The sequence below is a fragment of the Magallana gigas genome, chromosome 10 (genome assembly GCF_963853765.1).
Source record: "Magallana gigas chromosome 10, xbMagGiga1.1, whole genome shotgun sequence".
Classification (NCBI taxonomy): Eukaryota; Metazoa; Mollusca; class Bivalvia; order Ostreida; family Ostreidae; genus Magallana; species Magallana gigas.
Window position 1 is genome coordinate 531,164 of NC_088862.1, and position 118,428 is coordinate 649,591.

General features: G+C 34.5%; 3 protein-coding genes and 3 long non-coding RNA genes across 8 annotated transcripts; 4 read left to right on the forward strand and 2 right to left on the reverse strand.

Annotated features, from left to right (window-relative positions):
- The first annotated feature begins 42,082 nt into the window (after positions 1–42,082).
- LOC117683937 (uncharacterized) lies at positions 42,083–46,645 on the forward strand. 2 transcript variants are annotated; one of them, XM_066073637.1, is made up of 9 exons: positions 42,083–42,704; positions 42,828–43,024; positions 43,153–43,239; positions 43,341–43,397; positions 43,481–43,659; positions 43,744–43,947; positions 45,000–45,192; positions 45,281–45,421; positions 45,537–46,645. In XM_066073637.1, the coding sequence occupies exons 2-7, from the start codon at positions 42,936–42,938 to the stop codon at positions 45,038–45,040; spliced, it is 657 nt and encodes a 218-aa protein (XP_065929709.1). In that variant the 5' UTR covers positions 42,083–42,704; positions 42,828–42,935; the 3' UTR covers positions 45,041–45,192; positions 45,281–45,421; positions 45,537–46,645. The 2 variants fall into 2 exon arrangements, with proteins under 2 accessions (XP_065929709.1, XP_065929708.1); XM_066073636.1 differs by lacking the exons at positions 42,083–42,704; positions 42,828–43,024; positions 43,153–43,239; ... (1 more) ...; positions 43,481–43,659; positions 43,744–43,947 and having other exon boundaries at positions 45,036–45,192.
- Positions 46,646–77,100: 30,455 nt separating this feature from the next.
- LOC117683946 (FK506-binding protein) lies at positions 77,101–87,491 on the forward strand. The gene is made up of 5 exons (XM_066073466.1): positions 77,101–77,158; positions 80,798–80,953; positions 81,656–81,788; positions 86,711–86,756; positions 87,449–87,491. Exons 1-5 carry the CDS (start codon positions 77,156–77,158, stop codon positions 87,489–87,491), a joined length of 381 nt encoding a protein of 126 aa, XP_065929538.1. The 5' UTR covers positions 77,101–77,155.
- Positions 87,492–92,885: 5,394 nt separating this feature from the next.
- Positions 92,886–95,421, forward strand: LOC136272417 (uncharacterized). Its single transcript, XR_010710419.1, has 3 exons — positions 92,886–92,933; positions 93,631–93,669; positions 95,263–95,421. It is a non-coding gene; the product is annotated as an uncharacterized lncRNA (long non-coding RNA).
- A 5,963-nt stretch (positions 95,422–101,384) lies between these two features.
- Positions 101,385–102,948, forward strand: LOC117688883 (uncharacterized). Its single transcript, XR_010710091.1, has 4 exons — positions 101,385–101,476; positions 101,889–101,983; positions 102,257–102,397; positions 102,770–102,948. It is a non-coding gene; the product is annotated as an uncharacterized lncRNA (long non-coding RNA).
- Positions 102,949–104,640: 1,692 nt separating this feature from the next.
- On the reverse strand, positions 104,641–117,416 carry LOC109620479 (uncharacterized). 2 transcript variants are annotated; one of them, XM_066073234.1, is made up of 12 exons: positions 116,991–117,416; positions 109,776–109,913; positions 108,805–108,897; positions 108,437–108,499; positions 108,156–108,242; positions 107,713–108,022; positions 107,328–107,610; positions 106,956–107,192; positions 106,688–106,869; positions 106,350–106,534; positions 106,009–106,173; positions 104,641–105,825 (listed from the first exon to the last, which is right to left on the reverse strand). In XM_066073234.1, the coding sequence occupies exons 1-12, from the start codon at positions 117,191–117,193 to the stop codon at positions 105,567–105,569; spliced, it is 2,205 nt and encodes a 734-aa protein (XP_065929306.1). In that variant the 5' UTR covers positions 117,194–117,416; the 3' UTR covers positions 104,641–105,566. The 2 variants fall into 2 exon arrangements, with proteins under 2 accessions (XP_065929306.1, XP_065929305.1); XM_066073233.1 differs by having other exon boundaries at positions 106,314–106,534; positions 116,991–117,414.
- On the reverse strand, positions 114,009–116,427 carry LOC136272146 (uncharacterized). The gene is made up of 4 exons (XR_010710092.1): positions 116,270–116,427; positions 116,090–116,155; positions 115,289–115,524; positions 114,009–114,182 (listed from the first exon to the last, which is right to left on the reverse strand). It is a non-coding gene; the product is annotated as an uncharacterized lncRNA (long non-coding RNA).
- Positions 117,417–118,428: the final 1,012 nt, after the last annotated feature.

Consider the following 118,428-nt stretch of genomic DNA (forward strand, 5'->3'; position numbering starts at 1 on the left):
AAAAATCGTGCGGATTTTGTTTTTGTGAAGCAAGTTAATAAATTCCTTGTCTTGATGAGCTCTAAAAACATCGAATAATGCCAGCGCTGTGCACTTTTGTCTTCCCCCACGTCCAATTTCCTTTCGAACTTTATCAACATACGGGATAAGAACCTTCTTCGCATATTCAATCATAGTTTCGGCTGTCGACCAGTGATTTTGAGAATGAGTGATGTTCCAGTCTTTTGGAAATGAGAACGAAGGATGACATCTATCCGTTAATCCCTTGTAAATCAACTGAAACGGTAGCAACGATCCCGTCAACGAAATTCCGACAACACCGGTTATCTCTCTTTTGTCATCCAAGGCAACAATGCTACAATCTTTCGATCCTTTCACCTCGAGGGTCCATTGACTAGTTGGGACCATTTTTAATCTTGTTTGATCAAAATTTATGATAAGTTCATGTGGAATGTTATTTTCTTTCACACATTTTGAAATTTTATCTAGAAAATCTCCTTTTATTTTTTCAAAATCATCGGGCAGTTTGCGAGCGGTTTTTGTACCTTTTCTTTTGACGAGATTCATTCTTCTCATTAATGAACGGGCGTAATCACGGTTTATATCCATGTGTCCACCATTTTCTTTCAAAAGCGCCCGGTTCTCAGCGCCGACTATTCCTTGGGCAGCGGCAACAACGATTGTTGTGTTGACTACACCTCCGGACGAACGTAAATTTTTAATGAACTGTTTTACTTCATCGTCAATTTTTTCGCCTAACATAAGCGGACGGCCACGCACTTTTGTTGGCAGGGTTTTAATTTCAGCCAAAATTCTTTGTTCTAAATTAGTTTTCACCTTTTTTCGATAATCATTTCTCATACTACGAATTGTAGTTTCTGAAACTTGTTTTCCAATTTCCTGAGAAATCTTCCTTGATGCCTTTGTTACGCCAACTTCCTCGGCCAGTTTTGCATATTTCGCCCGTTGTTCAGGTGTGTAAGAGCCATATTCCCCCCGTTTACGTTTGCAGGGTCTAGACGGCGATGATTTTGGAGAATCAGCCAAACTTTCTATTGCATTATTGGCTGCAGTTATAGCAATCGCTTCCTTTTCGGTTGAAGCTCGACTCGGCGAAGGAAGCCCAGGGGATGAAGGTTCAGTTATTTTAGAACTTTTTACCCACTTCAACAAAGACATGTTTGTACATCAGGAATGATCTATAGAATGACCGGGAATTCGATTCAAGTGTAGTAAATTAAATCGTTAAAACTACTCAGCTCACTACTGAATTTTGCCGTAGGTAAGAGACACTCAAATCGGAATTTATATTTCCACGCGCTCGGTTTATACGATACCTGCATACAGAGTTATCGTTCGTTATATACGTATAAGACCGTGATAAATCATTTTGACAACTTTTAATAGATTACGATATGACGAAATTAAATCCCAACGAAATTTTATTTGGTTTAAAAACAACGAAATTTTAACCCAACGAATATATGTGCTTCTACAGTATATTTTCTTTTGTTTTGTTCTATATTCATATGCATGACAACTATTGTTACATTTAAGGAGAGGAACTTGTTAGTTGTTAGAACTTGTTTCTGATCCTTTTGTTTAGTGAATAAAATATGTTCAAAACAAAAATATACACTGTAATACTGACTTTTGTTTATTTCACACTATAAAATTGATTTTTATGATTTCCAAATTTATTTCCCAAATTAATCAGAACAGGTTTTTCATTTTTTTCCAATTTCGTCCGGACATATTATTTTCGTTATGTGATGCAAGGCCGCCATACCTGTAAGAACGATAGACTACGGCGTAGTGAAGTTTGAACTGTTTATTGAATAATAATAGATGTATCAGAAAATAATCACGGTAATTACCATTTGCATTGTTGTTATACACAGTAATAAATTTTTGCGTCCCCCCCCCCCTAGTGTATTTTTGTTGTTTAAACAAGTTTCAATATGTAAACATAATGAAGGGTATGGAACATCGGTCAAGTCTAAATTTTCTACTCTAATACGTTCGTACATTGTTTGTTTATTATATAAAATATCATCAGGTCAGGCATTATTATTATTATCATGGAATTTTTCTGTCAGATTTATACGTGTACATCATAATAAGTTTCGTAATATTACTTTTTATCGTAGTCAATCTTTTCCTACATTTGATAAATAAAAGAAACGGAAACGAATTGGCTGTTGCGATACAAAGAAACAGTTCATAACATTACACACACTTTGGATAGATCATCCAAACATGGCTGCTTGTTGCTTTACGGAGAATTCATTGTAATGGAAATAAATCGCAGATATAAACTAAATAATATAGAATTTTTATATTATTTTTATATTTGACTATATATTCATAGCATTCATTGATGTTAAAGGTCCTATTTCTTATATCTAGTGCAAGGTCAAAAGTTACCTAACTTATACGTCAGTAGTGGAATATTCTTGATCCGTGTTTACAAATTGTGTATTCTAGATAGTCAGCATTAAAAAGATGGTCAACATGTTACCTAATTTTTGATTACATTTAAGTATTGGGACCAAGCACTAGGATTATTAATTGATTCATCAAATATTTCATGTACGTGATCACTGTTTGAATAAAGATAAAAATGTTGAATTTCGATAAAGTTTATTATTATAAGCCAATGCTGATATTGGTGTTATGAAGTAAGAATTTGGAAATTTGGCAAAGGAGTAAACTTTTAATTAAGATTATGAAACAGTGATCACAGGATGACCACATGCGGTCAAGTCACATGGGTACTAAGAAAGTTAACAAGTTGTGGAAACGTCATGGAAACCGGTTCTGGGGTATAAAATGGCCATGCGAGCCCTGACAACCTCAGTTGCGGTTTCTCATTAATAAAATTGTAACGACATACAACTTGTTTTCTTTTAAGGTACGTATGTGTAGTTCAAATCATCTTAGCTTTAGAAATAGTATTTATAAGTAAACGCAACTAAGATGTTATAACTTGGAATTTAAAATGTTATTAATTAATTATTTATTTTTCAGGATATTTTGTTAAATTGATTGAATTATTGTTGCTTATTAATTTGTTTTATTCTGTTGTTAAGAGTTGCGGTTTCTCATTAATAAAATTGTAACGACATACAACTTGTTTTCTTTTAAGGCCAGACAATAGAGGCTGAAATCAAGTACTAAGGTCCATTGCCCTCACAAACCAAGCTTCCCCTCAACTAAAGTCAAAATACAATACAACATAAATAATAATTATGACTTGGTGTTTAGATTTATACCTTTTTCCCACCATTACATATGAAGAATGTTATTGGATACAACCATTGTCGGTTCGCAGCCATCTAACACAGTTCACTGCGGAATTAGACAAAATGTTACCCCAAAGAGGAATAAACTCTTATTTTATTCATTGATGTAACGGACCGTGTGTTTATAGCTCTGCACAAACTTATTTTAGTTTAATTTTATTTTTTCTTACAGATACTATGTCTGACATTAAGACCTCAAAATGATCGACACAAACATTTTTGTGGTAAATAGATTTTCACTGTCATAGAATCTACCTTGCATCTTAGAAATTATATTACTTGAATAGGTGTGAATATTGATTTCTGGATATTTATCATAAAAATCAAGCTTTCAAAAATATATCTCACTTTTATGCCATCTAACACTGCATATTCCCTTGTCTTGTTAAATACTAGTATGTCGTCCAAGTAAATCACCATTTTTAACCCTAGTCGGCGAAGATAGCTTATTGGGATCTTCATCAATTTTGTGAAAATCCAGGGAGCTACAATTATTCCGAAGGGCAGACACTGTCACAGACAGAGGAATTACACATTCGCTAGCCAAGGGTTTTCGGTCCACTTTGCTACCCATAAACCCTTGGCGGATTTCATTACGAAAACTCGGTGATGTGGTTGCGCTATCTAGCGAGCAACTTGAGTTGCGCCCCTTGCATATTTTCAAATTTAATCGAAATAAACAACGGGTTAGATACACATCATGGCATCAGGGTTGGGGTTAATTACTTTGAAATGTAATTAATTACTTTCAAATACATAAATAATTTTGTCCATTACTTGAAATTACAATTACATTCATTTTTTCAAATGTAATTAATTACTTTCAATTACTTTGACAAATGTAATTAAATACATTTCAATTACTTTTAATATCTTAAGAATAAATACATGTACAATGTATTAACAGCATTGAGACACACATAACTTTTTTATGGTAATGTGATTTGATTTGAACATATTTTATTGCATTATATATTACCATGGGATTGGGCACAAGTTATAAAACTTAATTCGCCCTCTCCCTACATGTTAAACAACATATACAATATTATTGCAAATACGTCTCAGTTTGTACTGATACAATAAAAAAATTACACCAATATGTAGTTAAGAAAGTTAATGTTACCTGTAGTTTTACATGTATGCAAGGATGAACTAGATAAATAGATAAAAGAAAAAGCAAGATGTTATCAACAAAAATAAGGTAATGTCTTTAAAGGTTTGTGTTCATTTTAATCATAATTATTTATAGATTTTGCTTTAAAATGTATATTTTAAAATAATGTATAAACATTAAATTATTATGGGTACTAAATCCAGTGTCATTGGGTTCATGTTTGGTTATGAAGAAGACTTTTTATACTAAATTTTTATTCAATACATTTGTTCAGGGTATGAACGGGCTTCGGGCCTGAACAAATTAGACCTTTTCTATAGTGTCATGTTGAATAAACATGTCAAACATAATGAGACACTTAATAAGTGTAAAAACACAAGCCCATTTAAAAACAGGGCATTCTCCTGTTAACCTTATATACCTGTACATGCATACTGCTTATAATTTAATGAAGAACTGAACTGAATATGACACCCCTTTAAACTTTTAACTTGAAAAAAAGTAATTGAAATGTAATTGAAAAGTAATTGAAAATACATGATATTTTTGGAATGTATTTAAATACATTCAATTACTTGTAATTGAAGGGAGGCCCAATTACAAATTACTTCCCATTAATTTGAAAAATGTAATTAATTACACTCAATTACAAAATCTTCTTTCAATTACCCCATCCCTGCATGGCATTAATACAACTTGAAAAGATGTTGACTACCGAAAATCGGAACATAATTAACGCTGCTATTAAATACGAATTAAGTTATAACCTAGGGAAAGCACGGGATGTTTTATTCATAGTGTTTGTAAGGACCTGTACCGGGAGTGAAAAAGTCGCCGATTCATAGGAAAGCTTTCATGCCATAAAACCAGGTATCGATGTCGTGAGTATTGCGGAACAAAGAAATAAAATAAAACGCAGCTCATTGAACCTTTAAAAGCAATAACCAGAAGCAGGAACGTATATATACTAACGGGATAGGCAGCTTCTACATTTGCCATGTTTATTCGCATGCTATCACGCGAGCCTTGACAATTTTGTAGAACTATGTTAAATCCCAGTAAAATATATAGGTTTTTAAAACGATCTGGTTAGACCATCGTTGGGGAGGCACTGTACACGAGAACTTATGTCTCAACTTGTTAAAAGCATCGAATGTTTTACCAAAGATCACACATGTGTTTTCGTTTAAAGTTTATATTTACAAGCTCTGCGATTGGATCAGCTACTCGCAGCTGCAGCCAATCATAAAACGGAGCTTGTCACCGAGTTATCGTAATGAAATCCGCCAAGGGTTTATGGGGAGCTAAGTGGACCCTTGGCTAGCGAAGATGAAGGAATAAGTAAATCTTTTTCAGGCGCGAAGCTAGGCGTACGCAAGTGCTTCCACTTCGTTTTCACAAAAAAATAATGATAAATAAATAATAAACACATTGTAATAAAAATAAATTAAACTTTAATAATGCTGGGTAATTAAAACTTTTCTTTATGAATTAAACTAAACTAAAAAATAATTCTTGAATTTTATATATACTCTATCGATTAGGTTTACAATATTTTGGGTCATCATATCCGTTAAACTTTAATGTTAAGAATACATGTTTCAAAAACAAACAAAACATACAGATTTGTTCGGAAAGCCTAAAACATTCGAAGAATCTATGATTCGATTCTGTGTGTTTATGATTATTTTTTCTTTCTGTTTAATATTGTGGTATTTAACTTATTTCTAAAGAGTTTTTTTTTTATTAAAATCGATCTGTTTCTTCTGTCGTTTTGTGCTTTACATTTTACATACTGACAATTTCTATTGTTCGTGTCGGTGTTTGTCAGTGTCCTGTACAGTCCTGTTTCTTGTCTTATTGTTTTAGAGATGTCATCGTTAGCAACATTTTTCTAAGGACTAAGGAATCATTGAAAGATTTCGTAAAAGAACACGCATTCGCACCAACTAAGTACGAGAATGGGTATCATTCTTTTCCTTCATGTTTTTTATTCTTTTACTATCCGGTGATATTGAGACAAACCCAGGTCCTTCTGTTGAAAAATCCCTTGATTTATTACATCTTAATATTCGAAGCATTAGGAACAAGATTGACTCTCTAATGTATTTAGTGCATGATTTTTATATTTTATGTTTTACAGAAACTTATTTAGACTCAAATGCTTCAAATGAAAATCTGTTCATAGAGGGTTTTAATAATATGTTTAGAAAAGATTGCAACTGCTATGGTGGTGGAATAAAGATTTTTGTTTCAAACTTAATGACGGGGAACCGTAGAGAAAATTTAGAACAATTTAGATACTGAAATTATTTGGATAGAAATACCACAAGCGAAAGGGATTCTACTAGTATGCCACACTCTAGGAGTGCTTTTTGGCAAAACTTGTCTTGGTCTTTTGAAAAGGCTACTGATATTTCTAATAATATTGTAATACTTGGTGATCTAAATATTGATTTTTTAAAGGTAAATAACTCACACGAGATACATACAATTATGAACAACTATAGACTGACAAATATTATACATGAACCCACAAGAAGTACACACAACACAAATACCCTCATAGATCCCATTATAATTAGTGAAAATATATGTATACACGATTCTGGTACTTAAAGTGTATGTAACGTTCTTAGTGATCATCGTGCAACTTACATCTATATTCATCAGAAAACAAATACAAACATGGCATATAAACGCAAAATTTGGGATTACAAGCATGCAGATATGGAACTTTTAAACAAACTCATACTTGAATGTGATTGGTACAGAATCATTGATGACACAGATAACATAGATATGGCCACAATAAATTTTACAAAGAAACTCCTTTCTTGTATTCTTTAATGCATTCCTGAAAAAACTGTAACTATAAGGCCGAATGATAAACCATGGATGGATTCTCTTCTTAGGAAAACCTTGCGAGTTCGTAATAGGTTAAGAAAAAAGGCACAAAAACAAGAAGAGAATCTGATTGGGTTATTTTTCGGATAATAAGGAACAATGTGAATAACATGAAAAAAACATGCAATTGCAAACTACTATGACAAAATAAACTCTCATCTTAAGGATGCTAGCTTAAACAATCACAAATTATTAACATATCTATCATTACCGCTATGACAATTAATATAGAGAAGTGAAAAAAACTTTGAATTCCATCCTCTTAAGTTTATATTAACAATGATGAAAAATAAATACCCGGCAGAAGATGTAAAGAACTAGAATATATAGGATCTCGTGATTTGTAGTTGGATATGATTTTCATCCAACAATTTTTTTTTCTTGAGCCTTAGTGAGGGGATAAAACACAGAAGTTGAATAAAAATCATATTATACTACAAATCATATGAGATTCTATTTATCCCATGTTTTATACACCACAATCAATGTTTACACTGTTTATAAAACTCCACATTATTTTACTTCATTATGCCTACGCAAATCCCTCTGTAAAGTCACAACTGTGGGATATCAAAAAAATATCCAATGAGTCATATCCACGGGATGAAGGGGGTTAACATGGGATGAAATAAAATTTGTTAAAAAAACAAAGAATTGATACCAATGCAATGATACCTAGGCTTTGCCTCAACTTCAAACAAACATCACTTGCAGACACATGTGTACGGTAATACATAAAACAGATAAAGACATACCTTAGATTTTTTGAAACAGGCAATAATCTCAGGGGATTAATTATCCTGCTCTCATCCATTTATTGAATTTAATCAGGGCTTACAGAAGGAACATTTTCAGGTACTATTCTTAAGTTTCCTTTAATATAAACATAGCAACCAAAAAAAAACAACACCAAAACATCCATTGAAAAAGAAAAAAAAGAATAAAAAAACTGATATCTAATAAAAAAAATTGTTTTTAATTTATTGTAATTAATATATTTTTTTTCATTTTACAGAATATAAGTATTTGGACTAGAATGAAATATATTCTTTATCAAATACCATCCTTTAAACTGAGGGGTAAAAATATTAGGGTGCAGCTCATGGAATGAGAATTTAATTTGCTTCAAAACAAACATCAGTGCAGACAAAGGTGTTTATTAATCTCGATATGACAGATAGAGATAAGCCTCTAAATTTTCTGCAGCAGGTCAGATAATTAATCCCAGGGGATTAATTGTTCTGCTCTCTCATCCTTTTCTTTTAAATTTACAATGAGATTTTTTTTCCAGAAATGACAGACTGGGGTTATTATCTGATTACCTGTTAAAATTAACAGCATTTAGGCAGAAAAAAAGTAAAATAATTAATTAAAAAATAAAATAACGAAAAAGGATATCTTAACTTATATCTTGATTTTAGAATTCAATAAAATTATCATAAATCATTGTGTACGGTATTTTAACCAAAATATAAATATTATATTTTAAATCCATATTTCAAAGAATGTACACAATACTACACATCATTCAAAATTGACCTTAACTTCAAACAAAGTTCATTTGCAGACACAGGCAGTGCAGTAATTAATCTCAATGTGACAGATAAAGATAAAGCTGTGGAAGGTTAATTAATCCCAAAGGACAAATATTGCACATCCTTCCATGGTTACATTCTCTTTGCCCATTCATTCTCAGCAGTTATCTCTCTTTGCATAGTTTGGAATCTACCCTACCACCCCAGCTCCAAACCAGAAGATATAGAGAACCAAACTTAGCATCAAAATATGTATTTCTGCCTACAGAACTACCGTACCAAATTTGAACTTGATTGGGCAACCATAAAAACAGTTATTAGAAAAAAAAAACAGGAAATTTGTGGACGGAAGAGTGACAGACGGACAGACAGAAGGACGGACGGACAGAGTGATTACTATAGGGCACCCGCAAATCCTTGCAGGGCCCTAATGATATGCTCGTATTTTTTAAACATCAATGGTACTTGAAGATTTCCAATTTGTTTTTATTTTTTCTCAATCAATTAACAATCAACGAAACCTTCTTTTTAAAATTCCGGAAATTATCTGGATTTTTGTATTTTACAATCTTGCACATGCTCATTACATTCACGCTAAATCACGGGAGGCTCTTTAGTTTATGTTTTCACACTATCGCATTTGTCTTGTTTTTACTTATTATGTAAAGCGTTTTAGAGTAATTTTATTATATTTAGCGCTATATAAATGTTATGAAAATAATAATAATATATCTTCTGTGCACCTCCAAGATCAACACGTCTTGCCGAATGACTGGTCAAGTCCTTATGCAACTATGACTTTTGTTATAACCACTGTCTGTCCTTTGTTATTGATTTATACGTGTTATGTCTATTTTGTAAGGCAGATCAAGTAAAGCATGGAATTGTGGACCTACCCATGGCCTACTTTTTGTATTATTTCAGACAAATAAAGAAATGTCAATTTCCTTCAGATGATTGTAAATAAAATACTTTAAATAATTTGTTTACTTTGCATGCAGAGTTATAAATGTTTCAATAAATAATAATTTACACCATAATTTCATGTCATTATTCTTTCATTTTATTCAATGGGATGCTACCTTGATTGAAAGTTAATTGCTTTATTATCATATACGATTACAAAGCAACATACACAAATGGCCACTAAAAGGATTTGTGGAGAACCCAGAGACAGCTCCCTGTGAGTGGGTATAGTTTACCCACTTGAAAGTTTTCCCTCGGTTCTCTGATAATAAAATCGTATCTATGGGGCAATAATCAATATAAAAAGCTTCTATAAGTATTAAGTTGTCACTGTCAGTAATTGCTGATAATTTTTATAAATATTCCCGGTGGTCATATTGTCAAATCCGGAGGAATCTTAGACCATCTGGTCTAAATACAGCATCAATTAAATGTGAAAAAGTCTAAGTGCTCAATTATCTTTGTACTGGGTTAAGAGCACCTGTGGTGAAACACACTAAGTACTAGGTGTGATAATTAAATTTCAATTAAATAACGTTGGATAAAAGGGCTGCCAAAAGGTTCCATCACCAGTTGACAGTTATTTTCAACTGAAGAACTCCCTTTGATATCTTGCCTCATTTCACTTTAAAACTTTACTATATTGATGATAATGGAGTTTTATAATTTCATTCTAACTTGGGTAATGTTAGCCAGAACGACTCTGGAAGAAAAAGATCGGTTCCTAGGAAGCGTTGGAGTAGTCATGAGGGATCGTGGACCACTCGTTACAAACCAAATGAACCCCATGGGATCACAGCTTTGTGATAGTCATGCCGGATACTGTCCCTCTGATGTGTTTCAGAAAGAAATGCCCAAATGGAGAAGTTTTGTAAAAAAAAAAAAAACCAGCCACATCCTTTACACAAAATAATTAAGTAGATGGATAATGACATAAATTATGAAGTTTAGAAATCCTTATCATTTGTTTCTAAATCTCTCAATTCATTTTCAGGTAAAACGAGAAAGCAGAGAAACGCTCCATTATCTTTCATTGGAGATATATCTAAGTCTATATTTGGTACTGCAACCGTGGCTGATTTGAAAGCAGTTGTGGTTAGAGTCGACCAAATAATACGACTGGACTCGAATATCACAACAACACTGCAGAGCCATGTTAATATCTTCAAGACATTCATGACCATTAAAAATGAAAGATACAATAATATGAAGGAGGCCATAAACCGTTGAAGAAAAAACCTGAAAGCGATCCAGAAAACTGCCAAAACAATATCAGATGAACTGGAGAAAACATATGCAATGTCTGCATTGACAACAATGGCAAAACACATATCTCGGACTACTTTCAATCATCTTTACCGAATTCGCAAAGCTATTTTAGAACTTAAAGAAGGTGACATTCCCCCTGTTCTCGTTTCAGATGAAGAATTTCAACTAGCACTGGATAAGAATGCAGCGAAGGCTTCAATATCTACTGGTTACAACCGACTTGTACCGACGGCAAGGATCCTTCGTCCTCAGGTATCAAAGATACAGCAAGCAGATTTGGTTAACTCTAAAATTTCCAAAGGGGACCAGTGTTAAGGAAACACTATACGAAGTCAAAACCTTACCAGTTCCACTGAAACCAAATTCTTGTCAGGCCACCAAAACAACATCCATGCCTCCGTTTATAGTGGAGCGAAGATCCCTTTCTGGTTTCTACTATGCTTTACCAAATATACACCAGTTAATGAAATATTGCCAAACAATGGGTAATTTTAACAGATAATGTAAGATAAGTTTTAAGTACAATTCTTTTAATTCACCCACTAAGTCTTGCGTGGCTGCAGTCCAGAAGGAAAATGATGATTTAATTCACCGGTATGGTTCTTTTGAATTATTAAGGGATCATTTAAAGGTAAATGTGCCATTTATATCCATTTCGGCAGACGAGATTCTTATCACCAGAATAGAGGAAATAACAAGGCATTGTCCATATGGAAGTCATTTAATTATTAAGGTCTTCCGTTTCCAACGGAAGACCTTACTATTATTCTGAAAAAATTTCAAATTTCTTATTATTTTTTTTTTCTTCTAGACGCCAACTTTGATCCTTAATATCTCGCTCGTTTGTTCACCGATTGTTTTGAAATTTTCAGGACTGATAACATGCCGCGTGATGTTGTCGTTGCATATTTTAGTTGAGGAAAATCCCCATTCGGTTTTGAGTTATTCCCCTTTTAGTAAAATTTAACGACTTCTTTTGTCCAGGGGGGTTTAGCTATAACGATGGCTGGCAGAGTCTCAAAGATGGGCTGGTTTGGAAGCTAATACATTGAATTTGTGCGAGATATATTTTATTTATTATTTAAATGCAAATAAAAGGGGTGGTATAGATGTTGAAACAAAGGCAAGAAAAAAATTCAAAAAAATTCGCGTATTTTCCGTGTTAGTTTCCTACCTGATAAAAATTTGTTATAACATGTATTTTAAAAGATCTTGGTCTTACCAAGACCTTTCATTCGGTATACAGAAAAAGGGGCTGGCCCCTATAATTAAGGAGTTAGATGCGTCAAAAGTTTCTTGTCAATAACTTGTAAAGGAATAAAAATTTCTAATGCATTATTGAAGCAAAGTTGTAAAGAAATTAATTTTGAATCCTTCCGTGGTATTCAATTTAATGTTTTCGTAATTTATAGCCAGTATTTGCAGAAACAATTGTTGTCAGTTCGGTCCATTTTTGTGGGGGTGCGCACGTTTAGGAGGTTATGAAAGGGCTTTTTGTAATGCACTAACTGATACATGCAGCGCGCAAAAATAATTCTACATAAAATTCCCAAATGTTTTTATTCATATGTACATATTCATTTCATAAAGATGAACGTCTTTGACCTTATTTTTGTTGTTTGTTTCATAACTGTGCCCCTTTCTATATTTAGATGCATTACGAGACTCAGGTAACCGATCGATAGAAGAGTCGCTAGCTGTATTCAGGCCGTCGCCTTGACGACAGTGCATATGCTTGTAGAGCTGGACGTACACATGTTTAACGCCTCACTGTGTTACTGTAACAGATACATTTTGAATTGTTTCAGTACTGGGAGATGTGTTAATTAAATGGTTCGAATGCATGGTAATTAAACTCAACTTTTCTACAGTACGCATACACGGCCGTCATATAAAGCACAATGTGTATTACTGACATGACAAATGTACGCTGGCAATTTAAACGACCGCGGGATTGCTCCCGATAGAACATTTCTTTTAAAGCAAAACAAAATACTGATTTCCGATGGATATAATATTATCATCGCGGAGATGATTTTAAAAAGTGAACTTAATATTCGTATACGATAATATTTGAATCCAAAGCCGCTATTTTTAAGTAACGGTTATTAGGGATACATGTATTAATTATGACTTGCCCCGCGTTTCACGTTTTTTACTTGCAATGCATCTACAAACGAAAATACCAAACAACCTTCGGCAGCAATTTATAAATAATTTATTACATACTAGTACACAATATTAAAGAGATAATTAAATAAATTGTGCTTTATAATTGTACTCGCTATCTTCCGTGGAAATAATGGCATGGAAAAAATGTTGTTCAATGTTCATCAAAAACGATGTAGCCTTAGCAATCGAAAATAATTAACAAACTGTATATTGATAGATTGACACATTAACAAACATTCAGACCCGCAATGTATTTTTTGCAAATTCTATAAAATGTAGACTCAATAAGTTAATTTTTCCGTTTGGGGTATTTTGAATCACATGTGTACGCTATGTGTACATGTACATATAGATTAATAGCCATATAGATAAACACTTTCAGTGTTGAATTTTTAAAAGATATTTTGTACATGCAAAGCAATCCAATGCAAGGGCTATTAAATTCGAACAATGTACATACGATAGGGATCGAACTGATACTGGTTCTGCTTGTTCTACAAACAGCGAATGAAATGCGAAGTATTAGGGTGTTATTTTTTAAACAAATAAGTATTGCTCTCTTAAAACCTTGCATTACTAAACAAAGTATTTCATCGGAAGCATTATTAGTTACCTTAGCTGCATATATGTAGCTCTCCTTCTGGAAAAATTGAGTACCATCCGAAATTTTTCATAGCAATAGCTTTCCAAAAAGCTTGCCTGACTACCCAAATTTATTCAATGGAAGCATGCATGTATCAATTAGACTATCTTATAAGAAATGAAATTTAATTTTCGCTGCGGATCATAAATTATTAAACTGAACGTGCAGAGTTTAGAAGCAATTTCAATCTTTTTCTTCGATCGAGTGCATGTACCTGTATATCACTGGAAATTAAATCATTTCATTATTTTAAATCATTTTAGGAATGTACATGTATCGAATAATCTCAAACAGCCAAATTGAAAATTGAATTCGTTATATATTAGATGCAAAATCAAAGACATTTTGTTATTTCTAACCATATAGGAAAGGATATTCAAACACGTACATGTAGCATCGTTATTTGAAAGTGTGTGTGGGGGGGGGGGGGGGGGGGTTTAGGTGGGCAGCTTCATCAAAAAAAAATCTTGACAAGGAATTTAAAAAATGGGGAATTTTGAAAATCCTAATCCGTAGGTGGGAGGGGGTATTTACATTTTAACTTCAATTTAATTCAATTAGAATTACTTTATTTTTTGGTTCCATTTATTACATGCTCCGACAAAAGTGAAAGATCCATGATATCTCTATTTATTATATGACCAGTTAAGAGATAGAGTGGGTAAGACCATCTACACATCATGTGCTCTGGCCTAACTTGGACTCGCCCACTAATCGGCGAGCCAAAATTATGAATGAGACGTATTATGGCGCGAAGTCTTTCTTTACCATTCACGCAACAGCTGAGATCTCAGATAGATCCATCGGCATAGATCCACTGGGAGGGTGTCAACTAATAACTACATATATTATACTTTGGATAGAATGTTTTAGAAGAAATCTATCGAATTAACATACACACTTCATTGACTAGCAATTGTTAGATGTACATTTACATTTGTACACGCGAGTGAAACCCTTTTCCAGATGAATGAAATCGCCCAATTGATCGAAAATCGGGTCACACGTACCCCACTTCGGCGAATTACTTGTACGTAGCCCCTCCAGTAAATATTCCAATTATATGAATTTATATTTGTTTTAATTAATCCAAACTGATGATTCTTTGTTAATGATGATAATCCAACACCAACTATTACTTACATTGTACTACTTAGACAATGTGTATCATCTTGCGATGACACCTCCCTCTTTTTTTTTTGACCTTTCAAATATGGCAATCTATTTTTAAATCAGGATTACACACGTGCAATGTGAAATGCCCTTTTAATTGAACACTCTTGCTCATTGTGCTTATTACATCCCATATAACGTTTTCATCAATCATGAATATAAATGTTGACACATTAAAGATGCATCCTCAGGCAATTATTAATTCAAGCTTGTGGGTCCCCCCCCCACTTTTTCTCACAGCAACTAATTTTTTTTTAAAATTTGCTTATAAAAAATTGAATTATCAAGGATGTAAAAAATTTATATAAAAATAAGGAAATTAGGATTGAAATTGGGAGTTGTTTTTTTTTCTTGCTTGTCAAGATTTTTTGGATGAGTCTGCCCCCCCCCCCCCACTTTCAAAAAGGATGCTACGTTCCTGCATAAAGATAACAACATTCAAGGGCCTTCCGTCATTTTCAAGCCATGATAAACATGATAAAAAGGACTCTCAAAATAAGAAAATAGACGCAAAGTAAACTGCATTCATGGCATATGTTCACATTGTATGATGTGTCTCAAAATTCCTATTTTGGACTCGTCCACTATAACTACGAAAAAATTAATGAATGAGACATCCTGATTCTGGCGCGGAGTCTTGTAAATGAAATTTCCATTGATCTGAATGGATTTTTCCGTGAGGGTCGGGGTACTAGGTATAAAAACAAATTTAATCGTTCAAAGTTTTGAATTGTTAACAACGATATATCAGATCGAATGTTTTAGAGCGATTTATAAATCCAAAATACAGTCATTTTTAATCTGTTGACGCGTGAGCATATGTATTAAGTAGGCGGACATCCCTACACCCTATTAATTGAAGACAAATGAAATCGCGTCCAGCAGAACTCCCTGGCATTTTAGTGTTTGTTATTATAAATTTATGATTTTGTTTGTTAATAACAATTCAACATCAATTATTAATTAACAATGTACACTCTAGTACGCTTATACACAGTTTTGTTGCGATGACCCCCCCCCCCCCCCCTCCCCGGACATTATACCTATTTTTAAATCAGGATTACACACGTGCTTGCATGTGCAGAAGACAATCTGGAACTTAACTGATAACTATATCATCTCTTTGGAGATTTATTTCTCCGTAAGCAAATACGTGTAGTAACTGATACATGCAATTGTGAAAACCATAGAGGAATGCATAATCTGCGCATAATAACTAACTGCTTGATGCAATATTTCTTTTTTCCAACATGTTTTAAGTCAATGATAATATGAAAATATATGCTTGACTTCATATCGGAAATTACTCATTTTCTTTATTCCCCTTTTCAATAACCAAAACAAACCAACAGACCAAATTGATCCAGATAAATAAATTATCAAAAATAAACCTAAAAAACAAACTACACTTTCATCCTTCACCCACAATATTGCCTTTTCGATATTTGTCATCGTGGTAGATCCGTGTAACAATCTATTAAGTAGGTGCTTGCACGACATAGAACCGGCCCTTGCTGATCAACGTTTTCATTAACACATATAAAGGAAAAAAAATATTTAGATTTTTTCTTGGATTTATTTTGATGTAAATAAAAAAGAGAAGAAATTAGTTCTATAATACGAAAGCCTAGTGAGGTCAAATATGAATGTTAAAAAAAATAATAAAATGTCGTTATAACGAGATAAAAGTCGTTATAACGAGATAAAAAGTCGTTATAACGAGTTAAAAAGTCGTTATAACGAGATAAAAAGTCGTTATTACGACTTTTTAAAGTCGTTATAACGAGATAAAAAGTCGTATTAACGAGATAAAAAGTCGTTATTACGACTTTTTTAAGTCGTTTTAACGAGATAAAAAGTCGTTATAACGAGATAAAAGGTCGTTATAACGAGATAAAAAGTCGTTATTACGACTTTTTTAAGTCGTTATTACGAGATAAAAAGTCGTTATAACGAGATAAAATGTCGTTATAACGAGATAAAAAGTCGTTATTACGACTTTTAAAAGTCGTTATAACGAGTTTAAAAGTCGTTATAACGAGATAAAAAGTCGTTATTACGACTTTTTTAAGTCGTTATAACGAGATAAAAAGTCGTTATAACGAGATAAAATGTCGTTATAACGAGATAAAAAGTCATTATTACGAGATAAAAAGTCGTTATAACGAGATAAAATGTCGTTATAACGAGATAAAAAGTCGTTATTACGACTTTTAAAAGTCGTTATAACGAGTTTAAAAGTCGTTATAACGAGATAAAAAGTCGTTATTACGACTTTTTTAAGTCGTTATAACGAGATAAAAAGTCGTTATAACGAGATAAAATGTCGTTATAACGAGATAAAAAGTCATTATTACGAGATAAAAAGTCGTTATAACGAGATAAAAAGTCGTTATTACGACTTTTAAAAGTCGTTTTAACGAGATAAAAGTCGTTATTACGACTTTTAAAAGTCGTATTAACGAGATAAAAAGTCGTTATTACGAGAAATTGCTATATATATACCGTTATACATCTTTAAGGTAAAGGAAATACCAATGGAATATTAAAGGTGTGATAATGGAAACTGAAGAACTAGTAAAACGGTATTTTTACCTTGGTTTGTCAAATGCGGAAATTCTAGCCTTTCTTGCCTTAACTCATCATATTGTCATTAGCGTTTCAACCTTAAAGCGCATCCTACGGCGTTTAAATATGAGAAGAAGAAAAGATTATAGTGATCTATTGGATGCTGCGATATTCATTGCCCAGCAGCAGCAGACTGCTGGAAAACTACATGGTTACCGTTGGATGCATCTCAAATGCTTGCAAAATAATCTACGTGTTCCAAGAGACAGTGTATATGAAATAATGAAGTTACTAGACCCGGGCGGGATGGCAGCTCGAAGAAGGCAACGTTTAAAAAGACGCCAATACGTTAGTAAGGGACCAGACTTTGTATGGCACATTGATTCATATGACAAATTAAAGCCATATGGCATAGCTATTAACGGATGCATCGACGGATTTTCGCGAAATATAATGTGGCTAGAAGCTAGTACAACAAACAGTGATCCTAAAGTAATCGCTTACTACTTTATTCAAGCAGTTCGACGGAAGAAAGGTGTTCCAAAACGAATTCGAACAGACATGGGAACAGAAAACACCCATGTTGAACAGATGCAAGTTTTTCTTAGACGTAACCATCAGGATGAATTATCAGGACAAAAAAGCTTTCTTTATGGAAAAAGCACACATAATCATAGAATAGAGTGGTTTTGGGGATGTTTGAGAAAAAAAGTAGGACAATTTTGGATGGATCTTTTCCAAAACCTATCCAGTGATAATGAAAGTACGTCATTTTGTGGTACCTTTCTCGACAAAAGCTTAATACAGTTCTGTTTCATCAAGCTAATTCAGGTAAAATTTAAATATCTCTCTTTTCCCTCTCTCTCTCTCTCTCTCTCTCTCTCTCTCTCTCTCTCTCTCTCTCTCTCTCTGAGTGTTTGTTGAATTATTAAGTTATACAACTAAAAGGGATCAAACTCGTAAGTGGGCGGTTAGTTTCTGAGTTTTGTAGGCCTAGGCTAGCACTTCTTAATTTTTTTTTGACAGAAAGACCTGGACGAGTTGGCAGCAATGTGGAATACCCACACTATTTCGTCGAGTGTTAACAGGCTTCGCGAAGGAAATCGTCCACTGATGATGTATACTTTGCCTGAGCTGTTCGGTTGTGAGAACCAACTTTGCCCTGTTAATACACACGAAGTTAACTTGTGTGAAGAAGAAACAACCCCAAAACCAGAACACCCATGTGATGACACTGTTAAAGAACTCTGTTTCGATATAATGGAGGAAACTGGAGATGTCATGCCAGACAATGCATTTAGTGCCAAAGAGTTGTACTTAAGTCTTAGAGATGCGATTCTTGAACAGCTATGAACTATTGTGACTTAATGATTGTCTATTACAATGACAAACGGAATTTACTTTACTGGCTCGATAGAACTATTTAGAATGACATAATTGCAGAATATGAGGAGTTTATATAAAACATTTAAATAAAATGGCTGACAATTCACATATTTCAATTGCCTAATGAATTTCATATTAACGTAAAACTTTTTTGTCTGTAAAGGTTTGGGTATTGTTAACATATAATTTTTCTTTAATATATTAAATTCATATAGTATGGCGTTTTAAAGCTAATTAAGAAATGAACTCAATTTCTACCCAAGTTATACGAGTATTTACGCTTTATAATCCGCGAAGCGGATAATAAAAAAGCGTAAATTGCTCCAACCCAGGTAAACTCGTATAACTTGGGTAGATAATGAGTTCATTCCTTATAATTTAATTTTCTGTAATTAATTATACGAATTGAGTGCGTTTTACTTTTTAAAATGATAATTACCTCTTCAAAATTCAAACGTAACGTCAAGCGGATTAGTACGTTTTTGACGTTGGTACATTGTGACGTGTCTTGTGACAAGCAAACCAGGTTATACAAATTTAACAAAAATTTTCTATCCAATCAAATGCTTCGTTACAACCAGAATTTATATATATATTAATTCTAGTTGTAACGCGCTTTCTGATTGGCTAAACACACAGAAAAAAAATAATTTATTTTGTATAACCTGGTTAGCTATGTAGCCACCCCTCTTGACAACCCCATTTTCACGCGCGTGTTACAGTTTTTATTTAAATTCAAATTTTAAATAATTTCTATCTTTTACAATTGATATTTTTTTAATCTATTCGCGGATTATAAAAAAGCGTGCACTGCCTCAAACCAGGTTATATCGGATAATCTGGGCAAAAATTAAAATTATTCCTTAAATAATTGTTACTTTGACTGTTGCTGTAATAATAACTGGTATATAGCACCCCCCCCCCCCCCCGCCCCATTTTCTATAACGATTATCACGTTGTTCTATACTTTTGATTTTTTTTCCTTTTTCAGCATTGTCAAAATGATATATTCACTCCTTTTTGCACATTGATATTTAGTTGATATTATGCATGCCCTCTCTGTAAGGAGGAACAAAATATTGAATGAGAAATTCGAAAACTGGTCATACACATTTTGTTCTGTAATTTACATACATGTATAATATATGAATTATAAAATAAGCACACAAGAACAATCTTTTACATTTTGCTTTAATGAACAAACCAATACAAAATATCATCAGCTTCCCGACAAAGATATTTGAATGTTAAAGAACATCAAACAACACATAATCAATGTGAAAGGTTCTGATGTACACTTATTATGAAATGACATCATAATCTACGTACTAGTAGTTTTTAAGTGTGTCTTATAATTTGCAAACTTTAGATCTATTAATAATTATTGGCTGTATTTCTTATATCAATACACAATTCCCCTGTTCCCTACTTATATACATGTACACATGTACAAGAAAAATATAGAATTACATTTTTATGAAATTAATGCTGATATCATAAAAAATCTAAACAAAAACTTTGTTACAAAAAGAATTTAAAAAGAAACAAAACTGAAATTAAGGCTTCTTAAAACTGAGCATACAAGTATTTCCTTTCATGCTTCTTTTCATAAAACACATAAAAAATTAAAGATCAAAGTTAAAAGATTTACGATCTGTTTCGCTTTTAGCAACACATATTCGCCAGTGTAAATATGTACTGCGCATGTATTGAGGCATTTCAAATAATGTCCATTACCCATACATTTGCATTTAGAACTGCCAAAAATTCCGTCCTAAAACCTGGAAAATTTTCGTATGTTTTCGGAATTTCAAGCAAACACGAGCAAGTATGAGCAACAGGGCGGCGCGCCAAACCTTGAACGTTCACAAATGACACTTCAATTTTGTCTTTAAGCAGCAAGTCAGACCCGGTGCAGAATCTCATGAATTTTTTCAAGGTAAAAATGTCAAGCTCTCTGACAAATCGACGTACATGATTTGACACAATTATTTCCTCCTGAGACATGGTTTCGGGGAACTTCAACAACGCTAAAACTTTCCTGGTTGTTGGAAAAAGACTTTCGTACATTGATTTCAGCTTATCTTCTGGAATGCCAAGTTTCTTAAGATAAGGACTGATACAGTCTATGACAAACATAGAAGATTGAATCAGTTCTTTATGTGCAATTTCTTCCAAAATCTTGAGAATGGTATCTTGTTTAGGAACTCTTTTTATTTCGTGTTGATCTAAAATTTCAAGAAACTCATCCATATCAACTGATTCAATGTCTTCTAAGGCAGATTTAAGACACTGCGCATCACTTTCCGGAATAAACTTTAAAAATTCATCAAGTATGTTGCTTTTAACTGTGTTATATAGACATTGCTCTAAAAAAGCAATCGAAAGCTGTATAGGGAAGTGTCCAACACTCTTCCATCCAAAAACAATAATTTTCCCTACGGAATGCCACTCAGACTCTCCAAAATCATGTCTCAGGCATGGTACTTTGAATGCGCTTCCTAAAGTACACTCTTCAAAAAATGAGTTCCAGAACTCGCAAAGGATGTCCCTAGTAACACCCCCTCCATCTTCGGCAGTTTCGGACATCCCATTAGGAAGTATCACGTCCAGAGTACAGAGATCTTTAAAAGGGTCAACATCCTTAAACTCCTGGATCATTTCTTTCAGAACATGTCCTCTATGTACTGTTATTTTCCGTTCCGTAAGCGTTTTCGGAGGAGGGGTTTCATCTAAAACATTGTCATCTATTTCCTCATCTATTCCCGCCAGCTGTATTGCTTGCTTCAAAATGTCATGTTCCGGAGATGCTGTTCTCCTGTGACGTAAGGTTACGTGTAGATCAGGAAGTTCGTCTTCGTCGTCTGACTTATTATCATCTTGCGATATTTCATTTGCGTCCATCTCATTGTTTTCATCCTTTTCAGCATTTTTGAGTTCATTTTTTTCCTTTGTTGTAAAATAGAAACGCAATAGGGAAAGTTTTGTTTCATCATATATTTCTTTAACAGTCATCTCATTTCGAACACTCCTACCACTGAAATCTCTCAGGTCAGTCACAAAGTCTGTAATTGGTCCTTTTGGTGATTCTCCATTAGGAAAAAACAATCTTATTCCTTCTTTTATTAAGTCATCTTTTGTTGCATTTTTTTTAATACTAACTTTTCTGGTACCTCCCCCCTTTTTGAGTCTTACTTGGACTCCTCCATGCATCCACCCTAACTCAATTTTTCTGGTTTGTTTTTCTGCGTTTTTGTTTCCTATCTGCCTAGGTCGCATATCTTCAAGTTGCTGCTCTTCTTCTTCTTCAGACAAATCATTAAATTTGCGCTTTTGTCGCGGGTCTTCAATTTTTTTTCTTAACACCGCAAGAAGATTCTCTCTTTTCGAATTCTGTTTTTGTTTCTTTTGTCTTTGTTCTAAAAAGCGCTTGACTCTTATTCTATCTCCATGCAAAGGGATGTATACTGAGAGCTCCTGATCGCTCATTGACGTTATAAGTTCAGGGTCTATCTAAATAACAAAGAGATCGAACATTATACTTAAGAGGACCTCAAATTATTGATTGTTTCTTAAATTCAACATAAGTACACTTTTACCAATATGCACTAACAGGTATTATTATAGTTTTAAAAAAGAAGAAACCAGAAGAGAGCAATTTAAAATAATCCAAATATTAGTACACTTAAAGGAAAAATCCGAAATTTTAATAAGTAAAAACGTAACTTTGCAAATATTAGTACACTTAAAGGAAAAATCCGAAATTTTAGTAAGTACAAACGTAACTTTGCAAGGACTTTTATAATTCTTGACACATTGCAATTGGGTAAATGCAATTTTATATAAAAATGTGAGGTATAATATTTAAATATATTTTCTGATTCTTTTAATAGCTTTTCTATATGTCAAAAATGGCAAAAGCATTTGTACTGATTTTCATTTTGCTGTGATGTTATTTTATTGTTAACCTTTTGCATAACAAGTAAAGAAGTTGAAATCAGGCAAGCTAAGGCGGAGGGGGGAGGGGGGGGTGTGTGCCAAAAAATTAAATTTTAATTAACCATTCGATTTTCATGTACCTGAATATTTTTAGAAATGATTATTGAAGCTATCTACAATTATTTGGTAAAGAAAAAAATCATATATTTTGACTTAAATTTTTATCATTTTTTATATCTTTATATGGAGTTTTTCTTTTCAAGGAGGCCAAACTGATATAAAAGGACATCGACCCAAGCCCTCTTAACACACACACACACACACACACACACACACACAGAGAGAGAGAGAGAGAGAGAGAGAGAGAGAGAGAGAGAGAGAGCACATTAAATAATGAATGCAGATCACTTTTTCTTGAAATTGAATGGTTTACATTACCACTAAATTTGCATAGCCCTGACTTTTTACCTCAGAATTTAAAGGGTTCATACTTCTAAAATATTTATGATCTATATTAATGAAGATTGCATGTATAGTATCAGGCATTTGGCGAAATCTACTTTTTGCGCACACATTAAGCCTCGCACTATTAACTATGTAAACTATGCAGTGACAGCTTCGTGAAAATTAATTTCATATTTTGATGCATTTTACTTGATATTTAAACTTTTATACAGTGACATAATTATTCAATCATCTATTTATATACGGTCACATACTTATTCAATCATACTTAAATGCTTAAAAAAATTTTAATCGGGAAGTACTCTAGCCTCGCCTACTATAAAAGTAAAGTTAATTAAGCTACATGTGTATTCGGAAAACAACAAAACATCGCGATTTATGTTATTTGATGCATGTTGTAGTTTCGGCATAACATTAACTTATTCCATGATACTGACAGTTCATATCACATGCCGATCATTTTTTTTTTAAAGGAATACTTTGTTTCTGTACTGTTTACCGACAACTTTACAATTACTTATGTGTACATATGGCATGGAATCCCGATCCCGATTCAGATTAACGTGTGCTACCCTGGTTCCCTGAGCTACCCATTACGCACAAGAACCATGCTAGCTCATGCGCAAGCTGAATTTTCCCCATAGCATCCGGTTTAACCTCGCTTATATATTTTCTGCGTGGACCTCAGGGTCCACGCAATTAGCAGATCAGATACGAATGGGAATCAAGTGAATTGTTCAAACATGTATTAACAATGTTTGTTTTATAAACATGAATGAAATAGGTGTTAAAAATGTCCGCGGCGAGGCAAGAGAAAATTGCTGAATTTAATAATATGATTTTGAGTTCAGATACGGTCGGTTAAAAAATAAACTGTTGATTTGTATTAAAAGTGTTTGTTTTCTAAATATACGGTATTCATGTAAATAGTTAGTGTTATTATTGTGAAAATGTCAGCGATAAGGTTTTACCACGTAATGACGTTTTCCAACAATTTTAAAAAAATTATAAACAATTGCATGCACAATGCATTGTTATGTGTTCGTACTTATTTGTAAATATAATAGATACTATAAAAACACCAAATCAATTACTTTATCTATCATTTTGAAACATTATGCTAAATATCAAGTATATAATTAAAATAAAATCCAATAATTGTTTTAATAAGGTATTTGATGTTGGCAAATTCATAAGTCTCTATTCAAAGGTCACCTCTGTTAAGAGGTCACTTTGGGTGCCTCCCGCAGGTGACTGCTTAATACAAGTTTGACTGTATATACCTTTTCATCTTTCATTTTTCTCACACATTCGTAATAACGACTTTTTATCTCGTTATAACGACTTTTTATCTCGTAATAACGACTTTTTAACTCGTTATAACGACTTTTAAAAGTCGTAATAACGACTTTTTATCTCGTTAATACGACTTTTTATCTCGTTATAACGACTTAAAAAAGTCGTAATAACGACTTTTTATCTCGTTATAACGACTTTTTATCTCGTTATAACGACATTTTATCTCGTAATAACGACTTTTTATCTCGTTATAACGATTTTAAAAAGTCGTAATAACGACTTTTTATCTCGTTATAACGACTTTTTATCTCGTAATAACGACTTTTTAACTCGTTATAACGACTTTTAAAAGTCGTAATAACGACTTTTTATCTCGTTAATACGACTTTTTATCTCGTTATAACGACTTAAAAAAGTCGTAATAACGACTTTTTATCTCGTTATAACGACTTTTTATCTCGTTATAACGACATTTTATCTCGTAATAACGACTTTTTATCTCGTTATAACGACTTTTTATCTCGTTATAACGACATTTTATTATTTTTTTTAACATTCATATTTGACCTCACTAGGCTTTCGTACTATAATATATATGCGATGTAAATCTTTTTTCCACGCAATATTTCGTATAAAACAACGAAGAGTAGTATCTTGAAACTTCATTCAAAATTTGATTAGACCTTTAAATTGTAAAATGCTAACATTGAAAATTGTGCCCGATTTCTTTTTTTTTAAGATAAAACTTTATTTAAAAAACTGATTCTTTGAGACAAAATAAATAAACATAATCAGTTTGATATTCTCTAAGTGCAGTTCTGTAGCTCTTAGTCTGAAAAAGAATCGGATGGACGACCTAGGACCCAGATCGTCCATCCAAATTTCTTGAATATTGCCATTTCTTTCGTACGCGGACGCATGTTGGCCGAATACTCACCAAGACTAAATGGTTCGTATTTTAAGTTTTAACTGCGTTTAAAGGTAATATTGGAATTCCGATAATTTTGAAAATGATTAATTAAATAAAAATGGTTAAAATTACCGTCAAATTACCGGCATCGGCCTTCCCCATGCGCGAATCAAGAAGAGTAGGGTGAGGATTCCAGACCCCACCCCAACCCCCGCAAAATTTCTTTCCATTACATGTACAATATAAAATTACAAAAATATGCCTCGGACATCCCCAGGCAAACTCAAATAACCGTCAGACACTCAACCCCCACCCCAGGAAAATTTTTCTTATCTGCGCATGCCCCCTCCCCCCCCCCCTCAAAAAACAAAATTATTCTTCAGAACCCCCTGTCAAATTTCCAGGATCTCCGCATACATTCTAAAAGATTCATTGGCCCTTGCTTTCGATAAAAAATGCGAGTAAAATGTTTGGTCTTTTTACGTTCATACCGGGCATACCCACTGTGTGATTATAATCGTCGTCCATATTCTGTGTATATTGAGTCAATTATGATGATTCGATAAGTTTCTCAAAATAAAATGCACATGCAAAAAAACAACATGCGGCGAATCAAACTTCAGACAACTTTTAAAGATCTGTATTTGCTTATATACATGTACTTTGTTTCTTTTACACAGTGTTTATACATCTATTATTGCACCATGGTCAGGTATCAATTTTTATATTACGTCACAAGTATGACGCAGCTATGACGGAAGACCTAATCGTTGCTTGCAACGAGCTCGTCTCTAGTTGGATGTGATTACTGCAAGATGAAGGTTTCTTGTGGCTGCCACATTAGCAATGGTGACCATTTGATAATGACCGATTCACATGTATGCAAAGGAAAAACGTTTAAAGTAGATTATATGCATATAAAAATATAATAACTCTTTATTAAAGAGTTTTTCCAGGCAAGTAAGAATGATTTGTCTAATTCAATGCATGATTTAAAGAAGATCAAGATGCACCAACTTCCCGAAGTAAAGTTTCATGACAGTAGGTATAAAACTCTTTTGACCCTCGATCATAATAAAATGGATGTTAAACATGTTTTGGAGAAAATAGAACAAAACAAGCATATTTTCACAAGTCTAGCGGATCCGATCTTGACTGGGGATCTGGCATTGCCAGATGACTGGTCAAGTCCACTTATGACTTTTGTTATGACCACTGTATGTCCTTTGTTATTGATTAATACGTGGTATGTCTATTTTACAAAGCAGATCAAGTAAAGCATGGAATTGTGCACTTACCCATGCCCTACTTTTTGTATTATTTCAGACAAATAAAGAAATGTCAATTTCCTTCAGATGATTGTAAATAAAATACTTTAAATAGTTTGTTTACTTTGCATGCAGAGTTATAAATGTTTCAATAAATAATATTTTACACCATACTTTCTTGTCATTATTCTTCCATTTTATTCAATGGGAAGCTTTCTTGATTGAAAGTTCATTGCTTTATTATCATTCTTAAATTATAATGTACGTGTTTAACATGTCTATTTTATCTGCGCGTTCTTTATTTTAAAGAAAATCTATATGTAACTTTAATCCACTTTACATTTTTATTTCGGCTCGTCAACGTAGCCGAGTACATGTGTTTACTATATCTAAATTTGAACTATTGCAGAAAAGACGCTCCAGCAGAAGAGGAGACATTTCAAGGAAACGTTGAGTCCGTCTCTTTTGAAAGGTATATGTCATGTTTAATTTAATATCAATATATGGTTTTTAATTATTTTCCAGCAATATCCATTCTTAATGTTGCTAGGTTTACATTTTTGTTTACCAACTCGTATTTATACATACAATTGAAAGGTTATTAAAATTGTTTTGGAATAATTTAAGATTTAAATATAACCACAATAAAAACATTATAATCTAATGCAGTAATGCCTTTGCTCTATAACAAAGTAAATGAAAGTTAAATTTTAAACAATTCACTAAAACAAAATGGCATACAATTTTTCAAGGAATTTCTTCTTTTTTTAAATTTTATAACAGAAATCCTTTCATATAATTTTAAATTCTTTTTTTAGCAACCTCATCGAAGTTAATGGTAAAATTCTTAATGTGTCATACTCACAACTAAAAGAAATCTTCCCAACAAACACATCTTCCCAACAAACACATTAAAAGATGTCAAATTAGAAGGAAAAAGAAAACAACAATGTTTCAGAAGTGAGTAACGTTTTAAAACATACATACATGATATTGCACACACACACACACACACAAACCACGCACTGCCGCATATATTGTACTAATGTACTTAACAACACAGCATGTACCGTGTTTCAAAACATTTATTTAAAAGGACTATTTTAAAGGAACATTAATTTCTCTTTTAATCAATGTTGTTTTATCGATATTATTCACAAATATTTCATATTATCTTACTATTCACAAATATTTCAATTTGTTTAAATAATGTCAGGTGATGGCTACCCACTGGTAACCTTGAAGGGCTGTGCATTAAACTGGACAAAGGCTGTGTGGACTCGTGTACAGCAGCTTGGCCTGGTCACCACCTGTAGACAGAGAGAAGGTGTCCACAGCCTCATCAGACAGCTAGACAGAGAGAAGGTGTCCACAGCCTCATCAGACAGCTAGACAGAGAGAAAGTGTCCATATCCTCATCAGACAGCTACTAGCTTTGTCATTTCTTCAATGGAACCACATCAATTCTATGTTTAGAGTGATGAAAAAACGAGTCATAGCCGTCCTTCAACAACTTACAGATTACATAAGAAACCAGTGGATCTAGAATCCAGTTTTACCAATCCGCCGCCATAAAACATTCTGAAATCACCGAGCCACCGCTTTAAAAAATATTAAGCAAAATAAAAATTCTCAAATTCTGTTTTATTTTCAAATGTACCGAGTCTACAAAAGAGTGCTTTTGAGATTATTTTCAAGCAAACAAAATGGCTGCAGTGATTGAACGACGACATCGCGACTTGAAACAGACAGAGGGCTACGAAATGAGCCACTGGGGTTCAATTCCCATACGCAACACATATTTTTCCCCTCTGATATTGAAATTTTTTTTTAAGTTAACCGTCTTTATCACGAATGGTGAGTGTAACTGTGCCCTCATAATAACATGCATATATCTATGTTGCCAAATCGTTTTGTAAAACTAAATACGACTAAACCTGTAAATTAAGCAATCAATTATAAAATTTTACTGTATATTTATGAACAATCATGAATTTTTTTTTTTTAATGCAGGTAAATATAATGTAATTTTATTTTGAGACTAGCTATCCATTGGAACAGACACTCTTATATTAGGATTCTTTGTATAAGTTGTATCTTTGTCTTTAAAGCTATACACGCTATATTGACAATACAATAATTTGCGTCAATTTTAAATAACAGGGAAAATGTATGTGTTTGATTACTTAAAAAAGTTACCTTTATGCTTGTTAATTATAATGCTCAATTCGATCACGTAACAAAAACATCAAATATTAACAATAAAAAATATTTATTTTCCTGCCAGGAAAGCAATGCCTCCTAATGAATATCAACATATCACGTGATATCGACAGCTAAATTTCTTCATAACTGTAATAGTTTTTTAAAGGAAAGGATATTTTCAGTAAAGAATAAATTTGTCCAATATACAAGTACAAAAAAACGATTCTATGAGTATATATGAATACTTCCTTTAAAAATAATGACGTAGACCTCTGTGTTTCCCCTATGTGCTATTTTTAGAACCTATGTGTTTCCCCTATGTGCTATATTTAGAACCTGTAAGTGTTAGTGCAAAAGTAAGGGTATCGTGAGTGACAAACGTATTTTATTTATTATACATGTATGTATTTCAAATTAACAACTGTTAAGCATATTAAAAATCAAGTCGGATATCTAATTAGGCAAACAATAACGGCCACCGGATTTCCGGCAGACATGCGCAATGAGGTCGGTTTCGCTCTTCCTTCATCAATATTCATGAAAAGGTAATACTTTCCTGGCAGGAAAATTAGCAATTAAAAATCTGTATCTTTGTAACGAGATGGAATTCACCATTGTAATTGACAGAATAAAGGTAACTTTTATAAGCAGACAAACACATGCGTTTTCACTGTCATTCAAAATCGACGCCAATTATAGCGTGTATAGCTTTAAAAATAAATTACTGTAAATAATTTATTCAGTTTTAAGTTAAATCTTTGCAATTGTTCTTTTCTAGAATTTAGGGTTATACTGACCCATAACAATACTTTCAGTGGAATGTCTAAAGGAGTAACAACCCGAATCAGACGGGTCTGTTCTTCTGATGAAATCTTTGAAGAACAGAGTAGGACATTGATAGTCCATTTGTGCAATTGATGAGGCTATAACGAAAGACAGGAAAACCGTTTGCAGTACGAAGAGCAAACATACAAAAGCAGGGGTTCCACTTGTAACTACCTTTCAGCCTGCAATAAAAAATCTTCCCATTCTTTAAACATATTTAAAGTATATCTGTGCAATTGATGGGGTTGTAACGAAAGACAGAAAAACCTTTTGAGAGAAATATAAAAATCAGGGTTTAACTTATTACTACCTTTCACCCCGCAATAAATAATATTCCAATTCTTTTCACACACGAAAAATGTATGTAAGGATCGCCTGTGTTTAAAAGAAAAATAAACGTCGAAGTTACAGCCGAAGACAGTCGTACAAACCTTATCGAAAGGTTGCTTGTTAATAATCACCTGCTTTTCGTTTCACCTGTTCTATTTATAGTGTTCTATAAAATAAGTTTTACTTTTTTGTTTTATTATTATTTTGGGTAAGTTTCTAATACATGTATCTGTATATGTAAAAAAAAATGAAATGTTTGGTTTTTTTAATTCACTACAAATAGGTTTTAAAATCTTTCTTTAACTGGTTTCTTCTAATTAATATTAATAAATATACTATTACCAACATTAATTATTTAACGTTACTCATTACTCCATCGCCAAAAAAGCTACGTGTCGCTTAAGCAAAGAATAGATACCTCGACGATTGGTGCTTAAGCCTAGTAGCTTGTTATGAACGTGTCATCTCAAGTGAAACCAAACTCTATTCAAACCGCAGCAGACATGGTATGCAACATGTCAGCAAACTCCAAGCGATTTCTGACTGCGATGCCTGCTATTAAGAGTAGGCAAAAGGGTTGTCCGCGGACTTCCCGGCGCTGCGACGAGATCCAATGGGTCTGGCGGGCCAAGCGGCACCAGACAGCATCTTCTGGTGTTCTACCAGTAAGATCATTGTCCACGGCTTTGACAAACTAATATACCACCGATCATGGCATGATCGAGTGCGTTATTGGGCGACTCCCTACTATAGTGCTCGAACGGAATTACTTCTTCGTCGATGGCTTCCGAGTCAATGTCTCGAGGTTGGGTTTGTCTTTGGGTTGCGACCCAACAGATGTCCCGTCACTGGGGATTGAGACGCCTGCGGATGGCCATATGTATGGGGTGGGCTCCGAAAGCACTGTAGATGGCCGGGTTGAGGAGGAGATGCACGATGTCGCAAAAGAAACGAAAGGCGGGAAACTTACAATAAAGTATCCGTTCAGTCCCTACTAGTGCTCCGCTTGTTGGGAAATCATGGAGTCTCCACAAAAGCTTGTTGAGCACATGGGTGCCAAACAGAAGGATGACTTCCTCCAATTCGCTTGCTCACTGTGCAACAAATCTAAACTTAAGACTTAAGGGCATCGCCATTCACTATGGCTTGTGCTCTAAAGGCCTAACTGGGCGGGGAATTAGGACTGGACCTGCGAGCGCGGGGAGTCTGTGCCTGAGACCATCGGTGATGCGAGAAACATCTACGTCAGTCTCGAAAATATCACAGACCCAGACGCCGCCAGTAGTGCCCCACAAGCAACCGGGGACCCAGAACTAACCACCCGGGACGACAATGATCTGCCTGTGACTATCGCAGCGCTCCATGAGTGTAGCGAGTGTCACGAAAAATTCAGAACAAAGTCCGGTCTCGGCCAACACATCCGACATAGACATCCTTGTCTGTCAAACGAACGGCGAATCCAAGCAGCGAAAGCTGACATCGAGCGAAAACGAGCAGCTCGACCCAGCTCCAAACCCATCGCCGCATTCTCTTCTGCTACAAATGGCAATAGAAGATTGACTGATGAAGAGGTAGGCCTGCTCTTCGAACTAGAGAGCAAATTCGAGGGTGTACAATTCATAAACAAGGCTATCTCTGAGCACTTGAAGAGTAAGACCCTGAAACAGATAAGCGACAAAAGGCGCGCTCTGGCGACGACTGCCCAACGATCTAGACCGCCCGTGAAAGGGAAATCTGCCACAGAGCAAACTGCGACACCGACTCAAGGTTCGCAACAGGGCCCCAGTCACGAGACTGGAGGGCTGCAATTAATCTAGAGGGCGGACCACTCGTCGGGGAGAGTGCTGAAGTACTCCTGCGTCTCGTGGAGGGGGAAGACCCCGAGAGCTGTTATTCATCACTCCTTGACAAGATTGCGCGGCTCTTTGCTAGCCCTATTCGTAAGGGCAGCTCGAAGAAACGTCAAGGTTGCAGGGCTAGGGCTACTGGCAGACCGGTTGGTAAACGGGCTAGCCAGAAGGCCGATATGTACAGGAAGCACCAGCAACTATATCGGAAAGATAAAAAGGCGCTGACTTCCCTGTTACTAGATGGAAAAGAGGCTGGGAGCAAATGTGAACTAGACCCCTCTCTTGTAGAGGCCACCTACATGGAGCGGTTTGGGGGAGTATCACAAGAAGTGGATTTGAGTTCGTATCCACCAGCTGATCAAGTCGACCCGCTCGCATTGCTGAAGCCCTTCACCACGGGTGAAATCCGTGCGGCATTCAAACGAGTTAAGGAGGACTCAGCAGCTGGGCCAGATGAAATCGAGCTAAGAACTGTAATGGCGAAAGACCCCAAAGGCCAAATTTTGGTGAATCTATTCAACTCGTTTTTGTATAGAAAGAAGGTCCCAGAGATATTCAAGGGGAAAAGAAGCATTCTGCTACCAAAAGGTAACGATGGGCTGGAGGACGCCAACAACTGGCGGCCCCTGACAATCTCGTCGTCCGTGCTACGACTTTACACTAGCCTGTTGGCAAGGCGAGTGCTAGACATGTGTGCCCTAAACCTGCGACATAAGGGTCTTATAGCCGCAAGCGGATGTTCTGAAAACTCCTTCTTACTAAGCGAGATGATTAACCACGCCAAGAAAATTTACGCATTTTTTCCAAGACAAGATACAACCAACATCAAACAAACATTTCAATGCATTATAACACTCTCATAAAACAGAGAGAAATAAGCAATCTATAAAAATCAAGGAAAGCCACGAGTTGCGGATGTAACAAAATCGGAAAGGTTTATATACTCGATACAGTGCCTATTTATGAGCGGTGTTCAGAATTGAGAGAGTTATTTTTAAATCAAGGTAACCGCTCCTATATACCAGAAATACTTTTCTGAAGGAAGAGATAAACGATTATGATAGACAATATTTAAACATCTTCAAATAAAGCTTGTTTTTGTGACCATTTTTAACATTGCAGAAAATAAGTCAACTGTTCGCAGATGATGTTATATATTGTAGGTTTGTATAATAGAATATTCTGGAGTGGTCAGTTATTCTTTCTAGATTATTCTTGAGTGTCCAGGTAATTCGTGTAACTTCATGTACATATAATTTCTAGAATTTGCTACATTTATATTTTAGTATAAATAACCTGTAAACAGTGCTCATCAGAGTCTCTCGTTCGAAGACATTAAACTGAGAACAATTATCTACTTACTGGGACATTGTGATTTGATCCGTTTGGCATATTGTAACGGACACTCTTTAGTTAGGATTATTAGTGTAGGTTGTATTTTTGTATCTTTATATATATTAAGTTTAAAGTTTGCTCTGCGATTGATTTTTGCTGGAATTAAGTGTTATTCTGACCCATTACAATGTCAACACTGTTATGTTTCAAGGGCATTTCCTACACACCAATCAATTTCTTTACACAGTAATTTCCAAGGTTTAGATCATCGCCTTACCATTGATGAAATACCAAATAGACCAACAAACTTCATGGGCAAAACCCCTGTTTCCTTTCAGGTTAATATTTAAACCCTAGCATTTTTATATTTCAGATTTTTTCGTTTGAATATTTTAGTTTCCTTAACAAAATTATTAAAAAGACAACAGATTCATGTAACAAAAATTGATAGACACCATAAAAAAATAACAGAGGCCATGGTGAGATTTGATGATTGCACCACAACCATCATAAATTACGATGCAACTTATCATCTTTTTGTCTCACATGCTAGAGATGCTAATTGTTTTCCGGATCAGGACAAGAAAGCATTGCCATTTTCTTCCTTGCAAATATAATTGTTGGCGTTGATAGTTGTCCTTCATCAACATCAGCCAAATATGCCAGCACTAAAGACATGTTCTGAAACTAAAAAGCATCGTCAAAATCTGGTAGTTCCAGAGTTTACAATCTAAGAAAATAACGACCAGCAAAACCCTTTTCTAACAGCTGGGAAACAAGTTTAGAACTCTCAGGTCGCACAAAGAAAAAAAATGTAAGTCTCAGCAAATATCGACTTGTTTTCTTCTAGACACGATCATCCTGTCTAAAATTTCCCAGTATGAAGCTCATACTAGAACAATTGCTTTGGTTTATTGTAGTTAGAATTCAGTTGTACCAATTTGCGAGAGAACAAGATATCTGTGAGCCAATGCTCACTAGTGATACCCCCGCTCTGATGTGAATATGCAAAATAAGCAAAGTCGACATTTAACAGAAAGCTGGCATCCGATTGGTACAGAAATATATCCAACAATATGGCATGCCTTAACAAATAGTGTGTTAAAATTTCAAGCATCTGCGATAAATAGCTGCTGAGAAATCTTTGAGAAAACTTTGTTTGAAAATTTTGGCTAAAATAAACAAAGTCGTCATTTAACAGGAAGTTGACACCCGATTGGTACAGAAATATATCCCACGCTATGGCATGCCTATACAAATATTGTGTGAAAATTTCAAGCATCTGCGATAAATAGTTGGTGAGAGAAATCTTTGACGAAAATTTGTTTGAAAATTTTAGCTAAGAAAATAAGCAAAGTCGTACGACTCGACTCATTTAACAGGAAGTTGACGTCCGATTGATACAAAAATATATCCCACAATATGGCATGCCTAAACAAATAGTGGGTAAAAATTTCAAGCATCTGCGATAAATAGTTGCTGAGAATTCTTTGACGGAAATTTGTTTGAAAATTTTGGCAAAAAATAAGCAAAGTCGTCATTTAACAGGAAGTTGACGTCTGATTGGTACAGAAATACATCCCACGATATAGAATGCCTATACAAATACTGTGTAAAAATTTCAAGCATCGACGATTAACATTTGCTGAAAAATCTTTGACGGAAATTTGTTTGAAAATTTTTGCTAAAAATAAACAAAGTCGTCATTTAACAGGAAGTTGACGTCTGATTGGTACAAAAATATATCCCACGATATGGCATGCCTTAACAAACACTGTGTTAAAATTTCAAGCATCTGCGATAAAAAGTTGCTGAGATAAATGCGACAGAAATTTTTGTTACGAACGGACAGACAGACAGACAGACACAAGGGTAAAACAGTATACCCCCTCTCCTTCGGAGCGGGGGTATAATTAGATCGAATTCCTGTCTTAAGTTTATGCTGGCCACTGCCAAAAGCTAAAATCTAATAGACTGAAAGTTTGCAACTGTTCAGTCACAAGTTTACCCCATTTTTTTCTTCAGCCAATCACAAAAGAGTAGATTGATGACCATTCTTCTTCTTATCCAATATCACGTACCTTACACTACATCAGTTTTTCTAGATGACTTAACAAAAACGTTTGCTTTTATTATATTGAAGGTTGGCATTGGGACTACTTGAGATAAGTTTGATTTTAAACAAGTCACAGAATAATTTGATTTCAGATTAAGTATACATATGGCACTTTAAAAAAGGCAGCTCATGTAGCATATTAGAAATATTTTTCAGAATCCAGAAATGTTATGTGTTAAGTAATCACTAGAAATCAGGAACATTCCATATACGTCAGAGGCGAGTTACCCATCGTAGAAAGCTTGTTCAGCACATGGTTGCTAAACACAAGATAGACATCATCGAGTTCTCTTGCTCAATTTGCAATAGGTCAAACACGAGACTGAGGGGCGTAAGTTCCAAAGGCTTAACTTGGCGAAGAAGTAAGAATGATGCTGGAAAGTGAGTTACGAAATTCTAACAGACTCCACCAGTAGTGCCCCCATCGTCCCAGACCTAACCACTCGGGACGAAATGGACTTGCCTGTAAGCATCACGGCGCTTCATGGGTGTAGCGTGCGTCACGAACAATTCAAGACGAAGCCGGTCTTAGCCAAAACATTCGTCACAAACATCCATGTCTGGCAAACCAACGGCATCCAGGCAACAAAAGCTTTCAGCGAGAGAAAACGAACAGTTCGATCGAGCTCCAAAGCCATCCAACTTCGCGGGACAGGGCCATAGGGCATGAACTGATAACAAGGACATTTTTCTTATTGAACTACAGAGCAAGTTTAAAGGTGTCAAATTCACCATTAAGGCAATCTTAAGCACTTTACGAGTAAAACCTCAAAACAGTTCTCAGGTAAAAGGCGTATTCTCACTCCTCGACAAGGTGGAGTAGTTCTTTGGAAGCCCCGTTCGTAAGGGCAGTACGAAGAATCGTCAGGGCCAGTACTTGTTGCAGACCAGTCGGAAAACGGGCTAGCAATAACTGGTGAATCGACAGCACCAGCACCTATATTGTAAAGATCAAACGTTGACTGTCCTAATACTGGATGGCAAGGGGACTGGAAGTACCCTCTCTTGTAGAGGCCACCTACTTAAAAAGGTGTGTTTTTATCAGAGCAATTGTAGATTTCTACGGCTTTTGACAAGTTTAATAGCACCGATCATGACATGAACGAGTGTATCGATGAAACGGGCTTCTTTATTTGCACACTCTGTCATGTCATTTGAAGTAGAGTGGTTTGTAGTTAGTGGTATGACAGACTTCCAATCCTCCAAAAACCACTTGTTTGGGTTGTAACGACCTTTCCAGGGGAGCAGAGCCGTCTACTGACATCGATCTGGATGTTAAAACTATTTATTAGGTATTCCTAGAATTATTACCGCTCTGTAAGATGTGTTAATGACAATTTATTTTTCCTGGCCACTGCCTTCTTTAAAAATAAATATCCTTGGATGTAAATGATTATACTATGCTATAGACTAAAAATAGGGAGTGAAAATTAAAAATTATATAGCTTGCCTTGTCATCTAACTCCTGACGCGCTTGAATGGGTAAACAAGTCCCAAGAGGAAAAACAAAGAACAAAAAGAACATATACGATAGCCAAAGGTCTTCTCATCTAATTAGTGTCACGAATGAATTGGACATTCACTCTACAAGGGCAGAGACTAGCCCCTGACACAATCCCTGACGTTGAGAAAGCTCGAAAGAGACAGACAATAAAACCAACAACATATAAAACGTGTACGTTTTTCCGCTCTAACGCTCCACATCATACTCTATGGCGTATTGTTCGTAATGCCAAGTAATAAGGTTGGCTAAGAAAAAAAATTGCACCATAAATATTTTTACATTCTATTTACGTATAAAAAAAATGGTTAAAAGATTGTTGGTAACATGAATGCATAAAATTAAAAGAATATAAATTAAGTTGAAAATATGTTGCTCATTTAAAGAATTAAAATCAGATTATTCCAATACGGTTAATTGATTTTCTCAGTCATCTGACGATACCATATATAGGATTCAAATAGTTTAGGCTAAGTAACTTATTGAAAAGTTAGTCAAAATAGCAATGTTAATAATTCTCGTATTGCAAGTACACTTAACAATTAAAAAGACCAGCAGGTGTGTAATGGCCCTAATTAAGAAGACTGTAAGTTTTGTAATCTCGCAGCCGAGTGTCGATACCTTTACAAAAAATCTTAGAGGAAGAGACCAAATGTTTAAGAATTTCATGATATAATGGTTTTTTTGCAACGTTGGACTTGTTTTACTCTTGTCACTAATATTCATAGCATGGTTTGCCATTCTTAGGAAATACTTGCACATCTGTAAACAAAAGTATGAATACAACTGTTAACTGAGCACCAACATTTATTTTATCCTTTCTATGCACGTGTTCCAACGTTATTTAAATGATTTGAACCAATTATATTACTTCCAGTTTTGTTCTGTTAGAAAAAAAGACAACTATTAGATAACCGCATTGCACAATTCGGAATATCAATCGTTAACTTAATGAATTTATCGACAGCGACGAGTCACGAAGTTCGTCTGAACACATGTACTATGAAAGGCGGAATACTGTGACAGTTTGACAATCAGCTGCTTATATAGGGTGGCTGGAATGGGGCGTGGAAATAAAATCATGGCGGCATGAGTCGTGCTCAGGACAATGGAAGGCAGAAACAATTCCAACGTACGATCTCACAAATGTCATCAGGTTGAGAAAATATTATTTCGTACGTGGTTTTTTCTGCAACTATGTTAACGTTGCCGAACTGAGACTAATAAAACTGCCTTTTTAGGATAGATATCGGAAATGATTTATGTACAACTTATTCGTACAACTTGATTTAATTTATACGTCAGAGTTAGGGTAATGGACTTGCATTCCACGACCCAGTACCGGATTCGGTGTGCATTATTACTCTAACTATCACAATCATTTTGAGACTGTTTCAAGCCTACTCTGATATATAATCTAAACGTAATTGTGATAGTGTTGAATTTCATACATATTATTATTATTATTTTATGCATTTTTTTAAATTCAGCTTTGCTTAAGCATTGAATCATTATTTTGTTGAAGGATATTATAGCATTGAATCATGATTTTTAGAAGTATACACTCTCATACAAGTAACTGCAGCGGTGTGTGAATACTAATTGAGTAACGCGCGTTAACTTCTTGCCTTGTCTGCAAATGTGAATTATACCTTAAATTTCCTATCTTATTCTAAGGGTAAGTTAATATTAATGGAAGCCACAAGCTTGAACTTTGATTTTCGCTTGTGATTTGCAGTTTACAGCGTTTGTGACGTCATAATAAAACTCGTCAATTTGACCTTTGACTACTTGTTGCATTTAGAGGCATTTGAAAATCACAGAATTTAATGGAAAAACACAGTAGAATGTAAATATAGTCTCATAACTGCTAGCGCGTTTTGAAAATTTGTATGCACACACCGCTGCAGTTATGAGACTATATCTTTCAAGAAATCATGATTTAATGCTTATATTTACATTTTTTAACTTCTTGCCTTGTCTGCAAATGTGATTTATCCGTCAAAATTTCTGTTTTATACTATAGGTAAGTTCAAATAATAAAAAAAACCACTGTAACAGCCACTAACGTGAACTTTGATTCTCGCTTGTGACGTTGCATTTAACAGCGTTCAACGTTTGTGACGTCATAATAAAATTAGTCATTCTAACCTTTGAGTACCCTGTGTATGTTACAGTCTTATTACTGCAGTATCTTTTCACACACTTTACATGCAAAAAATATTTGAAATGTAAATATAAGTTAACATTTATCATTACAATAATAAAATCATTAATATTAAAAAGTTGTGTTATACGTCCCCTACCGGTTTCACAGGAGGGGACTATAGCTTTTCTCTGCGTCCGTCAATCTGTCCGTTCGTCTGTCTGTCCCACTTCAGTTTTCCACACTTTTTTTCTTTATGCGTTTGGGGAATAATATGAAATTTGCTGAACAGCTTCAAAATGTCAAACTACGGATCAAGTTTACACTTTTGTAGCGCACTACTGGCTCTAAAAACCCCTGACGTATGAAAATCCCCTGTCTTCTCCTGTCATCCCCTGTGTTTTCACTGTCATCCCCTATGTGCCACTGTACAGAGCCCATGTATACCCTGTACACATCCCCTGTGTGCCACTGTAAGCCCCTGGCACCCCCGTACGCCCCTGTCATCCCCTGTAAGCCACGGTATACCCCTGTGCATGCCCCTGACATCCCCTGTACGGTCTGTACTGCTCGTTAAGTAAATAATTAGCTTTTAATTCGTATCTTTAAAAAATTATTTGCATTCATGTTTTAGACGGTGTTTGTTTTTCTTTGCATTTCTTTGCATTTCATAGAGGGCAATATTACTACAAACGTGAATAATTTCGACTCAGCATTGACACAAATCAAGATAATCTATACTTGTATACCGATAAACCGCTTATTTTATTACATGCATTTAAACAATTAACCGTGTTCTGTAATTTGTAAAAAAAAAAAAAAGTGCGTGAAATCTGCAATGTTCTGTGCCACGTAACCTGCCTTAGCTAAAGCACATAATAACACATGATCAGCACGTGCAGATAACCACACACAGATCGAAATGATGAAATGATCACCTATATTTTGACTGTTTTGCCCAGTGTAATGATGCATAGAATTACATAGTCTTTAAGAAGTTCATGTAAATCGCTGGTATTTTGGTATTTGCTGTCAGCTTTTGTTTTGGATAAATCATGAGAAAGAGAGAGAGAGAGAGTTGATTTTTTTTCTGGAAGGGGGGATTAGACCGGGGTCCATTGACACTGTTTGTATGTATATATGTGTGTGTATATATACATGTACACGTGTGTCTTTCATCTCTTTTTTCCCGATCTTGCTACCGTGCACTGCAAATTTTCAAGAAGGGCTGTGTACAGTAGCTATTATTTAATCACTGACCAAGTGAAAAAAATGTCAACATTCTCTCCTTTGAAAACTTAAGCTTCAATCAGCTAGTTGTTAATCATGTGTCATGAAGTTTTTTTATCAATTGATCTGGTGTAGAATAAAACATTGATGAATTAAAAATCAATTTGACAGCTCTAAGTTAATCTAAATAATTATCGAGAATTTGTTATAAAAATTAATTAAGATTGCATGTTTACTTATTAGGAAATTAATTCCCAGGTAAACACTATTAGTAACTTTTAGTTTTGGATCAATGCAATCTCTCTCTCTCTCTCTCTCTCTCTCTCTCTCTCTCTCTCTCATGATTATTCAGAGGTTTTTTTTTAATTTCTCAATATCTATATATACATGTATAGAAAACACATTTACATGTTCTGACCTTGGCGGCAGATTTCTGTTCACTGGCAATTAATTAACACTTTGCAGTAAAAAGAGATATGAAAATTATAGAATTTAGAATTTAATGAAATTGATTATGAGAATAATTCATCAGTTGAAATTCAATTCAAGAGTCCAATAAGCCGGTAAGAAACATACCAAGCACACATACTAAAATAATTTCTTAGGCAAACTTATATAAGGTATTGAAGCTTTATTTTGCTATTCACTGGAAATTAATAAAGGTATATCAGAGGGCACCTGTTTCAAAAACTTTAACCATCTCTAAAAATCTAAACCTCCCCCGGCATCCGAAACCTATGGCTCAGATTCAGCATTCAAGCCTGCCTGGTGCATCAGTTTCATAAGACGCAACATCCATGGAAGTCTGGTGAAGTTAGGACAAGTAGTAACTAAGATATAATCATCAGAGGGCACCTGCAACAAAAACTTTAACCTGGTCCAACAACCATAACCTCTTCCAGCATCTGAAATTTAGGACTCAGATTCAGCATCAAAGTCTTTCAAGTTCATAAGTAGGTCCAGATGCATCATCCATGCAAGTTTGTTGAAGATAGGACAAGTAAAAGCTTAGATACAGGACCTGCAACAAAAACTTTAACAAGGCCGGACGCCGACGCCGAGGGTATAGCATAAGCTCCCCCTGACTTCGTCTCGGTGAGCTAAAAATCATTGAATATATTAAGAACATGTTTGTTTTCCCCTTTCAGGTGCATATAATCCTAGGATATTACACCCATCATTCGCAACCAGTCATATCCTATATCAGAGAGACCAGGCCCAATGAAAGACAGCGTATGATATGAATGCCTTTGTAATTTTGCATTGCCTTTGTGTTTTCATTGTTCCATGAATGGAATAAAAATGTAATAAAAATTGCAACATATTATTTTTTTTTTATTTCTTTTTTGACATTCAAGAGCAAGCGCATGAATAAGAAATTTAAAATAAATAAATACATTGATATTAAACAAAGGGTAGGTAACCCCGCCCCCCCCCCCCCCCCACATGTACACACACATACACACAAAATAATACAAGAACAAAAATGAGGAAAAAAGGAAATGTATATAAATTGATTTCGCTATTAGTAATATTGAATTTGGATTAATATAATTAAAGTATCCGATACATAATTCGATCGGCTAACTTCGGCTTATGTCGTTTAAGATCGTAAAACTAAACATAACATGTAAATCTTCTCAAATTTACAAAAACACATATTATAAATTATATTCAATAAATGTTAAAAGAAATGAATTGAATATTAAATAAACAAAATTAAAAAATTAAAGGTAACGCGTACGAGAATTCTCGAGATTTTCAACTTCCGTAATGGCGCCTGTAAACAGAAGACGGAACAAACTCGGGCAGTTCAAATGTCAGCTGAGAATCAAGGCAAGGGAAAGCGAAAAAGCGAGCAACAATGTGATCGAGGAACACAATTATACATCTGCACATATGTGTTTAGGTTTTAACGGGTGTAATGTGTGTTACCCGGGCTAAATAAGTTGAATGCGGCGAGGAAAATCAGCACGAATGGTCTGATATTGAAAGGTCGACGTATTGTACAATTTAGTGTTCTCATTGAAGGTCTTTCGAACTGTGCGTAATGTTTGTGTGGTCCTTTATATCTATCTCTACAAACTGTGAAAGCATAAATGAAAGTGGGGCTTGCGGGATATTTATATGTACAGTGTACATACTGCGGTAATGTGAACAGAGTACCTTATGGGAAAAAACAGAAGAAGGTGACAGGCCAGAGAGGAATGCCTAGCTTCTGCGTAAATACAAAGCTCGGTGCAGGTAGTTATTGTTACTCATTCCTATAAAGAATAATCAACTCTCTATTGAATTTTTCCTTTGTAACTGTATATAACTCTACCTTATGCAAGCATGTATTTCTGATAAATTTATGTTTTTTTAAAGCAATGATTGATTCAGTTGGTGGTCCACAGAGAATGAACAATTTTCTTGCAACACTCAATCTACCGGTGAATCAATCTACCAACAGTTAATAATAAAAATCTGAAAGTTATGGAACGCAGGGCTGGTGAGATAATTGAGAAATTTGCAGATGAGAATATGGCAGATGAAAGTCAAAAAGCATTCAGAGATGAAATGAGGTGTGTGTATTTGTAAACATGTTGTTATTACCAAAGAAACATACTTTTAAAAAGTGTTCTGTGTTCCTAAAATTATTTTTTTTCTTTTTTTTTTTATTGTAATCTATAACATGTTTGTCAAATTTCAGAGAGGTTGCAGCACAGGAGATGGATTCAAATGCAGATTCTTTGGATAAAGAACTTGGTGTGGCAATAATTGACGATGAATTTAAAGGGTAAATATTTAAAGTTTAAGCATATAATGCTTGATTATAAAAGTTAATATTCTCTAAAAATCAAATTTAATTTTCAAAACTGATATCTTGTTTGTTTGTAGAGATCCATCACTAATTGAAAAATGTAATTCAGGAGCATTTGATCTACTGACTGAGAGGTAAATAAATCAATGAACTGTTTAAACTGTTTTCTATAATCAAGAAATAGATGAACCTATATGAGTTGTAAACATGCTTTCAGTAATAGCTCATCCCCTCAACCTCCTGCCAAAACCATGCCAGTAGAGAAACATGTTGGTGTTTACAGACCTGCATCCACCAAAACAAAAAAGACAATTATATTCCCCTCAAAGACCCGATCAGGAATGACTGTAGCAGCTGATCATGCTTGGCAAAAGAGAGGTTATGACAGCTTAACAGGTATTTTTTTCAAACTATTCCAACATTTTTATGATGCTAATGTAGATCTAGTCTGTAACAATAACATGTATATATTTGCAATAGGACACACCTTCCTGATAAGTAAAAGGAACAAAGTATTAAAGACAGTCATCAAGCATCGGTCTTGTGCAACCTGTAAATTACGGAAAAGAAATAGGCCAGGTCAGAGAATAAGGTCTCATAGATGTGTTTGGAACCACAACGGAAGTGCTAGAATGATGGAAAGTGAGGCTGGACTGCTTGCATTGAAAGAAATGTCAAGTCAAGGTACGCCAGTTGAGATTATTGAAGGGGATGGGGATAACACTCTGATTGCCCGTCTAAATAGTCAGTGTGGTCTGTCAGTTGTGAAAAGACTGGACAAAAATCATTGTGTCAAAAATATTATAAAAACTTTGTACGATCTTCGAAATTCTAAAGTAGTCAAAATATCCAATCAGATAATACAGCATTTGTCTAAGTGCATTAAATACATATTTTCAAAGAATCAAGGTGATAAAGAAGGAATGCGAGAAAATTTGGTAGCTTTGGATCTACATCAGTTTGGTGATCACAGCAAATGTCACTGGAGATTTTGTCGGTATAAACGCAAACCTAACGAAACTTATGTTATAGGAGTTTGCCATATAAGGTACCATTGCAGGATCCATTATTACGCCAGAGCCTCGATCACAATTTTGCTCCAATCATTGCCAAAAGTGCCTCATATATAGAATTAGGGTCAAGTCAGGCATGTGAGCATGCCAATAGAGAAACATGTCTGAGAGTTCCAAAACATCTCCATTATGGGGAAAGTGAGAGCTTAGACTTCAGAGTTAAAGCGACTGCAGCGTTTATTAATGAGGGTAGAAAGTATTTGTCAGAGGTAAAATGAATGTTCAATTCTTTCTGATCTGTTTGTTGATATTTCCTGTGGTACAAGTTGGAATTTTGGCAGGACTGTTCTGTTCTGCTGTTGATATTTCTTTTGGCATTAGTTGAAATTTTGACATTGTTTAATTTGCTTTGTTTTGCCGTTCTGTGTTCACTTGTGCAGACCGTGCAGATTTAGTATGTTGAAGAATTGATATTATAGACTCTCTTTATTACATCAACATGTTTACAATGATATGCAGTGATAAATGTTTGATTTGACATTGTGATGATGTTACAATTGTTTGCATTATTGTTAAAATGACACTATGACTCAAAGACAGAAAACTCAGAATATGTTGGAAAATAAAATAATTATAATTAATTCTTTAGAGATCCTAAATGTTTAAAATTGAATTCCATGAAATGTTGTGAACTCATGCATTTTCTTATTGTAATACTTTCAGACATTTGTCAGCAATGGCCTATCTCCTGGACACCTCTGTGATTCGTATGCAGAGAAGATGGATGCTGACAGAATGAAGAGAAAGGATCGGGCCAGATTACCAGAGAGAAAAAGAAGAAGACTATTTTTGAAGGAAGAGAGGTCTACCTCGAAGGGAGGAAATGAAGCAATTGAAGGATTGTCTTATCAATCTGGTTTGTCATTTGACAGTTACAGACATTTTTTTCACAATTATTTCAGTATGGACAAGTTTGTATATTATTTATACCATATCTGTTTTAGAAATTGGACTTTCTGTGAAAGAAGAGGATATAGAAAAAATTCCAGATCCTGTGCCAAAGCCCTGCTTTTCCTCCTCTTCAAATTTGAAAAACTGTTCAGCATCCAGTATTGTTATTTTAGATCTGGAAACCACTGGCCTGAGTAAATATTTTTTTCTCAAATATTTAAAAAAAAAAAAGAAAAGAAAAAAAGAAGCAAAGCTATACAACCTAATACAAATAGACTATTATCAGTATTTGCATCTATATATTTTCAGTTCAGCATGGCATTATGCCCCACATCACTCAGATAGCTGCTGTGAACAGTAATACCAAGGAGCAGTTCTCAAGATATGTGGCTCCAGACCTGCCTATTACACCAATGGCTGAAAAAGTCACCAACATTACCTGGAGTGGTGGAGTTCTTTGTTACCGTGGTGAACCCGTTGATTTTGTGAGAATAAAGACTGCACTTGTGGATTTCTTGGAGTGGTTGGAGAAATTTCCTACCGTAGTGATTGTAGCACACAATGGCCGAACATTTGATTTTCGAGTATTATGCAACGCATTTCGAAGCTGTGGTTTGAAAGATAGATTTTGCTCTAAAGTCTCAGCATTTTGTGATTCACTTACTCTCTTCAGACAGAAATTCCCAAAACTTGAAAAGTATAAGCAAGAATTTCTAGCACAGCATTTCTGTGGTCATACTTACAATGCACATAATGCTCTCGATGATGTCATCATGCTAGATGAAATCTTGCAAGTTGCACTTCTGTCTGTTTCAGACTTTAAAAAACATTCTTATAATACAGAATGCCAATTTCTTCAGGAAGAATTCAATTCTTGTAAGTCTAAAAACATCACTTCCCTTCGCCCTCTTATCGGAGAAAAAATCATGAAATCCTGCACAACAGAAAATATCGCTGGATCTGGACTAAATTTGGGACATCTGAGACTTATATTCAAGAAAAGTGGTGAAGATGGACTAGTAGATGTGTTTTCTATGAAAAATAGTTTAGGGAAACCAAGAGTTACATCAGACAAAAAAGTGTTAGGAGAATGTATTCCTGTGTGCATATTTTAGCAAATGAATTTTATTATTCGGTGTTTTTAATCCAAGTTTGAAATTTGTGTGTCTGTTTACAAGTACATGAACTGTGGAGACAAATATTTCTATTATTTATCAGCATAAAAAAAAATAAGTGAAATACATTCATTGTATTGACAATATCTTGACCAAACTTTCGAAAAAACTTGTTTTGTCAAAAAGTTGCCCATGGGTTATCTCTCTGTGAGTTGTCGTCCATGATGACCTATTTATTCTTAACTACTATAGCAGCTTTGTTGATTAAACACAAAAAATATTATAGCTTCCAGATATGTAACAGAAATAAAAATTATTCAAATCGACCAAAAATGTTATTTTTTCGTATGTCCTAAATTATGGCTTTTTTGCATATTTATACTTGCCGAAATTTTAAATGTTGAAAAAAAAAATGTTTTTTTGAAGTATTTACATGTATATGATAAAATTTTAGTTCTAATGTTTTTTATTCATTTTTGTTATAATATTAATTAAAAGTTCAGAGTTATCTCCCCTTATGAGTTATCACCCTTGTTGACCTACTTTTTGTATACCCCACAGGGTGGTCATCAATATCCAATAAAAAATTCATATGCTTTCCAGGCATCAATTTTTATTGAATTATGGATCGGATACCTTAAGAATAAATGCAACAAAAATATTTTTTTACAAAAACATATAACCTCTAAGCCAAAAATTAGGAACAGAATAGAAACAAAATTAAAGCTTTTTTTATGTCTTGAATAATAGTATTAAGTACATCATACATGTAATTATTTTCAACTTTTTAAATCAATATTTGATTAAAATAGGTCATTTGTTACCTCAAGTAATAATTTTTTTTTTCAAAATTTCATATATAAAGTTTTAAAAAATAATTAGCTATAGAGGCATTTTAATTAACTTAATCTTTATTTTTATGACCAAAGAAAGTTAAAAAAAATACGTTCTTATTTTTCTTGTTACAAAATTTTTGTGATTTTCTTAGAGAATATACTATGGCGTCTGCTAAAATGGGTAATGTAGGCACATTCTAATATCAATGGTTTTCTGTAAATCAAGGGAAAATGAACTATTGCAACTTTTCTAAGGTCATAATAGCTAGGTCCTCAATAGATCCCGAGTCAATTGAATGGTGGAAAACCAAGCAGAGGGCAAGTCAACAGGAACAATATTGGCAACACCACAGCTTAGCAAATTTAGTAACTTGGTTTCGGCTCCAAAACGCTATGATTTCTATCAGACCATCATGCATATATATACAAAAATGTACATTCCGTACAAACAATTTAGTTCAAATCTTTCAAAACTACAAAATTATTTAACGAACAACAAGTACTGGAAAAAATGCAAACATAAAGGGCGAAAAACAGCAATTTCTTCGAAAGTCCTTTTTGTCAGAGAGAGAGAGAACAAATTTGCATTCTCTACAAGACTGTGCGAGGTGTGAGGCAACCGATCCATCGTCTTCATCTCTGCACAGATCCGTAAGTAAAAGGACAGAAAATATTATGTTCAAAGCTGATGATTTGATCAATGAAATAAGTACATTGACCCCAAACAAAACTGCCAATGGGCAGCTTCAAATGATGAACATACTAGAACCTATCTTTGAGTCAAAATTTCACACCAGTCTCAAAAATGCTACCTCAAATTTTTACAGTTTGACAGAAGAAAAAAACAGGTGAGCAAAAATTTCAAGAAAAAATTAACGAGACAAGAAAAACAGGGAAAAGGTTTCCAATATGTTATCCAATGAAAATGAAATTAGCTCTTTTCTTTCATCTAGTCATTCATATAATCAAAGAGATAGGGACATACTGTCAGCGTTTTGTGAAACACCCGAAGCTGCAAGGGGTCGAAATACATTTTTCCAAATTGGTCAAATCTGGTACAAGGAAAACCGAACAACATACAGGCAAGCTCGAGAACTATGTATTTGAAAAAGAAGCATTTCAAAAATACACCATGGCATTGCCATTAGACTCTAAAGTTAGTTGGAGGGAATTATCAGTAAAATTTAACTTGAGTAACAAAAAAGGGGCGATACCTCCAAATGGTGGGCAGGTATTAGCTGAATTTGCCAAAACGTTGGGTGTAAATGTACATCAATTCAACCCCGAGCAAAGGCTTAGTGGACGCGACTACATTCAAAGAGTTCGCAGAGCCAGGCACAAACTTTATTAGAAAGTTTCAATTCCTACCCTAAGACCGACAAAGCATTTACAATCTGCTATCCAATAAAAAATTGAAACAAAAGAATTCTACATTGGTGAAAATATTGCCCCAAAAATTATCAAAAGAAATAAAATAACACCAGATGGAGAATTAACGGATGTATCAACACAAGTTCATGGCATGAAAATACCATAAGAAAAATAAGAAACCAAATGAACAAAGACCAGTGTGATTTTTTTCGAGTTGGCAAACAACACACTCGACATCTAAAACTCTGGCATGACCACAGCGACATCTTAAATCACAGTTATGTGGCCTTTATGGTCTACGCTGTAGAGGTTTGCAGTGGTTTGGAATGGTACTGGTAAAAGGAGACGTACGGTAATACATTTACCCGTAAGGGAGGCATGTCTCAAATCTTTAGGCTAATTAAAAGTAGTTCTTTCTCGCTCTTTCATTGTGGTTGCAATACATCTACATGTGTCTAGATTACGAAATCCCATGCACTTCTTGATCTTTGATTCACATACATGTATCAAAGTTTTCTCTTTATGGTAACTTCATTAGAGTATAGGAAAATTTGTTGATACAGTAATAACACTCTATGATCATTCTGTTTTTCTGACAAATGAAGAGTTCCATAAACAATTTCCAGAAAGGACCCCCGTATATGTTCAGAGTGTTGTAGAAAAGCCATATTTGTACATTCTAGGTCAATCAAAATCTAGTGATAGTGATCAGATCAGATGACCTATATCGATACACGAGTGGCAGATATCCAGGAAATCCACAATCCAACGTTACTTAATTGACAAAGTACGCGCGTTCAGCGGAGATGGACCTGCACGCCAATTCGAAGCTGGACAACAAAGTGGAGGGCATTATAGCTGTCTGTGTGGAATTAAGGTCACAGAACACCCGAATATAGAGGGCGCAATGAGATTTCATTCTCCATCTTTACCCGAGAGTGTAAATTTGTTTAAAGCTGGGATTCTATGGAATCAATTTACCTTGGAGAATTTGTCCCCTTTAACGAATTTGAAAAGAGATGATCTTATAGATGATCTAGAGGCACGGGGAGTTGACACCTTTCACCTTTCAAAATTGGAAATGCAAGAAAAACTCACCACCATTATGCATGGTGTACAAAGACCCAAGCTCTTTTCTGCAGTGAGCATTGCACCTCTGATATGCTGACCATGTATGAAGTTCCTGCCTGTGAGCCTCTCCATGACATATCAAACGTAGTTCAAAATCTTATAACAGAACTTCCTTCACATATTGAAAACAAAAAAGCACAACAGGAATTTGAGAAGTTTTCAGAAGTAACTTTTGGAGACAAAAGCCAGTTAAAAAGATCAGACGCTAGACAATATGCAGTAAAACTGACAAGAAATCGTGGGCACACAGCATTTAGAAGGAAAAGTCCCAAAAGACATAGTAAACATGTGCACCTCCCTTGTAGAACTCATTTCGATTTGATACAGTCAACACAGCCAAAGAACCCCAAAGAGAATTCTTAGACGTAACAATCAATGCTTCCAATTAAGTATTATTTCGAAATGCATAAATATTGAACCACTCTTGCACAATTATACATATATATATATATATATATATATATATATATATATATATATATATATATATATATATATATATATATATATATATATATATATATATATATATATATATTGTGCATTTATTGATCTTCAATTGAATTTGTATTTAATCCAACATCACCTCTGACATGTGTAAAAATTACTCAAACACATATATGGCGGAACTGTCATGGCTTTTTATTCATATCAACATTCACAGTTAACATGCCACTTGCATGTTCATACTCTATGCGCCGATCTTACCACTTGTAAGCTTTTGGCAGCATAGCATTCACAAATTATTCATTCAACAAACCATATCAGAGCTGGGGGACCTGGAGACAACAGTATCCCTCAGCAAATGGTTATATGTCAAAATTGCGCAAACACTCATCAATGTATCTGTCCTCATCACCACAACCATGGATTTCTTTTTAAACGCCATGACGATATCTGGAATTCAAAAAAATACACAGCAGCAAAAAGTATCTGAATAGCTATGCAAAACGTACAAAACAAGGTATATAGATGTTCAAACCAACCATAATATCTAGGGGAGGGGTGGGAGGGAATTTCTGTGTTCACTCGGCCGAGGATTAAAATGAAAAGGCCAAGAGCGCATGCTCAGGAATAAATAAAGTATCAGTCATGATGTATAGAAAAAAAAATTCCGGAAAAAATTGATATTTTGTTAGATTTAAATTACCTAATTTATTCTCAATAACTGTATTTATCTGTAAGGGATAAATTTGATTATTTCGAAATGCATAAATATTAAACCACTCTTGCACAATTATATATATATATATATATATATATATATATATATATATATATATATATATATATATATATATATATATATATATATATATATATATATATATATATATATATATATTGTGTATTTATTGATCTTCAATTGAATTTGTATTTAATCCAACATCACCTCTGACATGTGTAAAAATTACTCAAACACATATATGGCGGAACTGTCATGGCTTTTTATTCATATCAACATTCACAGTTAACATGCCACTTACATGTTCATACTCTATGCGCCGATCTTACCACTTGTAAGCTTTTGGCAGCATAGCATTCACAAATTATTCATTCAACAAACCATATCAGAGCTGGGGGACCTGGAGGCAACAGTATCCCTCAGCAAATGGTTATATGTCAAAATTGCGCCAATTGGATTTCATGCAGAATGAAATCCAACCGCCATCACAGCGGTTTAATTTTGACCATTTAAAGCTTCCATAGCAACATTCACATATATCGACCTAACAATGTGTATATACATGTACATATTAAAATCATTTTTCAACACATTCATAATAAAAGCCACAACAGTTCCAGACTAACTCTTGATCATATCTTTGGATAACATAAACTTTTACCCTCAATAAATTGCCTTAGAGCTGACTGCATGGTTGACACAAATTCATGATTGCCCGAATGAATGTATGTGGATATTTTGATCGCAAGTCACAAATAATATCGGCAACACTGTCAAAACTTAACCCTGATACTCCCTTACATAACACTGATACATTAGGTAATGAAAGGTCTGTACCAAACTCTGATGACATTGATGCATACTGCTCAGCTCTTTTAATAAGAGATGATCAAACAATCCATATTGAATCTACAATATCATAAACAACAATAAACAATGCATGTATACATGTAGCAGTAGTTGCAAGCTAAATTGATAAGTAAACAAACTACAGAAATGGTGGTGTTGTTAATTAAAGTTGTAAAACATTCAGATTAAATTGACGGTTAATATGTAACCAACTCAGGTCTCAGGTAATGCTTATATGCATCTGAAGACCATCTCCCCCTTCTTTGAATTTCTTGTTCAGCTATGCCCAACATGTACATGTGTGTAGCAGCTCCTATTCTAAAAGAGTGTGTTTTAAATGTTTTTGTTTCAATACCTAAAAATGTCAGTGTTTTGTGCAATATGCTTGAAAACTGGTATGCAGACAGGGGACTGCCACTTAAATGGCAAAATAAAGGGCCATCATCCTTAGATCTGCATTGCAGAAAAGTCTCCAAGATTTCAAAACATACTAATGACTCTGATGATTTGTTTATATTAATAATAAAACCATTGCCACATTGATCTGTTTTAGAAAATCGGAGGTTTCGTATGATAGTATCTTTGGTTAATTGTAGATCTGAGAGATGTATAACATTTTTTTTATTGTTGTTTGATGCAGATGTTAACTCACTAATGCGGAGAAGACCGAAAAATGCAACTGAAAAAGCAGATCCAAATAATAAATGCTCATACCTAGATTTTGTCACTGTTGGTAAAACCTGCAATATTTTGAGCAAAAGTTGATAAGTAATGGGGCTTCTAATGTCTTTCACAGGCTTAATTTTTCTTAAACCAGCCAACATTTTTTGGACAATAAAAGTTTTGAGTGGATTGTCTAGGCCAAGCATTTGCAAATTGTGGCTCAAAGCTGACAAATAAACTTTAGCTGTCGAATATGCAAGGTCTTTTGAAGCTAAAAATGCTAAAAAAATTGACTATGTGATCTACTGGGGGTGGCCAAAGTGGTGGTAAACAATACTGTAACCTGAAGTCATGAAAAACATTAATGGCTTTGTCATAAGCAATCTTTGTGTTGCTTGAGAGACTCGCGTCAATTAAACGATTGACATGCCCTATAAAAGGCTCCAAAATTGAGTAGGTACTGGATAAGGATGGCAGTCTGCCCATGGTGCCAACTGCCTGAATCTGCGCCACTGCAATCGAGAAATTGAATCTGCAATCTCATTTCTATAACCACTTATGTGAACTGCCTTAATCTGAATGTTGAACTTCAATGACAATAAGACTAATTCTCTCATGAATGTCATTACCCTCTTATTTTTGGAAGTTTTTTGATTCAAAATTTCTACCAAGGCTAGATTGTCAACATGGAGTATTAATTTCTTATTTTGCAACTTGTCAGACCACAAATAAAATCCTAAAACTATAGGGACAAACTCTAAGAAAGTTATATCGTTTCTCATAACCGTGTTCCACTCCTCTGGCCAACATAAATAAGACCAAGAACTTTCAAAAATCACCCCACATCCTACTGACCCTGAACTATCTGAATAAATATGCAAGTTTTTATCAGATTCCCAATGTAAATCTGGAAATTTTGTAGTTCCATTGAATTCATTAAGAAATTTCAACCCCATCTGAAGATCACTACGTATTTCTCTTGTCAGTCGTACAAAATGATATGGTTTAGAAACACCAGACATAAGCCCATAAATGCGACATGTAAATGTCCTACCGGCCGGTAAGGCCCTCGTTACAAAAGCTAATGAACCTGCTAATGATTGAAGCTGTTTCAAAGTAACTTTGGATTTTCCTTGAATTTGAAGTATATCTTTCTTTAATGCTTCAACTTTCTCTTTTGGAATGAAAATTGATGTACTAACTGAATCTAAACCTAAACCTTAAAATACAATATAAGTTGTTGGACCCTCAGTCTTTTCATCTGATAAAGGAACACCTAACCTGTAACAAATTTGCTGAAAACTATCCATTAATATTGAACAATTGCCTGTCCCTTGAGCTCCAGTAAACAAAAAGTCATCTAAATAATGAACAATGGAATTTAAGTTACTATGCTGTTCTACTGACCAATGTAAGAAAGTAGAAAATTTCTCAAACAATGCACATGATATGGCACAACCCATTGGTAAGCACTTATCTACATAGTATTTGTCAAGAAACTTAAAACCGAGAAGACTAAAATCCTCTGGTCTTATTGGTAACAATCTAAAAGCATTAGAAATATCCATTTTTCCTAACTGTGCATTTGCACCAAGGTTTTGTACCATGTTAACAGCTTGATCAAATGACGAATAGTTGACACTGCAGATTTCAGGATCAATGAATTCATTAATACTATTTCCGCGAGGAGCAGATAAATTGGTAATTAACCTAAAGCCACCTTGTTTCTTTGGTAAAACTCCTATTGGGCTGCAATGAAAGTTTTTAAATGGCGGGACATCAAATGGGCCAACAATGCGACCTAATTGTATTTCTTTGTTCAATTTACCTAACAATTGGTCTTTATTTTCTGAAGCAGACACCATATTTTTACAAGATACAGGACCCCTTGGACCCGTATAATTCAATGAAAAACCAAATGTAAACCCATGTAACAGCTGATCTGCTACAGTTTTGTTTGGATAGTTTTGTAACAAAGTGGTTAGTGCAGAAACATTGACTGGGGTGTAACCTAAATCCCAAAGACTTGAATGCTTATTGACGAAATGGCCTCGGAAATCTAGTCGCATGAAAATTGGCATTGCCTTGTTGACCTACACTGTGGGAAACCTTTTTGGACATACTAGTATTATGGGTGGTTTGAATATTGGAACAGGTAATGGAGGGGTGGTTTTGACCACATTTAAGACAATTATGTGAAAATCTACAATCTCTTTTGAGACAGGAACCCTTCAAATTAAAATCATAACAGCGCTTGTGCTGGTGCAAGCTATAAGCAGGCTTCCGTTCAGGCACAGATCCCTGACCCATATATAATAACCACAATTCTGCATCAATGTTTTCCCAATTAATCAAATAGTTCTTTGCCCTTCTCAACCGAAACTGTATGTCATAGTCCCTCCACCCCATTGTTGTGGAGCGTGATGCCCCTAGTCTTATTGAACTTATATACTTGATTATACCCTGGACATGCTGGGGAAACCTTTTCAGATATATAGCAGCATAAATTAAAATTGCATCTGTCCATTCGGAAATGGAAGCTATTTTCTTATCTTTTGATTTGTTTGTAATCTTAATTTGCCCATCTTCAAATACAAGAAGCTGTTGATTTTCAGCTGCAGGGTCTGAATGCAATAACTTTGCTAGATCAATGTATTCATTATTCCAGATTTTTTCTTGTGTTGACAGTAAAACATTAACACCAAGATCAGATGTAATGCTAACTAGCGGAATAATATGCGTACCGTGTTGAGCCACCAGAGGTGATGTTACAGTAGACATACCGGTTCCTTGCGGTTGACTGTGTTGAGGCTCTAACGCAGGCATAGTTGACATCTGCGCAGGTGGTGAGCTATACATTCCACAGGCATTAGGGACACTGCTTGGAACTTGGGGGATGTTTTGCACACTTGACGTCGTAGCTTGATCTGTGGGCAGGGTGGGGTCTGTAGCACGTGCTTGGTCTGTGGCCAGTGCGGGGCCACATGCTTGGTCCGTGGCCGGCATGGATCGTGTTGATCGAGCAGGTCTCGCGTAAGGGGACTTTGTTTTCGATCGGCGAGACGATCCCGCTCTCAACATTCCAGTGCTCATTCTCTTGCAAATAAACAAGAAAACTGTCAAGACTTAACATACAAATCTCGATTTGTTAATCTATAACTGAAAATTAATCTGCGTGCACGTCCACGATTTTTTAGCCAATAAAATGAAAATACATTGAAGAAATGTAATTGATGTGTCCTTTTTTCAATTTCGACGCTTAAATTAAATCGGATGGGTACTTTACCTCAATGATGGTATTTGATTTTTTCCGCTGCTCAATTTCTGTGTTTACTCGGCCGAGGATTAAAATGAAAAGGCCAAGAGCGCATGCTCAGGAATAAATAAAGTATCAGTCATGATGTATAGAAAAAAAATTCCGGAAAAATTTGATATTTTGTTAGATATAAATTACCTAATTTATTCTCAATAACTGTATTTATCTGTAAGGGATAAATTTGATTATTTGCAAACGCATAATTTGGGTTTCCAAAAAAATGACATCACGAAAGTTCTATGGGTGCCACTTTCACGGCCTTACAGTTCATGCGCTTAAAACATATCGACTGTTTTGTCTCCTGTCTCTGATACCAGAGCAGGAAAAAAGATCTTTCGGAGACTTAAGACCAATATCATTAAGAACATCCAGTCTACAATGTGGAAAAGTCATTGATAATGCAGTCCTCAGATACAACATGCAACAGCAGAGTGAAAACGGAAATTGTAGCTTCAACACAGGATGAATGACCATCTTTAAGTCCTCCTTAAAGATAGCTTAAAGGTGTTTAAAGGTAACTTAAAGACGATCTTTTAGCCACCTTTAAGCTACCTTTAAGCTATATGTATTGCTTAAAGGTGGCTTAAAGAAAGCGTAAAGATGGCTTAAAGGCAGCTTAAAGACTATCTTTAAGCCACCTTTAAGCCACCTTTAAGGACAACTTATAGGTCCTTAATGTCCAAACTTCTTTAAGCCACCTTTAAGCCACCTTTAAGCTACCTTTAAGCCATTAAAAAAAATTAATTCAATATTGTGCTTAATTTCCAACAAAATGTATTAACTTTATGAAAGAAAAGGTTTTAAAACGGTTTTTGTCCTAGAAAGAAAAATGGGAAAAAAAACACACAAAAAAAACCGGCCACGGTGAGAATTGAACCCGGGACCCTTGGTTTACTAGCATCACCACACACCCTCTACGCCACGGCAACTTAGATATATATGAGCGTTTTTATATCCTATATATCAGTGGATATTGAATCACTGTATTGTATGTGTTTACTTGAAAAGATTTTGACAAACCATTCAGTTTGTAACAATCAATTATATCTAATTTATAAATTACATGCATGCATGTATTTAGAATGAAATACGGAACTTGGTCTTCAGTGAACAAAAATATATTATACCTAAATGGAAACCGTTAGGTTCACTATAGTAGGCTTTCTTACATGTAGTTAATAAATTTAAACCGAGTAGATATACGTTCATCTTATTTACAGCTATAAAAATGTAAGAAAGAAAATGAAATCATTTCTTTAATTAAATGCATTGATACTATTAGGGTATTTGTTCAATTTCCCGCAATTTCCCGGTTTTCATGATCGCTGCGCCGTTCCAATATGTTTAAATATTTACATGTTATTGTATGTACATGATTTATAGACTATCAATTCTATAACAAACAAAATTACCAATTACCGGTGACGTATTTACTGCATGTGGCAATTGCAAATGACTTGTACATACAATTGTATGATGTGCCAGGCCGGGTATATTTGACATATTTACCCTTATACATATATTTAAATAATCAACCCCTATTTATAATCACCGGTACATTAATTAATTAGCCTCAAGATTTTACTCTTACATACATGTATCGTTAATTTGTAGACGTAACATCTTTGAAACCCAGAGCTAGGAAATAATACTTTGAAAATGAATTACAAATTTAAATTAACTTTTATTTACTAGACTTATCGTATACTCGTACATACTAAGATTCAACGCCTTTAGAAAACCTGACGTGCACCTGGGCACACGACACACCTGTTGTGTTTATCTTGTATATTCTGTGTTAGTTCCAGGGGTTTTCTTAAGTTGGCCAAACAATAGACTTTAATTAGATATACACAAACATGCACCTGGGCACACGACACAACTGTTGTGTATATCTTGTATATTCTGTGTTAGTTCCAGGGGTTTTCTTAAGTTGGACAAACAATAGACTCTAATTAGATATACACAAACGAACAAAACTATGTCTAGACAAACAAAGCAGTAATATCCTGCCCGATATAACAAAGGCAGTTGGGAGTCTTTTCATCTTTAACATGTATCTAGCAGATCTAGAGTTAGAAATAATGAAAATTGAAAATAAAAATACAAACCTTAAACCGATTAACAAATTAAATCATGCATTTTTGGTTCATTATCTTTATTTTGTTTAATAACCGGATGAACTGAGAGAGAGAGAGAGAGAGATTTTTTTCACCAATTAATTTATAATAGGAAACAAACATACTTTAATTAGTTTTATGCACATATTAAGATACAGAGACTGCGCTCATCCCTACAATAATTTTGAAACCCCCCAAAAATTATAAAGAATTTTATAACGGCAATCTGTGTCCATCGGAGCGGTGCTGATGATAGCGATCTGTGTTTAATGGAGCGACGATTAAAACCGCCTGGAACACCCCCCCCTTCCTTGGAAATTATATTATCACTCGGATGACCCCCTCCCATCTCTATAAAAGAGCTTTTGCATTTAATATATGTTTTTATTGTTCAGCTTGATCAATATTGACTTAAAGGCCACTTAAAGACAGTGTAAAGGCAGTGTAAAGAGTGGCTTAAAGAAGTTTGGACATTGAGGACCTATAAGCACTTGCTTAAAGGTGACTTAAAGGCGGCTTAAAGGTTGTATCGCTCCTGTAAGTAACCTTTAAGCCACCTTTAAGGACTTGCTTAAAGATGGTTTTTCGCCCTGTGCAAGCAACAGAAATCTATTATCAGCCACCAGGCAAAGCTCCTGCCACCAGCAGAAGATACAACTTTCCCACTTCATCTTCTTAAGTCAATGCCATACTTATTTCAGACTCATTTTGAACAGATTGCAGATTACCTTCTATTTGGGAAAAATTACTGGTGGTCTACTGAAGGAGATCAAATTGTCTTTCATGATGGACCAAAACGTTTAGAACAACCACTCCCCTCCACTCTACACTTCAGATCTCAAACTTACAAGATTATAAAGAAGGAATTAGCATGACCTGGACTAAATGCCTTACAGAGTTTGAAACCAAGCAAATTCAGCTACCACTTCCTAAAATTAAAGTGTTTGAGGGAAAGAAATACTACGAAATGAAGGTAAAAACCCTACAATTAATAACAACTAAAGACAAATTCTATAATCAAAACTCTAGGATACACTATGGCATGAGAATTACTTCCTTTAACTATGTATTAAAAATCCTAAGACCAGCCTCTGATAAGTAATATATAAAGCACTATTTTTTCCTTTATCTAAGAAAGCTAAGTACATTCCTGAATATATAGCGTTGATATAATAAGTGTATTTAATTACAAAGCTTGTTCATTATTTCAGAAATTCTTGATGACAAACCTTACTTAGCTAAAAGTTCCTTTGAGGTACCGTTTCAAGATAATGAAAAAGGTAAATAAATTTTAATGTAACTTTAATTTAAAATTATGAGTACATTTGCTCAACATATCGTACATACATGTACTCTTTATTGGCTAAAAACTAATAGCCGAATAATTCCTCTGGCAGGTGGAAATGATAGCTCACATAAACAAGACAACCTATCCAACTCCTCAGGACAAGAAATTCAACCTAACTTACATGTACAGGAAAACCAACCCAAATCCTATGGGCAGTCCAATGCTTTCACAGGTATGGAACAAAAAGTACACCCAAAAATATTGCATTTGATTTTCTAACAAGTAATACAATTTGCAAAGCGAGATGATAAAAAAGTTGCACTTTCAGATAAAAGAGATGAGGACTTAAAAGACATTGATTTCTGCAGTGGAGTCAACACATTAGGTAATGAAGATATAGGAGACAAAGCTACAGTAATGACAACTCACTGCGATGCTCATGTTGAAGTATCAGCAGGTATAACCTAATTTTTTTTTTATAAAAAAAAAAATAGTTGTTTCTATAGAAGTCATCATCAATGTACATATTTGTAAACCATCTCTTTGATTTGAATAAACTTGGCACTCATATCTATAAACAATATCCCCAAATTTGATTGAATTGGTCCAGTGGTTCTAGAGAACAATTTGGATATGAGTAAAAAGTTAGCCAACAACAACAGAAAATTTTGATTAGAATAGCTCACCAGAGCCTTAAAGCAAAGTGAACTTTAAAACGCTCACTTGGATATAAACTTGAATGGTACTTGATCAATATTCGGAGAAGGCCTTTGGGCATCACAGGATTTGATCCCATGACCTACCAAGAAATAAAATTTGGAAAAATTGCTTTTTGTATATTTTGACCCGCTTGTGGCACCATTAATATCACAATTTTTTTTGCTATAGAGGTGCTTTACATCAAACATGGTAACAATTTATTTTTTTTAGAAGAAGTTCAAAATGTAAGATTGTTAACACACGATGGTCGACGTACAACACATGGTGGTGGATGATGGACAAAGACATTTGCAATAGGTCACCTGACTGACCCAAGTGACCTAGAAACAAATAAAGGATGATCGTGTTTCATACACAGTCCTTTGAATAGAACAAGAGGCCCATGAAACACACTGCTTATCTCAACACCAGTACATCAAATCATACTGTTTTGGTTTTTAAATTTTCCCCATATATATATATTTCTATGTTAAACCTTTATCACTTCTTGAGGCCCCTTATCAGTCCGGGACACAATTTTAACATTCTACAATCTACAAAATCTGAGGATATTTGCAAAGTAATCTTAGAAATTGTAGCAATGTAATTTTTGGGAAGGAGATTTTAAAACAGGTTATACATTTCAATGTCATCAAACTGTGAGCCTCTTGTGGCCCCAGTATTACTCTGGGGTTAGCAATTTAAATCATTTAGAATGTTTATCAAAGATACAAGCTATGATATAGATATTGGCTTTCCGTGTGCAGTGTTCCCTTTAAAGATACATTGTACCAAGTTTGGTTAAATTTGACCCAAAAAAATGACAGATGGATGGAAAGACGGACGGATATTGAACAAGAGGTAATCAGAAAAGCTTACTTGAATATTCGGTTCAGGTGAGCTAAAAAGCATCAAAATAAAATAATCTGAATTGTGAAAAGTTGTCGATTTTGCAGAAAGCCGACCTTAACATGTGAAGATGGTATTGTTCTTACAGAGAGCTGAACTTAACCTGTGTAGGTAGTGTTGTTTTTGCAAAGCTGGACTTAAACAGTAAAGATGGTGCTGTTCTTGCAGAGGTGGACCTCTTCTGGAAATAAAAGTCGAATTTAACATTTTTAACACCAACACTAAGCTTATAGTGTTAATAACATCATAAAGTTAACAGGTATATTAACAATGTCACAGATATTTGAGGGTTCGATGTGTATCTAATAAACGGGGCCAGTATGTGGTAGGTAATGATAGTGTGCATAACAGTGTATCGTTTTCACAAATATCTACCTGCGAATACCTAATGGACTTGGCAAAATTACAGGAAAAGAGGTTTTTTTAACCTGATTTGTATTTTATTTCGATATCAACTGTATAGATAAAATCTCTTATAATTAAAACAAGATCTCGTATATGATAGTTTTGAAATAGCTGTATGCTTCGAAGCTTTCATAGAATAATACAAACTGGTAGGGGACGAGTATTGCTTATGCAATACCCTCAAAATATTTGTCAACCTCCATTATACCTTTTATTGAGCATCCTGTATCTCATATATATAATCACACTAACACGAGATGTTTGTAAAACACGTATCCCCCTCCCTTTGGAACATTTGCAAAGAGAATGAACCTAAACTGCAAAAAAATGATTTTTTTCTAAGTCCAAAGTACATAACTCTGTCAAAAAGTGTTTGGTTGTACCCAACATTATACTTGACCTAGATATTATTATTAAAACTAAAGAACTTTTTCCATTATTCAACATCGCAAAGATGAAATAGGTAAATGGAATAATTTTTAAAGTGCTTCTGGTGGCAAACAAAATAGTTTAAGCACCAAAGTCTATCATCCCACAAAGTTTGATAGTTTGTTACCGTTATTGAGATTTCATGGAATCAATCTTTTTTGGACAAACGGAAGTGCTTAAACCAAGAAAAGTTAGTATTTCTAGAACTTAAGACGACAGTTCTTTATTGCTTATCATTTGTTCTTTAAATTGTCAAATATAAACAGTTAAACTCATAAAAATCTTGATTTGCTTGAACTCTTCTGGCGAGGACCGGAAGTGACGGTCGACAAAATTAAACCAGTTTTACATATCTTCCTATAAATGTCTATCATTGTTGTAAGTTTCATGTATTTATCACTTAATAGTTCTGAGATCTCGCGGGTACAAGATTTTTTCAATAAAGCTACCTGAGATAATTGAGATACCTCACAGAAAGTATAACTTTTTGTTCATTTTATGAGGTTTTTTTACGAATTTATTCATTTCATGTAAAAAAAAAACCAAATAGGTAAAATATAATTTTAGGTACTTCCGGTGACGACAGGAAGTTACAACGAATCAAACAAAATAATTTAAACACATCTACAGACATAAGTCTATCATCCCACAAAGTTTTGATACAAAGCTTTTACAGTTTCTGAGCTCTCGAGAGAACCAAGTTTTTTGACGAGTGACAGGAAACGGAACACCGGACACGAATTAAAAAAAAATGGAAAGAAAAACACCTCAAGGTATTATCATACACCTTAAAATTTTATGAAATTGTAAAGAGTCATCTCCGAGAAATTCTGCCGACAAATAAGGGCGAAAAATAAACTATACAATCTCTATAAGATCGAAAGTCCGTGTGTTCTATTCGGAAGACCCTAATAAGAAAGAAAACACACAACAATCACTATAAGGTTTTCCGCTGGGAACAGAAGACCTTAATAAAAAAAAGATTAAGAAATATTACTGTTTTTGTCTTGTTTTAACTTGCTCTAACCGAAAGCAGGCGAGTCAAAATGGATCACGTCTCTGTATAAGGCGACCCCTATGAACAAAATCAACAAAACCGGCAATATGTTTCTCTCTTAAAACTATCAATTTGACAAACCTACGTTATAAAGCAATCAACATACAAACATTTAATAAAGCTGGTCTAAAGTAAACTATTAATACTATGTAAGTGTAGCAAATCTACCAACCCGTACTGTCTGTGTCGTCGATCTTCTCTCTCCTTCCTCTTCTACGGCACTGAACGCCGGTGCTGCGACGCGCTCGTGTATATGAGGTCACGTGACAATGCAGCGGAAAACTAAGTTGCTAGGCTACTATAAGAGAGAGTAATAGTGCACCATAGACCGTGAATCTGACAAACATTTTCTCTTCCTGTCACAAGTGAAGATGCACCTTACATCTTCGAAGATGCGAATGAAACGTTCCGATGATGGCCGATAATTAACAGAGTAGTATAAATAAGGAATTGATTGGAATAATATTTTTAATTGTTTTTTGATCAGACATATAATGTTATACGGTCTTTTGATTGGATAAGATAAATCGATCATATATACACAAATATAATTTATACTTAGACGGTACACTTACCTGTGTACCTTGAAAATTTGTTTACTCATCAATATCTGACTTATAAAGGGGTGGATCAACATTTTGTGGTTTTAAAGTAGCTATATAGGGAATAAGTTTTACAACAACAGTCCAGCTTTACATTAATAATGAGGAGCTTCTTACAGAACACTTGAACTAGAAGTCTGGACAGGACAGCGCTCCTCCAGTGTCTTAAAATAAATGCATAAACTTTGCTATAGGAAACAGTTTTGTAAAATTTAAAACAAATAGTGAAATATAATTTCAAAACATTACACACCAAACTCTACATCCTGCAATCTTTTTGTGAGTTGATTTTAATCAACTCTCCTATGCAGTTACTCTGACAAACCGAAAGTGAAACAGTGTTTGGACCAAAGCACAAATCATCGCCGCTGACAAGACTTAGTTCTTAAAAATAACTTATAAATTCGATAAAATGTATGGTAAGGTATTGTTTTTAAGGAAACTTATTCATAAATACTTTGAAAATAGTCAGATTTTAAATGGTACGAACAATTTATATAATTTTTGTAGTCGTATGTATTCTTACGCCAGAGGTCAATATAGTCTTATTCAACTCGACGCTCGGCTGTCTCCGTAGATCTGCGACAAGCAGAGAGTCTCTCTTGCTTGTCGGCGATTAACGGCGACCGCCGAGCGTTTGGCTGAACGAGACTAGAGTTCAATATTGATTGGATCCATAAACTTTCCAGAAATATTTCTATTACTGATACATAGTTAGATTGATTTAATTATATCCTTAAATATTACTTAACATGATTCATATGGGGTTTTATCAACATTCTTGTGTCGAAAACTTCCAAATATTCATACATTGTATTATAAAAATGTGCATAATTCAAATACAGATTAGAACTACCCGTACTTGTAATGCAAAATAACATATCATTGATTTAAAAAAAATAAACATCGATACAATCAACTCCCGTCAGTTTTTAGCTCACCTGAGCTGAAAGCTCAAGTGAGCTATTCTGATCACTTTTTGTCCGTCGTCCGTCTGTCCGTCCGTCCGTCCGTCCGTCTGTCCGTCTGTCTGTCCGTCTGTAAACTTTTTACATTTTGAACTTCTTCTCTAAAACCGCTTATCCAATTTCAATCAAATTTGGCACAAAGCATCCTTGTGGGAGGGCGAATATAAATTGCAGAAATAAAAGTCCGATCTGTATTCAAAGTGGAGAAAACCTTGAAACTGTAGAAAAAGGGGGGTGCATTTTTAAAAATCTTCTTCTCAAGAACTACTGATTCCAATTCAACGTAGTTTAGCATAAATTATCCTTATTGGAAGGAAAATGTAAATTGCAAAAATTAAGGTCTAATTCTGTTTCAAATCTGAGTTATTACGAAAATAATAATAAAGGAAAGGCGTGTTAACGTTTCAATCAGTTTAATAGCTTCGGATTCGGCATCCGGTAAAATGGGTAGACAAGACTTGGCCTGGGCAAAACAAAAGATTGGCAGTTACTAATCTGCCAATCTCATTAAAATTTCAGGATATTTGATGGACAAGTATATTTGTATTTGCTGTAAATATTGCTGCAAAATAATGCGTATTTGGCATTGACGATTGCCGATCTGCCCCGGCTTTTATTTTGCCACGGCCCGGGTTTGCGTACCCATTTTACCAAGACTCGTATTCCATACTTCTAAAACGAGGTTCTTTGTTTAAAGCAGCCATGACATTATACGAAAAAGGGTCGATCTGACTATGATGAATTTGCTCGTTGTGCAACAGTTCGCGAATGAAGGGAAATTTTTGAAACATGCAAAATATATTGGTGCCGATTTTGTGAAGTAAATTGAGGCTAAATATTTCAATGCGTTGACAGTTTTCACACATGACGTTAATTGGTGTTAGCTTGTTCTGATTTTCGTTTCGTTTTCTTATTTATGCTTTGTAACCTGGGAACTATCGTCTTTATTTCGTGATTTTTACGTATCAAATCAAACAGAGACTTCGGTAAATCAAACAGTTAACCGTTTACCTGCGCAAATTAAGCAAAATCTGATGTATCAAAAAGGTACTGAAATACAATTCATTCTATCGGTAATTCGGCATTATCTTTTGCGTAATGGTAGATTAATGCAATAGGTTTTGTTGAGATGCTCGGCATTTTCTCGAGTTTATTCAGTTTAAATAGAGTTTGATATCGCTGTCAGAAATATGTAGGTATATGTACATGTTTATATATGATTCATTTCGAAAAAATAAATTGTGTTCTTTATTTGTTATAGTGCATGTTTCTTGTGTTTAATTGTTTACAATTTCTATTTACTAACCATATTTGAGTGTTAAGCTTCGAATTATAAGCAAGATACAGAGATTTGCTCACAATTCTATGTTTGTACACAGATCTTAAAAACTAAAGATTAAAAAAGTAAAAGAAATTGTCAAAATTTATTAAGAAAATTTTCAAACTCTGTTCTTCCAGAAACAAACTTTAACAACTTATTGTATTGTAAACTTAACCTTTTTTAGCTCACCTGAGCCAAAGGCTCAAGTGAGCTTTTCTGATCACAATTTCTCCGTTGTCTGTCGTCGTCGTTGTTGTCGTTGTTGTAAACTTTTCACATTTTCATCTTCTTCTCAAGAACCACTAAACAGATTTCAACTAAATTTGGCACAAAGCACCACTAGGTGAAGGGAATTCAAGTTTGTTCAAATGAAGTGCCACGCCCTCTTTAAAGGGGAGATAATTGAGAATTATTGAAAATTTGTTGGTATTTTTTAAAAATCTTCTTCTCAAAAACTATTCGGCCTGAAAGCTTAAACTTGTGTGGAGGCATCATTAGGTAGTGTAAATTCAAGTTTGATCAAATCATGGTCTCCGGGGGTAGGGTGGGGCCACAATAGGGGGTCATGTTTTACATAGGAATATATAGAGAAAATCTTTAAAAATCTTCTTTTCAAAAACTATTAGGCCAGGAAAGCTCAAATTTGAGTGGAAGCATCCTCAGATAGTGTAGATTCAAGTTTGTTCAAATCATGGTCCCCGGGGGTAGGGTGGGGCCACAATTGGGGGATCAGGTTTTATATAGGAATATATAGAGGAAATCTTTTAAAAATCTTCTTCTCAAAACTATTTGGCCTAGAAAGCTCAAATTGGCATGTAACCATCCTTAGGAAGTATAGATTCAAGTTTGTTCAAATCATTGTCCCTGGTGGTAGGGCGGGGTCACAATTGGGGATAAATTTTTATAGATAGAGAAAATCTTTAAAAGTCTTCTTCTCAAAACTATTAGGCCAGGAAAGCCCAAATTTGAGTGGAAGCATCCCCAGATCATATAGATTCAAGTTTGTTTAAATAATAGTCCAGTGGTATGGTGAGGCCACAATGGGGGATGAATTTTTACTGAGGAATATATAGAGAAAATCTTTAAAAATCTTCTTTTTAAAGACTATTTGGCCAGAAAAGGTTTAAAATTGTATAGAGGCATCCTCCGGTAGTGTAAATTCAAGTTTGCAAAATCACAGTCCCTAGTGGTAGGGCGGGACCGTGATGGCGGTTTGAATTTTTACATAGGAATATAAAGAGAAAATCTTTAAAAGTATTCTGGGAAAGTTTTCGGTTCAAAACTCAGTACTTAGTGTGAAAGCACAGGTTATGCAGATTTAAGAAACCATGATTCCCTAGAGAAAAGTGGGGCCATGAAATGGGGGGGGGGGTATATAGGAATAGAGAAAAATCTTCTTACAGGTACAACAACAAAAGGGGCTTGGTATTTACCAAAAAATAAGAGGTGGATAAAAATTGGCAGATTTTCAATTTTTTTTTAGCAAGATCTACTGTACTCAGTTGTCAAGATATTTTGATACTGTAATGCTAATTTGATCAGAATGAAGGCAATTGTTGCTCAGGTGAGCGATGTGGCCCCTGGGCCTCTTGTTCGGTATACTTTGATTTCAAAAGGCTATTAGCAGTGGCATAGTCATATGTATTAAAAGTGTTAGATCACATTATATAGTTTGAAAAAAAGTTTTTAACAACAATCGGTAGGAAAAAAAATAGAAAATAACCCACACAAGGTAATTTCGTGGGAGGGGTTAACACCATACAAACCAAGGGGGTAACGTAAAGACCCCCCCCCCCCCCCCCCTCCGGTTCCCTTCCAGCGAACCCACATTACCTCCTGAACATTCCTTCTCACTAGAGAAATATTTTGATCCGCGCTTGGTTATTGTGACAGTTACCCATAATCTTGTCTGGTGACCATTGACTTCAATATCTCGCCAGCTGAAGTATTTTATACTTTTTCCGACAATATTTCTTTCACGGGTATGTGTATTTTTATAAAACAAAATCATCACAAAGTGATGAAAGCATCACAACCATATTCCCTACTTTTATCCTTTTATTCCGCTTGTTAAGATTCCTGACGTCTAGCCCCTACTTCTGTTCAATTTGCTTCCGACGCCACTGACCCGTAACCCTGTTTTGTCATGGTGTTTGGGTATCCGATGTGCAGTAAAATCTCACCTTCTTCCACAAAACAGGCACCGAAAATTCAAGTGACCTCTGATTTCTACAAATAACAAATTGATTTGATTGCGTCCAATTGTATTGGATCTGCTCATAATATTCAACGATTGATTCCTTGCAACCTTTTTTTTTATTTTTTTATTTTTTTTTTTTACGTTAGATATTAAGATATTCACTGTCAAAATGCATTGGACAAAACATAACAAAATCGATTTGTAGTCATATCACAGAAAAAGACACTGAACTGTGTAAATATAAGAGTTTATTGTGTTACATGAAAAGTTATATATATGCGCGTCGTGTGTGTGTATTGAGTTCCGCCGTGGAGATTCACAGATATAATTCACTTGTTCTGGATTTTCCGTCTTCAAGAACTATGGACGGTTCCAATTAGACTTTGTATGGAGAGCGGGCTTTTTCTCATTTTAAGTGTTCTTGGTAAATAAATAATTTTAAAAAAAACAACCAAAATCGCATGAAGCTCATCGGTCAACTTAATGTTCGTGTTATTTTTAATGTAAAATTTAATTCTGGCGGTCACAATTGTTATTCATTAAAAGAAATAAATCAAACAAAATTTTGTAAGCTTAACAAAATACATGGATATACCGGTCTAGTACACGGGAAAGTTGATGAATACATAAGAGTTATCTCCCTTATACCACAGAAGTAACAATTGACACTGCCTCGACGGCAAAATAACTGGGAATAAACAACATATACCGAAATATCAGCCTTATGAGAGAGGGAGAGAGAAAGGCTGACAGACAGACAGACAGACTAATACACAGACAGACAGAAAGACAAATACACAGACAAACAAATACACAGACAGACAAATACACAGACAAACAAATACACAGACAGACAAATACACAGACAGACAAATACACAGACAGACAGACAAATACACAGACAGTCAAATACACAGACAAACAAATACACAGACAGACAAATACACAGACAGACAAATACACAGACAAACAAATACACAAACAAATACACAGACAGTCAAATACACAGACAAACAAATACACAGACAGACAAATACACAGACAGACAAATACACAGACAGACAAATACACAGACAGACAAATACACAGACAGACACATACACAGACAGACAAATACACAGACAGACAAATACACAGACAGACAAATACACAGACAGACAAATACACAGACAGACAAATACACAGACAGACAAATACACAGACAGACAAATACACAGACAGTCAAATACACAGACAGACAAATACACAGACAGACAAATACACAGACAGACAAATACACAGACAGACAAATACACAGACAGACAAATACACAGACAGACAAATACACAGACAGACAAATACACAGACAGTCAAATACACAGACAGACAAATACACAGACAGACACATACACAGACAGACAAATACACAGACAGACAAATACACAGACAGACACATACACAGACAGACAAATACACAGACAGACAAATACACAGACAGACAAATACACAGACAGACATAGGCAAAGATGCTTGTTTGGATTTTCATCAGACAGTATTTTGGCTCTAATGATTGTTCGTTAAGAAACTCAAGTCTTATGAATTACGTCCTGAAGAGATATTTTATCTTTCTATATCTATGTTGGCCAGATACTATAAATCTACTGATGGCCGACATAAAACAGGAACAAACCCTATATTTTTTCCATTCTTATTATTTTATTTTGTATTCCATTTCTACAATATAATGTTAACTATACATTGCAAACCTAATGAATGTACATGTGAGATCAGAAAACATTGCATAAAAATGGGATATTGTATGGCACATGTTCCGATGGGGCCACATCGACCATCGGACTTCGCATTTAGGTCGAAAGTGCGAAGGTGCGACGGCGAAGGAGAGATAGTGCGAAGATGCGACGGCGAAGCGCGAAGATGTGAAGGCGAAAGTGAGAAGTTGCGAAGGCGAAGAAGCGATACTACTATCGCTCCTTCGCCATCGCAACTTTCCACTCTCGCCTTCGCACCTTCGCGCTTTCGCCTTCGCCTTTTTATAATTGTGGAGCTCTCTATCGTTTAAAGACAATTTGACCTGTAAAAAAGGACATCTGAGGCAGACGATGAATTTTTAGAATTTATTTTCAACAGCCTGCGCAGATCCATAACTTTTTCGGGGGAAGGGGGGGGGGGGTGGTCGATGGATAATTATATTTGTCGGGGAGGGGGGGGGGTGGTCTGAGACATATTTTGGAGATTTTATTTTATAAAGGTAATAAAATTATATTTCCCGGGGGGATGGGATCCGGACCCTTTCTCCCCCTTCACCACATATGTGAAGTTATTAATATTGAATTTTCCGGGGGGCGGGGCGGCGGACCCCCTCTCCCCCTCTAGATCCATACATGATCAAGGAGTGTCGCATAATGAAATTCGAATGTTACTGTGTTTGATCCACGGTAAACAGGCAGCTGGTAAGTGACGGATTCTGGAAGTGCATATGTATACATTATGGTGGACATTACATTTTATGTGGAGTATATAATGATTAGGCATAGCCACCACTACTAAACATATATACACATTAAAATATTTATACTCATTTATAGTTAGCACAATGGCCTAGCGCATGCGTACCAATAATATCATGGATTAATCGGAAAACCTTGGCGAGTAAGGTGCCTGCATCAAATTCTATGTAATCAACCGAGACTTTCTGAATGCTATCAAAAAAGGCGAAGGCGAGAGTGCGAAGTTGCGAAGGCGAAGGAGCGATAGGAGTATCGCTCCTTCGCCTTCGCCATCGCATCTTCGCGCTTCGCCGTCGCATCTTCGCACTTTTGCTCCTTCGCCGTCGCACTCTCGCTCTCTCGCGTTTGCAACTTCGCACTCTCGCATCTTCGACCTAAAGGCGAAAGTGCGAAGGTCGAAGTGGCCCCATCGGAACACCATAATATCGAGATAATTCATGTCAAAGAAGGATTAAGTTTGTTTTTAATTTTGGCTATTTGAACGTGGTTCAAAATCGGTACTTGTATTCAGGGAAACGTACATATACCCCATTTTTCGCCCGTGTCGCCTTCATTATCGTTGGGAGGGGGGGGGGGGCTAGTTAAAATAATTAAAGGTGATCTGAACAGTTCTTTAGCACTAAATAAGAAAGAAGGCTTGTGAATGATGTGTTGAATTTTGAATAATAATATTATCAAGACATACATCAATTAATCCGGGGTCAGGTATATTTTAGAACAAATTTCTTTGAATAATCGATTTATACTACGATGCTGCCATGATATGGTTTATTTCAAAAGCTCAACAGTGCGCTAAAAATCCCACAACGCCGCCGCGCTACTATGAATAACGCCGCCGCGCCGCGCGGCGCAATTAAAACCGCTGCACTGCTACAAATATCGCCATAGGGCTATCAAAACTAACGCTGGCGCGCTATCACGAATATAACGCCGCCTTACTACCAAGAATAATGCCACCGCGCTGCCACGGTTAACGTCGCCGCACTATCGCAAAACACACCGTGCGCTAACGCACCCTCATACAATTTGCCGTCGCACTAATACTACATTCCATGACTCGTTGTTGCGCTAACACAATTTAGATATAGACAATTCCTCGTTGAGCTCTCACAAACCTAGACGTCTCATAAATGCAACGCAAATGACAAAACGTTGCACAACTCACCATCGTGGTAAAGCAACTTCAAATGATTCTCTATCGAGCTAACGCTACTAATGTACACTTGACTGGCGGTCGAACTGTTACACAACACGCTCATACTACTTTAAACATCACGCTGTCGCGCTGATCAAACAATTTTCCGTAGCACTTATTCAACGTTACACAACCCGACATCGCGCTTACACATTTACACAACTCGCCGTTGCGGTAACACGAGTTCAAATAATGCGCTATCGCGCAAACACAAGTCAACTCAACATGCTATAGGACAAACACAACTTCACACAAAACGCCTGTGCGATAAGATAATTTTGAAGAAGAAATATGATGTTATATCTCATTTACTGGGAGTGCACTGGTAATATCTTTAAACAACATTGTTCAATTATCAGTTTTTTCAAGTCCCGGTGTTGTATAGCAGTTTTTCCCCCATGGTAGCCTTTCCCCCCGGAAAACCTAGTATATAGTAGCTTTTCCCCCATAGTAGGGTTTCTCCCTCACGTTTTTGGTTCAGATTTTATAAAAAAATATTTATGGAAATCCAGTTAGGATTAAAATCAATGTTTCTACACTCCCAAGTTGCATACATGTATATCTGCATTCATCTGTACAGGTTAAGTTTTGTTTTGCCGATTTATTATTTTTATAGACAATGCTGAAAGTTGAACATGTGTGTAATGGAATTACACATAGAACTTAATTTAGGTAATTTATTGAAAAAAAGTTTTACAAGTTCTGAAATTGTATTAAACGAGAATGTTTTAAGAATTTCTTGATAAATCTATCAGACTGTTTGTCTGTTTGTGAGAATTTCATCCAGGCTAAACCTCCGTTTTAGAGGAAAATTGTTTCCGATGTTTCAGAGCCCGATTCTTAAAATCCTTTTATAATAATTATAGTGCATATTCTTTAGGGTCCAATGTCTCATAAACTAGAGATGACCATATTACCATATTTTTATAGTGGCAGTGGTTTACCACTTGAAGATGACTCTGAAAATTTCAGCCCTCAGGGTAGTGGCCCTTGATGTTTCAGGGCCCTATGTTTAAAACCCCATTATAATGATTGAATAGTGTTCTATAAGTGGGGACCCGAATCTCAAATTCTAAAGATGACCAATTAACCATATTTTCACAGTGGTAGTGGTATACCACTAGTAGATGTCACCAAAAATTTAAGCCCCCATGCAGGGTAGGAGCCTTTGTTGTTTTCGAGCCCGATGTTTGAAATCCAGTTATAAAGAATATGTATTTTTAGGGCCCCATATCTCAAAAACTCTAGATAACCACATGCACATATTTTTACGGTCATTTAAAAGTAAAAACATCATTTAAAAATACACAATCACTCATATATTTCTTTATCAAAATGATTGAAAATTACATTTAATTCTGCTGCTTTTTTTTTAATTTACGAACAAAATTTTTTAAAAAGGTACCCGGGAAAAATTCATTATTCTTCAAAACATTTAATCAATTCATAAGATGACTAATGATATAATAAATAATTAGATAAATAAATCAATGAAAAGGAGAAACCGAAAATCAAAAATAAATAACCAACCTAAGCGCATATACGACTTTTTTTACTTGTTAGTTGATTAGAAGAACAAGCTAGTCAGCTCATCACAATATATGTGTTGGTTGTTTTGGGGGGTTTTTTGTATTTGTTTTTTTAATTACCCTTGTTTAATTGTTCGTAGAAATAATATGGTACACAAGTAAATTTTAATTGCAAAAATATGAAACAAATTATTATAGTATAAATTTTTAGGTAATTGAATCGTATATATTGATTTATATGGCATCGATTTCAAAATTGTATATTTATAAATCAAGTTGCAAACATAAAAGTGGAATAATTAGCAAATGGTGAGTGACAATATAAACATAAAGTTAGTTCAGGCTCCATTTCACATTTTCCAAAGTAACCAGCAAAGATACCGACATTGTTCTGGTTGTGAAGACATTTCATTGTTTTTTAAAATGTTTACATCATAATTTCCCGCGTTTCGTAGAAATGTGCTTAAAAATATGAATATGCGTAACTTTAAAACGAAATTGTAAACACTAACTTTAGACATGCTTTTAATACATAATTAAAATACCCCTCACCCATGATTTCGAACCCCATCAATCAAAGTAAAACTAAAACATTTCAGTTTCTCATTATATCATTGCACCCTGTCTCCCGTTTGATATTTAGAAGAAGAAATATATTATAATTGTTTTTAAGCTTATACATTGATGGTAATACATTGGAAAATTAAATTTCCAAACCGGCGTTTTTTCACTCAAATGTGTTCTCACGTGTTCATAACGTCGAAGTCAAAACTGTAGATAAGCATCGATTAGATGAAAAAGATTCGAGGTATTCCGAAATCCGTGTAAAAGGTGTTCCAAAAAGGGGTGAGAACAGGTGAAATAAACGATGATGACATATGCATGTTATGAAGGCGCATGCCTTAGTTCATATTTTGGGTTGAAAAAAATAAATGCCATGATTATCCTTTTTTGTGAGAAATTAATATCATATCAGTTATTGCAAATTATTGTCACGAATGGTCCGCAATAAAGATGGCCGGAAAGTAAAAATGGGGGGGGGGGGGGGAATCCACTATATAGTAGGTTTTCCGTGGGGGTAATCTGGCTATAAAAAGGGGGAAAGCCCACTATATAGTCAGCTTTCCGTGGGAGAAAAACTGCTATATAGCCATTTTTCCGGGGGAAGAACTGCTATATAGCCATTTTTCCGGGGGGAAAGATGGCTAGGGGGAAAAGGCACTATATAACACCGGACAACGAATAGTAATCGAGTTTAATTAAGTATTTAGTTTACGAGTACTACAGCTAGCCTCGATCACGTCCACCCCACCAAGAGGTCGGAAATTACTATACCGTCAACATCAGTCTTCTTTGTAACATGTATGTACGTTAATTAATGTAAATTATTACCTATTCAAAGGGATTTTGTTGTTTTATTACAAATTAAATATTTTCGTCTATTTTGTATGTGTATTCAGATTTGAAAGTGATCTATTGAACTGCCGGTCAATAGACTGCGATCTATTAGACTGCCGGTCAATAGACTGTGATCTATTGGACCGCCGGTCAATAGACTGCGATCTATTGGACTGGCAACGTATTTTAGAAAAAGTGAAATGGCTACAAGATTAAAAGATAACTTTATTATGTTTATTTTACTATTGTTCTTAAGATTTATCTTCATGGTAAGAAAACCTTCTGTAATTTATAATTGTAAACACAAAATACTAAACATGGGATTAGGTAATAAAACAATTATTTAATGCCTGAACAGTCGATAGACCCGAATTTTTATCCCTTGGTGCAGGGAACAGCTCAGCATAATCTATTGCCCTCGGCCGCTGGCCTCGGGTAAAAGATCATACTGAGCTGTTCCCTGCACCTCGGGAAAAATATTCGGGTCTATCGACTGTTCAGGCATTAAATAATTGTATACTGCTGCCATAGTTGAGATTCGTCAAATTAAATAGTATTTGTTCACTGAAACTAATAATGCACAGTGGCGTCGGAAGCAAATTGAAAGTGTGGTGGGGGGGGGGGGGGGGGGCTAGACTAATCCTCAGAAATCTTGATAAAAACCAATTCCCAAAATCATGAAAATCCTAATCCATGGGGAGGGGGGGGGGGTATACCTATAGTTAAAAAAAATTTCTTACCTACCAAATTTTGTTTCCCCAAATCATGAAATTCCTAATCCAAGGCTGAAGCCCCTATTATGCTATGTGCCTAATGGTTAGGTCTAACTTTGCAAAAAAAGCCCCCCCCCCCCTGGTTCCGACGCCTATGCTGCACACCTACACGTAGATCATGGCCATGAGCGCGCCTGACCGAACCGTTACCTCTACGCCTACATTCCCTCATCTCGTGTACACGACGAATGTACATTGAAGTTGAAAGTGGGGGGGGGGGGGGGGGGGGGGGCAGACTCATCCAAAAAATCTTGACAAGCAAAAAAGAAAGAAAAAAAAATCTTCAAATTCCAAAATCCTAATCCGTGGGGGGCGGGGGGGGGGGGGCGTAGTATATTTATATACAATTCTTTCACTCCTCCCTTCCTTATTTTTATATCAATTTTTTACATACTCCCAAAATTGGGGGGGGGGGGGGGCAACTCCATGATAATTCAATTTTTTATATGTAAATTTTTAAAAAATTGTTGCTGCGAGAAAAAGGGGCAGCCCCCCCCCCCCCCCCCCTGATGCTACGTGCCTGGTTAGGCCGTCAACATTCAATGTAGTTTAGCGTACTAGTTTAAATAGTTTGAGTTAAAAATGCAGTAATTGATCAACAGAAAAAACACCCATATACACTAAATTATGATAATGGTGATTTGAAAAACGTTAAAGTATTTTCTGGATTACAATATTATCATTGAAATATATACTTTTATAAAATAATTATGTTTATTTTATATCTTATATGTACGCGAATTCTGATAAGATATCTTTGAAAATATATAAGAGTTGCTCCCCTTGGAGCATGAATGTCATGCATCTTCACCGTAAACCTAAAACACAGAGGCTGCGTACTTTAGGCTATAGAGCTGCGACCTTTAAAAAATAACACGCAAAGTTACACAGAGTAACGCATCGTACAGCGCCGCAACATCGCAACAACATCTTCATTTGTCGCTGTAGGATCGCCTAAATTTGAGAATTGGAATTTTTAAAGATACCAACCCAATCTCAATAATTCTTAATCATCACTCTTTGGAATAGGGCGTTGCCCTTCATGTTAACAAGAACTGAGGATGATTTGTGCCAAGTTTGGATGAAATTGTCTCAGTGGTTATAGAGATCAGATTAAAAATCTAAAATGTTTACAGACAGACAGGCTGACAGACCAAAAGACACACAGACGCCGGGCAAAATAAATTAGAAAAGCTTACTTCAGCTTTTTGGCCAGGTGAGTTAAAAGGAATAAAACATCATTATCCACGAACAACAACAGCCAATATATATTAACAAGAAAACAGGCAACTGGCCTCCACTGGTCAACGGAAACAACCCACTCCAACCAATCTATCGGTAATCACAACTAGATTTTCCCTCTGCTCCTCGTTTTCCCAAGGAAGCATTTGTTTACAATCGTACATTGTACATGTATGTACATGTACAGCTAAAACGATGTTTTATGTCTCTTTTAAAATATACAGAAAAAATCATATTAAGATGATTAGAAGCCGATATCGGCTATAAGTTGGTTTTACAGAATCCCCGAAGGAAACTTATTTTAAAATCGGCAGTTTTCGTGTAATGGTTTCTCTTAGTTGGTTCGTTCTAACCCCCACCCCCCTCCTTTGTGTACTTTTTGTTTGTCCGTGCCCAATTTCTCCATCCGTCTGAACGCCATCTCTGTCTCTCTCTCTCTCTCTCTCTGTCCGTCTCTCTCTCTCTGTCCGTCTCTCTCTCTCTACCTCTCTCTCTCTCTCTGTCCGTCCGTCTCTCTCTCTCTCTCTCTCTCTCTCTCTCTCTCTCTCTCTCTCTCTCTGTTTTCAAGCTGGGTCGGAGGCTTCTGTGGGCAGTTTAGTACTTAAAGTTTTTAGGGGAGGGGGTCTGTCCTTTCCATGAGTTCTAGATCTCCTCTTGTGCATATATAATTAACTTTTTGCGACCCGCTCTTAATTTTTTTTTCTGGAAAATACCATACCTGGTGTCGTCACACCGGACACCACGTGACTGCAGTGGCGGTTAGTAGTCACAGGTCATCAGATCGCGATTGGACGTGGAGAAATCACACTAGGATCAAAGATGGTAAGACATATTAGATTTTATTTTTGTGGGATTTCTTGAAAATAGTTATTACGTATAGGTTTCGCCAAATGAGGAAGATAAATACTAGTACTTAAAACTGCGTTCCATGTGCGGATCAAGAGAAGTTTCGGCAAAGTATAGGTTAGATACCAGAAAAAGGTTTCGGACATCCCTAGGCCTGGTAAATGATTTTTTAATTGCCCCTCCCATCCCCGCTCTCGGTTTTAAAAAATCTTGATCAGCGCAAGTGTTCAATATGAACGCCATTTTTATGTTTTATATTGAATCAAATAAAGGACACTTCGAGCAGAGAAGTAACCCCCGGCAGACATTGCATGAACTGCGCATGCTTCTGCAGTCTCTCGGTGTCGTTCGACCAACGTGCACCGTCTGTGGATCAAGGGTGAACCAAGGGGAAATGTGATTTTTTTTAATTTTTTTTTTTGGGGGGGGGGGGGTGGGTGGTGACTGACTCAGCTTCAACATAATAGAGAAAAGTAACAGTATGTTTAGTCATCTGCAGCATGACACATTAAATGAATTTATAATAATAAGAATAGTACAAAAAAGGGAAATTTTGAAAACAATATAGAAAGTATGACATTCCAAGTATACACATGTATTTGAACTACACAAGTACATGTGATTGAAGAGGCCATTTTGTTTGAACAAATATAATATGGTTAATGTTTTTGTCCTTATTTTTTTGTATTATATGATGTACATAATTTGAGACATATATTCATCTCTGTGATTCTACATGTAATTCTCATTCTCTCTCTCTCTCTCTCTCTCTCTCTCTCTCTCTAAATTTATTTTCAGACATACTTCATTAGAACATTATGTTGAGTCTGTGTTTCGAGCGATATTCCAAGGACTGCCTCTCATCAGTAATCCATGGTTTTTATTTTCAACTGCATGTACAATTAATTAATCTGATCTGATCAGTTTTACATAGAGCATAATGTTTTTTATTATACTTTCACGTTAAATGCTGAAATCTGATTGGTTTAGAGGCAGTTGATAATCACTTCTATTACCCTCAGCGTTAGCAACACACTTAGCAACGGGTAACACAACAAATTGCTACATGCGCATAAATTATGCGCGTACAGTTTGCCATAGAAAATGCTTTTTTCAGCGAGTTTAACTAATGTAATTGAAATAAAAGTATATTAACATAGATCGAGTTATCTTCAGAACTACAATTTGACAATGAAATTTATTTAATCTTGATCAATATTTCAATTTGTTTAAATTTAATTTGCATTAAATTTTGCACAAGTTCAAATACAGCTTTAAGGTAGGCCCCTACTCAGGATCTTTGTGGTTAAAGTAATGATGTTTTTCAGTAGAATAATACCTTACGTAATAAAAAAGCTCCAATAATACATGTCATAACTATTTACTTTTACCACTAGAGTCTCCAGAAGATGCATACCCCCTTCTTCGATTACATGATTTCAACCAAAATCATTATTTGGCTCATATTAAAAAAAATATCAAAGCACCACAAAGATTTAAATGTTTTAATTATTCATTAGATATGTAAGAAAGTAATAACAAGTGTGATTATCATTATTTGATTGATTAAAATTGAATTTTGAAATGAAATGTTACAAAAATCTAATGAAAAATTTTATGGTCAAAACACCATTTTTTAAACTTTGAAATATTAGATTTATGTCTACTGCAACTAAAAAGCAAAAAAAAATATAGGACTTCACATGCTTCTTTTTTTCTACGACCTTTAGAACACATATACCCCCTTATCAAATGCAGCTAAAAAAAATTAAAAATACATCAGAAAACAGCATTTTATTTCTTTGCTTTGATAAACCCTAAAATTCTTCTTTCAAAACTACATGTATTGAGTACAAATTAATTTTTTTAATAAACAGTACCTTACCTCTGCATATATAGACACAAACATACTAAAATCTTAGTACAAAAATTCATGATTTCCAATTTTTTGACTCAATAAGATCAAAACCTTTATAAACTTGTAGACATTATCTACACTTGACTGCTTCTATCAAATTCAGAATTATCAATTAAACATTAAAAATTAGGCCAAAAAATGGTAAATCCGAACAAATATCTTTTTTTGATTTTAAAGCTTAAATCTGCTAAATTGATGATGCGTCTGAGTACGGATGACCACTTTAAAACAACTTTTTGTTTCGATTAGAAATTATCATAATTATAGGCATCCTGAACACTGAAATGTAAAATATATTCTATAATTGTTAATTGGTCAACAGCTGTACAGCTCACAGACACATACAAGACAATTGATACACAGTTTTATACCTGTATACATATAACGGATCACTTGGACACAAAAAAGGATAACAAGAGCATGCATTCCTGATATATTGATTCACCTAACGTGATGAATTCTTTTACATTTGGTGTTGACAGTAGTTGAATTAATCTAAAGAAACAGGGTTTTTACTACGGTAAAGCTTCTCAAAGAATTTTTCTTTCAAATTACAATTTAAAAGATTACTTTGACCCATATTACTTACCCAACATAACTAGAGTACTCTCTTTCTCCAAGTCTTTTTCTATCTCTATTTTTCTCTCTTATCTCATAATTAAGCTTTAAATACTTCTTCTCAGATGTTGTTATTCCTTTTACAAACCAGGGTTTGCAGAAAAAAAAAATATTGTGCTTGTTAATTATGTCCCCTTTGAAGAAGAGAGGCCATATTGCTTTGCTGCTGTCTGTCTCTCCGTCGGTTGGAATGTCGGTCGGTCGCTCCACCAACAGTTTCTGTTCATCTTCTTCAAAGGATGGATATATTTAAATGAAACTTAATATACAGGTTTATCCTGATAATATCTAGGTCAAATAAGATATTGGGTATCATTAAGCATTTTCCGACAGAGTAATGCCCCTTGGACATAGAAAAAATTCCAATTATTTGCAGTTTCTGGTCATTTGCATTGCAGAGGATGCACATATTGAGATGAAATTTGCTATACATGTTTTTCAAGATAATATCTAGGCCAGGTTTAATTGTAGGTACGATTGAGCAATTTTCACCAGAGTTTTGCCTCTTGGATGTAAAAAACCAATTAATTTGCAGTATTTTTGCTCATTTTCTTTGCATATGTTTCAATTATTTGCAGTTTCTATTCATTTTCTTCACAGATGTTTCAAAAGGATGGGGGCATAAGTGTTTTACAAACATCTCTTATCATATTCATATTGATGTTAATTTTGTATTGCAATGTTTGCCGTAAAGGCATCATCTACGCTCTTTGTCATGCAGGGATATGAAACAGTAATATCACATAACAGCCTTATTTATCATTAACTACATGCTATTTAGACAGTACATATTAAACTGAACATTTCATTTAGTCTAACAATAATAAATATATTAAAATAGCATGATCACTGTAGATTTGTGCTTGTGCACCGTGATAAGGCTATGTGTGTTAAAAATTTACAGGAAACTGAAGGTTGCTGATTTCCATTGCAAACATAAGGGGAAATAAAATTACTGACTCTAAATATTTAAACAATGTATAGCTTTCTTTGGTGAATCGTTAGGAATATAAAGGGGTGACATTGCAGAACAAGTACATAACCAGCGTTATCTGAGGTGTGAATTGTATTATTTGTAGAATGCCAATTGGAGGCAAAAATTGACAACAGTCATGGAAATGTCAGCAGCAAAGAAGCGAAAACCCCCAGAAATCAATAGGCGTGTCCTCCCAGGAGGGGTGTTGATTGAAGACCTCCGCCCGGGGTACGGGTCAAAGGCAGAGGAGGGAGACAAGGTAATGTAACATTCACTGTACACAGTGGTGTAATATGTAATACTTACTGTGAACAATGTAATATAATACTCTTTGTACACAGTGAACAATGTAATGTAAGAACATTAGAGGGTATTTAGGAAGTCGCAAAATAATCAAAAACAAAACACAACAAAAAACAGGGCTTTGTTTGTAATATCTAAAGACTTGCTCAATGAAGTGTAATGAAAATTCTACTACATGTATTAAATTCTGACTAAAATGATGTCTCTAATGTGAAATGAATATTTTCTTCTACCCTTATGCATGCTTTCCTTCCTCATTTTGTTGTAACTCCTATAAAGACCACTTTTGAGATTTGAATGATAATAAATAAAGAAGGACTAAACAATAAGTGAACACTGATCATGAATGACCAGTGAGGGCAAAGTGAACAGTGAGTGTGAATGGAGCAGAGAGCACAAGTGAACACTCAATAGCAAAGTGAGCGCACGGAAATATAGGAATTAAAAGTTGAACGTTTCAAGGACTCGACTGATGATGAAAACAAGGGGCCTAATGCAATATAAAAGTTGAGTTCTATCACCTGTGACATAAGTCTCAAGTTCATACCTTTATGTATTTAGCTGTTCTTTAGATCACTTTCAGACACATTTCCTTTAAAAAAGCAGGTATATATATGTATTTTTATTTATTAATTTTAAATTATATTACATGTAATAGGTATGTATCTGCAAAAAGACACTGCGTCAGACAGGAGAAAAGAAAAGTTTTAGAAGGATAATCAAAATAGAAAAAATCAGCTTCATTATTGGAAAAAGGGAAGTGTGTAGAAAGATGGAAAGCGGAGTTAAAGGTAAGAAAATGCCCTTGAACTTAAAACAGATTTGAAAGGCAAGAGAGAATCAGAATATGCTGACACATGTGAAAAATTGTAATCAGTGAAGTGTAATTAAGACAATGGTTTCATACCAAGAAATAGAAAGCTGACAAATTGTTGACCTTAGTTACACAGATCTGAGATTGAGGGGTTGATCTCATTAGTTTCTAAGGTGAAAGAGTTGAGGTGTAGTTGTCATTAGTTACACAGATGTAAGAGTTGAGGTGTAGTTGTCATTAGATACATATATGTAAGAGTTGAGGTATAGTTGTCATTAGTTACACACATGTAAGAGTTGAGGTGTAGTTGTCATTAGTTACACAGATGTTAGAGTTGAGGTGTAGTTGTCATTAGTTACACAGATGTTAGAGTTGAGGTGTAGTTGTCATTAGTTACACAGATGTAAGAGTTGAGGTGTTGTTGTCATTAGTTACACAGATGTAAGAGTCGAGGTGTAGTTGTCATTAGTTACACAGATGTAAGAGTTGTGGTGTAGTTGTTCTTAGTTACACAGATGTAAGAGTTGAGGTGTAGTTGTCTTTAGATACATATATGTACGTAAGAGATGAGGAGTAGTTGTCATTAGATAAATATTTGAAAGAGTTGATGTGTAGTTGTCAGTAGTTACACAGATGTAAGAGTTGGGGTATAGTTGTCATTAGATACACAGATATAAGAGTTGAGGTGTTGTTGTCATGAGATACACAGATGTAAGAGTTGATATGTTATTGTCATTAGTTACACAGATGTAAGAGTTGAGGTGTAGTTGTCATTAGTTACACAGATATAAGAGTTGAGGTGTAGTTGTCATTAGTTACACAGATGTAAGAGTTGAGGTGTACTTGTAATTAGTTACACAGATGTAAGAGTTGAGGTGTACTTGTCATTAGTTACACAGATGTAATAGTTGAGGTGTACTTGTAATTAGTTACACAGATGTAAGAGTTGAGGTGTACTTGTCATTAGTTACACAGATAAAAGAGTCGAGGTGTAGTTGTCATTAGTTACACAGATGTAAGAGTCGAGGTGTAGTTATCATTAGTTACACAGATGTAAGAGTCGAGATGTAGTTGTCATTAGCTACACAGATGTAAGATTTGATGTGTAGTTTTCATTAGTTTCACAGATGTTATAGTTGAGGTGTAGTTGTCATTAGTTACACATATGTAAGAGTTGAGGTGTAGTTGTCATTAGTTACACAGATGTAAGAGTCGAGGTGTAGTTATCATTAGTTACACAGATGTAAGAGTCGAGGTGTAGTGGTCATTAGTTACACAGATGTAAGAGTTGTGGTGTAGTTGTTCTTAGTTACACAGATGTAAGAGTTGAGGTGTAGTTGTCTTTAGATACATATATGTAAGAGATGAGGAGTAGTTGTCATTAGATAAATATTTGAAAGAGTTAATGTGTAGTTGTCAGTAGTTACACAGATGTAAGAGTTGAGGTGTAGTTGTCATTAGTTTCACAGATGTAATAGTTGAGGTGTAGTTGTTATTAGTTACACAGATGTAAGAGTTGAGGTGTACTTGTTATTAGTTACACAGATGAAAGAGTTGTGGTGTAGTTCTTCTTAGTTACACAGATGTAAGAGTTGAGGTGTAGTTGTCTTTAGATACATATATGTACGTAAGAGATGAGGAGTAGTTGTCATTAGATAAATATTTGAAAGAGTTGAGGTGTGGTTGTCATAAGTTACACAGATGTAAGAGTCGAGGTGTAGTTGTCATTAGTTACACAGATGTAAGAGTTGAGGTGTAGTTGTCATTAGTTTCACAGATGTAAGAGTTGAGGTGTACTTGTAATTAGTTACACAGATGTAAAAGTTGAGGTGTTGTTGTCATTAGATACATAGATGTAAGAGTTGATATGTTATTGTCATTAGTTACACAGATGTAAGAGTTGAGGTGTAGTTGTCATTAGTTACACAGATATAAGAGTTGAGATGTAGTTGTCATTAGTTACACAGATGTAAGAGTTGAGGTGTACTTGTTATTAGTTACACAGATGAAAGAGTTGTGGTGTAGTTCTTCTTAGTTACACAGATGTAAGAGTTGAGGTGTAGTTGTCTTTAGATACATATATGTACGTAAGAGATGAGGAGTAGTTGTCATTAGATAAATATTTGAAAGAGTTGAGGTGTGGTTGTCATAAGTTACACAGATGTAAGAGTCGAGGTGTAGTTGTCATTAGTTACACAGATGTAAGAGTTGAGGTGTAGTTGTCATTAGTTTCACAGATGTAAGAGTTAAAGTGTAGTTGTCATTAGTTACACAGATGTAAGAGTTGAGGTGTACTTGTAATTAGTTACACAGATGTAAAAGTTGAGGTGTTGTTGTCATTAGATACATAGATGTAAGAGTTGAGGTGTAGTTGTCATTAGTTTCACAGATGTAATAGTTGAGGTGTACTTGTAATTAGTTACACAGATGTAAGAGTTGAGGTGTACTTGTCATTAGTTACACAGATAAAAGAGTCGAGGTGTAGTTGTCATTAGTTACACAGATGTAAGAGTTAAGGAATAGTTGTCATTAGTTACACAGATGTAAGAGTCGAGGTGTAGTTATCATTAGTTACACAGATGTAAGAGTCGAGGTGTAGTTGTCATTAGCTACACAGATGTACGATTTGATGTGTAGTTGTCATTAGTTACACATGTAAGAGTTGATTTGTAGTTATCATTAGTTACACAGATGTAAGAGTTGAGGTGTAGTTGTCATTAGTTACACAGATGTAAGAGTTGTTGTGTAGTTGTCATTAGTTACACAGATGTAAGAGTTAAGGTGTAGTTGTCATTAGTTACACAGATGTAAGAGTTGAGGTGTTGTTGTCATTAGTTACACAGATATATGAGTTGATGTGTAGTTGTCATTAGTTACACAGATGTAAGAGTTGAGGTGTTGTTGTCATAAGTTACACAGATGTATGAGTTGAAGTGTTGTTGTCATAAGTTACACAGATGTAAGAGTTGAGGTATAGTTGTCATTAGTTACACAGATGTAAGAGTTGAGGTGTAGTTGTCATTAGTTACACAGATGTAAGAGTTGAGGTGTTGTTGTCATTAGTTACACATATATATGAGTTGATGTGTAGTTGTCATTAGTTACACAGATGTAAGAGTTGAGGTGTTGTTGTCATTAGTTACACAGATGTATGAGTTGAAGTGTTGTTGTCATAAGTTACACAGATGTAAGAGTTGAGGTGTAGTTGTGATTAGTTACACAGATGTAAGAGTTGAGATGTAGTTGTCATTAGTTACAGTCAGTTGAAAGAGTTGAGGTGTTGTTGTCATTAGTTACACAGATGTAAGAGTTGAGGTGCTGTTGTCAGTAGTTACACAGATGTAAGAGTTGAGGTGTTGTTGTCATTACTTACACAGATGTAAGGGTTGAGGTATCGTGGTCATTAGTTACACAGATATAAGAGTTGAGGTGTTGTTTTCATTAGTTACACAGATGTAAGAGTTGAGATGTTGTTGTCAGTAGTTACACAGATGTAAGAGTTGAGGTGTTGTTGTCATTAGTTACACAGATGTAAGGGTTGCAGATGTAAGGGTTGAGGTATCGGGGTCATTAGTTACACAGATGTAAGAGTAGAGGTGTAGTTGTCATTAGTTACACAGATGTAAGAGTTGAGGTGTTGTTGTCATTAGTTACAAAGATGTAAGAATTGAGGTGTTGTTGTCATTAGTTACAAAGATGTAAGCGTTGAGGTGTAGTTGTCATAAGTTACACAAATGTAAGAGTTGTTGTGTAGTTGTCATTAGTTACAAAGATGTCAGAGTTGAGGTATAGTTGTCATTAGTTACACAGATGTCAGAGTTGAGGTGTAGTTGTCATTAGTTACACAGATGTAAGAGTTGAGATGTAGTTGTCATTAGTTACACAGATGTCAGAGTTGAGGTGTACTTGTAATTAGTTACACAGATGTAAGAGTTGAGGTATAGTTGTCATTAGTTACACAGATGTAAGAGTTGAGGTGAAGTTGTCATTAGTTACACAGATGTAAGAGTTGAGATATAGTTGTCATTAGTTACACAGATGTAAGAGTTGAGGTGTTGTTGTCATTAGTTACACAGATGTAAGATTTGAGGTATAGTTGTCATTAGTTACAAAGATGTAAGAGTTGAGGTGTAGTTGTCATTAGTTACACAGATGTAAGAGGTGATGCGTAGTTGTCATTAGTTACACAGATGTAAGATTTGAGGTATAGTTGTCATTAGTTACAAAGATGTAAGAGTTGAGGTGTAGTGTCATTAGTTACACAGATGTAAGAGTTGAGGTGTAGTTGTCATTAGTTACACAGATGTAAGAGTTGAGGTGTAGTTGTCATTAGTTACAAAGATGTAAGAGTTGAGGTGTAGTTGTCATTAGTTACACAGATGTAAGAGTTGAGGTATAGTTGTCATTAGTTACACAGATGTAAGAGTTGAGGTGTTGTTGTCATTAGTTACACAGATGTAAGAGTTGAGGTGTAGTTGTCATTAGTTACACAGATGTAAGAGTTGAGGTGTAGTTGTCATTAGTTATACGGAGATGTAAGAGTTGAGGTGTAGTTGTCATTAGTTATACGGATGTAAGAGGTGAAATGTAGTTGTCATTAGTTACAGTCAGTTGAAAGAGGTGTTGGGCTGTTTTTCATTATCAACATAGAAGAAGTAAGAGTTGTTGTTTTGGTTAAACTAATGTAAGAGGTGAAGTAATTGTTATTTTAGAAATGAGAGTCTGTACCATTAATACAATGAGAAGTTGATTTTTCAAGTAACCCATGCATTGTATGTAACAGGATATTGTCATTTGATAATAATTTAATGAGAATAAAAAAGAAGTTTTCATTCTTTTAATAGATTATTTATTATGATATATAATTGTAATTAAATCAGGGTACTTATTTTTGTCCAGGAATGAAACAAGGGGGAAAGAGGAAGCTAGTAATTCCAAGGAAAAGGTGAGTTTTTGCTGAGTTTAAAGTTAAACCTTTTTATTGTTTGGAAAAATATATCAATTTACTTATTGTTGTGACAGAGAAATGTGACACAGCTGTGCTACGCCTTAAACATGCCCCTGATAGTATTGTAAGGATACAGATTTCATTGTGAGAACTAGACGGCCTAATGTCATCCACTCTGCTTGTTATGGTATTGAAACATGAGTATAATGAAAAATAGAAATAGGAGCAGAGTGTTTAGATGTGGATACTGTGGAATCATTAAATTTCATGGGGGCCAATTTTCGTGGATGGCTTAAATATACATAGGACCAGAGTGTTTAGATGTGGATATATAAAAACACTTGTTTTATGTTTATACTTATCAATACCATAGATAATTTTGTCATAGCCACCAATGTCCCATCAACCAATCAGTGAAAAGCATTGCTCATACAAGGTTAAGATTAATGACATAGATAGAAAAACGATATAAAGGAGATAGAGAGAGAGGGGGGGGGTATTATGTTATATTTTTTTTCAATGGCAAAAATTGTAAAATTATGCAGGATGTTTACTTTTCAATAAAAAAGATTAGGAGAATCACTCAATACATTTTTATGATTTAATGTCTACATATCGAAACAGTGGGTTACTTATGTTCATATGTGTCTATTGTATACATATTTTAATTATTTAACTTTATTTTGAAGCGGAGCTGAAGAATTTGAAGTGGAATTACTTACTGTCGGGTAAGCCATATTCTTACAATAACTAGGCATTAGTATTTTGCAGAATCTCTCTCTCTCTCTCTCTCTCTCTCTCTCTCTCTCTCTCTCTCTATCTCCTCTCTCTCTCTCTCTGAACACAAAAGCTGTTTCATGAGAGATAATTGTTGGGGCAAGAAAGTATATTGTATTAACTTGATGAATGCCAATTTAAGTTCATTTAAGTCCTGCATGTCTTAAACTATTAGAATTGAATTATAATCATTAGTCCAAATAAGTAAAAGCTAAAATGTATGGAAGCATAGGCATCCTTAAATAGTGTTGATTCATTTTTATTTTTTTTTCAATCATATTCCCAGGGGGTTAGGGTTGGACAACAGTTGGGAGTTAAATTATGTCATTGGAATATGTTGATTAATCTTTTTAAAAATCTTTCTCTCCAAAACCATTCATTCAGAAACGCTGTTACTTGTATGGAAGAATCCACATGTAGTTAGATTGAGGTTTGTTTTTATCGTGATCCACGAGAGTAAGTTGGGACAACATGGGGGATTGGTAGTTTGGTAAATGTTCACACACAAATAAATAAAAGAAAAATTCTTATAATAAAAACTTTTTATAGAGAAAGTTTTAAAAATCTTGCTAAACAAGATTTGTATTGGTTAATTTTTTAATTAGGCCAAAAAGATTTTTTTTTCTTTGGAATTGCCTCCCGCTTCATGAAAATACCCCCGGCTGATAAATTTTATTAGCAAATGTAAGAGTTGAGGTGTTGTTGTCATTAGTTACACATATATATGAGTTGATGTGTAGTTGTCATTAGTTACACAGATGTAAGAGTTGAGGTGTTGTTGTCATTAGTTACACAGATGTATGAGTTGAAGTGTTGTTGTCATAAGTTACACAGATGTAAGAGTTGAGGTGTAGTTGTGATTAGTTACACAGATGTAAGAGTTGAGATGTAGTTGTCATTAGTTACAGTCAGTTGAAAGAGTTGAGGTGTTGTTGTCATTAGTTACACAGATGTAAGAGTTGAGGTGAAGTTGTCAGTAGTTACACAGATGTAAGAGTTGAGGTGTTGTTGTCATTACTTACACAGATGTAAGGGTTGAGGTATCGTGGTCATTAGTTACACAGATATAAGAGTTGAGGTGTTGTTTTCATTAGTTACACAGATGTAAGAGTTGAGATGTTGTTGTCAGTAGTTACACAGATGTAAGAGTTGAGGTGTTGTTGTCATTAGTTACACAGATGTAAGGGTTGCAGATGTAAGGGTTGAGGTATCGGGGTCATTAGTTACACAGATGTAAGAGTAGAGGTGTAGTTGTCATTACTTACACAGATGTAAGAGTTGAGGTGTTGTTGTCATTAGTTACAAAGATGTAAGAATTTAGGTGTTGTTGTCATTAGTTACAAAGATGTAAGCGTTGAGGTGTAGTTGTCATAAGTTACACAAATGTAAGAGTTGTTGTGTAGTTGTCATTAGTTACAAAGATGTCAGAGTTGAGGTATAGTTGTCATTAGTTACACAGATGTCAGAGTTGAGGTGTAGTTGTCATTAGTTACACAGATGTAAGAGTTGAGATGTAGTTGTCATTAGTTACACAGATGTCAGAGTTGAGGTGTACTTGTCATTAGTTACACAGATGTAAGAGTTGAGGTGTAGTTGTCATTAGTTATACGGAGATGTAAGAGTTGAGGTGTAGTTGTCATTAGTTATACGGATGTAAGAGGTGAAATGTAGTTGTCATTAGTTACAGTCAGTTGAAAGAGGTGTTGGGCTGTTTTTCATTATCAACATAGAAGAAGTAAGAGTTGTTGTTTTGGTTAAACTAATGTAAGAGGTGAAGTAATTGTTATTTTAGAAATGAGAGTCTGTACCATTAATACAATGAGAAGTTGATTTTTCAAGTAACCCATGCATTGTATGTAACAGGATATTGTCATTTGATAATAATTTAATGAGAATAAAAAAGAAGTTTTCATTCTTTTAATAGATTATTTATTATGATATATAATTGTAATTAAATCAGGGTACTTATTTTTGTCCAGGAATGAAACAAGGGGGAAAGAGGAAGCTAGTAATTCCAAGGAAAAGGTGAGTTTTTGCTGAGTTTAAAGTTAAACCTTTTTATTGTTTGGAAAAATATATCAATTTACTTATTGTTGTGACAGAGAAATGTGACACAGCTGTGCTACGCCTTAAACATGCCCCTGATAGTATTGTAAGGATACAGATTTCATTGTGAGAACTAGACGGCCTAATGTCATCCACTCTGCTTGTTATGGTATTGAAACATGAGTATAATGAAAAATAGAAATAGGAGCAGAGTGTTTAGATGTGGATACTGTGGAATCATTAAATTTCATGGGGGCCAATTTTCGTGGATGGCTTAAATATACATAGGACCAGAGTGTTTAGATGTGGATATATAAAAACACTTGTTTTATGTTTATACTTATCAATACCATAGATAATTTTGTCATAGCCACCAATGTCCCATCAACCAATCAGTGAAAAGCATTGCTCATACAAGGTTAAGATTAATGACATAGATAGAAAAACGATATAAAGGAGATAGAGAGAGAGGGGGGGGGTATTATGTTATATTTTTTTTCAATGGCAAAAATTGTAAAATTATGCAGGATGTTTACTTTTCAATAAAAAAGATTAGGAGAATCACTCAATACATTTTTATGATTTAATGTCTACATATCGAAACAGTGGGTTACTTATGTTCATATGTGTCTATTGTATACATATTTTAATTATTTAACTTTATTTTGAAGCGGAGCTGAAGAATTTGAAGTGGAATTACTTACTGTCGGGTAAGCCATATTCTTACAATAACTAGGCATTAGTATTTTGCAGAATCTCTCTCTCTCTCTCTCTCTCTCTCTCTCTCTCTCTCTCTCTATCTCCTCTCTCTCTCTCTCTGAACACAAAAGCTGTTTCATGAGAGATAATTGTTGGGGCAAGAAAGTATATTGTATTAACTTGATGAATGCCAATTTAAGTTCATTTAAGTCCTGCATGTCTTAAACTATTAGAATTGAATTATAATCATTAGTCCAAATAAGTAAAAGCTAAAATGTATGGAAGCATAGGCATCCTTAAATAGTGTTGATTCATTTTTATTTTTTTTTCAATCATATTCCCAGGGGGTTAGGGTTGGACAACAGTTGGGAGTTAAATTATGTCATTGGAATATGTTGATTAATCTTTTTAAAAATCTTTCTCTCCAAAACCATTCATTCAGAAACGCTGTTACTTGTATGGAAGAATCCACATGTAGTTAGATTGAGGTTTGTTTTTATCGTGATCCACGAGAGTAAGTTGGGACAACATGGGGGATTGGTAGTTTGGTAAATGTTCACACACAAATAAATAAAAGAAAAATTCTTATAATAAAAACTTTTTATAGAGAAAGTTTTAAAAATCTTGCTAAACAAGATTTGTATTGGTTAATTTTTTAATTAGGCCAAAAAGATTTTTTTTTCTTTGGAATTGCCTCCCGCTTCATGAAAATACCCCCGGCTGATAAATTTTATTAGCAAATGTAAGAGTTGAGGTGTTGTTGTCATTAGTTACACATATATATGAGTTGATGTGTAGTTGTCATTAGTTACACAGATGTAAGAGTTGAGGTGTTGTTGTCATTAGTTACACAGATGTATGAGTTGAAGTGTTGTTGTCATAAGTTACACAGATGTAAGAGTTGAGGTGTAGTTGTGATTAGTTACACAGATGTAAGAGTTGAGATGTAGTTGTCATTAGTTACAGTCAGTTGAAAGAGTTGAGGTGTTGTTGTCATTAGTTACACAGATGTAAGAGTTGAGGTGAAGTTGTCAGTAGTTACACAGATGTAAGAGTTGAGGTGTTGTTGTCATTACTTACACAGATGTAAGGGTTGAGGTATCGTGGTCATTAGTTACACAGATATAAGAGTTGAGGTGTTGTTTTCATTAGTTACACAGATGTAAGAGTTGAGATGTTGTTGTCAGTAGTTACACAGATGTAAGAGTTGAGGTGTTGTTGTCATTAGTTACACAGATGTAAGGGTTGCAGATGTAAGGGTTGAGGTATCGGGGTCATTAGTTACACAGATGTAAGAGTAGAGGTGTAGTTGTCATTACTTACACAGATGTAAGAGTTGAGGTGTTGTTGTCATTAGTTACAAAGATGTAAGAATTGAGGTGTTGTTGTCATTAGTTACAAAGATGTAAGCGTTGAGGTGTAGTTGTCATAAGTTACACAAATGTAAGAGTTGTTGTGTAGTTGTCATTAGTTACAAAGATGTCAGAGTTGAGGTATAGTTGTCATTAGTTACACAGATGTCAGAGTTGAGGTGTAGTTGTCATTAGTTACACAGATGTAAGAGTTGAGATGTAGTTGTCATTAGTTACACAGATGTCAGAGTTGAGGTGTACTTGTAATTAGTTACACAGATGTAAGAGTTGAGGTATAGTTGTCATTAGTTACACAGATGTAAGAGTTGAGGTGAAGTTGTCATTAGTTACACAGATGTAAGAGTTGAGATATAGTTGTCATTAGTTACACAGATGTAAGAGTTGAGGTGTTGTTGTCATTAGTTACACAGATGTAAGATTTGAGGTATAGTTGTCATTAGTTACAAAGATGTAAGAGTTGAGGTGTAGTTGTCATTAGTTACACAGATGTAAGAGGTGATGCGTAGTTGTCATTAGTTACACAGATGTAAGATTTGAGGTATAGTTGTCATTAGTTACAAAGATGTAAGAGTTGAGGTGTAGTGTCATTAGTTACACAGATGTAAGAGTTGAGGTGTAGTTGTCATTAGTTACACAGATGTAAGAGTTGAGGTGTAGTTGTCATTAGTTACAAAGATGTAAGAGTTGAGGTGTAGTTGTCATTAGTTACACAGATGTAAGAGTTGAGGTATAGTTGTCATTAGTTACACAGATGTAAGAGTTGAGGTGTTGTTGTCATTAGTTACACAGATGTAAGAGTTGAGGTGTAGTTGTCATTAGTTACACAGATGTAAGAGTTGAGGTGTAGTTGTCATTAGTTATACGGAGATGTAAGAGTTGAGGTGTAGTTGTCATTAGTTATACGGATGTAAGAGGTGAAATGTAGTTGTCATTAGTTACAGTCAGTTGAAAGAGGTGTTGGGCTGTTTTTCATTATCAACATAGAAGAAGTAAGAGTTGTTGTTTTGGTTAAACTAATGTAAGAGGTGAAGTAATTGTTATTTTAGAAATGAGAGTCTGTACCATTAATACAATGAGAAGTTGATTTTTCAAGTAACCCATGCATTGTATGTAACAGGATATTGTCATTTGATAATAATTTAATGAGAATAAAAAAGAAGTTTTCATTCTTTTAATAGATTATTTATTATGATATATAATTGTAATTAAATCAGGGTACTTATTTTTGTCCAGGAATGAAACAAGGGGGAAAGAGGAAGCTAGTAATTCCAAGGAAAAGGTGAGTTTTTGCTGAGTTTAAAGTTAAACCTTTTTATTGTTTGGAAAAATATATCAATTTACTTATTGTTGTGACAGAGAAATGTGACACAGCTGTGCTACGCCTTAAACATGCCCCTGATAGTATTGTAAGGATACAGATTTCATTGTGAGAACTAGACGGCCTAATGTCATCCACTCTGCTTGTTATGGTATTGAAACATGAGTATAATGAAAAATAGAAATAGGAGCAGAGTGTTTAGATGTGGATACTGTGGAATCATTAAATTTCATGGGGGCCAATTTTCGTGGATGGCTTAAATATACATAGGACCAGAGTGTTTAGATGTGGATATATAAAAACACTTGTTTTATGTTTATACTTATCAATACCATAGATAATTTTGTCATAGCCACCAATGTCCCATCAACCAATCAGTGAAAAGCATTGCTCATACAAGGTTAAGATTAATGACATAGATAGAAAAACGATATAAAGGAGATAGAGAGAGAGGGGGGGGGGGGGGTATTATGTTATATTTTTTTTCAATGGCAAAAATTGTAAAATTATGCAGGATGTTTACTTTTCAATAAAAAAGATTAGGAGAATCACTCAATACATTTTTATGATTTAATGTCTACATATCGAAACAGTGGGTTACTTATGTTCATATGTGTCTATTGTATACATATTTTAATTATTTAACTTTATTTTGAAGCGGAGCTGAAGAATTTGAAGTGGAATTACTTACTGTCGGGTAAGCCATATTCTTACAATAACTAGGCATTAGTATTTTGCAGAATCTCTCTCTCTCTCTCTCTCTCTCTCTCTCTCTCTCTCTATCTCCTCTCTCTCTCTCTCTGAACACAAAAGCTGTTTCATGAGAGATAATTGTTGGGGCAAGAAAGTATATTGTATTAACTTGATGAATGCCAATTTAAGTTCATTTAAGTCCTGCATGTCTTAAACTATTAGAATTGAATTATAATCATTAGTCCAAATAAGTAAAAGCTAAAATGTATGGAAGCATAGGCATCCTTAAATAGTGTTGATTCATTTTTATTTTTTTTTCAATCATATTCCCAGGGGGTTAGGGTTGGACAACAGTTGGGAGTTAAATTATGTCATTGGAATATGTTGATTAATCTTTTTAAAAATCTTTCTCTCCAAAACCATTCATTCAGAAACGCTGTTACTTGTATGGAAGAATCCACATGTAGTTAGATTGAGGTTTGTTTTTATCGTGATCCACGAGAGTAAGTTGGGACAACATGGGGGATTGGTAGTTTGGTAAATGTTCACACACAAATAAATAAAAGAAAAATTCTTATAATAAAAACTTTTTATAGAGAAAGTTTTAAAAATCTTGCTAAACAAGATTTGTATTGGTTAATTTTTTAATTAGGCCAAAAAGATTTTTTTTTCTTTGGAATTGCCTCCCGCTTCATGAAAATACCCCCGGCTGATAAATTTTATTAGCAAAATATAAAGAACTTTTTTTGCCCTTTTTTTCCTGACAACATCTGATTTGACCAGAAATATGGCGATTGCTCCTTCACCCCTGCGAATGTTATTGTCATTTAAATTTTAGACCACGTGGTTTTATTTGACCCTTTCAGTTTCGCAGTAAAAATCGTACCTCGTGTATAAAGTCTATTTCACAGTATCTAGGTTCTTGTAGTCAAATATAAAATCTAGAGGTTTATTGATTTTAAACTTTTTCTTCATTAATTGGTGAATAAAATGTGTTCTAGAAATAAATGAGACTATACAAAAATCAGTTTTTGTCTGCTGTTGCAACAACTTACATGAAAATGGCTCGATATACTAAGTTTTAATGCAAAACAGACACCCATTATATTTTTTTTAAATATGGTATTGCACACCACAAGCATCAAACATGGCTATGATTTTATTAAGCAACTCAATGTTTATGTTACCAACTACCTTTCACGTGGTTGAACGCGAACGATAACTCTGTTCTGAATATTATCGTTTAATATAAATAACTGCTAGATGGTGAAATAAGACATACATTTAAAAGCTTTTCCCGTTTTAACATAAATCAAAGTAGGATATGATATGAAAAACGACCAGTACTTACGTATTTTGAGAATATTATCCGAACACTTATACTTCTGCTTGAAATTTCACAGGAACTGAACAAATCTCAGTGAAGTCTCGTGAACATTCATTCAAGCACCTCTGGATTTATTACTTACTTAGCAACGATAAAGAAAACATTCCAAACACGTTCGCAGGGGTGTCCTTAGGCGAGGGGTATTGCCTTCTTGTTGTCTTCTCTTTTAATTTTGCATTTCAAAATTCGTTGATTCTTTGTCTATTTTAGGTCCAATTCTAGCGACGGCTGTTGACCCACCTCCCTTGCCAACAAGATGTTGCGGACTTATCGCATGTTTAATTAAAACATTACATAAAATGACTGTGTTATAAATTTGGAACATTTATATACCACACTTGCACGCATTTCTATTAAAATTTGTCTTGATTTACCAATTCCATCACTTTTTATTTGAACATTTTATCATCTGAGTATCCTGTGTGTGTTGCAGTGTTATAACTGCCGTAACTTTCAACACACGTTTCAAGCAAAAATCTTCAGAATGTAAATATATCCATGTAAACCTTTTTTTACTGTGTATTACTTATAATTTCATTCTGGTTGTAACGCGACAATTGATTGAAGAGAAATAAATAGTTAAAGGACTAAGTGCGGTTTTATGCATTTTTTGCCCCCAAAATTAAAGTTTTATAAAGAGATTTAAAAATAAGGTAGAAGTTAAAATCATCTTGAAAATAAGGGTGTACAAGGTTAACACCACAGTGACGTCATAATGTAGAAATGACGTCATAAAGATTGGCTTGTTTTGATAAATTGATGTTTTTGTAGCAAAATATGGGTGTTTTCTGATTGTTTTTCGACTTGGAAACATCGAGCGCAGGCTTGCTCAAGTACCACTTTTTAATATGATGTGTATAAATATCTGAAGAAAAACATATGTTAAAATCGTACTTGAGCAGACCTGCACTCTATACTTCCGAATGCAAAATATAACGCAAAAATGACAATATTTTCATTTTTTTGCAAATTTGCAGGAATTAGGTCATTTAGGTGACGTCATAGATAAACAGCGAATAAGCAATGGTGACTAAAATCAAGATTAAAGTGATAGGCGACTACTAAATAATGATTTATGAAGATTTGGTTTTTATACGATACTATTTAAAAATTGGTTAAAATTGGGGGCATATATTTGATCATACCGCACATAGTCCTTTGTATAACCTGGGTAGCACGTCACAATGCAACAACGTGAAAACGCACAAAACCGCTTGACGTTACGTTCGAATTTTAAACAGATCACTATCACTTTAAAAAGTGAAAATGCACTCAATTATAATTACGCTGTATAAGGAATGAACTCAGTATCTAACCAAGATCCTCTCGTATAACATAAGTTATTTTCGTATAATTTGGATTGGAGCAATTCACACTCTTTTTGATAATCAGTTACGCGGATTATAAAGCGTAAACTGCCACAACTCAGGTTATACCCGTATAACTAAGGTAGACAAAAAGTTTATTTACTGCCGTCAAACGATAATCGCATGAGATAATCATGGTGTGGTCATAAAAAAGTTTACTTAAAATATAAACAGCAAGTTTATAAGTTCATTGGGATATTAACTTGGTTGGAATGTGATCAAATCACGTGAAGCCCGAAGGACTTCTTGGAAGATTTTATCACGTACCAACCAAGATCATATCCCAGTATTGGCTGTTTAGTAGGATAACAATGTACTTATGTTTACGTTTGAGAATGGCAAATCGTTCTGAATTATTTTTGTTATTCACAATATTGCAACCCTCGAGCGATAAGCGCGTGTGGTAATTCTTGTGATGTTATGAAAAAAGTTGATATATACAGACCCTGAAACGTGCTACTACACCTCTAAAACGAACCGTACCGTTCCGTGCAAGAAACGAACAGTACCTTTCACAAAACGAAACGTACTGTTCACAAAGCGTACCGTTCCGTTCAAAAAACGATCCGTACCGTTCACAAAACGAACCGTACCGTGCAAAAAGCGTGCAAGATAATTTATGCAAGACCCGCCTCCAGACGGGCAAAAAAGCGTACCGTTCCGTGCAATAAGCGTGCAACTTCCATATACGGCTTGTTGACCTAATGTTTTTCGATGAATGCGGACGGAGATTATCGCTAACCAGTTAAGTTCAATTTTTTGCTACATTTTTTTATACGGGATTAGAAAACACATACTAAGATTTACATTGTAAAACTGTAATTCTTATTAAAACAGTTACATAATATTTTAATTTAATTTCCTTTCTAAGACCTAAATCATCTCAAAACTTGCATCGCCGATTTTTTAAACATGGTAAACTATTAATGTTCACACAATTCGTGGTTATACTATTTTGATTATTTTTATGAAATGTTTGAAACATTGGGTACATACTGGGCCTTACATAGCTTTAAGTGATTCTCAGGAGAGAGAGATAGAGAGGAATGAGAGAGAGAATTCGTTTCCTGAGACGTTAAAAAAATAGCGTATGTGTTTAGAAATGAATACATTATGGCTAAACAAGGTTGAAATATTATAATATATAATTTTATATCCCTTTTAAATTAATAAAAAATGCCGGATTCAGTTACGCGGACCTTTTGATTTGGTAATTAATCTACAGCTAAACTTTACACCAATTAAAAATGAGAAAAGAAAACATTGCAGATCATGTTTTTAAATATATGTGGATGTGCTGTAGTAAATGACAACCACATATTACCGGTGACTCGAGTGATTTGTACTTTAGCTATTTATGTAGCAATAAATAAACAAAGAATCACTCTTATATGATATATTATAGATAAATACATGTACACAAAATCTTAGTAAATTAAATGCAAGCATCGAACGAAAAAAGACCACACATTTCATTAAATAACTTTCAACTTTATTTCCCGCATAGCTGGTAATGGCGTCGTGATTTCACATGAACAAAAATCACTCGTGCGATATATGTGTACAGAAGCTGATCAGAAACACAACAGCGTCTTTCATCTTAGGTTCTATACACAACAGGTGTTATTGTCTTATTTTGTTCTTTGGCAGTTATAGTACTTACTAACTAACTCTGTATATTTGGATGCTTAAATAGGTGTACACGAGATGCCAGTATTCACACTTTTCCACGGACACCTGTTTGGTAACTCATTACAACCTGTCGTGTGTATAGTCTGAATCTATCTTACTTCTACTTTGTTAGTTTCATGGCTTTTCTTAATCTCTAAAATAACAAAGGAACTGTCTGTAGGTATGTACACAAACAACTACACGGAAGACTATCGGCGCGTGGATCCGTAAAACAATTCAGCGACTCAATACATGCGGGATTTTCACAAATATTAACTTGCAATAAAATATCATTTACCGGGTACATTAATGTACCAAAACACTGATTAATTATATTGTAAATAGTTGAATGGGATTTCAACATTTTGCAAGTAGATGTAAGCACGAACACAGCTCTTTTAAAATTTATTTTCAATCTAATATGTGTGATGTGAAATAGCGTCAAAATTTTAACCGTCGAGATCAATCTGAATATATCGTCTACTGTACAAACTTTTAGTCATTGTGTTGAAATCGTTGCGAAAACCATGAGTCTAAAATAAATGAATTTAATTCATACAAATAAAAATCTAATAATTCCAAATTGTTTGCACACAATTACATACACTCTCAGAGAGAGAGCGAGAGATAGAGAGAGAAAAATTGTGTGTTGATTATATTACTTAAATTAAAGTTTTATCTCTGAACTATATTATTTCGCTTTAGGTTTCTATAGTTGGTCATTTGAAAGGGATTTTATCTCAGGACTCCACATGCTTCGCCTGTCAATCAGTTTAATTATATAAGTATAACAGTACAGATCACGCCTTGTGCCGCGTGCTACTTGGCTCCTCCTATATGGCTAGAAGAAAATTATTGAATGAAAACTTTTTTGTTAATCCCTATTAAAAAGAGTGTTTATATTTGAATTATTCAACAATAATTTTCTTCCGACTTCATGATTACATAACTCATGTACTGGCGATCAGAGTCTTTTTCCATCGCTGTCTTATTATTTTTGTTACTAGATAAATTCAAAATAATTTTATCCCTTTAAACATTCATTTATTGATTACCAGGTATTTTTCCGTGAACTGTTTTCTACAAGTCTGTGTGTAAAAAGGTAAATAAAATATAAACAGGTTAGTCAGCATCTGTAAATCGTCAGCTAAATCGCATGCATACAGTGAAGAGCGGACACCTGTTCAACAGAATGATAAATATCGCCATTAAAAGCTATTGACTTGTGCATATCCAGTTGTGTACATATCGTAAGAAATATGTTACATGAACATGTATAGTTTAACGGAAAAACAAAGAGTAATAGTCATATTTTGACTATACACGCGATCTTAGTTTAGATAAGAGAAGCGATGACGGGTTACATGTAGGTATCATCTGTGTATACGTACAAGTGCAGAAAATCGTAGAATCAATATTTAAATTAATAAAAATTCGTGTCATTACTCAAAAAACTATATAACAATTGATTTCAAGATTTCTTATCTGAAATTGATTGTTTATCTTATCATTTACTGCGTGTAATTTTACATCGTCTTTTCACTAAGGGAATTTGATCGGCAATAGTACCATGTACATTAGTACGCAATAAAGAATGATCATACGAATTATGAATAAAGAAAAAGAAAGATGCTTGTAAAAATAACAACCGAGAATCAAGATAGCCGAGAATCAAGACAACGATTAAGGAAAATTAAGAAATATCGGAATAAAGTCGGGGCAATTTTTTATAGCAATTTTAAATTTCTTGATAGATAGCGCCACCAGATCATCAAGTTTTCGTAATGAAATCCGCCAAGGGTTTATGGGGAGCAAAGAGGACCGAAAACCCCTGGCTAGCGAAGATGCTGTTACCGGGGAAAAACATGTGTTTCTGTGTATTCGGCGACAATATTACGCTTAATTTGTAAAATGGAGTATGTACTTGTTTTAGATCCGTTTATTTGTGTTCTATGTCAGATAAATATCAGTTGTCCCTGTTACACACGACTAAACGCACCTTCAGTTAGAAGAGACTAGCAGCTCTGATGCCCAGTGATTTTTACTTTGTTTCAATAAAAGTGCTATACCTATATTTTATATCTAAAAGTTCTCTCTTAGTATCATACATGTAATAGTTTATTTTGGGATTAATAGCCCATTTTAAATCAATATTTTGATTATGTAACTTGCCTCACATCAAAGAAACTGCTCACGACTTCCCTATTATATCGTTAGGAAATAAGAAAAAACGGTGATTGTAATAGTTGAAATAAATAAAAATCCCTTTCACAAACTTAATTCACGTAATTCTGAGCTTCCGGAAATTTAAGGGTCGTACAAATAATCTTAAATCGTTTATTTGTACCACGTGGACTTTGATTGACAGTAATTGACACGTGCTGAAAACTACAAGATCTTCATCCGACTAGTCATCACGGTATACATGTACGAGGTTAAAGGGACTCTTTAAACGGTACACATCCTCACTTACTACACAGCTAATTGTGCCACATACGTTTCACATATGTTTGAACTTAACACACGTACAACATACGTTAAACATACGTTACACACATGTGAAGTCTAACCGTACGTTACACATATGTTGAGAAACGCATGGTTAACATACGTGTGATAACATACGTTCAACATCACATATGTTTAACATACGTTAGATTTTACATATGTTAAACATACGTGAACCATATGTTTTACATATGTAGATCACAACCACATGTTACACATATGTTAATAAACACCTGGTTAACATGAGTTCTAAAAACCATGTTACACGTGCGTTAATAATATATATGTTTTACATATGTGCGAACTGAAGGCATGCATTTGAATAACTTTACATTAAAATTATCTGCATGCGCGGATCTAAGGGGGCAGGGGGGGGGGGGGGGGGGGGGGGTCGGAGGGATCCCAACTCCCCCCCCCCCCCCCCCCCCCCCTCCATCGGAAAGTGAAAGTTAATGAAATTTACACAGTAAAATTATCGCAAATATGCCTCGGATCCCCCCCCCCCCCCCGGGCAAACACAATTATCCTTCGGACTCCCCCCCCCCCCCCCGGGGAATTTTTTTTCTGGATCCGCGCATGATCTGCATGTACATGTGTAACTACACATGTCTGATGCTGCTTTATCACTCATGTCTTTGAAATGAATGCATGTGAACATGTGTGAAGAAAAGCCTTGCTACTGTGCGTGTTTTATTGGTTTAAACTATGCATAAATAAAGTTGTTTCATTAACAGAAGCCACGCGTCTTCTTAAAATTAATTCGATAACGAATCCGGAATTAATACGAAATCGGTTTTAGTTTTGTCGATGACAAAATATTCGTCACATTTTTTCGTCACGGAGGCAGAAGATCGAACTGCAGGATGGATTTAGCAGAGGTAATGATTGTCAAGCATTCGTTTTTATTTACTTGCATTTGAAAATTATATCGTACAATTACCGATGTCAAAAGAGTAAACATGTAGCACGGAGCTGTAACTGTGTTCTCCGGGAAAATTCGGGTTGAATTAATGACGATAAAAATGATGTTTCCCCAGAGAGCTACAACTAAACAGCTATTTGGTTTAGTAAATATAGAAGAACCAATACTTATTAAAACCAATAAAATATATGTCGATCTTGGATAAGACGCATTTGAAAACGGAAATATTTGAAAGTAGAGAAAAACTAGAGCAAAGCCTATGTAAAGAAACGAGTAGGTCTTCCATTGCAACTATTAAGTGAAATAATTATTGAATTGCCTCTATTAAGTTGTATTCTTATTGCATGGTAATTGAAATTTTTTTATAGGCATGCATTGGCTGCTTGACATATCCCTGGAAGAGGACACCAACTAGCTAACACAGTCAAAGACAGATGTCTCTTTGAATTGATAAAATCATAATGTAAGTACACATACCATTGCATTTCACAATTTAAACATTTTTTAAGGGTCATCAACACCGCTGGGAAATTTTACCATACAAATCCAACCTAATAAATAACTCAAAGGTATGGATTTCTATGACATACTTCATTAAAAGTAGAAGTCACTGGGTGTTCAGGATCATTAATGATAATCTGTTGCATGACACCTACATGTACATTTGTATTTCTTAGTAAGTAAGTGTAAAATTTTGATATATCTATTTATCTAATGCATGTATTATATTTTGTAGCAAATGGATATAATACAGAAGTTTCAAAGATATGTTTTGATGTAGCCTGAAGATTTTGTAATGAATGATCCAGGATCCAAAAGTTCTTCGCGGAGTTCAAAGACAGTTGCAAAGTGGTTGCTAATTTAGTGACAGATTAAGGTAATTCAATTTAGATAAGGATAAGGATTAATACAGACATGTATCCAGTCGCCCCCAACCCAATACCCCCCTATTTTTTTTTTTTGTTGCAGCAACGATTTTTCTTAAATTTTCATATAAAAAGTGAATTATCAAGGAGTTGCCCCCCCCCCCCCCCCAATGCATGCACACACACTTTTCTGGGGACTATGTGAAACTATGTGTAAGTGTACTTTAGAATATCATTTCACCCAAATGATTCAAGCTTATTTGCATAAAAAATATTTACCTATGTATAAGTTGTTTTCCGCTTACATGTATAAATTATATTTTTTATCGTGTATTTAAAAACTCTATTGATTGTATGTACTTAAGTTTGTATTAATATTTTAGAAAGAAGTTCAAACAAGCATTGTCATGGAAAAACATTAAAAAGGAAGAAGTTGGAGGTGGACAAAAATCATGATGAATATACTGGAGGTAAAAAATTATTTTGTCAAATTAATATTTGTGATTGACCTTCTATTTTGCCCCCTCTCTCTCTCTCTCTCTCTCTCTCTCTCTCTCTCTCTCTCTCTCTCTCTCTGAGAGCTTGCAAATAAAAGAAAAAATTATTAACAATTGTAAACTTTCTTCATGTTGTATTTGCAATAAAATCTAAATGGATCCTGTTATTCTTTAAAGAGACATGGTGACTCAATCTTACATATTTTTTTTGTAAATATTTTTCATAAAATTCAAAGATTGTGAAGAAAGATGACCATAGCCAAGTTTTTGTGCATTCATCTGCACCGGAATGCAGACGAAACGTGCAATTTGAATGCACCGGGAAAACGAATATTGCATGATCCGGAACGGTTTTTAGTTTACGTTTAGCGTCACGTGACATTAATTGACAAGCGACAGAAATTTGAGAAAAGGATGGAATCGGAATACAACGAGGTAAGACTTGCAAGTACAATCGCATATAGCGTATATATCTGATTAAATGGTTTGAATGTAAATATTTTTTAAACATTATAACGGTTTTGTCTGGATAATCACCTCAAAATAATCATAAATGGTAGATTTCATTGTGTGGGGCCCCATGAAGGGACACGATATACCGACAGTTCGGCGGGAGAATTAGACTGAAATTGCTTAATGTGTCAATTAATGCAAAACTGTATTTCCCTTTAAGAGTACAGACGACGAATCGACCGAGGAGGAGACAATTCAGAGAAGGGGGCGTGGGAGACCACGAAAGGTGTCGGGAAGGGGGAGAGGGCGACCTCGAACGGTCCGGGCTGAGTCGCAACGGCCGCGGGCTACCAGGCCTGGTAGCAGAGCCAGCAAAAGAAAACAATGACAATACTGGTATTCATAAGTTTGAATATAATGAAATTGCATACTGCATGATTCCTTTTGCATATATAATGCATGATTCCTTTTGCATATTTAAATTTTGAAGAAATGTATTAGTAAGTATGCACTAAACCCTTATTATTGGCTAATATATGTAATAATGTAAATTACCATACTAAATTTATGAATTTGCATTTATATTCTTTCATTTATATTTTTTTAGAGAAGAGTTGATGCACTCTCCCCTACTGAGATGAGGGAAACTCTCGTAAGAGTTGTCGAGGAGAATCCAGAGTACTTGTTTGCTATTCTGGGCTCCAGCAACAAGGAACCACAGCAACCTGAAGGTCCTGGGCCCTCGCAGTCACAACCGTCTTGGTGTGTCTGCACTTTTTGTAAGGAAATGCCAACTCAAAGGGAACGATTGTGTTGTCATAAAGATCCGGAGAGTTGCATTTCTAGACTACCTGTAAGTGGATTATTTTGTCACCAAAATTAAAAAGTAATGAAACTTTTTACAAGTTGTTACAATCATAAATCATTCACATGTACCAGTATAATGTTTTATGTCATCAACAGGATTTCAGAGTTCTTATGCTCGATGAGGCTGTCCTGGCTGTAGCCAGACTCTACCGGCAGGATATCCTGGCCATGCCAGAAGACGAGGACAGGAACCGAGCGAACAGACACACAGCCTACCGTCAGTTTGTTCTTTGGCACCATGGTAGGCTCGGGGCAGGAGACAGACGTGTCATACCAAGTTGTTGTGTCTGGCGCATCAGAGAAAAATTTCCCGACCCACTTGGTCATTATGTTGGGTTTAAAAATGATCCATTGCAATAAAAATGTATAAATTCATTTTGCTGTTGTTTTGCATAACCCGGTATTGTTCACCAAAATAAATGACAATTCAGATTTTATATTATTTTAATCAATTTATTGAGAACTTATTTACCATGTCTTGACTAGGATATTAATTTGAATAATTTTCAACACTGTATGAGTATTACTTAAAAGTCTATCAGTAACTTAAGCAAAGAATGGAATGGATATTTATGGAATTGAATTATGGATGGAAACTGTTAATTTTCAGATGGGATATAAATATCAATAGTTTTATTTCCAATTTTGGGCATACAAGATTACAATTACCTGTAGCTGAGAGAAATTCCTGAAAGATTCTACCTTCAAAATAGTCCATACCCATACATAAACATGTAACAGTCAGGCACATTTACAGTTTGTCATATTAACAATATACATACATGTATCTATGTGGTCAGAAAAAAGTACCTTGTACAAATACAAAGTTGGTGTCATGCTCTTTATAAGTAGTTCACTTAGGTCTCAAAGGATTGTCGTTTTTTAGTATAAATTGATAGATATAATGAAAAAAAAAAATTCTTCCTTCTTTATATAATTAACAGTAAGTAAGAAAGCGACATTCATCTTCTACACAATTTTGATTACATAATAAACATCCTTTTGTTTCTTTCTAAAGGAATTTTTTGACCTTATATCTTCAAAGAGACCATTCAAAGTCTTTAATACTATGACTTCTCATTCTTCTTTGGCAACATTCAAAAGAAGCACAAAATCAAACTGAAGAAGATATGCATGTAGTATGAAAATTAAACTAGTACTCCAATGCAATGAGAATTTAGCAAGGTAGGGTGCATAATTGCAAAGTCAATAACTGGAACACACAAAGTGGTTTGGTCTAACTTTTTAACATTGCTGTGTATTTCTTAAGTATACCACATATTTACACATAATTATATTTCAGTCATTAGAATCATCACAACTCATACATCTTTTTGTTAATGACAGATTACATGCTCAGTCTTCAGTCTTTCTTCATAAATCTAGAGACTTTCTCCTCCTGTAGCACTGCTGTTGGTTTGGGCTCCACTGGTGCGATGGTCCTGCTCAGGCGTCGTGGGTCAGTGGCAGCAAGGACTGCAGGGTGGCACATCCCTTCCTGGTCAGTCAGCCGTGCTTGAACGATTCGTTTCTGAAGAATCTCCACATGGATATAACTCTTCTCAACCTTTACAGGTGTGACGCTCCAGCGGCCACTCTTCTTGTTGAAAGTTCTATGCTGCCTATATACATGTATTACAAAGGAAAGAGAATATATTAACTTTCAATTTCAATTCCAACACTTGTTTTATAACTAATGGAAACAAGAAAGTTTATTTAAATTTGACAAAAAACATTAAAAGTGATGAATTACAGAATGTTTAAAGAAATCATAATAAATATATTTTAAAAGTATAATTTCTTACTGTACTGATCCATCAGGATTTCTTTTAACTTCCCTGTCAACATTGGCATTGTAGTCCAATGCTGCCAACTGACATCGTGCATTATATACGGGGGGTGAAAAGGCAAACCTTTTCCCGCTGTACATAAGAATGAGGTTGTTGAAGTTCTCTAACTCGGCAGTGCTCCTAAAATATAGATCGAATAGTGTACATGTATACATACACTGGTTAAATATACTTAATACATCCCCCTATGTTACAAAATGGGATTTAAAAATCTACATTCACATCATTTAAAGAAAAAAAAGAAAATTCAGCAAGACTACCTGAAATTCACATAATAATGTATCTGCCGCAGAAACCTTTTATTGAACACAATCTGGATCAAAGCTGTGTGTGCAGGACTGCCTTTTATGATCCAGTCTTTGTGGCCTTCCTCCTCCATTGGACCATGCATACATTTGTTGTTCCCAAAGTAACTGCTTGAGTAAGACATGCTCCATTCGTGTTCATTTACGACATGGTGGACAACCCCACACCACACCTCCTGAAATCAAAAGGAGCAATCAACATACATATTAATTTACTGTAAGATCTGATTACATATGGATTGATGAATGAAGTAAGAAGCATATTTCAATTCCAGTCAGAACAACAACAGATTAGATATATACTATATGCAGTACAGATATCTTCTCACCATGAAGCTGTCTACATCTGTGGCATAGGAACACGAGTACCAAAAGTGGTTGACAATGTCTCTGCTCCATCCTAAAAGTTCTTTGCATTCCTTGTTCTGGCCAGCAGCTACAATCTTCTTCCCTAGGTTTTTGGCAGCATGCCAGATATCATGGGAATGCTTGATTTCTGGAAACCGGTTTTCTGTTAAAAATTGTCATGTTTCTCATTCAGTACACAAAGAAAAAATGAGAGCAAAAGCATAAGCATTAAATTAAAGTGTTACTCACTCATTACTGCTCCAATTTGTAAATGAGCGTCTGTCACTACTTCTGACACAACCACACCATTCTCTGCCAACTCTTCCATTGCTCTTACAAAACATGCTTTCTCCATGTTTGAACTTTTCTTTTCCGTTTGTCTTTTGTCCATGGTGATGAGTGACAGTATTTTTTTGGACTCGTTATCCATCATTGAGTATGTGCAATACTGTGCACTGTGTCCAGGGCTATCATTTCTTCCATCACCTAATAAGAACACATAAATTAAATGTTATTCAATGTCATACATGCAAAAATCTCATACGAAAATAGACAATACCACAGCATGCTAATGTAAGTAAAAATTATGAATATTATTTTATAAATTAAAAATATACAAACCCAGAGCAATAACACTTTGACCTTGCAAATTCTCAAAAATTTCCTGTTGTTGTTCTTTGTAGAAGGCATCAATGGTAGGTACAAGGTAATTCCGTTGTATTGCTGTGAATTTTGAATTGCTTGGGAAATACAACTTTAGAAACTTCGCAAACAATGCACACTTAGCAAAGTTATTTCCTGATGAAAGGATGGCTGAGGCAATTAAGAGATCTCCTCCATGAAGTCTCCTATTTAAAACTGGTTGGGAGCACCACCTATGGACCTCATGTTTATTGCTACATTCCTATATATCATTAAAATAAAAAGGATGTCAGATATAATATATTTATTTCCATTGCGTTCAAAGTATAGAAGTTGGTTTTGTTGAAAAAACAAGTAAGCTCACCCAGAATATGTAGAGTGCTGATCCTATGTTTTCTGTCCGATGACTGACTGGAGAGGTACACCCTTTCACCTTACAACTGTTTCCTACATTGCAGCTGGCTAGTTTCAGAATACACTTCTGGTAAACAAGGCAGGTTTTATCACTGGTCAGCAAATGGATGTCCTCCTCGTCTTTAATCTTGGTGATGCCAGACCCCCTGTTACCCTGTGTCTCCTGCTCATCCTCTGCTTCTCCCGCATCCTCTGTCTCCTCCGCTCCAAACTCTTCCTCCTCCATGTTCACTTCTGTTAGTCCAAACATGTTATTGGGTCTAAGAAAAATAATAATTACATATTAATAGTTATATACCTTTTCTCAATAAAGAAAAGTGTATTGTAAAATATATTCATACACTACGTTTAGTTTAAACTGCAAAGCAAATCTATAAAGCAGTATGTTATTACCTTAGAGTTATATTAAAGCTCGGTTCGTATTCCTCATCTGAATTTACGTCATCACTGATACTGTCTTCAGTTACATCTATTGTAACGCTGCAAACAAAAAGTTCATAAATGAAGTATTTCTTTGATCACATCTTGAAATCAAATTACTAGAGACATACTTGATATCAATGATAACGTATTAATACAAGTTTCATGGTATATGTATAATTCAAGGTGCATTTAAAATTAAACTCACCAACCAAAGATATCACAATAAAGGCAATAAGTTCGAATTTACTTACTCGAAAGGATTAACAAATGATGATGCTTCATCAGCATATAACTTTCTTCTCTTGTGACTTGGACTGTAATATTATAATTGATTGAAAGTTATATATATTATGTACATGTACAGATATACATGCATATGGACAAACTGTATGATATCCGGTACAATTATATGCATATCTTCAACATATTAATAGAAGTTCTGTGATCATTTTTATATATCAAAGATGTAAATTGGTACGTAAACCAACCTATTAAATCCTGCAACACTCTAACTACATGTACTTTAATAGCTACCGGTATATATTTAGTCTCCATATAAATTGATTGATGGACAACTGTTAAACAAAACGAATACAATATTCAATTCAGCTAGATTTACCCAGGAGATTCTTGTTTACTGGTTGTTGGTTGAGGTGATGGTTGAATGGATGTTCTTAAGACTGCTGGACCTGCATCTGTATCTGTGTTCTCACTTAAAATATAAAAGAAAAATCAAATAAAAGTGTTCTAAAGTAAAAACAAGAATAACATCATTTACAATAAATTAATCATATCATAATGAGAAGTATCTTATACATGTATATAAAATGCCCTGGGAGGCAATACTACTATAGTCTGTCCCAAGATATTTATGCAACACATTTGGACGATTTAAAAAAAACCCACATACCTGTGAAAGAAGTGCACTTGTAATAGTTAAAAAGGATAATTTCCAAGATAATTTCATTGACACATTATCAACTGTCACTCAGAAAATTAATTCACAGGAACGAAAACAGATTCCTTAAGGAGATTTATAATGGGGAATGTTTACATCTTTATTCCATTCGGAATACACTCGGAATACATCACGCAATTTTTCAGATTATCATCCGGGCTTGCTGCAATACAAAATCTCTGCAGACATCACATTTTTTAGCATTGTATTGAAACCTGATATGCTAACAGGGGCGTTTTGACTCAGAAATCTTGGAAATTTTTTATACTTTTGAATAATATCGTTTGAACCCTGAGGTATTTTTAAATATCAAGCAATTAAGCAAAATGTGAATCCAAGATATCTTGGGACAGACTAAAGAATTAGATTTGCCCATGAAATGCTTAGTCGCCCTCTGCCTTTGACAAACTGAGACAACATTACATATTAGCTTTCCTACCATTTTTGCCCATTAATTTGCATGGTTTGATGCCAATTAAGCCTTATTATCCCTAAATATGAATTTTCCTAAAGTTTCAAAATAAGCAATCAATTTGAAAATAAAAAACACACACTTTTATCATATATTGCACATGTTCCTGTGTGTATTACTTTTTAGTGTTTATTTTTTTCAATTGTGTGTTTAAATTTACCTCACGGCTGAGGAGATCTCTGATACATTTGGGGGACGAAGGTGACGTTTCCTGAATTTCGTGACAGGAGTTGATGCTTGCTGAGGATAGGGGGCTCCTTGGGCTGAACTTGACTCTGTCTCACTGTCTGTAGAAAACCTATTAAATGAAATACATCAAATACATTGCGTTGAAAGCTTCAGTGGTGTACACTTTTTTGTATATAGAATTCTTGTTAACTGTGTCATTACCAGCAACTATTGCTATTAAATGTACATATCATAATTATTCCAGAAATAAAAAATGTCTATTTTCTAACGTATATAATATATCAATTATTAAAATGACCCAGCGCATAATATTTGGCCGCATTCGTTGTGTTTTAACGACTTTGTTCATGTTTCCCACGTTTATTCAATAAATACCCCGTGGGGGCCCCCAGAGATGAACATTTCACAAGAAGACCGTTAATACACGACAAAACCAATTTTCGGGTATAAAATTGTACTACAATGTAGTATTAAGAGACAATGTCAGTAAGCATCGAGCTTCGCATGGAAAGTGAAAATTTTAAAAATCATTTAAAACCATACTAAGTTATCAAAGGAGAAGCAAGTAACAAATTTTTAGCAAACTTTGAGTGATATTTTTTTTTGCTTGGTTTCCATGACAACAAAACAAATGTTTTGTTCCATATTGTCTATTAGTGAACAAAATCCTTGAAAAATAGGGATCTAAATATACAAAATGGGCCACTTCAGAGTTAAAAATATACCTTTTTAATAGTTTACCTAAAAAGACAGTCATTTGTATAATATAATTTGGATGGAATTATTATTCAATGAAATGACATCATAGTTGCTATGACAACCAGAAGAAGATATGTTTTACTAGATACAATATTGTCATAAAACAAAGCCATTTTAAACCCTTTTTTTTAAAAAAAGCAACAACCTCTGCAAAAATAAATTATATCAGCATAATGACAGTGGTCAATATTATGTACATAATCAATAAATTTGGGTAGTTGGTTTTCCTAATTTTTTTGGCAGAATGATGAATATTTGCAATTTTCCACCATTTTTATTTCAGTTCGTCCTCTACATAGCCTATAAAAATTATGTATTAGTAAAAGTAAATATGAACTAAACATTCAATATGACTTGATTGTTAAGTTTTTACTTTTTAATGCTTTTTCTTTGTGCTTTAGGTCCATAGCAACGCAATTTTGTCCATAGCAACATCTTTTTGACACATCAAGTCATTAATTTATTTACGTTTATTTAACTGCATGTATGTAGATTATTTATATATATATTTTTTAAATATTATGAGAAGAACATTTTATTATCATATTTTTCTTTTCATTCAATTAAATAATTCCCATAGCAACATAATTTTAACCATAGCAACACATTTTTTGACACAGAAATCAGACCTAGAATATGTTTTTAATGACTGTATGTAGCTATATTTGATATTTTAAAAACATCATTATTTCTTTCCAATCACTTCCATTTTCTTTAGTTTTTCTAAATCATGTCCATAGCAACATTATGTTCTCCCTAGCAACACATTTTTGCCATACAAATCAGACTCGAGATAGGTTTTATAAGCCTTCACACACTTTATAAGTTACAATAATGAAATGTTTAAATTTTAAAACTCATAAAAACTTTACCAAAATAATAAAAAACACATTATGAAAAGGATTTGTATGGCAACACTTATCTTTGTGTGTGTATATATATATATATATATATATATATAGAGAGAGAGAGAGAGAGAGAGAGAGAGAGAGAGAGAGACACACTTTGACGGAGATACAAACTTTATAATTTGATAAATTAAATCAGTGTTTTTAACAGAAAAAAACCATTATACATAGCGGTAATTTTTCAATTGTTTGTATTTGTTTTCTTGTTAAGCAAAATTAACAGCAGAATATACTCTACCTTACTAATTTAATTGAAATGCAATTTTAACCATACAAATTTGTTTAAGGTAAAGTTTTGACTTGGTTACATAAAAAGTTATTTAAATATTTCTTGCTTCTAACAGAAGGACATCATACATGTATATAAAAATTGTTCATTGCCTAAATTTGTTTTTCCTAATTTTTTTTAACAAAATTATCACCCCCGTTTATGACATCTACAATGACTAACCTCAACAGTTCAAAGTGAAGAGTTTCAGTTGAAAATATACATGATGCGTTCACATAGCACACAAACAATACTACATTTTACAAGTGGCCCATGGTTCTTATCGGTCACCTGAGTACCTGCAGTGTGGCTCTTTCAATGTATATTCATGTGCATTATAATTATAGGGTTATTATGAAATCATTTTTATTATTCCAGGATAGTTTAATCCAATAAACTTTCAAAATTCTAAAAAAAATTATTAAAACGTCATAGCATAACATACAGTGACATAATTGAAAAAATCTTAAGAACAAAAAAATAAATGGGCAAAAATTACACCACCCTACCCAATACATAATTATTAGAGACCTGTCCGTACAAGAAAACTCCTGATCCAGGGGCCATGAAATTCATAACTTTGAAAGAGGCATTCTTCCTTATCATAACTATATACTTAATTCATCGGATTAATACCCAGGAGCATAGGAGAACTACTGCATTTAGAGCCCCACCCTAACACCAGAACACTTCACCCAGGGCCATGAACTTCCCAATTTTGGAAGAGGCACTCTTCCTCATCATAAATATATACCTGGTATGTACTTCAGTACATATATTAACTTTGGTTTAAATTGGTTCAGTGGTTTCAAAAAAGAAGCTAAAAATGTTCAAAAGTTTACAACCAATGTACAACGAATGATGACGGACAAATACAGATAGCTGCAGCAATAGGTCACCTGAGTGACTCGGGTGGTCTAAAAATAGTGAATCAGAAGTTCTAATAAAATGCTAAAGTGGCCAAGCTTCTAAAATTGTCCAAATCATTTTCAGCTTCTAGGTCCTTTTCTTCAACCATCTGATCACAACAGAAATCCTCCTCCTTTTTAAGTCCAATCTGCAGAAATAGCTGGAAACTTGATTTCCTGAAAGGAACTCATCAATTCTGAAAATGCGCTTTCCTTCTGCATTTCTCACTCTTCTCATCTCGGAGGCTACATCTTCTGGGTCAAGTTTATGACCACTGCTTTCTACAACCTCAAACTTTCAAGAAAGATTTTTGAGATTCAGTGAATCACTTAAACTCGCATTAATATTTTGACTTCAAAGCCCATCCTTTGTGAAGAACTTCAGCAGAACCAACTAGATATGTGTCTACTTCATTTTCCCCTTGTGTATTCTCCTTATCTGAATCCATCCTTTTTATAAGATGTTTTCTACAATTGGACCACACTCCTGTAAAAGTTGAAAAACTATTACAGTAAATGATGGAGATATCATCTAACAAATTCAAACAAGAGGCCCAGAAGCCACATCACTAATCTGAGCAACAATAGCTCATCAAATTAACTTCATGGTATCAGAACAAAATATCTAAAATAACAATTAAGAGTATACCTTGTTTAAAAAAATCTTTAAAATTTACTGCACATATTCCTATGTTAAACATCAAATCCCTTTTTAAAAGACTTTTCAAAAGATTTTTTCTACTTATATTCCTTGGTTAAAACTGACCCAGTGGTTCTGGAGAGAAGTCAAAAATGCAAAAAGTTTACAGATGGATGGAAAGACAGACAGACATGTGGATGTAATCAGAAAGTAATCAGAAATGCTCACTTGAGCTTTCAGCTCAGGTGAGATAATAAAAAGCAAATCAATTATTTGATTACCTACGTTTAATTTTGTGTAACTGTTTGAAGAGCCAACATGGCTGAAAGCGCTCGCAGTAAAGAATTCATTTAATTTGGACTGTAACATCAGTCATTACAAAAACTCAGTGGTCCGAAGACTGCGGCCAGAAATTTTTTTTATTCCTGCCAGTGAAATTAAAAAATTGACAAGTATGATGGACTTGTAAATATTTTAAAAGCCAAATGTCTAAAACAATTTGTAATCAATTTTGAATGTTACACATATGGATATATGGGGGCAAGAAAATTTTTTTGCAGGCCAATATATTTTGACAGACTACTGGTCCTAGGCTTTATTTATCAACACAGAGAGAGAGAGAGAGAGAGAGAGAGAGAGAGAGAGAGAGAGAGAGAGAGAGAGAGAGAGAGAGATAATATAGAAATAAAGATTCTGTGTTTTTAATCTCAATGCCATAATAATCAAAATAATTGACAAACCTGAACCAATTCTAATAAGACAATCATAATACTTCTTCAGGAAGAATGACTGCTCTTTTGTTATGGTTCCTTTTGAATTGCTCTTGCTTTGATGATTACATGTCCATCCAAGGGAACACATCATACTTGACCTCCATCCAACACCAAGAACATATCTAAATAAGATGTTAAAATTCATTTGTAAATGTGTTTTCATTACTTAACTAATTTTTTTCACAAATGCCCACTGCATGGTCAAGTAATGATGCAATCAAAAGTTTTTACACATACTTTTGATATAATCAATCTGGCAGGCATATTTTTTTTTAATTCTACATTCCCAGTTATGTCTACTAATGCTTAATTTTTGTTCCACTGACAGTTTTACAATAGACCCCTTCACGATAACTGCGGAACTGCTCTCTTGCAGGGCAAAATGATACACTTTGCCGAAATATCGGTAGGTAGATAATTAAATGACGTAAATGAAACGATTGACGTTACGTCATATTTCACCAAACCATGTCATTTTGCCCTGCAAAAGAGCAGTACCGCAGTTACCGTGAAGGGGTTAATTGTCACTCAATGTAAAAAAAATATGGTCAAAATCTTAAAATTTACTTTGCAATTTCTTATTTCACATTTTTTGACTTAGTATGCATCTGTAGACTTAATGCTGGTAGATTAAGTTTCTTGTGTATGCCAAACTTTTTGATGATCTGAAAGAATCTACCTCTATCTGCATTGTAATAATTGATTGATTCACAGTAATGCACAGAATATATCTTGCAATTAACATCAATATTAAAGAAGAGAAAGATAAGTAAGGAAAGACAGAGAGATGGTTACATAAGGAAATGCTCTTAGTTAAATTCACAAGTACAAGTATTTATGTACACTTCAGTCCATTTATACCTGTACTTATTTTTCCTGATTCAAAACATTAAAAACAAAACAAAGCAAACAACATATGAATTTGTCATTTGCAAGCTAGTGTCTGTCATTGTCAAACTGAAGGCACAGTTACTACAATTAAATTAGATGTTTTAAGATAGAGAGAAAATGATAGAGAGAAAATTCTAATTCACTATTAAGCAAAGGAAATTTCTATGGGTCATTTTTTCTGTTAATTCAGAGATTTACAAGCAACTCTTTCAAAACTAATCACATGTTCTTATTGATAAAGGTGTTTAATTTAAATTCTGCAAGTCTTTGAATTTAATTGTCTGATATTCATAACCATACTATGAAACATGATACATTCATAAGACATGTCACATACCTGTGTTTTGGACAGATGGTAAGTATTTCATCATCTTCACTGAAGAAACCTCCCCTTATTTTCAATAATTCTGATTCTGATTTTATACTTCTTCAAATTGAAAACTGTCGGAGGTGTGCATCTATGGAAAGATTACAACATGTCATAGGAATAATATGTCTTGGCCAGGTCTTTTTGTATATCCACAGGTATCATTCGGTGTGAAAAAGCTAAGCTACAGACAAACTGATTTCCATCTAAAAGAGAACAAGATATCTTATTAATATAAAAGCTTGTTAATGAACTGATATTGAGCATTCATGTATTTCCAAAACAAACATACATGTACTACATCTGAGAATCTAACTATGATAGTGTAATCTTATCATCATGGAGGCTTGATTTGGAATTAAAAATTGAAAATTAAAATTGCCCATTAAAAGAGAATGTATAATAAACATTCTGTCTTTTCATATGTTTAGTGGGGGGGGGGGGGGGGGGAGAGAGAGATAGGGGTGGGGGTTATGTATTTTTCATATAAATTTGCATTAATTTATGAATGCTTTACATCATTACTGGTAACTTATTTGAAATCCATCCAACATACTGACAAAAATACACATATTTTCAAAAGATGCTGTCATATCTCCGCAACTTCAAGCGTATGACAATTAAAACAATTAAGACAAAGTTCATGAGTCATTACAATTTTTTCTAAAAATCTATGTAAAATTGGCAAAGAGTGTATTTTTATTTTAGAAATTAACAATTTAATTGAAATTCTTCTAAACTCATCACATATGTTGACGGAACAACACTTACATTTACAAGTTGAATCGGATGTCATTCCTCTGCAATTTTAAACAAACATCAAGCAACCACAACTCCCTGTAAAATCAATCAAAAAGTCAAAATTTTTTTTATCTGTTTATGAAGCAATATAGATGTTTTACATTAAATATTTTTGGCATAGATCAGACATATTTATAAAATATCACCTACCATTACAAGTTGCTGTAAGTCCTCTGCAAATTCAAGCAGACTACAACCAACTGAGCAGACAGCATGTTTGGTTTCCACTTCCTGTTAGTTTAATTAAACCTCCGCCGCAGAAGAGTTCCATAAAGGGGGGTAATATTACATATTGGCTACTTTGCTTTTAATGTTATTTCTTTTATACACATTGACTACCGTTTTTCACTGATAAATCTTATAAACCAATGTAAGAATTTTTTATCTAATATAGAATCAAAACAAATTCAGGCTGCTTTTTAGAGAAATTAATTTTTAAAAATACTTTAAATTTTACAATGAAAAATGTTAAAAAAGCAATTTGGGAAATAATACTTTGACATTCTGATTTCCAAATAAATGCAAAATTTAGTGTTATCAATTTTTTTCAAATTGAACAAAATTTTATGTTGATATGCATTGTTATTTTTACAAATTTGATGATTTGTTGGTATTTTAGTGTTTTTGTCTATTTTTGGTTGTTGCCATGGAAACAATGACCATGTGGCCAAAAATACCACATTTCTAAAATACCGCTTACCTGTATTAATCAACATAACAATATCAAGGAAAAATAATTTTTTACACTTTCCACTTATAATATGGACAAAGCTCAATGATTACTGACATTGTCTCTTAACTATTTAAATATATCAATTAATTAAACCAAACATAAGATTTGTAATAAAGGAAAAACAATAATCCAGCAAACCTGTCGAGCAATATCTTGGCAAGTCCAGCATGCGTTTCACCGAGTTCCTCTTTCTTTAACATCCATCTCTGGTACTGGTCTCCAAGGTACACCTTTGTTCTGAACACGGCTGCCCTGTTCCTTTCTCTGGCAATTCTTTTCTTTGCAGAATCCGTCAAAAACCTCGGTCTACCTACTTTTCGTTTCTCGTGGCTAGACTCCATTTTTGTTTATGTCGTTTCTGCGCATGCGTAATATTGTTGAAGGAGGAGCGAACAATATTTACGTGTTGGGCCAACGAGTAATTATATTTTTATCCGTAACAATTGAATTTTTACTTAATAAAACTTGTTATTTTTTGAAACCTCATATTTTCAGGAACTTAACAAAATTTACAAAAGCCACCAAAAAATTCTATTTTATCCAATTCACTAGTTTTTGCGTCACCGTGTCTCTTTAACAATATTGTTAAATAAAAAAGCAACCGAGGCATTTGTAAATTTTACTTTATCATAAAATGAAATTTAATGTAAAAGTCTTTGTTTTTTTCCAGAAACTATTAAAGCACAGAAGAATGACAACAATATAAATCTAAATGTAATCATTCAAGGAATTAAATTTATTTTTAATCTCGAAACTGTCTTTTTTCTGTAACTCTAATTTTAGATTCACAAGTAGCTGGAAATGCAAAATTAATGTTTCCAAAGATCCTCTGAAGTTACTGAGTAATTTATTAATTCAAATGATTCAAGCAGCAAGATGAAGTATATCAAGAATGAACTGAAAAATTAAAAATATTCAAGTAATTTAATTTTAAGCAATTTACATGCGATATGTATGTAATTCATGTGAAAAACGTAAGTTGGATCCACATACGTAAAACGTATGGAATGTTTCACGTATGTCTAACACACGTGTAACATACGTTTCACATATGTTCATTAACGTACGTTAAACACATGTGGTACTTAAATCACGTTAAACGTACGTGAGGTCACATACGTATCACACACGTTTAACGTATGTTAAACGTATGTGGCACATTTTGCTGTGTAGATAATTACTAAATGATTTACCAATTTCGGTTCATTTTAAAAATGAACACACATGAATATGTCAAATAACCGCTCAAGGGACCTCATTTACAAAAATGAATTTAGGTTGTAGAACTCCTATGATAAATACGAAAAATACATTCTTACAAAATAATAATTCTGGGTTTTTTAAAAAAAATTTGAACAATTATTACCTGGGAGAAGTAGGAAAGACTTATTTAATATTGTTTTGGATATAAATCAATATTTTCTGTCTTGCTAAATTGGGTCTGTTGATTAACAAATTTAGAACATTTTTCTCATTTTATATCAGGCTGATAGGGGTGTATAATGCTGTCAAAATGCAAAGTTAATGCTTATATGCCAAAAAGCTTTATTTTGGTTTTAAATCATAATTTCTTAGA

Coding starts and splice junctions, on each gene's coding strand:
- LOC117683937 (XM_066073636.1), top strand. CDS start 45,057: ATGGATGCTGACAGAATGAAGAGAAAGGATCGGGCCAGATTACCAGAG. Junction 45,193..45,280: donor AGGATTGTCTTATCAATCTG/GTTTGTCATTTG, acceptor TATCTGTTTTAG/AAATTGGACTTTCTGTGAAA. Junction 45,422..45,536: donor TCTGGAAACCACTGGCCTGA/GTAAATATTTTT, acceptor ATATATTTTCAG/TTCAGCATGGCATTATGCCC.
- LOC117683946 (XM_066073466.1), top strand. Junction 80,954..81,655: donor AGGCAGAGGAGGGAGACAAG/GTAATGTAACAT, acceptor TACATGTAATAG/GTATGTATCTGCAAAAAGAC. Junction 86,757..87,448: donor CTAGTAATTCCAAGGAAAAG/GTGAGTTTTTGC, acceptor TTTATTTTGAAG/CGGAGCTGAAGAATTTGAAG.
- LOC109620479 (XM_066073233.1), bottom strand. CDS start 117,193: ATGGAGTCTAGCCACGAGAAACGAAAAGTAGGTAGACCGAGGTTTTTG. Junction 109,914..116,990: donor GCCAAGATATTGCTCGACAG/GTTTGCTGGATT, acceptor TTCATTTAATAG/GTTTTCTACAGACAGTGAGA. Junction 106,174..106,313: donor CATTATTATGTGAATTTCAG/GTAGTCTTGCTG, acceptor TCTATATTTTAG/GAGCACTGCCGAGTTAGAGA.